Source organism: Oncorhynchus tshawytscha, linkage group LG09, assembly GCF_018296145.1.
Source record: "Oncorhynchus tshawytscha isolate Ot180627B linkage group LG09, Otsh_v2.0, whole genome shotgun sequence".
NCBI lineage: Eukaryota > Metazoa > Chordata > Actinopteri > Salmoniformes > Salmonidae > Oncorhynchus > Oncorhynchus tshawytscha.
In genome coordinates, this window is record NC_056437.1 from 76885018 (window position 1) to 77006701 (window position 121684).

General features: G+C 41.7%; 19 protein-coding genes and 5 pseudogenes across 21 annotated transcripts in view; 12 read left to right on the forward strand and 12 right to left on the reverse strand.

Moving 5' to 3' along the window:
- Nucleotides 1-4087: 4087 nt before the first annotated feature.
- Nucleotides 4088-5009, reverse strand: LOC112258703 (hemoglobin subunit beta-1-like). The gene is made up of 3 exons (XM_024433229.2): nt 4871-5009; nt 4419-4641; nt 4088-4287 (listed from the first exon to the last, which is right to left on the reverse strand). Exons 1-3 carry the CDS (start codon nt 4960-4962, stop codon nt 4159-4161), a joined length of 444 nt encoding a protein of 147 aa, XP_024288997.1. The 5' UTR covers nt 4963-5009; the 3' UTR covers nt 4088-4158.
- Nucleotides 5010-6290: 1281 nt separating this feature from the next.
- LOC112258708 lies at nt 6291-7147 on the forward strand (annotated as a pseudogene).
- Nucleotides 7148-12067: 4920 nt separating this feature from the next.
- Nucleotides 12068-13014, reverse strand: LOC112258701 (hemoglobin subunit beta). Its single transcript, XM_024433227.2, has 3 exons — nt 12854-13014; nt 12455-12677; nt 12068-12317 (listed from the first exon to the last, which is right to left on the reverse strand). Exons 1-3 carry the CDS (start codon nt 12943-12945, stop codon nt 12186-12188), a joined length of 447 nt encoding a protein of 148 aa, XP_024288995.1. The 5' UTR covers nt 12946-13014; the 3' UTR covers nt 12068-12185.
- A 10632-nt stretch (nt 13015-23646) lies between these two features.
- On the reverse strand, nt 23647-24613 carry LOC112258702 (hemoglobin subunit beta-1). The gene is made up of 3 exons (XM_024433228.2): nt 24453-24613; nt 23997-24219; nt 23647-23843 (listed from the first exon to the last, which is right to left on the reverse strand). Exons 1-3 carry the CDS (start codon nt 24542-24544, stop codon nt 23715-23717), a joined length of 444 nt encoding a protein of 147 aa, XP_024288996.2. The 5' UTR covers nt 24545-24613; the 3' UTR covers nt 23647-23714.
- A 1829-nt stretch (nt 24614-26442) lies between these two features.
- Nucleotides 26443-27329, forward strand: LOC112258697 (hemoglobin subunit alpha-1). Its single transcript, XM_042327462.1, has 3 exons — nt 26443-26592; nt 26818-27025; nt 27122-27329. Exons 1-3 carry the CDS (start codon nt 26498-26500, stop codon nt 27248-27250), a joined length of 432 nt encoding a protein of 143 aa, XP_042183396.1. The 5' UTR covers nt 26443-26497; the 3' UTR covers nt 27251-27329.
- Nucleotides 27330-30977: 3648 nt separating this feature from the next.
- On the reverse strand, nt 30978-31775 carry LOC112258699 (annotated as a pseudogene).
- Nucleotides 31776-32744: 969 nt separating this feature from the next.
- LOC112258712 lies at nt 32745-33836 on the forward strand (annotated as a pseudogene).
- A 7642-nt stretch (nt 33837-41478) lies between these two features.
- Nucleotides 41479-42440, reverse strand: LOC112258715 (hemoglobin subunit beta-1). The gene is made up of 3 exons (XM_042327460.1): nt 42280-42440; nt 41828-42050; nt 41479-41674 (listed from the first exon to the last, which is right to left on the reverse strand). Exons 1-3 carry the CDS (start codon nt 42369-42371, stop codon nt 41546-41548), a joined length of 444 nt encoding a protein of 147 aa, XP_042183394.1. The 5' UTR covers nt 42372-42440; the 3' UTR covers nt 41479-41545.
- A 1392-nt stretch (nt 42441-43832) lies between these two features.
- LOC112258706 (hemoglobin subunit alpha-1) lies at nt 43833-44730 on the forward strand. The gene is made up of 3 exons (XM_024433233.2): nt 43833-43993; nt 44219-44426; nt 44523-44730. Exons 1-3 carry the CDS (start codon nt 43899-43901, stop codon nt 44649-44651), a joined length of 432 nt encoding a protein of 143 aa, XP_024289001.2. The 5' UTR covers nt 43833-43898; the 3' UTR covers nt 44652-44730.
- Nucleotides 44731-47417: 2687 nt separating this feature from the next.
- Nucleotides 47418-48348, reverse strand: LOC112258700 (hemoglobin subunit beta). Its single transcript, XM_024433226.2, has 3 exons — nt 48187-48348; nt 47848-48070; nt 47418-47663 (listed from the first exon to the last, which is right to left on the reverse strand). Exons 1-3 carry the CDS (start codon nt 48276-48278, stop codon nt 47532-47534), a joined length of 447 nt encoding a protein of 148 aa, XP_024288994.1. The 5' UTR covers nt 48279-48348; the 3' UTR covers nt 47418-47531.
- Nucleotides 48349-49520: 1172 nt separating this feature from the next.
- LOC112258705 (hemoglobin subunit alpha-4) lies at nt 49521-50639 on the forward strand. Its single transcript, XM_024433231.2, has 3 exons — nt 49521-49678; nt 50133-50340; nt 50426-50639. The coding sequence occupies exons 1-3, from the start codon at nt 49584-49586 to the stop codon at nt 50552-50554; spliced, it is 432 nt and encodes a 143-aa protein (XP_024288999.1). The 5' UTR covers nt 49521-49583; the 3' UTR covers nt 50555-50639.
- An 8576-nt stretch (nt 50640-59215) lies between these two features.
- Nucleotides 59216-60173, forward strand: LOC112258704 (hemoglobin subunit beta-like). The gene is made up of 3 exons (XM_042327461.1): nt 59216-59372; nt 59564-59786; nt 59900-60173. The coding sequence occupies exons 1-3, from the start codon at nt 59281-59283 to the stop codon at nt 60026-60028; spliced, it is 444 nt and encodes a 147-aa protein (XP_042183395.1). The 5' UTR covers nt 59216-59280; the 3' UTR covers nt 60029-60173.
- A 2931-nt stretch (nt 60174-63104) lies between these two features.
- LOC121847222 (hemoglobin embryonic subunit alpha-like) lies at nt 63105-63938 on the reverse strand. Its single transcript, XM_042327463.1, has 3 exons — nt 63792-63938; nt 63473-63680; nt 63105-63286 (listed from the first exon to the last, which is right to left on the reverse strand). Exons 1-3 carry the CDS (start codon nt 63884-63886, stop codon nt 63158-63160), a joined length of 432 nt encoding a protein of 143 aa, XP_042183397.1. The 5' UTR covers nt 63887-63938; the 3' UTR covers nt 63105-63157.
- A 1166-nt stretch (nt 63939-65104) lies between these two features.
- Nucleotides 65105-66004, forward strand: LOC112258710 (hemoglobin subunit beta-like). The gene is made up of 3 exons (XM_042327464.1): nt 65105-65285; nt 65521-65743; nt 65841-66004. Exons 1-3 carry the CDS (start codon nt 65194-65196, stop codon nt 65967-65969), a joined length of 444 nt encoding a protein of 147 aa, XP_042183398.1. The 5' UTR covers nt 65105-65193; the 3' UTR covers nt 65970-66004.
- Nucleotides 66005-69270: 3266 nt separating this feature from the next.
- Nucleotides 69271-70083, forward strand: LOC112258711 (hemoglobin subunit alpha-1-like). Its single transcript, XM_024433236.1, has 3 exons — nt 69271-69365; nt 69574-69781; nt 69955-70083. The coding sequence occupies exons 1-3, from the start codon at nt 69271-69273 to the stop codon at nt 70081-70083; spliced, it is 432 nt and encodes a 143-aa protein (XP_024289004.1).
- A 1620-nt stretch (nt 70084-71703) lies between these two features.
- Nucleotides 71704-72358, forward strand: LOC112258709 (hemoglobin subunit beta-like). Its single transcript, XM_024433235.1, has 3 exons — nt 71704-71795; nt 71905-72127; nt 72230-72358. The coding sequence occupies exons 1-3, from the start codon at nt 71704-71706 to the stop codon at nt 72356-72358; spliced, it is 444 nt and encodes a 147-aa protein (XP_024289003.1).
- Nucleotides 72359-74763: 2405 nt separating this feature from the next.
- Nucleotides 74764-75703, reverse strand: LOC112258698 (hemoglobin embryonic subunit alpha-like). The gene is made up of 3 exons (XM_024433224.1): nt 75402-75703; nt 75090-75297; nt 74764-74892 (listed from the first exon to the last, which is right to left on the reverse strand). Exons 1-3 carry the CDS (start codon nt 75533-75535, stop codon nt 74764-74766), a joined length of 471 nt encoding a protein of 156 aa, XP_024288992.1. The 5' UTR covers nt 75536-75703.
- A 5605-nt stretch (nt 75704-81308) lies between these two features.
- On the reverse strand, nt 81309-82237 carry LOC121838696 (annotated as a pseudogene).
- Nucleotides 82238-83928: 1691 nt separating this feature from the next.
- LOC112258714 (hemoglobin embryonic subunit alpha-like) lies at nt 83929-84887 on the forward strand. The gene is made up of 3 exons (XM_024433237.2): nt 83929-84026; nt 84124-84304; nt 84432-84887. Exons 1-3 carry the CDS (start codon nt 83932-83934, stop codon nt 84546-84548), a joined length of 393 nt encoding a protein of 130 aa, XP_024289005.2. The 5' UTR covers nt 83929-83931; the 3' UTR covers nt 84549-84887.
- A 1056-nt stretch (nt 84888-85943) lies between these two features.
- LOC121847223 (hemoglobin subunit beta-like) lies at nt 85944-86910 on the reverse strand. The gene is made up of 3 exons (XM_042327465.1): nt 86663-86910; nt 86205-86427; nt 85944-86107 (listed from the first exon to the last, which is right to left on the reverse strand). The coding sequence occupies exons 1-3, from the start codon at nt 86752-86754 to the stop codon at nt 85979-85981; spliced, it is 444 nt and encodes a 147-aa protein (XP_042183399.1). The 5' UTR covers nt 86755-86910; the 3' UTR covers nt 85944-85978.
- A 982-nt stretch (nt 86911-87892) lies between these two features.
- LOC121847224 (hemoglobin embryonic subunit alpha-like) lies at nt 87893-88861 on the forward strand. The gene is made up of 3 exons (XM_042327466.1): nt 87893-88129; nt 88239-88446; nt 88633-88861. Exons 1-3 carry the CDS (start codon nt 88035-88037, stop codon nt 88759-88761), a joined length of 432 nt encoding a protein of 143 aa, XP_042183400.1. The 5' UTR covers nt 87893-88034; the 3' UTR covers nt 88762-88861.
- A 5783-nt stretch (nt 88862-94644) lies between these two features.
- LOC112259206 (hemoglobin subunit beta-like) lies at nt 94645-95582 on the reverse strand. The gene is made up of 3 exons (XM_042327878.1): nt 95329-95582; nt 94871-95093; nt 94645-94773 (listed from the first exon to the last, which is right to left on the reverse strand). The coding sequence occupies exons 1-3, from the start codon at nt 95418-95420 to the stop codon at nt 94645-94647; spliced, it is 444 nt and encodes a 147-aa protein (XP_042183812.1). The 5' UTR covers nt 95421-95582.
- Nucleotides 95583-96446: 864 nt separating this feature from the next.
- On the forward strand, nt 96447-97529 carry LOC112258707 (annotated as a pseudogene).
- A 6175-nt stretch (nt 97530-103704) lies between these two features.
- Nucleotides 103705-121684, reverse strand: part of LOC112258696 (KN motif and ankyrin repeat domain-containing protein 2) — a 31604-nt gene continuing 13624 nt past the window's right edge. For 2 of the 3 annotated variants that reach the window (XM_042327467.1, XM_042327468.1), the window contains 11 exons: nt 109756-109825; nt 107856-109301; nt 107338-107550; nt 107129-107243; nt 106260-107018; nt 106057-106144; nt 105564-105783; nt 105154-105296; nt 104592-104792; nt 104191-104289; nt 103705-104081 (listed from right to left, as the gene is read on the reverse strand). In XM_042327467.1, coding sequence (XP_042183401.1) covers nt 104025-104081; nt 104191-104289; nt 104592-104792; nt 105154-105296; nt 105564-105783; nt 106057-106144; nt 106260-107018; nt 107129-107243; nt 107338-107550; nt 107856-109301; nt 109756-109795 — 3381 coding nt within the window. In that variant the 5' untranslated portion in view covers nt 109796-109825 and the 3' untranslated portion in view covers nt 103705-104024. The remainder of the gene's footprint in view (nt 104082-104190; nt 104290-104591; nt 104793-105153; nt 105297-105563; nt 105784-106056; nt 106145-106259; nt 107019-107128; nt 107244-107337; nt 107551-107855; nt 109302-109755; nt 109826-121684) is intronic. The other variant, XM_024433223.2, reaches the window with a different exon arrangement.

The window sequence follows — 121684 nt, forward strand, 5'->3', positions numbered from 1 at the left end:
ATTTTTAAATTAAAAATAAAATAAAAATGAATTAGGGAGCCAATTGTGAGCACGGAAATCTAATGTAGTCTCATTATTATAGTTCGGGAGGAAATTTCCGGAGCCTACTACTACGTAGTGTAAGTAACGTTAACATTAGATGAAGTCGGTTAACTTTTCAGCAGTTCATGTTAGCCAATTAATTTAAGGAGAAGTGCTGCTGATTTTCATGACCTAGCCTAGCTAAATACAACATTATCCGAATGGTAAATCTTTATTTTTTTTTTAAAGAAAACTATGCGTAATATATGATATGATTATTATAATGTTAATTACGGAATATTGTGAAAACTATGTGGCTAGCTTTATTTAGCAAGCATGACTAACTGGTAGCCAACTGACGGATCAATGCACGTGTAACGTTAACGTCGATAATTTCATGTTCAAATCCATCTGCGTATTTATTTGTTGATGTTTTAACTGGTTGGCAGCACGCCTCAACAATTAGCTAGCCTAGCTAACGTTAGGGGGAGTAAAGCAGTTTTCAATTGCCTTTGTACTTTGTTTTATGTATGTGCAGAGTACCATCGCATCACAAACAAGAAACTCCGGGATTCGTTTTATTCCATGTTGATCAACACACAGAACGCTTGCTAGCCCTATCCAGAGAAGTAGGGAAAGACTGGAAGAAATGGACAGAATATAGCTCCCATTCTGAATATGTACAGCCAGGTATACAAATTAAATCAGTAAGCAAAATGTAAAGCAAATGATTGGATTGAAATGATACATTTTAAGATCAGTGATGCCCTTATACAGATATATAGTTTGTTTGTAATGTTTCTCTGGAGCAACCACACAATCTGAACACCGATCGAACTGTTGTCCTCAGATGTCTTCCAGCAATACTCCAAGAGGATGACCCTGGAGTGTTCATAACTTGCACGGTGGGTTGTGTTTGTGTGTGAGGTTAAAATATTATTTGACCCAAAATAAAGGAGGGGAGTTGTGTGTCTTCATAAGAGTTTATTGTGACATGATAATTACATTTGCATGTTCTTTCTCAGGAGGGAACATCCCAAGACCCTGCAGCCATCGAGAACAGCAGCCATCATCTGTCATTGATGACGATGGAGATGTAGCTGCTGTGCCATTCCATCCAGGAAGAGTCTACGTGGTCCTTGAGGAGAACGTGGTTACGAAGGATTTCCGGTGCTGGCCTAATGCACTTGTATGTTTGTACGGGCTAATGTACTCACTCCAACATGGATACCCGAATTGCACGAAGAACACGTTTGTGTTTATACAAAAGGTGTTGTTAAACTTGGATGGAGACAGAATGAACCCAAAGGTTCTTGCTTTGAAAAATCAACTGTAAAATACCAATACCAAAAACATTTATGGCACTAAACAATTGTAAATAGTTACGTTATCCTATAAGGAAAAGAGATTTAGGGATAAAAAAATAAATAAAAAACAACTGAAGAAGACGAAATGTTTTGTAGGCAAATGCCAACTAAAATGTCTGCCTGCATTTGATTTGATCTGTGCCTTTAGTCAAACCGGTCACAGAGATACAAGAGTAACTTGACTTCAGTTGGTGTAGAGTTTAATTGAAAGTGTTTCTGTTTGGGAATCCTGAACATGGGTATTGGGAAGTTACCTTACAAATCCTTGTATATATGACGCTTTAGAAGCAATGGACACAAATCTCACATTGCTGACGTCATCATATGAAAAATGGCCGAGGTCCCAGAGGATAAAAATGGATGGGGAATCTTCATGGAGTTGAAAGGAGAGGTCGTTTGCATACCTGTGTAGTGTTGTGGACCGGTACATATAAGAAGGTTGGGGAAACAACGTTCGCACACACTGTCTACTTGCATTTAGGACGTTTATATGTCAGTTTAATGATTTGGCGTGACACCTTAGTCAGGAATGAAGGTTTAGGACCGAAACAATGCTTGTATAAGTACATTTTATAATCTGCAAGTATTACTTTGTTTTGTAAACATAATGGATTGAAAATTGTCGTGGAGGAAGAAATGTAAATTGTCAAGATTAATCTTCATTTTAAACAGTTGAATGTAGTGAAGTTGTTAGAATGTGAAATGGATGTCGCACATCACTACCTCATTTTTATTTTAAATTTTAAATTGAATGGAAGCTACCACATCAGTTGAAAGTGTTAATTGGAGAAGGGTCATTATACTGTGCTTATGTTTTAATAGTAAAGTTGTTGATGGGGAATGTTGCAGTGTTACACAGTACTGAATTGATTGAAAGTTGGAGGTTTGTTATCATAGTCTAGTTCTGTTCAAATGAGTCATGCTGTACAGAAATGGCATTCATCTATTGATGGATGCTAAAATAGATGAATCATGTTTGGTGCATTCATGTAATTAGAGATGTGTTTCTGAAAGACGCAGTGTTTTAAAGAAAATGTCATTTTATTTTTTAAGAAAAAACTGTTGTAAAGCTAACTTGCTTTAGACTAGTTGACTGAAAGAAAGAACTTGGATTTTAAGAGTAGTTTTTGACTTAAAATGTTGATGTGCAGCTGGTTTCCACAAATTATTTGAGTTACTTACCAAAAAATATCAAGTTACACACACTAACAAATATTGTGCCCTGTTTACTTTTAAAAAAATGTAGGTAGCTATTTGCATCAGCCTTTTAAGTATAATATACACTTCACTTTTAGTGCATTACAAACTCAAATATATTAAGTGCAAACAACTAACAGGATCTCAACAATTCCTTTCATTCAATTTAATTTTATCAGGTTCAGAATGTTTTTTGTTTGTTTGACCTGCTCAAGTCCTTCAAGTCCTAGAACTAATGTTAAGTTTGATATACTTAATGTAATCAGTTACAGAACCAATATTGTACGTTTAATTTGCTGAATTTATTCAGTATCATAATTGATATTCTATGTTTAATCTACAAATGTTTGCTCAGTTACTTATGGTACTCAGGTTAGTAAAACACATTTAAATTGGGTTCCTACTACTCAAATATACTCACAACTATACTTAAAAAGCTGATGCAAATCGTTACCTCAATATACTCAATATACTTGGGATAATTTACTACAAATTATTATTTATATACAAGGGAATATGCAAAGAAAACAACAGTGTTCAACTTCAAACTTCACCTTTATTTTGAATGAAGGTTTTCTTCAAACTTCAATCTTAAATTGCCCCTTAAACCCTACTCATTTAGCATTATTTTGTCATCTGTAAGAATTCTGGGAAAACGCCACCTTGCCTCATTAGGTAAAGTTACATCCAGATAGCGTGCACCTGACTACAAATCAACAAAGCAATATTAATGATATATCTTAGTCTTTACACAAAGCACAATATGAACTTTAGCTCAAATACAACCTCGTTCAAACTGTTTAGATTAATCAAAACATACATTGCACATATTGTTACAAAATATATGCCAAAATGTCCCTTAAACCTGACTCCATATGCACTAGTGAAGCCCATATGGACATATTATTTTGACAGCTATAAGCATTCTGGGTATAACTCCACCTTGCCTCCTTAGGTAAAGTTACATCCAGATAGCTTGCACATGACTACAAATAATCTCAGAAATCCACTAGTGCATATGGAGTAAGTTTTAAAGCAAAGCTGTTTTTTAAAACAGGAATTGACCATGTCTCGTATGACTTCACCTGAAAAAGAGCATACTGTAAACTGTAGCTCCTATACCACCTAGCAACCAGCTTTTCAGCTTTCTTGCTACTTACTAAAAAGTTTTGTGTTTAATCAACTTGAAATTGTTACCCATTTGAGATCATGTGACACTTTAAGTTTGAGTAAAGCCAGCTCTAACGTTGTAAGTAACTGTACTCTAGAATCCTAGTGCAGCGGGTTTCCACAAATCTTTTGAGTAATGATAACTAATAAGGGTTTACAGTGTAGCCGCACTTCATTCACACAATAGTCCATGACCCTAAACCATCCGTTTCCCATCGGTCAATGCCCATCTCTATATTGCGTAAATATTGATGTTATGGATATTGTGGTGACACTTTCCCCAGAAATGCCCAATCCTAACCATAATGTTGTTTATACTAATACGAATAAGGCAGCTTGTTTCGATGACTTTATTTTCACTCAGGCAGGGATGTCAGAACTTATTCATTTGTCTGGGGTGCATTTAGAAGTACCGACTGCCCATGGCTGCGAAAACCACTTTCATGAACTTCTGCCAGGTTGCCTGGATTTCAGGAGTGAAAGAGGCTCCGAACTTGGCGGCAACGACAATTGTGAGGACGTCAGCCAACACCTGTGGACAAAAGACAAAGGAGGTAGATGTTACATTAGATCTTCGTTTTTATTTTACCTTTGGAATTAGACGTGTTGTTCTGAATGTTATACGTGTAGCCTAAAACATATTTCTCAAGACAGAAGGCATACCCTGACATTTTCAGGGTCGACGAAGAGTTTGTTAGCGTGGGTCTCGCTTAGTGACTTGTATGTGGCCAAGATGTTGCCCATGTTTTTCACAGCGTTATCCAGAGCCCCACACACGACCTTGCCGTGAGCAGCAACTTTGGGGTTGCCCATGATTGCTGCGGGAGTGGACACATCTCCGAAAGAGCCGAAATAACGCTGAGTCCAGGGGTAGACGATCAGGACTCTGTCATTGCAAGAACACCGAAATCTGTGAATTATTATTAAAGGTATTTCAATTATATGCCTAATTAATACTCTAACATGCTCCATTCAAATTTGACAATATCAACTCAATATTAATAGTAATGATAAGATAACAGGACACGTATAATAGTGTTATAATTACTCATGATCATCTCCACTATAAACTATATTAGATGATATATTTGAATGAGGCTGAAGCCATGACCTACCTTCCCAGAGCCAGTGGTCCGACCTCATTGATATCTACTTTGCCCCAGACAGCACTGATGGTGCTCTTCTCTGTGTCTGTCCAGTCAACCATGTTGTCAGTGTTTGTTTTCCGGTTTTGCAACAAGATTGAACAATTAATGTCTTGTGTAAGGAGACACTTTGCCTGCAATTTATATTTATGAGTGCTCTCCGCCCACTGGAGACGGCACATATGATTGGCTTAGGCAAAGATCAGTATTGGCCAAGTGAGCGCTTCAGCTCTCGAACTTGATGTTATTGAGAATTCAGTTTCAAAATCCAATATTTTATCTGTTAAAAACAACAGTAAATGCTCATTTATTAGTTGTTGCAGAATCAATTATTTAGGTTAGATCCTAAAATCTGAAATTATAAGTAATTAGGCCTATACAGTTTTATCTAGATTACCAACGTTTCAAAATTCGTATGATCCCTAGCTAAACAGTTTTGTTGATCCAACTGATGCAAGATTATGGCAAAACTATTCAAAATGTTTTCATTGCAGTGTATAAGGCTATTCAAATAAACGTTTCTAAAGGGATGCAATCACTTTAATTACATTTTTTTAACGAGTTGTGATATTTTGATAATTCAAGCTAATTCCGGCCTACAATTTGGCAGTTTCTTATCTACGACAATATTATGCCTTCCTTTTTTATCCGGGGATTCAGACCGTCCCGCCCATTTTAAGTGATTAATTTCAAGACAATAAATATGATAAGCAGGAATGTCCTGTATTATTTGCAGATAGGTGTGTACCCATATCCTCGCATGACTTCTGACATTTTTTCCGATCAACATTCGAAGTCCAATTAACCTTTTAATTGGGGATCATATCGAACTTTAATTGAACACATGTCAAATATGTCACCTTGAATAAATATTCTCCAATTGAATGCAGGTCTTTGAAGGTGGATTTGATTTGTACAATTTAATTTTTTAGGTGCATCGTAATTTTAAATTGCTAATTAACTAGTTAACTAATTTGTCTATTTTGGCAAAAGCAGCTTTAGAATTAGCCTATTGGAAATATATGATATACAGAAATATTTCGTTTTATGCAACGAAATAAATTATTATTATTATTATGTATTATTATTATATTTATCAAAATAGTTGACAGCTCTGGTACAATTTATTTCCATACATTGTTTCACAGTACAGCCAGAAGACGAAAACTTAGGCAAAAATGTTTCAGACAAAAGTTAATATGTATATTATTACAAACATAGCCCTCTGACATAACATTTGATAACAGCCAAGATAACGTTTCTTACTCTTGGATTTTGACCAAGATGGTTAGGGTGTAGGGGGAGTGTACCCTAGTAGCTGGGCGTGTCTCCCGCGCTACTGTAATATAAAGGGGCCTAGTTGTGTAGGCAGTCATCTTGTCAGGTTAAATTCTTGTATATTTAATACGGGTCAAACAGAAAGGAGCAAAATGAGTCTGACAGCAAAGGACAAATCTGTAGTCAAGGCCTTCTGGGGCAAGATTAGTGGAAAGGCAGATGTCGTCGGCGCTGAGGCTTTGGGAAGGTAAGCCTTAATGAAAGAATGATGAGAATGGTTGTGTTTAAACTGATGACAGCGGCATATTGCCTGCCCTGACCAAGCATTTTAACATACAATAAGTAAACTACTTTGATTACATTGTAGACAGAAGTCGAGAGGAGTAAGACACGCATAATGCTTAAAAGTTAAGGAATCTGAATACGCCTAAAATGGTATACAAACTCATTTTTACAGGATGCTGACCGCCTACCCCCAGACTAAGACCTACTCCCACTGAGCTGACCTGAGCCCCGGCTCTGCCCCAGTCAAGAAGCATGAAAGCATGCATCATGGGTGCAATTGGTAATGCTGTCGGAGTGATCGACGACCTCGTCGGAGGACTGAGTGCTCTCAGCGATTTGCACGCCTTCAAACTGCGCGTTGACCCTGGCAATTTCAAGGTTGGCTCCCAGATAACTTATTATCTTTATATATATATCACTCTCAACTTCAACTCTAAGTATGTTGCTGGATTAATTCGTCAATATTAACTTTTAAAATATACTTTTCAGATTCTGTCCCACAACATCCTTGTGACCCTGGCTATTCACTTCCCTTCTGATTTCACTCCCGAAGTGCACATTGCTGTGGATGAATTCCTTGCAGCCTTGTCCGCTGCCCTGGCTGACAAATACAGATAGATTGGAGTGCTGCAGTTCCTCCTCTGTTGTTATCACAATAAAATAAATGGGCAATGAATTACGTTATTTTCTGTGTTTGTGTCCTTATTCCACCACATTTCACCATCAAGGTCATATTTCAATGTTAGCAATACAACAGGCTAAAAACTGTAGATTCACACGTTAAAAAAATGGAATGACAAAGGAATGAAGACATTATTTTAAAAATAGTGCTTTAGGCCCACCATGCGCTACCTCAGTATGTTGTTTCCCATCATTTTGGCTAGCCTATCTAATACCTGTAACATTTATTTTGATGAATGTGGAGTAGTTGTTGAATGGGATACTACTAGAGACAGCATAGGCACAATGAAAACCTCGAGATGGATAATATTTATTTCACATGAATTTGAAATATTAAATTAGGATTCTTTTGAGTATTTTACTTGTATTGGGGTAAAATCAACGTGTAATTTGTAACAAGATACTTCAGATAATGGTATTTAGTATTTTCAATGCAGTGAATTTGGTCCAAAATTGGGAAGTGGACTCGACTTTGAAAGCGAACACGTTATTTACGCTCATTCTGAAAGTCCTGTGTCACAAATAGGAAATTGGTGATAGGGGGGGATTTTAATACAGATTTAGGAATAGGGGGGGATAGCAGTGCAGGCGCCATTACCGGGCTAATGGCTTGCCATGGTCTGGTTGATGGTGGTCTGCACACTACTCCGAAAATGGCCGGTCCTACATGGCGCAACTCCAGGGGGGTTGAGCGGAGGCTCGACTATATTTTTGTACCCAGGTCTTTGGGTAAGTTGTCTGGGCGGCTGTTGCCTGTTTTCTTTTCGGATCACGACGGGGTGCTCCTGCAGGTGGGGTCGCCAGTCTGCCTCTTTGGTAGGGGGTACTGGAAGTTAGATCGGGATGTGTTGGAGGAGCAGGCTTTTGTTGACGGGTTTTATGGTTTCTTTTGAGGCTTAAAGGCCTCCGGTCCATGTGCGAGGGGTGTTAGAGTGGTGGGAATTAGTTAAGGTGAAGATTAGGGCTTTTATAATAGGGTATTGCAAGAGGAAAAAAAGGAGGAGAGGAGGGAGGTGGATCGTATCCAAAGGTTAATTGAACTCGAGTATGAGGCAGGCAACCTCGGCAGGTCGTTTGACTGGGAGAGATCCGAGCTTTGCAGGAGCTGGGCTCGAGCTTTCCTGGAGCGCGCATAGTGGCTTCCTAGAACACAATGAGACTTGTTCTGCTACGTTCTTTAAGACGGTTAGGGCCAGACAGAGTAGGAAGGTAATGCATGGCGTTAGGGAAGAAAATGGTAGTATAGTTAGAGAACCAGAGGATATGGTCAGGGTGACAACTGATCATCTCCAAGGTTTATTTAAGGAAAGGGAAATAGATGTAGAGCAGGGAAATGTGTTTTTAGAACACTTGTCCAGGCGGTTGCCGGAGATTTCACTAGAAGAGGTTGAGAGCGCTCTTAGGAGGATGGGAAAAGGGAAGGTGCCTGGGATGGATGGGCTTCCGGCTGAGTTTTATCTCAAGTTTTGGGGTATACTTGGACCAATGGTCCTCGAAGTCTTGAAGGCCATCCTTGAGATGGGGGTCCCGGGGGGATCAATGGCTGTTGGTGTGCTGTCACTTTTATATAAGAAGGGGGAAGTAACAGACCTTGGCAACTGGCGGCCGTTGACCATGCTGTGTGTAGATTACAAGCTACTTGCAAAGGTTTTAGCAGACCGCTTGCGCACAGCCCTTCCCTACGTCGTCCATGAGGATCAGACGTGCGGGGTAGAGGGCCGCTCTATTAGATGGAACCTACAGTTAATCAGGGACTCCATCGCTTGGGTTGAAGATAGAGGACTGCCTTTAATGGTAGCAGCGCTAGACCAGGCGAAAGCCTTTGATCGCGTGAATAGATCCTTTTTATTCAGAGTGTTAGGTCGATTAGGATTTGGGGAGAAGTTCATAGGATGGATTCGTACATTATATGTCGGAGCGGGGTGCCGAGTTAGTGTAAACAGTCACTTGGGTGACGTTTTTGACCTCTCATCTGGGGTCAGGCAGGGGTGCCCACTCTCGGCTCTCCTCTTCGTTCTGTACATGGAGCCTCTGGGGGCTGCCATTAGGGCAGACACAGGGGTGGAAGGCTTGTTGATCCCTGGAAGTGGTGGGCTGCGTGTTAAGATGACGCAGTACGTCGATGACACTTCCTTGCTGCTGTGCAAGGACTCATGCCTGACAAGGTCCCTTGCCATCTTTGGGGATTTCACCCGAGCGTCGGGAGCGGTTCTGAACCATGTAAAGTCTTCCGTCAAGTTTTTCGGAAGATGGCGCGGTAGAACGGATGTGCCTGGGGGGTTATCTCTCTGTGAGGGGGCCCTGAGGATTCTCGGGCTCCATTTTGAGACCTCCGGCTCAGCGACGCTAAACTGGAACATGCGTATCGCAGTGGTACAGAGGAAGCTAGCAATGTGTAAGGCTAGGTATTTGTCTTTTATGGGCAAAGTCCTGGTCCTAAAGGTGGATGTGTTGCCGTCTCTTTTGTATTTGGCGTACATCTTCCCATTGCCGGCTTGTCTGAGGAGGCCTCTAGTGAGGCTTGTGTTTCAGTTCATGTGGAGTGGCAGGTGCGAGTGGGTCGCCAGGGCACGCATGCTCTGTCCCATCAGGGAGGGAGGTAGGGGGGTACCACATTTCCCCCTCAAGCTGGACGCAATTTTTGTTTCTTTCTTGTTAACGGAGCTTGCTCATCCAGTGATACACCCGTCCGGTTACCTCCTGCGGGTGTTCTTCTCGTATCAGGCGAGAAGCGTAATGGTGTGGTCTAACACGGGTCCTCGGGCGGAACAGCTGCCGTGGCACTTTGGTCATGCGGCCAAGTGGCTGCGTGCGCACCCTGAGGTTGAAGTTGCCCGAGTAGGTTTAGATCACAGGCACCTGTACGAGGAGGTCAGAAAGGCAGGGAGTCCGGCGCCTGTAGTGGGCATCTCGGAAGTGGTCTGGGAGGGAGTGCAGGCGCGGGGTCTGGACAACAGGCTCAAGGACCTGAATTGGTTGAGCCTCCATAAGTGCTTGCCGGTACGTTCCATCATGTACCGGTATAGTTTGGTGCAATCCCCCACCTGTCCAAGATCCTCTTGTGGCAGGGAGGAGACTGTGCGCCATGTCTTTTGGGACTGTGCCTTTGCCGAAGTAGTATGGGCTAGGGCACGGGTGTTGTTAGGTTTGGTAAGGGGGGATTTTGTATTGATGTGGGCCAGGTTAGAGAGAGGTGTAGGGAGAGCGAGAGGGACGGATAGGGACAGGTTTCTGCTCTGGCTTCTCATGAGTCTCTTTAAACGGGGGCTGTGGGAAGCCAGGCAGAACATGGTGAAGACAGGGAGAGATTGGGGGGTGGAAGGGATAGTGAGGAGGGTGGAAGGAGATTTGAGGGTGAGGATGAAGAGGGAGGAGAGGAAGTGGGGGCAGCATGCTGCTCGGGAGAGGTGGAAGGGGGGTTTAGGGCTGGGTGTCATTTAGATTTGTAAGGGGATAGATTAGGGACGGGGAGATAGGGAAAGGTAGTTTGTAGGGTGACGGGAGGGAAGATGCTCCCCTGAGGTTTTGTTTGGGGTTTTTGTTTAGTTAAATTAGTTCAATTAAAATACCATTATTTGAGTATGTATGAAAATTATGAGTTGTAAAGAATGAATGGTATTGAAGATAATAAATTATTTTTTATTTTAAAAAAAGATAGGCTGTATAGGTTCACGTTACGTTTGTTGTTTTTGTATTGTTCGTTTTTTCATTGTCATTAAACATGTATCAAGAATACCACGCTGCATTTTGGTCCGACTCTCCTTCACCGCAAGAAAACCGTAACACAGTGTTAGAGAATGTGCATATTCTCTAAAGGTCTCTCTTGATCCAAATGTCTTCCCCATTGCTGTGAATGTCTCACAAAACTCTTCCTGAACTAATTAGGAATTCACCTTTCATCTAATTTTAATCTGGTCCATCTATGACAAACAGAAAGTGGTTTTCGTTTGAAATATATGAATTATTTTAGATTACTGTCTATCAATCGATCTCTGAATGTGCTACAGCTACGAGACCACTGTATCATGTTGCTTTATGATGTAAGGATTTCAGCCATATGGGTTGTTAGTTGTTAGTGGCTGTGACATAGTGTTCAGCCAGGAGTTGATGGACAGTGAATTGATGCAATAAATAATATATATAGGCCTATATTTTATTTTTTACCCTCCAATTGCGTTATATCCAATTGGTAGTTGCAGTCTTGCCCCATAGCTGCAAATCCAATACGTACTCTGGCGAGGCAAAGTTCGAGAGCCATGTGAATCCGGATCTGTAGTGACGCCTCTAGCACTGTGCTGTGCCTTAGACCGCTGCGCCACTCGCGAGGGCGCAATAATTCATACAGCACTATTTTGTATTTTATCGGATTTGTTTGATTATAGCTCTGCATTAGTTGCCCTCGTTTTGCAAGATGTCGCGATCTTTCACATTGCTGTGGATAAATCCGGTGATGGTGAGGGCAAGGCTCCAAAATCATATTTTAAATGGATTGTGTTAGAATACTCAATTCATGTGTTGAAAATAATTTCACATGATTGGGGTATGACGTTTAAAATGTTGCTAAAAATATTGACTTAAATGGGTTTTTAGGTCCAAAAATAGTAAAAGCATTTGTTGACTGTGGATTTCAGTCATTCTAAGGACATACATATTTAAATATCTAAAACAAAGGAAATACAAATTAAATATACTGTAGCTATCATATTACAATTAGAAAACATTATGTGATGGTAGGCAGGTAGACAAGTGGTTAAGAGTGTTAACCGTTTTAGGAAATCATTTATTTTCAAACTTGAAGATGTGTAGGCTAGGCGATGTACACGGCTTATTTGATTCCATGGTGGGCCTAACTAGAATCCAATTGCCATCGGGAAAATTGCAGGAGAGTATATTCCATCGAAAAACAACACTTCAAAAAAGATAAATGTTTTTACGTGTATTTTATTATTTTCAATGCGTGTAGCTATGGCACAGGTTCCAGCCTAACAAACTGGAGTTGGAGTGTCATCTCTCTTCCCTATTGATGCTGTCGAGTGATGCTCTAGTGGTACTGTCTGCCAAGAGCGGACACAACGACAGCCAGGAACTTCTGGAAGGCTTCCTGAGTATCAGCATTGAAAACCGCGGGACCGAGCTTGGCGGCCACGCACACGGTGATGCAATCCGCAAGGAGCTGTGGAGAGGGGACCGTAAAGGAACCAGATAGAGAATGTAGTATTGAAATAAGCTTTACATCGGCTCATAACGCTATTTAATTCACAATACTTTATTTTTGTATTTTGTTTCAGTTTGCTAAAGTGTAATACTCACCCTGAAGTTGTCGGGATCCACGTGCAGTTTCTCGGAGTGCATCACACTCAGTGCAGCGTAGGTGTTCTTGATGTCATCCAGGTTCTGCACAGCTCTGTCCAGTCCGTGCATCACGGTCTTTCCGTGCTTGGCCACGGCGGGGTTACCCATGATGGCAGCGGGTGTGGGTAGGTTGCCGAAGGTGCTAAAGTGCCTCTGAGTCCATGGAGACACGATCAGAAGTCTAAAAATAAATTAAACAGGCTGCCATTAAAATTTTACTTCACAATCAATATGGTCTGTACCGCACCAAAGGTGAACACCGGGATGTCCTACTACGCAATTAGTGCTAATTAGCCTAGGTAGCCTATTATCGTGTTATTATTTAATGATATCTACATAAATATTATCAGAATGTACCTGGCCAGGGCCTGGGGTCCGATCTCATCCACGCTGATCTTTCCCCACAGGCCTACGATGGCACTGCGCTCAGCATCTGTCCAGTCGACCATGTTGACGTTTGTTTGTTGATTTCCGTTGGTACTTGCAAAATGTTACAAGGGATCCCTGAGGTTTTTATCTCATGGAACGTCCAATTTATTGATGTTCAGAATCTCCGCCCTGAACAGAACACAGAAAATGATTGGATGAATGTCTTAGGGGACAAGGTCCTCGAGTGTGGCACATATCGGCATTGTGCCAACTTCATCCCACTTTTAAAGATAATGCTTGGTCATTTAAGCGTTGCCAAATTCAAATTACTACGGATGGAATTATCAAGCCATGATTAGCCTTCATCGGCATTTTTGTCAACATTTAGTAATTGACATAGCCTTGTTCTGTTCAATGTTCTCTACATACTGCATATAGTACTTAATACCCCAATTCATATTGTTAAGTTCAAAATAATATCTGACACTATTCAAACGAATGAAGGTTCGGAACTTTAATGCCAATTATCTCAGGGTAGAACCTTATTTGGCCCTAAATTATATTATAATGTATCGTTGTAATATTCAGATTGAATTGCAATATTATCTTTATAAAATGCTAATTATTGATGTAAGTGTTTATTTGGGATCTCATTTAAAAAAAGAAAAGCCTAGATTGGGAGTAAACTATTAAAGAAAGAACATGACTCGAAATATGTTTTATCTTCATATTCAGACGGACCCACCCATTTGATAGTTCCTTATTTCTGGTCTTTTTGATTTATCTAAATGTCAGTTGGTGAAAAGTCGTTTCATCTGCCTTCATCAGGGGAATTACATGATGGGTTCTAACTGGACACTATTCAATGTGGATATCAGCCTATTTACTTCAATGAAACCACAGCTTTTTGTTTAGCTCCACTGAAATACAATGCTCTTAGCCTATATATTGTTACAATGTTTAGTGATAGGCGTAGGGTACGCTTTTTAATCGAAACAAAACCTTTCCGATTATCAGGTATATCATTTGTCTCGGTATTTATGTGTTAACTGTGAATATTGACTACATAGGCCAAATTGGATCTAAGCCAACACGTCTTGATTTGGTTGCTAGTTGCCAATCCAATCACGTTGCAAATATTTGTCAGTGTTGGGGAAGCTACTCTGAAAATATAGTTTACCAAGCTAGCAATTACTTCACACTGGAAGAAATTAAGCTACACTAAAGCTACCCTTAAGAAAATATAAAGTTACTATGGAAAAGAAGTTCACTATCCAAACTACTTCGTGAAAAATAATCATATGTAAATCTGAAATGTAATAGAGTAAAAATTGTAAGTCAGAGAACTTTGAGGTAAAATGTTGACAGTGTGTATTTTAGCCTATTAGCAGAAAAACGATGTTTCAAGTCAGAATTAGGCAGGTCTAATGCACCAAAAAAATATATGATTGCCTACTTCATTTATATTTTATATTTCAAAAATAAGTAGTGTGTAGTGCCAGTAGTTAGCTGCTACATGGGGGGAAAAGTAGTGTGTAGTTCCAGTAGTTAGCTGATACATGGGGGGAAAAAGTAGTGTGTAGTTCCAGTAGTTAGCTGATACATGGGGGAAAAGGAGTTAACTACTGAAAACCCTAACTACATTTCAATGTATTTCAACTACCACCGAGCTACTGCAAAATGTATTTAAATTACTAGTTGAATTACATGCAGTCCACTACTCCCCAACACTGCCTTTTGTACAGATTCACATGTGAGTATAGGAAAGATTAGACCGTACGATTAAACCTCAACCGTAAAGAAAATATTGAGGTGTTTCAAAAACACTTTGTTATTCAATCTATATGAAATAAATACATACAATGTTTTGACAGCATTTTTACAAACAAAATCGATAATGGGCAAATGTCATATTTCGGGCATTATACGAATTATCTCAGATCCATAACATTAAAAAAACATTAATCATGTATTGGAAAGATGCCCAATCAGAGGAGGAGCCGAGATTATATCGGAGTGTGCCTTCTCTTATGCCTCAATAAAAACAGCCTCTGAGAAGTTACGCTCACAAGCTTCTTTTCTCAGCATCGTTATTTAAGTGGATAAACGGACAAGACAGTGAAGGATGCCATCTCCCGTCTGATGAAGGCTAATGAGAATCAAGTGAAAAAATTGTGGAATCGTGTTGAATAATTTGAGAACAGAAGTAGGAGATATACATACCTAAATCCAAGATGGCGTAGCAGTCAGACGTCTTTTGTCCTCCTCTTGTCCCATATATATCTTTTATACATTTTTCTTAGCATATCTTTTTTATATATTTTTTCTGAAAACTCAACTTCAAAACACTCTCCTGCAACCCGCCTCACCCAATGTGTTGCGGATCTGTTTTTTTCTGAAGTATTATTCACCTCGAATCCGAAATCACCAACAGAAGTTAGCCAGCTCACTAGCTACTAGTTAACGTTAGTCCACAGCTAGCGGTCATCAGCTATCTTTTAGCTCGGAAAGCTCTCACCAGTTATGTACAACGCGACTCAAACCAGAGCATACCGGATCTATTTTCTATCCATATCCTCGGATTCCTACCGCAAGCTCTGGACATTTTCACCTGGATCTTGCAGCTGCTATCCGAGTGACTATGGGCTGACGTCAGTCCCGGAGCAAGCACCAATTAGCCGGAGCTAGCCCACGCTAGGCCCATCTTCCGGCTAGCTGAAGAGTTCCATCGGCCACTCCTGGGCTACAATCACCTATCCGGACCCGTTTTACTGCCGGAGCCCCACCGGGCCTTCACAACTGGACTACCGATGTTATCTGCCCGAGGGGGTTATTCAACTGGCCCCTCCGTCGCGACGTAACCTGAACGCCCATCTGCTAACTACGGCCCACTAATCGTTAGCTGTCTAGAGCATATCAGCTGCTAGCTGAATAGGTCCATCTGAGAATTTTCTTTGGGCCACTATAACTATTTTGCCAATTGGATTGGTCCCCTCTACCACACGGAACCCCACTAATCTACCGATGGAAATGCACAAGGAGGCTATAAACAGACCTCTGTCTTCGCTAGCTTGCTACCCCTGGCCCGGCTAGCTGTCTGAATCGTCGTGTCCCCAACCAACCTCACTACTCACTGGACCCTTATGATCACTCGGCTAAGCATGCCTCTCCTTAATGTCAGTATGCCTTGTCCACTGCTGTTCTGGTTAGTGTTTATTGTCCTCTTTCACGGTAGAGCCTCTAGCTCTGCTCAATATACCTTATCCAACCCTTCAGTTCCACCACCCACACATGCGATGACATCACCTGGTTTCAATGATGTTTCTAGAGACAATATCTCTCTCACCATCACTCAATGCCTAGGTTTTACCTCCACTGTATTCACATCCTACCATACCTTTGTCTGTACATTATGCCTTGAATCTATTTTATCGCCCCAAGAAACCTGCTCCTTTTACTCTCTGTTCTGGACGTCCTAGACGAGCAGCCCTTATAGCTTTTAGCCGTACCCTTATTCTACTCCTCCTCTGTTCCTCTAGCGATGTAGAGGTTAATCCAGGCCCTGCAGTGCTTAGCTCCACTCCTATTCCTCAGGCGCTATTTTTTTATGACTTCTGTACCCGTAAAAGCCTTGGTTTCATTCATGTTAACATTAGAAGCCTCCTCCCTAAGTTTGTTTTATTCACTGCTTTAGCACACTGTGTCAACCCTGAAATCTCCATCCCTAACTACAACATTTTCAGACAAGATAGAACGGCCAAAGGGGGCGGTGTTGCAAGCTACTGCAGAGAGAGCCTGCAGAGTTCTGTCCTTCTATCCAGGTCTGTACCCAAACAATTTGAACTTCTACTTTTAAAAATCCACCTTTCTAGAAACAAGTCTCTCACCATTGCCACTTGCTATAGACCCCCCTATGCCCCCAGCGTGCTCTGGACACCATATGTGAACTGATTGCCCCCCATCTATCTTCAGAGCTCGTGCTGCTAGGTGACCTAAACTGGCACATGCTTAACACCCCGGCCGTCCTACAATCTAAGCTTGATGCTCTCAATCTCACACAAATTATCAATGACCCTACTAGGTACAACCCCAAAGCCGTAAACATGGGCACCCTCATAGATATCATCCTAACCAACTTGCCCTCTAAATACACCTCTGCTGTTTTCAACCAAGATCTCAGCGATCACTGCCTTATTGCCTGCATCCGTAATGAGTCTGCGGTCAAATGACCTCCACTCATCACTGTGAAACGCTCCCTGAAACACTTCGGCGACCAGGCCTTTCTAATCGACCTGGCCCGGGTATCCTGGAAGGATATTGACCTCATTCCGTCAGTAGAGATTGCCTGGTTATTCTTTAAAAATGCCTTCCTCACCATCTTAAATAAGCATGCCCCATTCAAGAAATGTAGAACCAGGAACAGATATAGCCCTTGGTTCTCTTCAGACCTGACTGCCCTTGACCAGCACAAAAACATCCTGTGGCGTTCTGCATTAGCATCGAACAGCCCCCGTGATATGCAACTTCTTAGGGAAGTTAGGAACCAATATACACAGGCAGTTAGGGAAGCTAAGGCTAGCTTTTTCAAGCAGAAATGTGCTTCCTACAACACAAACTCAAAAAATGCTTTCCACCTGGCTACCCCTACCCCGGGCAACAGCCCTGCACCCCCCACATCAACTCGCCGAAGCCTCCCCCATTTCTCCTTCTGCTAAATCGAGTTAGTGGATGTTCTAAAAGAACTGCAAAATCTGGACCCCTACAAGTCAGCCTGGCAAGACAATGTTGACCCTTTCTAAAATGATCTGCGCGAAATTGTTGCAACCGCTATTACTAGCCTGTTCAACCTCTCTTTCGTGTCGTCTGAGATTCCCAAAGATTGGAAAGCAGCTGCGGTCATCCCCCTCTTCAAAGAGGGGGACACTCTTGACCCGAACTGCTAAAGACCTATATCTATCCTACCCTGCCTTTCTAAGGTCTTCGAAAGCCAAGTTAACAAACAGATTACCGACCATTTCGAATCCCACCGTACCTTCTCCGCTATGCAATCTGGTTTCAGAGCTGGTCATGGGTGCACCTTAGCCACGTTCAAGGTCCTAAATGATATCATAACTGCCATCGATAAGAAACAATACTGTGCAGCCGTATTCATCGACCTGGCTAAGGCTTTCGACTCTGTCAATCACCGCAAAAATCTCTGAAGCTGGAGACTCACATCTCCCTCACTAGCTTTAAGCACCAGCTGTCAGAGCATTTTACAGATCACTGCACCTGTACTTAGCCTATCTGTAAACAGCCCATCTATCTACCTACCTCATCCCCATTCTGGTATTTATCTATTTATTTTGCTCCTTTGCACCCCAGTATCTCTACCTGCACATTCATCTTCTGCCGATCTACCATTCCAGTGTTTAATTGCTATATTGTAATTACTTCGCCACCATGGCCTATTTATTTCCTTAACTTACCTCGTTTGCACTCACTGTATATAGACTTTTTGTTTTATTTTGTTCTACTGTATTATTGACTGTATGTTTTGTTTATTCCATGTGTAACTCTGTGTTGTTGTATGTGTCGAATTGCTACGCTTTATCTTGGCCAGGTCGCAGTTGCAAATGAGAACTTGTTATCAACTAGCCTACCTGGTTAAATAAAGATGAAATAAAAATTAAAAATAAAAATCCTTATCGGCAGACTCAACAGCCTTGGTTTCTCAAATGATTGCATCGCCTGGTTCACCAACTACTTCTCTGATAGAGTTCAGTGTGTCAAATTGGAGGGCCTGTTGTCCACGCCTCTGGCAGTCTCTATGGGTTTGCCACAGGGTGCAATTCTTGGGCCGACTCTCTTCTCTGTATACATCAATGATGTCGCTCTTGCTGCTGGTGAGTCTCTCACCTCTCTATGCAGATGACATCATTCTGTATACTTCTGGCTCTTCTTTGGACACTGTGTTAACTAACCTCCAGACAAGCTTCAATGCCATACAACTCTCATTCCACGGCCTCCAACTGCTCTTAAATACAAGTAAAACTAAATGCATGCTCTTCAAAACTCTCCTTCGAGACTCACATCAAACATCTCCAATCCAAAATTAAATCTAGAAATGGCTTCCTACTTCGCAACAAAGCATTCTTCACTCATGCTGCCAAACATACCCTCGTAAAACTGGCCATCTAACCGATCTTTGACTTCGGCGATGTCGTTTACAAATTAGCCTCCAACACTCTACTCAGAAAATTGGATGCAGTCTATCACAGTGCCATCCGTTTTGTCACCAAAGCCCCATATACTACTCACCACTGCGACCTGTACTTTCTCGTTGGCTGGCCCTTGCTTCATACTCATCGCCAAACTCACTGTCTCCAGGTCATCTAAAGACCCTGCTAGGTAAAGCCCGCCTTATCTCAGCTCGCTGATCACCATAGCAGCACCCACCTGTAGCACGTGCTCCAGCAGGTATATCTCACTGGTCACCCCCAAAGCCAATTCCTCCTTTGGCCGCCTCTCCTTCCAGTTCTCTGCTGCCAATGACTGGAACTAACTACAAAAATCACTGAAACTGGAGACACATCTCCCTCACTAGCTTTAAGCACCAGCTGTAAGAGCAGCTCAAATATCACTGCACCTGTACATAGCCCATCTGTTAGTAGCCCAAACAACTACCTCATCCCCTACTGTATGGATTTATCTTGCTCCTTTGCACCCCAGTATTTCTACTTTGCACGTTCAGCTACTGCACATCTACTATTCCAGTGTTTAATTGCTATATTGTATTTACTTCACCACCATGGCCTATTTATTGCCTTACCTCCATTATCTCACCTCATTTGCACACATTGTATATAGACTTGTTTTTCTACTGTATTGTTGACTGTATGTTTGTTTACTGCATTTGTAACTCTGTGTTGTTGTATGTGTCAAATTGCTTTGCCTTATCTTGGCCAGGTCGCAGTTGTAAATGAGAACTTGTTCTCAACTTGCCTACCTGGTTAAATAAAGGTGAAATAAATCAAATTAAAATACGGTGAGATTGGTTCATCTGAAAGAGGGGAGTGAGGCTCGCTGTGGACTAATCTCGTGTGTGCAGAAAAACATCGCAGAAGGATTCGGATTTGATGACAGGAACGAATTCGAAATTTAACGAACACGTCACAGTTTAACGATGCCTGACGAGAATAGGCCCCCGAGAACAGTTCTCCTCCGCTTCCTACGATCTATAGCCCGGGACAAAGGTACTTAAATCGGCGAAAGAAAGGGGTGGCATTCAGTGGGAAGGCCACCGGCTGTCTCTTTCCCCCAGACTTGTTCAAGGAACTGGCAATGAAGAGGAAGAAGTTTGCAATGGCGAAGAAACTACTACACGAGCACAAGGTCCGGCACACACTGTCATTCCTAGCGCCCCTGCTATTTTCTTGAAAGGGAAAGAAAATTATTTTGAAGGACAACGTGGAGGCAGAGAGATTCTTGCTAGAGCAACGTGTTTAGCCTAGATAAAGACGAGACGGTAAAATAGGAAACAAAGGTTTCTGTACCAAATATTAAGTTCTGCTTTTCTGATGTATCAAATACTTATGTCATGCAATCAAATGCTAATTAAGTACTTAAAAAATCATACAATGTGATTTTCTGGATTTTTGTTTTAGATTCCGTCTCTCACAGTTGAAGTGTTCCTATGATAAAAATTACAGACCTCTACATGCTTTGTAAGTAGGAAAATCGGCAAAATCGGCAGTGTATCAAATACTTGTTCTCCCCACTGTATACTAGCAGAATATATGGGCCTTGCAGAAAATATGGATATTAAGACCATCCTAATGATAGAGAACATACTGTTTTCTCCCACTGTCATAAAACACATTCCAGAATAGATTTATTCTTGATATCTAATTTAATGGTTACTAATGTGATTGATTGCAAGATTGGGCCCATTGCCCTCACAGATTGTGCTGTAGTAGAGTTACATATTGATATGAGGCGGCAGCCTAGTGGTTAGAGCGTTGGACGAATAACCAGAAGGTTGCAAGTGCTACCTGTCTGGAAGGATGTTTTGAAATATCTGGTGGAGTGTTGAGGCTTAACAACTCCAGTTTCACCAAGAATATGTCTCTTAGGCGATAGAACAGAGTTACCTAACGTAACAAATTAGGAATTTGCACTGATCACTGCTGGTGTGGTTACAGCAGCTAGAGTAATACTTAGAATTTGGAAGGGTCATGTGACTCCTACTCTGAAACAGTGGATAGAATCAGTGTTGGAGGTAGCATCTTATGCTTGCTAGTATCACTGGTAGAAATGAAAATTCTAGAAGCTGGACGCGTTTTATTTGTCATGTTTCTAAGACTGTGAGGTGATTACTTATGCTTGTGAACCCATTTAGTTCTGTATTGTAACCTGTGAGATTGTCACGCCCTGACCTTAGAGAGCCATGTTTATTCTCTATTTGGTTAGGTCAGGGTGTGACTTGGGTAGGCATATTTGTGTTTCTATTTCTTTGTTGGCCTAGTATGGTTCCCAATCAGAGGCAGCTGTTTATCGTTGTCTCTGATTGGGGATCATACTTAGGCAGCCCTTTTTCTCACCTCAGATTGTGGGATCTTGTTTTTGCATAGTTTTTACTATGTCGCCTGCAGAACGTTACGTTCATTTATATTTTGGTGTTTTTTGGTGTTCATCAATAAAGAAAGATGTACGCTTACCACACTGCACCTTGGTCTCATTCCAACGACGATCATAACAGAGATACTATTTGACTGTGTATATGTGCTATGTTGGAGGATATGTCTTGATGTCATGCTCAATGTTTTTATGCGGTACAGTGTTTATTTTTGTGTTTAATAAATACAACTTTAATAACAAAAAAAATGAATATCACATTTACATGAGTATTTAGACCCTTTACTGACCCTTTACTGAGTGCTGCAGAGATGGTTGTCCTTCTGGAAGGTTCTCCCATCTCCACAGAAAAACTCTGGAGCTCTGTCAAAGTGACCATCGGGTTCTTGGTGTCACGACTTCTACCGAAGGTAGCTCCTCTTGCTGTTCGGGCGGCGGTCGGCGGCGCCGGTATACTAGCCATCACCGATCCATTTTTCCTTTTCTGTTTGTTTTGTCTTTGGTTCTTTTTCACACCTGGTTTCATTTGCGTTAATTTCTGTGTGTATAATTGTAACCTGTTGCCTGCCTAAGTTTGTGCGGGATTAGTTGTTGATTGTGAGGTGCTCGGTTAAATATTACCGTTATTTGTTTTCACAGGTTCTGAAGTATGTGCCTCGACACAATCCTGTCTCGGAGCTCTACGGACAATTCCTTTGACCTTATGGCTTGGTTTTTGCTCTGACATGCATTGTCATCTGTGGGACCTTATATAGACAAATGTGTGCCTTTTCAAATGTCTAATCTATTGAATTTACCACAGGTAATGGAAACAGGATCCACCTGAGCTCAATTTGGAGTCTCATAGCTAAGGATATGAATACTTATGTAAATGTTACATTTGCAAACATTAAAAATAACTTTTTGTTTTGTCATTATGGGGTACTGTGTGTAGATTGATTACATTTTTTTTCCTCATCAATTTTAGAATATGTCTGTAATGTCGCAAAATGTGGAAAAAGTCAAGGGGTCTGAATACTTTCCGAACTAGCTGTATGTTGTGGCCAGACATGACTCTGTGTTGTCATATAGCCTACACGCAGAATAGCATGATTGATTTCCCTGCTGTAACTTGCCACACAACCACACAATGTCATTTATGGAACTATAGTGAAATGGGACCATCTTGGGAACTTTCCCCCCCAGTTGACTGCAGCATAACAACCTTATTTGCTATCTTGGGTCAGACTCAGATTACAGCCTATAGCACACATCTTTCTATAATTGTATTCAATATTTGAAAGAATCAGGACTCAAACAACCTTGTTTAACATGAGAATAGGATGTTTGACGTCTTCAAGGTGTAAGATGACAACGCAGTGTAACATTTTACATTTCAGAATGGAAGGCAATTCATTATCAGTGGGAGAAGACTACGTTTGCTAGGCAGATCTCGATAGCTTGTTGGTGATCCAATGGGCCTATGTTGTAGCAGCCTATAAAACAACAACGTTAATACCATGTTGTTGCTTTAGTGATAATTAACCTGTTTTTTTAAACGACAATGATCGAGAGCTCATTCATGATTTTAAATTAATAGGATTTGACTGCTTTTTTGACCAAAACACATACTTGACTACAGGTGTTAACCTGCGTATGCAATCACTTTGACTATGGCTGCAAATAGGCTATTGACGGGTTATTATGCTTTACGCAATAATGGACTAAATCACAGATCGAGCACATCATTGCAAAAAGTACACAGTATCCTAGTGGCAAAATAACTCAATTGATTGAATATGAAATTGAGTTCAGTATGATTGAAAAGCCTTTATATGCGCATGTATGTAGGTAGTTGTAATACAGCCATCTTGGTTTTCATTTGAAGCATCATTTTATCCTTCACTTGTTTGTAAGAATTGCAGATACTTCGGCAACTTTGTGTTTGTAGTCAGCTTCGTTCGGTTGTTATCCGCAGTCACCGACAGGATAGACATCTTGATTCTATGTTTAGCAGATATCTTCTGTTAATGAAGTGATGCAGAAGGGCAAAAAAAAGCATCTAACCATGCACTTTGGCTGCTCTGTTAGTGGTCTATTGATGTTAAGAATTTTGTCGTGGAACTGAACCTGCCCCCCCCCCTCCAAAAAAAAAAAAATACGTTTAATAAATACAACTACAATAGTTTGTTTCAATGTCTTTATTTTTACTGAGGCAGGGATGTCATAACTTAATCACTTGTCTGGGGTGCATTTAGAAGTACCGACTGCCCATGGCTGCGACAACCACTTTCATGAACTTCTGCCAGGTTGCCTGAATTTCAGGAGTGAAAGAGGCTCCGAACTTGGCGGCAATGACAATTGTGAGGACGTCAGCCAACACCTGTGGACAAAAGACAAAGGAGGACTATGTTAAATAAGACTGACGGTTTTCTTTTACCTTTAGAATTAGACGTGTTGCTCTGATTGTTATGTGTCTAGGCTTACATCAGTAAAGCCTAAAATATAAGCCTATTTCTCAAGACAGAAGGCATACCCTGAAATTGTCAGGGTCGACGAAGAGTTTGTTAGCGTGGGTCTCGCTCAGTGACTTGTATGTGGCCAAGATGTTGCCCATGTTCTTCACAGCGTTATCCAGAGCCCCACACACGACCTTGCCGTGAGCAGCAACTTTGGGGTTGCCCATGATTGCTGCGGGAGTGGACACATCTCCGAAAGAGCCGAAATAACGCTGAGTCCAGGGGTAGACGATCAGGACTCTGTCATTGCAAGAACACCGAAATATATTAATTATTTTCAAATGTATTTCAATTATATGCCTAATTAATACTCTAACATGCTCCATTCAAATTTAACAATATCAACTCAATATTAATAGTAATGATAAGATAACAGGACACGTATAATAGTGTTATAATTACTAATGATCATCTCCACTATAAACTATATTAGATGATAGATATATTTGAATGAGGCTGAAGCCATGACCTACCTTCCCAGAGCCAGTGGTCCGACCTCATTGATATCTACTCTGCCCCAGACAGCACTGATGGTGCTCTTCTCTGCGTCTGTCCATTCAACCATGTTGTCAGTGTTTGTTTTCCGGTTTTGCAACAAGATTAAACAAATTAATGTCTTGTGTAGGGAGACACTGCATGCAATTTATATTTATGAGTGCTCTCCGCCCACTGGAGGCGGCGCATATGATTGGCTCTGGCAAAGATCAGTATTGGCCAAGTGAGCGCTTCATCAATTCCAACATCAATTCCAATAATTTATCTGTTAAAAACAACAGTAAATGTTAATTTATTAGCTGTTACAGAATCAAGTCTGTAGATTAGATCCTAAAAGATGGAAGTTTATGTAAATAGGCCTATACAGTTATCTAGATTACCAACGTTTCAAAATTCGCATGATAACAGCATAGTTATCAGTTTTAATTTATTCCTCTGATGCAAGAATAAAAGCAAGGTTATGGCAAAACTCTTCCGAAGATTATACGTCCTTCATTGCAGAGTATAAGGCTATTCTAATAAAAAAATAGAAAGAGATGCAACCACTAAACATTTTTATGAATTTGGAAAATGTGATAATTCAACATAATTCCGGGCTATAATTTGGCACAGTTTCTTATCTACAACAAAATGACGCCTTCCATTTTTTTAATCGGGGTATTTCAGACCGGTCCCGCCCATTTTAAGTGATTAATTTCAAGACATTAAATATGATAAGCAGAAATGTCCTGTATTATTTGTAGATAGGTGTGTACCCATGTCCTTGCATGACCTCTTTCTTCCTCTGACTTTTTTTGTCGATCATCATTCGAAGTCCAATCAACCTTATAATTGGGAATCATGTCCAACTTCCATTGAACCCCAGAGTAGCATATCATAGATACATATTAGGCCGTCATTGTAAATAAGAATGTGTTCTTAACTGACTTGCCTAGTTAAATAAAAAATACAAATGTGAAACACGTCACTTTGAATAAATATTTTCGAATTGAATGCAGGTCTTTGAAGGTGGATTTGATTTTCGCAATTTAATTTACCAATGTAATATATATTATAGCACTCTACAATCAAATATAGAGCCTACCTTTAATGATTTAACATTATGTAGGATAGAACGAAATTTGCGTCATAATCTAGGTCTATACAATTTCAAATAGCAAATGAACTGTGAATGAAATATTTGGTTATGTTGGCAAAAAAAGCTGCATCTTTTGAATTAACCTATTGGAAATATATGCTCTGTTAGGCTACTCTGAAAGATGTCGTTTATGCAACGAAAAAATAAAATAATAGCAATAATTATCTTTATCAAACAAATTGTAAAATGGTTGACATCTGTTTCATCTGGTGCATTTGATTTAAATGCATTATGTTACAGTACATTCAGAAGATTAAATTGTAGAATACAAAAATAAACAAAAAGTTTGATATTATTAGAAACATAGCACTATAGCACTATGACATCTTATTTAATATTTCATAAACGCCAAAATAACTGTTCCTACTCTTTCATTATTTAACGTTATTTAGGATATAAAATACAATTTTGCCAATTAACTATAAATTAAATATTTGTTTATTTTGGCAAAAGCAGCTGGAACTTTAGAATTAACCTACTGGAAACATATGCTTAATTACACTGAAATAATTCGTTTTATGCAACAAAATAAATAATAATCTTTATCAATCAAACTGTAAAATTGTTGCATCTGGTAGGCCTACAATTAATGTATATGCATTGCGCATAAAGGAACCATATTAATGATGGATATTATTAGAAACATAGCCCTCTGACATCTTATTTAAGTTTTTAATATAAAACGCTAACTTAATATTTTATAAAAGCCAAGAACGTTTCTTACTCTTGGATTTTGACCAAGATGGTTGCAGTGTAGGGGGAGTGTACCCTAGTAGCTGGGCGTGTCTACCGCTCTACTGTGATATAAAGGGACCTAGTTGTGTAGGCAGTCATCTTCAGATAATTTCTTGTATATTTAATACAGGCCAATCGAAAAGGAGCAAAATGAGTCTGACAGTAAAGGACAAATCTGTGGTCAAGGCCTTCTGGGGCAAGATTAGTGGAAAGGCAGATGTCGTCGGCGCTGAGGCGTTTGGGAGGTAAGCCTTCTTAATGAACGAATGATGAGAATGAGAGTGTTTAAACTGATGACAGCGGCCTATGTGCCTACCCCGAATAAGCATTTTAACATACAATAAGTAAACTCATTTCATTACGTTGTAGACACAGACGATGGGAGAAATATGATACTCGTAATGCTTAAAAGTTCAGCATCTAACAAAAACTCCAATATGAATCGAACTATTCTGTACCTTCCTTTGCAGGATGCTGACTGCTTACCCCCAGACTAAGACCTACTTCTCCCACTGGGCTGACCTGAGCCCCGGCTCTGGGCCAGTCAAGAACCATGGAGGCATCATCATGGGTGCAATTGGTAAAGCAGTCGGACTGATGGACGACCTCGTGGGGGGAATGAGTGCTCTCAGCGATCGGCACGCCTTCAACCTGCGCGTTGACCCTGGAAACTTCAAGGTTTGCCCACAGATAACCTATTGTCTGTATATTGATCACTCTGTCTGTTGCTATAGCTTAATCCTTCAATATTAACTTTTAAAATATACTTTTCAGATCCTGTCCCACAACATCCTTGTGACCCTGGCTATTCACTTCCCTTCTGAATTCACTCCCGAAGTGCACATTGCTGTGGATAAATTCCTTGCAGCCTTGTCCGCTGCCCTGGCTGACAAATACAGATAAGACCATCATGAAAGTCCATCATTGGACTCCAGTTCCTGCTCTGCTGTTATTACAATACAATAAACAGGCAATGAATGAAGTTACGTCCTCTGTTGTGTCCTTATTCCACCACAGTTCACCATCAAAGTCATATTTGAATTTCATCACTGTCACATCTAGATTGAATACATTGAATGAAGAAAGGAAGGGATTAAGTACTAAATGGTGCTTTAGGTCCACCATCCACTATCTCACTATGTTATTCTCCATAACTTTGGATAGCCTATCTAATACGTGTAACATGCATTTTGCTGACATCATTTAATATTTGATGAATATGGAGTAGTTACAGATGGGTTGGTAAACTGAATGGGTTATATGAAGACGGTAGAGGCACAATGAAAACCTATTCAGAGAAGAACAAATATGTATTTTATTTCTAAATTAATTGTAAATAGTTTAATAACTTTTAAAAACGATAAAAATGACCATGTAATTTGCAACAAGATACTTCATAGAATGGGCTATTTTGTATTTCCAATGCAGTGAATTTGGTGGGGGAAGTGCAATCGACTTTGAAAAACGAACACGTTGTGTTATACTGTATATACCACACTATACACTCACTCTCATTCATGAAGTTCCGTGTCTCGACTTTCTCTCAAACAAAACACCTTTCGGCACCGTGGCATTTTGTAGTTTAATTTGATACATTAATATTTAGGATTGGTTTTTTGTTGTAATAAAGTATATTTGCGCATCTCTGAACCTAAATGTCTGTAAGTTAAATGGTTTTACTATTTCGTACAAACGTGTATTGTTTTATGAATTTTTACGAGTTTTAGTCTAGTTGTCCAACTAGAAGGCTTTTGTTGCACGCTCGTGTTCCTGAATGGTTTTGCGCGCAGGCTTGGTTTTACGCGCAGGTCAGGTGCCGACATGGCCAAACATATGGGGGGTTTCCACTAACATTTGAGATGTACAAACAGGCTATAACCTGTTTTATAGGCTATAACCACCAAATTAGAACAATCGGCGGAATTAACAGGTGAAAATAGACCAAATTATTAGCGTGAGGCACATTGAACGCCGTTTGGGTCTTTACCTGTCAAACAAGACACGTCATATAACACTGTTTGACGCATTAAATAAGCTTTGAATTTGACACGTCAAAGAACACAATTATATTATATAATGTTGTGTGCTGAATTTGCACGTGCAAAGCACTGTTAAAGCTGTACAAAAAAAAGCAGCCAAACAACACACACCCCGTCACGAACGATGTTTTAACAATCCCGCTTTGGAGAAAATAGACCACATTATTAGGGTGAGGCACATGGGCTACTAACGGCTTACTACACAACATACACTTAGTATTACTGTCTTAGCTACAGTAACATTTCTCCCCGGCATATTACATCATCTATGAAGCAGCATACAATACATTTTTGGAATCACCTTGTGAAGGTGGCGCAGTGGTCCTTTGTTGGCAAATGTTGTCATCAAAGTCTGGCATTTTCTGGATTTATGGTGTGAACTCGGGGGGAAAAACAGCCACTCCATTGAATATCAGGCTAATATTAGTGGTCTATTTGCAACGCTTTCAGTTAGCCACTGACTCCTTCCAAACGACTTGTTGTTGAATTTGCGATTTCCAACTTGTGTATATCAGGTACCAAGATAAGACCCATGTGCAGACTGTGTGAAGTAACAATGTTTATTATAACCACAGAGGCAATCACAAAACAGAGAGACAATCACAAAACAGGTGAAATAGATCAGGGCGTGACAGTGTAATCTTTATGTACATTGGCCGATACGTTTTATCTATAATTTCTCTTCATTATTTCTCTTCATATGACAAGGATTAAAAAGGATTTTCCAGTAGATTGTCGAGTTGATGACAATTGATGATGACTGCTAGCTAAGAATGTCTAAGTAAGATGTGGTCCAATCAAAGCTACTGTAGATATAACTTGATTTGATGTAATTCTGTCTGTGGCCAAAGACCTTGAGCCTTCTTGAATGGGCACTTCTTATATATAACTCTATGGCAGAATCCAAGAGGCTAAATTTTCGAGCTCTAACCTTAGAATTAGGGATGACGTACTGTCCCATGAGTGACAGAAAACCGAACCAATCATGACAGAAAACTGAGCCAATTAGGCGCAACGCTCTGTGTGTTCTGTTGGCTAGACCCACCACCACAGAAAGCACTGAGCTAGGCTGAAACACCTGCATTTTGGAGCTGCCTTACTCAAGAAAGCAAAAAAGAGATAATGTTTGTATGCGGCTTTATTAACACATTGATATTTTTTTTTTATGTGACACGGATTAATGCATAAAATTACAAGCAAAACAGGCATGGCCCCCTGTTACTCAATTAATGTGTTTAAAGGTCCAATGCAGCCGTTTTTATCTCAACATCAAATCATTTCTGAATAACAATTAGGTAGCCTATCCCAAAAAAAGCTTCTTAGCCAAAAGCAATTTCTCAAGTAGGAATGTTGCTTGGACTGTGAGAGTGGTCTGAGTGGAGAGGGGAAAACATAAAACTAGCTTTTATTTGCAAAACTCCATCCCATGAAAACAGGCAGGAATTTCAGGCAGTCTTTTCAAACCACTCTTACACTAAAAGGGCATTATCATCATTTTCACAATTTCACATTATTATTTCAACCTCATAGTGTGGAAATATATAAAACACAGGGAAATCATGTTTTTCATTGCACTACAATTATTTTGATGATTTTGGTATGACCTTTAAAAATGTACTTAAAAGTTTGACTTAGGCTACATGGGGTTTTAGTCCAAAAACGGTAAAACATTTCTTGACAGTGGATTGCAGTAATTATTTTGTAAGGAAACCAATATCTAAATATCTAAAAACAAGGAATATAAATATCTAAATATAGTAAGGCCTATATATCACTTTAAAATTAGCCAATATTTGTCCATGTTTTAGGAAAGCATTTTGATTTCAAACTGGAAGATATGTAGCCCTAGGTTTAGGCCTGTATCACCAATTTGAACCCTCTAAAGGCCTAACTACACAAAAAAAGAAAAGGTTCCTGAAGTCCCCTTTATGGTTTCTTCAAATTGAAACTGTGGGGGAACCCCTATAAGTTCTTCAAAGAACCCCTTTTAATGGTTCCTCAAACAACTCTCAGCAGTGAAAAGTATAAAGATCTCCTCAATTTAAGAGAAGGTTTGTCCATTGTATGAACTAAATGTATATTGTTTTATGATGATCTCTCTTTTCATATTTGTGCAAATCCTTCTAATACAGAAAATGGACACAATTCAATGGATATCAATCAATAAAGAGGTAAGAATATGTAGGCTATAACAATATGTTGTTGGCTAGCTGTATTGGGTGCAGATGACTGAACTGATCACTTTTGTGTCTGCAGGTATACAGACAAGGAGGCATACAAAGGTATGTTAATTGCTATTGGTAGGTTATGCAGATCACATTTGCCATCCTCTTTCCTTATTTCATCAATGAATATCCCATAGGCCTCTAGATTATGACCAAGTATGTTCATGAAAACCATCATCAAAACAGGTTTTTTCATTCACATTCCCTCATTTTTAGTGTAGAAACCATGTGCCATCAGTACAATTGCAGGAGAACGTTTTCCATAAAAAAACAACACTTCAAAAAGATAAACGCTTTCAAATAGATGTTATTTTTTTCAAATGTGTAGCTATGGAGTTGGAGTGTCATCTTTCTTCCATATTGGTGCTGTCGATTGATACTTTAGTGGTACTGTCTGCCAAGAGCGGACACAACGACAGCCAACGACACTTCTGGAAGGCTTCCTGAGTATCAGCACTGAAAACGGCGGGACCGAGCTGCTTGGCGGCCACGCACACGGTGATGCAGTCGGCGAGGAGCTGTGGAGAGGGGACCGTAAAGGAACCAGATAGAGAATGTAATATTTTAATAAGCTTTACATCGCTTCATAACGCTATTTAATTCATGAGACTATTTATTTTTGTATTTTGTTTCAGTGTGCTAAAGTGTAATACTCACCTTGAAGTTGTCGGGATCCACGTGCAGTTTCTCGGAGTGCATCACACTCAGTGTAGTATAGGTGTTCTTGATGTCATCCAGGTTCTGCACAGCTCTGTCCAGTCCGTGCATCACGGTCTTTCCGTGCTTGGCCACGGCGGGGTTACCCATGATGGCAGCGGGTGTGGATAGGTTGCCGAAGGTGCTAAAGTGCCTCTGAGTCCATGGAGACACGATCAGAAGTCTAAAAATAAATTAAACAGGCTGCCATTAAAATTATACTTCACAATCAATATGGTCTGTATCGCACTAAAAGGTGAACACCGCGATGTCCTACTACGCAATTAGTGCTAATTAGCCTAAGTAACCTATTATCGTGTTATTATTTAATGATATCTACATAAATATTATAAGAATGTACCTGGCCAGGGCCTGGGGTCCGATCTCATCCACGTTGATCTTTCCCAACAGGCCTACGTTGGCACTGCGCTCAGCATCTGTCCAGTCGACCATGTTGACCTTTGTTTGTTGATTTCCGTTGGTACTTGCAAAATGTTACAAGAGATCCCTGAGGTTTTGGTCTCATGGGACCTCCAATTTATTGATGTTCAGTATCTCTGCCCTGAAAGGAACACAGAAAATTATTGGATGAATATCTTGAGGGGACAAGGTCCTCGAGTGTGGCACATATCGGCATTGTGCCAACTTCATCCCACCTTTAAGATAATGCTTGGTCATTTATTACGGATGGAATAAACAAGTCATGATTAGCCTTCATCGGTATTTTTGTCAAATTTTAGTTATTGACATAGTCTTTTTCTGTTAAATGTTCTCTACATACTACATGTTGTACTTAATACCACAATTCATATTGTTAAATTCAAAATAATACCTGACACCACTCAAACCAATGAAGGTTCGGATCTTTAATGCCAATTATCTTAGGATACAACCTTATTTAGCCCTAAATGATCTTTTAATTTATCGTTGTAAAATTAAAATTGAATTGGAATATTATCTTTATAAAAGTGGATATAGGCCAACACGCCTTGATGTGGTTGCTAGTCCGATCATATTGCAACTATTTGTCAGTGTTGGGGAAGGAACTCTGAAAATATAGTTTACCAAGCTAGCAATTACTTCACACTGGAAGAAATTAACTGTAAAGAAAATGTTGAGTTATTAAGTGTTTCAAAAACACTTTGTTATTCAATCTATATGAAATAAATACATACAATGTTATGACAGCATTTTTACAAACAAAATCGATTATGTGCAAATGTCAGATTTTGGGAATAATACGAATTGGCTCAGATCCACAACATATAGAAAACATTACTCTTGTATTGGAAAGATGCCCAATCAGAGGAGGAGCCGAGATTATAGCGGGGTGTGCCTTCTCTCATGCCTCAATAAAAAACAGCCTCTGAGAAGTCTACGCTCACAACCTTCTTTTCTCAGCATCGTTTTTTAAGTGGATAAACGGACAAGACAGCTATGAGTCTCTCAGCCAAGGACAAAGCCAACGTGAATCTGGGGCAAGATCCTCCCTAAATCCGATGAGATGTATGATAAATTAAAAACTATAACATGTATTCAAATTATTTACACATAACTCCTCAGTCAATTATATGGAAGCTATGAATGCGTAGCCTTCTCAGCAAAAATATGGACACGATACTGACCGTGTGAATTATTATTTTAAATGAATTTGTCTCACCTAATTTTTAATGTCCACTACAGGATGCTTGTCGTCTACCCCCAGACCAAGGCCTACTTCTCCCAGTGGGCTCCGTGGCCCCCGGTTCCGCTCCAGTGAAGAAGCACGGCATCACCATCATGAATCAAATCGATGAATGTGACGATCTCTTTGGTTTCTTGACCAAGCTCAGTGAACTGCACGCCAGGGTGGATCCAACTAACTTCAAGGTAAGAAAAATGTTTTTACCTGTGTAAAGGTGAAATAATATATTTCCCTTTTCCTTTGCAGATCCTGGCTCACAACCTGATTGTGGTCGTTGCCGCCTATTTCCCCGCCGAATTCACCCCCGAGATCCATTTGTCCGTGGACAAGTTCCTGCAACAACTGGCTCTGGCCCTTGCGGAGAAGTACCGCTAAACTGGAGTTCAGCTGCTAAACTGTCATCCGAGCTACAAGCTCTCACAGTTTTATATCAGAATTAGACGTTCATCAATGTTTCTTAAACGTAATGTTCTTCCGATATTGACACACTGACAATAAACCTAAATGAAACTCATACAGAGGTGTCCTCTTAAAAAACGAAATAATGATAACAATAATAATATTTTTTTCTCTGTAATACTACTCGCCATTTAGCAATTGTATGAAGTTGGCTTTAGCTAGTTCAGATGGATTCCTAATCTCCCAAACTCATAATTATCTACCAATAAGCCATTTCAGGCTATCAATCAAGTTAGAGAAGCAAGCTTGTCAAAATTCTCCAATTTAGGGCCCACCCCACAGCCATCCTCACTTACTTTGTGTCCCCTCAGAATTTTGCGGTGCATGAAGCCCCTGCTCTTGTGATTTACAGTCCTTTCGGAAAGTATTTAGACCCCTTTACTTTTTCCACGTTTTGTTAGGTTACAGATTTATTTTAAAATAAAAAATTACCCTCATCAATCTACACGCAATACCCCATATTGACAAATCAAAAACATGTTTTTAGAAATGTTTGCAAATGTAATTTTTTAAATACCTGGAGGTCTCACGTGGGACCACCGAAAAAGATGGCAGTACATTAAAGAGCTCCTAATTCCAGCATGCAAATACTGAAATTCAACCCATACACTTACATTTTTGTCTTAATATATTGATTTGAAGTACAGTTTAATATAAAGATAGTTTACATTTTGAAACATCTCGCTAAAGTGGCGTTATTGGAATGTCGACAAAACGCTAAAAATGTATTCAAGCCTAACACGCGGTATTCACAGAAGGCCACACCCCCACCAAGACATGGATAAACATGGGTAAACACGTAAACCCAAAGAAATCAGTAAATCTTTAGGATCTATTTGAGCAAATGGGAATGATGAACATGATGCCTGGCGAGAATAGGCCCCCGATAACGGTTCTCATCAGCTTCCTACGATCTACAGCCCGGGACAAAGGTACTTAAAGCGGCGAAAGAAAGGGGTGGCGTTTATAGGGTTCTTTAAGAGAAAAGCCCACTCTACCCTATCAAATGCCTTCTCAGCATCCAAGGAGCCAGCAGCGATAGGAACTATATTTGAGAGGTTTAACCACGAGATGTATTATCAGTTGAGGTCTTGTTCTTAATAAATCCTACTTGGTCACTATGTATTCCTTTCATTTTAAGGTAGTGCCTTCTCTAAGCGTATCGCAAAGAGGCTGATAGCTCTAAAAATCCCAGGTTCTGTAGTATCTCTATCCTTTTTAGGAATCAGCGATATCAAAGCCTCATTAAAGGTGTCCGGAAGTAAACCACTGGCAATACAGGTACAACAATCTTGTGCAATATGTACATTTACATTCGTGCTACCTTTCTGGAATAATGCTTTTAAATACCTGGAGGAATGGTTGGGGTTACAATTCCAGTTTCACAGAGAAATCTAATCAAAGTTTATTTGTCACGTGCGCCGAATACAATAGGTGTAGACCTTATAGTGAAATGCTTACTTACAGACCGTAACCAACAGTGCAGTTTTAAAGTAATTGATAGGTATTAGGTGAACGGTAGATGAGTAAAGAAATAAAAAACAGGAGTAAAAAGACAGTGAATAATAACAGTAGTGGGGCTATATACAGTAGAGAGGCTATAACAGTAGCGAGGCTATATACAGGTACCGGTTAGTCGGGCTAATTGAGGCTATATGTAGAGTTGAAGTCGAAAGTTTACATACACTTGGAGTCATTAAAACTTGTTAGGACATCTACTTTGTGCATGACACAAGTCATTTTTCCAACAATTGTTTACAGACAGCATATTTCACTTATACTTCACTGTATCACAATTCCAGTGGGTCAGAAGTTTACATGCACTAAATTGACTGTGCCTTTAAACAGCTTGATAAATTCCATAAAATTATGTCATGGCTTTAGAAGCTGATAGGCTAATTGACATAATTTGAGTCAATTGGAGGTGTACCTGTGGATGTATTTCAAGGCCTACCTTCAAACTCATTGCCTCTTTGCTTGACATCATGGGAAAATCAAAAGAAATCAGCCAAGACCTCAGAAAAAAATTGTAGATCTCCACAAGTCTGGTTCATCCTTGGGAGCAATTTCCAAACGCCTGAAGGTACCACGTTCATCTGTACAAACAATAGTACGCAAGTATAAACACCATGTTACCATGCAGCCGTCATTCTGCCTTCATACCATCCTAGAGATGAATGTATTTTGGTGCTAAAAGTGCAAATCAATACCAGAACAACAACAAAGGACCATGTGAAAATGCTGGTGGAAACAGGTACAAAAGTATCTATATCCACAGTAAAACGAGTCCTATATCGACATAACCCGAAAGGCAGCTCAAGCAAGGAAGAAGCCACTGCTCCAAAACCGCCATAAAACTACGGTTTGCAACTGCACATGGGGTCAAAGATCATACTTTTTGGAGAAATGTCCTCTGGTCTGATGAAACAAAAATAGAACTGTTTGGCCATAATGACCATTGTTATGTTTGGAGGAAAAATGGGGAGGCTTGCAAGCTGTAGAACACCATCCCAACCGTGAAACACGGGGGTGGCAGCATCATGCTGTGGGGGTGCTTTTCTACAGGAGGGACTGGTGCAACTTCACAAAATAGATGGCTTCATGAGGATGGAAAATTATGTGGATATATTGAAGCAACATCTCAAGACATCAGTCAGGAAGTTAAAGCTTGGTCGCAAATGGGTCTTCTAAATGGACAATGACCTCAGGCATACTTCCAAAGTTGGGTCAAAATGGCTTAAGGACAACAAAGTCAAGGTATTGGAGTGGCCATCACAATGCCCTGACCTCAATCCTATAGAAAATCTGTGGGCAGAACTGAAAAAGCGTGTGCGAGTAAGGAGACCTACAAACCTGACTCAGTTACACCAGCTCTGTCAAGAGGAATGGGCCAAAAATCACCCAACTTATTGTGGGAAGCATGTGGAAGGCTACCCGAAACGTTTGACCCAAGTTAAACAATTTCCCGGCATCGCTACCAAATACTAATTGAGTGTATGATAACTTCGGTCCCACTGGAAATGTGATGAAAGAAATAAAAGCTGAAATAAATCTACTACTACTATTATTCTGACATTTCACATTCTTAAAATAAAGTGGTGATCCTAACTGACCTAAAACAGGGAATTTTAACTTGGATTAAATGTCGGGAATTGTGAAAAACTGAGTTTAAATGTATTTGGCTCAGTGTATGTAAACTTCCGACTTCAACTGTAGGTTTAGTTAAAGTGACTATGCATAGATGATAAACAGAGAGTAGCAGCAGCGTAAAGGAGGGGTTGGCTGGGGGGGGTGGCACAATGAAAATAATCCAGGTAGCCATTTCATTACCTGTTCAGGAGTCTTATGGCTTGTGGGTTAAAGCTGTTGAGTATTTTTTTGGTCCTAGACTTGGCGCTCCGGTACCGCTTGCCATGCGGTAGCAGAGAGAACAGTCTATGACTGAGGTGGCTGGGGTGGCTGGGGTTTTTGACCATTTTTTGGGCCTTCCTCTGACACTGCCTGGTGTAGAGGTCCTGGATGGCAGGCAGCTTAGCCTCAGTGATGTACTGGGCCTTATGCACTACCCTCTGTAGTGCCTTGCATTCGGAAGCCGAGCAGTTGCCGTTCCAGGCAGTGATGCAACCAGTCAGGATGCTCTCGATGTTGACCTTTTGAGGATCTGAGGACCCATGCCAAATCTTTTAGTTTCCTGAGGGGGAATAGGCTTTGTCATGCCCTCTTCACGACTGTCTTGGTGTGTTTGGACCATTCTAGTTTGTTGGTGATGTGGACAACAAAGAACTTGAAGCTCTCAACCTGCTCCATTACAACCTTGTCGATGAGAATGGGTGTGTGCTCTGTACTCCTTTTCCTGTAGTCCACAATCATCTCGTTTGTCTTGGTCACGTTGAGGGATAGGTTGTTATTCTGGCACCACCCGGCCAGGTCTCTGACCTCCTCCCTATAGGCTGTCTCGTCATTGTCGGTGATCAGGCCTACCACTGCTGTGTTGTCTGCAAACTTAATGATGGTGTTGGAGTTGTTCCTGGCCACGCAGTCGTGGGTGAACAGGGAGTACAGGAGGGGACTGACCACGCACCCCCGAGGGGCTCCAGTATTGAGGATCAGCGTGGCGGATGTGTTGCTACCTAACCTCCCCACCTGGGGGAGGCCCGTCAGGATCCAGTTGCAGAGGGAGGTGTTTAGTCCCAGAATCCTTAGCTTAGTGATGAGCTGTGAGGGAACTATGGTATTGAACGCTGAGCTGTAGTCAATAAATAGCATTCTCATGTAGATGTTCCTTTTGGTGGGAAAGGGCAGTGTGGAGTGCAATAGAGATTGCATCATCTGTGGATCTGTTTGGGCGGTATGCAAATTGGAGTGGGTCTAGGGTTTCTGGGATAATGATGTTAATGTGAGCCATTACCAGCCTTTCAAAGCACTTCATGGCTACGGACGTGAGTGCTACGGGTCTGTAGTCATTTAGGCAGGTTATCTTAGTGTTCTTGGGCACAGGGACTATGGTGGTCTGCTTGAAACATGTTGGTATTACAGACTCAATCAGGGACATGTTGAAAATGTCAGTGAAGACACCTGCCAGTTGGTCAGCACATGCTCAGAGTACACGTCCTGGTAATCCGTCTGGCCCGGCGGCCTTGTGAATGTTGACCTGTTTAAAGTATCAGCTACAGAGGGCATGATCACACAGTCGTCCGGAACAGCTGATGCTCTCATGCATGTCTCAGTGTTGCGGGCATCGAAGCGAGCATAGAAGTGATTTAACTCACCTGGTAGGCTTGTGTCACTGGGCAGCTCACGGCTGTGCTTCCCTTAGTAGTCTGTAACAGTTTGCAGACCCTGCCACATAAGACGAGCATCGGAGCTGGTATAGTGCGATTCAATCTTAGTCCTGTATTGACGCTTTCCCTTTTTGATGGTTCGTTGGAGGGCATAGCAGGATTTCTTATTAGCTTCCGGGTTAGAGTCCCGCACCTTGAACGTGGCATCTTTACCCTTTAGCTCAGTGTTCCTGTTTGCTTATTTCCTTATACAGCTGCCTGAGTGCGGTCTTAGTGCCAGCATCTGTCTGTGATGGTAAATAAACAGTCACGTAAAATATGGATGAAAACTCTCTTGGCAAATAGTGTGGTCCACAGCTTATCATGAGATACTCTACTTCAGGCGAGCAAAATCTAGAGACTTCCTTAGATTTCTTGGATCAGCTGTTGTTTACAAATATGCTCAGACTGTCCCCCCCCCCACACACACTTGTCGGAGTGTGCTGTTCTATCTAGCCGGTGCAGCGCATATCCCGCAAGCTGAATATCCATGTCGTCATTCATCCACGATTCGGTGAAACACAAGATGTTACAGTTTTTTATGTCCCGTTGGTAGGATATTCGTGATCGTACCTTGTCCAATTTATTATCCAATGATTGTACATTGGCAAGTAATACTGACGTTAAAGGCAGGTTTCCCACTCGCCATCGGCGGATCCTTACGAGGCAACCCGCTCTGTTTCCTCTGTACCTGTGTCTCTTTCTCTTGCCAATGACGGGGATTTTGACCTGGTCGGGTGTCTGAAGTACATTCTGTGAGTCCTGCTTGTTGAAGAAAAAATCTTTGTCTTAACCCGAGGTGAGTGATCGCTGTCCTGATATCCAGAAGCTATTTTTTATTATGTACAAAATAAGTTACAAATAACGTGAGAAAAAAACACATAATAGCACAATTGGTTAGGCACCCGTAAAACTGCTGCCATTTCTTCCAGCGTCATTTTAGAATATGTCTCTTGGGCGAAAGAACAGAGTTACCTGATGTAACAAAGGAGGAATTTGCACTGATCACTGTTGGTGTGGTTACAGCAGCTGGATTAATACTCTGAATTTGGAAGGGTCATGCGACTCCTACTCTGAAACAGTGAATAGAATCAATGTCGGAGGTAGCATCTTATGAACAAATGCTTACTAGTATCACTGGTAGAAACAACAATTCTAGAAGCTGGACGCGTTTTATTTGTCATGTTTCTAAGACTGGGAGGTGATTACTTATGCTTGTGAACCCATTTAGTTCTGTATTGTGACCTGTATGATACTAGTTGACTGTGTATATGTGCTATGCTGTGTATATGTGCTATGACTGTGTATATGTGCTATGACTGTGTATATGTGCTATGTGGAAAAAAGGAAACAATAGATACAACTTTAATTTAAAAAATATATATAAAAAACTGAAAAATCACATTTACATAAGTATTCAGAACCTTTACTCAATACTTTGTTGAAGCACCTTTGGCAGCGATTACAGCCTTGAGTCTTCTTGGGTATGTCACTTTGAGCTTGGCACACCTGTATTTGGGGAGTTTCAATTCTTCTGTGCAGATCCTCTCAAACTCTTTTTAGGTTCAATTGTGCGCCACCCTAAGGGACTCCCAAACCCGGCCGGTTGTGATACAGCCTGGATTCGAACCAGGGTGTCTGTGGTGACACGTCTTGAAGACCGCTGCACCACTCGGGCTGTGTCTTGGCTTGTCTTGGCTGTGTGCTTAGGGTCGTTGTCCTGTTGGAAGGTGAACCTTCACCCCCTTGTCTGAGGTCCTGAGCACTCTAGAACAGGTTTTCATCAAGAATCTCTCTGTATTTTCTTCCTTTCATCTTTCCCTCAATCCTAACTAGTCTCCCAGTCCCTGCCGCTGAAAAACATCCCCACAGCATGATACTGCCACCACCATGCTTCACTGTAGGGATGGTGCCAGGGTTCCTTCCGACGTGACGCTTGGCATTCAGGCCAAAGAGTTCAATCTTGGTTTCATCAGACCAGATAATATTGTTTTTAATGGTCTGAGAGTCCTTTAGGTGCCTTTTGGCAACTCCAAGCGGGCTGTAATGTTCATTTTACTGAGGAGTGGCTTCCATCTGGCCACTCTACCATAAAGGCCTGATTGGTGGAGTGCTGCTGAGATGGTTGTTCTTCTGGAAGGTTCTCCCATCTCCAAAGAGAAACTCTGGAGCTCTGTCAGAGTGACCATCAGGTTCTTGGTCACCTCCCTGACCAAGGCCCTTCTCCCCCGATTGCTCAGTTTGGCCGAGTCTCATAGCAAAGGGTCTGAATACTTATGGAAATAAGGTATTTCAGTTTTTATTTTTTATACATTTGCAAACATTAAAAAAAAATATTTTCGCTTTTTCAATATGGGGTAATGTGTGTAGATTGATGAGGAAAAACAATTTAATCAATTTTAGAATAGGTCTAATGTCACAAAATGTGGAAAAAGTCAAGGGGTCTGAATATTTTCTGAATTAACTGTATGTTGTGGCCAGACATGACTCTGTGTTGTCAAATAGCCTACAAGCAGGATAGCATGAGTGATTTCCCTGCTGTAATTGGCCACGTAACAGCACAAGGCCATTTATGGAACTATAGTGGGACCGTCTTGGGACCGTCTTGGGACCGTCTTGGGACCCCCCCAGTTGACTGCAGCATAACAACCTTATTTGCTATCTTGGGTCAGACTCAGATCATAGCCTATGGTTTGCACACATATCTTTGTATAATTGTATTAAATATTTGGAAGAATCAGGATTCAAACAACCTTGTTTAACATGAGAATAGAATGTTTCACGTCTTCAAGATGCAAGATGACAACACAGCATAACATTTTACATTTCAGATTTGAAGAAGGCAATTCATTATCAGTGGGAGAAGGCTGCGTTTGCTAGGCAGATCTCAGGAGCTTGTTGGTATTCCAATATGCCTATGTAGTAGCGGCCTATAAAACCAACAAAAATGTTATTACCTACCATATTGTTGCTTTAGTAAAAATCTGGTTTATTAATTATCAATCGACAATGATCAAGAGCTCATTCATGGTTTTCAATTAATAAGATTTGACTGCTTATTTGACCAAATCACAGACTTGAAAACAGGTTAACCTTTGTTGTGTAGGCAATCACTTTGAGAATGGCGGCAAATAGGCTATTGAGGCTATCAAATAAGATGCCCCCCCTTCTAAAAAAACACGTTTGTATAAATATAAAATAGAATAGATTGTTTCGATGTCTTTATTTTCACTCAGGCAGGGATGTCAGAACATAATCACTTGTCTGGGGTGCATTTAGAAGTACCGACTGCCCATGGCTGCGACAACCACTTTCATGAACTTCTGCCAGGTTGCCTGGATTTCAGGAGTGAAAGAGGCTCCGAACTTGGCGGCAATGACAATTGTGAGGACGTCAGCCAACACCTGTGGACAAAAGACAAAGGAGGTAGATGTTAAATAAGACTGACGATTTTGTTTTACCTTTGGAATTAGACGTGTTGCTCTGATTGTTATGTGTCTAGGCTTACATCAGTAAAGCCTAAAATATAAGCCTATTTCTCAAGACAGAAGGCGTACCCTGAAATTGTCAGGGTCGACGAAGAGTTTGTTAGCGTGGGTCTCGCTCAGTGACTTGTATGTGGCCAAGATGTTGCCCATGTTCTTCACAGCTTTATCCAGAGCTCCACACACGATCTTGCCGTGAGCAGCAACTTTGGGGTTGCCCATGATTGCTGCGGGAGTGGACACATCTCCGAAAGAGCCGAAATAACGCTGAGTCCAGGGGTAGACGATCAGGACTCTGTCATTGCAAGAACACCGAAATATATTAATTATTTTCAAATGTATTTCAATTATATGCCTAATTAATACTCTAACATGCTCCATTCAAATTTAACAATATCAACTCAATATTAATAGTAATGATAAGATAACAGGACACGTATAATAGTGTTATAATTACTCATGATCATCTCCACTATAAACTATATTAGATGATATATTTGAATGAGGCTGAAGCCATGACCTACCTTCCCAGAGCCAGTGGTCCGACCTCATTGATATCTACTTTGCCCCAGACAGCACTGATGGTGCTCTTCTCTGCGTCTGTCCATTCAACCATGTTGTCAGTGTTTGTTTTCCGGTTTTGCAACAAGATTAAACAAATTAATGTCTTGTGTAGGGAGACACTGCATGCAATTTATATTTATGAGTGCTCTCCGCCCACTGGAGGCGGCGCATATGATTGGCTCTGGCAAAGATCAGTATTGGCCAAGGGAGCGCTTCAGATCTCGAACTTGATGACATCAATTCCAATAATGTATCTGTTAAAAACAACAGTAAATGTTAATGTATTAGCTGTTACAGAATCAAGTCTGTAGGTTAGATCCTAAAAGATGGAAGCCTATGTAAATAGGCCTATACAGTTTATCTAGATTACCAACGTTTCAAAATTAGCATGATAACAGCTTAATTATCCGTTTTAATTTATTCCCCTGATGCAAGAATAAAAGCAAGTTTATGGCAAAAGTCTTCCGAAGATTACACGTCCTTCATTGCAGTGTATGTATAAGGCTATTCTAATGAAAAATTAGAAAGAGATGCAACCACTAAACATTTTTATGAATTTGGAAAATGTGATAATTCAACCTAATTCCGGCCTACAATTTGGCACAGTTTCTTATCTACGACAAAATTATGCCTTCCTTTTTTAATCGAGGTATTTCAGACCGGTCCTGCCCATTTTAAGTGATTAATTTCAAGACATTAAATATGATAAGCAGAAATGTCCTGTATTATTTGTAGATAGGTGTGTACCCATGTCCTTGCATGACCTCTTTCTTCCTCTGACTTTTTTGTCGATCATCATTCGAAGTCCAATCAACCTTATAATTGGGAATCATGTCCAACTTCCATTGAACTACAGAGTAGCATATCATAGATACATATTAGGCCGTCATTGTAAATAAGAATGTGTTCTTAACTGACTTGCCTAGTTAAATAAAAAATACAAATGTGAAACACGTCACTTTGAATAAATATTTTCCAATTGAATGCAGGTCTTTGGAGGTGGATTTGATTTGTACAATATAATTTACCAATGTAGTATATATTTTACATGCTTGATTAGGCTACTCTGAAAGATTTCGTTTATGCAACGGAAAAAAATAAAACAAAAAATAATAATTGTCTATATCAATCAAACAAATTGTAAAATTGTTGACATCTCTGTTGCATCTGGTGCAATTGATTTAAATGCATGTAATTTAGCCAATTAACTAAATATTTAATATTTGGCTGTTTCGGCAAAAGCAGCTGCAACTTTAGAATTAACCTACTGGAAATATATGCTTACAATTAATGTATTTGCATTTCGCTAAAAGGTTAATTATGGATATTATTAGAAACATAGCCCTCTGACATCTTATTGAAGTTTTTAATATAAAACGCTAACTTAATATTTTATAAAAGCCAAGAACGTTTCTTACTCTTGGATTTTGACCAAGATGGTTGCAGTGTAGGGGGAGTGTACCCTAGTAGCTGGGCGTGTCTACCGCTCTACTGTGATATAAAGGGACCTAGTTGTGTAGGCAGTCATCTTCAGATAATTTCTTGTATATTTAATACAGGCCAATCGAAAAGGAGCAAAATGAGTCTGACAGTAAAGGACAAATCTGTGGTCAAGGCCTTCTGGGGCAAGATTAGTGGAAAGGCAGATGTCGTCGGCGCTGAGGCTTTTGGGAGGTAAGCCTTCTTAATGAACGAATGATGAGAATGAGAGTGTTTAAACTGATGACAGCGGCCTATGTGCCTACCCCGAATAAGCATTTTAACATACAATAAGTAAACTCATTTCATTAAGTTGTAGACACAGACGATGGGAGAAATATGATACGCGTAATGCTTAAAAGTTCAGCATCTAACAAAAACTCCAATATGAATCGAACTATTCTCTACCTTCCTTTGCAGGATGCTGACTGCTTACCCCCAGACTAAGACCTACTTCTCCCACTGGGCTGACCTGAGCCCCGGCTCTGGGCCAGTCAAGAACCATGGAGGCATCATCATGGGTGCAATTGGTAAAGCAGTCGGACTGATGGACGACCTCGTGGGGGGAATGAGTGCTCTCAGCGAACGGCACGCTTTCAACCTGCGCGTTGACCCTGGAAACTTCAAGGTTTGCCCACAGATAACCTATTGTCTGTATATTGATCACTCTGTCTGTTGCTAAAGCACAATCCTTCAATATTAACTTTTAAAATATACTTTTCAGATTCTATCCCACAACATCCTTGTGACCCTGGCTATTCACTTCCCTTCTGAATTCACTCCCGAAGTGCACATTGCTGTGGATAAATTCCTTGCAGCCTTGTCCGCTGCCCTGGCTGACAAATACAGATAAGACCATCATGAAAGTCCATCATTGGACTCCAGTTCCTGCTCTGCTGTTATTACAATACAATAAACAGGCAATGAATGAAGTTACGTCCTCTGTTGTGTCCTTATTCCACCACAGTTCATCATCAAAGTCATATTTGAATTTCATCACTGTCACATCTAGATTGAATACATTGAATGAAGAAAGGAAGGGATTAAGTACTAAATGGTGCTTTAGGTCCACCATCCACTATCTCACTATGTTATTCTCCATAACTTTGGATAGCCTATCTAATACGTGTAACATGCATTTTGCTGACATCATTTAATATTTGATGAATATGGAGTAGTTACAGATGGGTTGGTAAACTGAATGGGTTATATGAAGCCTCTACCATTTTCATATAACCCCTTCAGTTTACCAACCCCTATCTGTAACTACTCCAAATGCATGTTACACGAAGAACCCCATCCCAACTGTGAAGCACGGGGGTGGCAGTATCATGTTGAGGGGGTGATTTGCTTCAGGAGGGACTGGTGCACTTCGTGAAAAAGATAGCTTCATGAGGGGGGAAAATTACATGGAAATATTGAAGCAACATGTCAAGGCATCAGTCAGGAAGTTAAAGCTTGGTCGCAAATGGGTCTTCCAAATGGACAATGACCCCAAGCATACTTCTAAATTTGTGGCAAAATGGCTTAAGGACAACAAAGTCAAGGTATTGGAGTGGCCATCACAAAGCCCTGACCTCAATCCCATAGAAAATATGTGGGTAAAACTGGAGAAAAAAAATGAAAAAGTGTGTGCGAGCAAGGAGGCCTACAAACCTGACTCAGTTACACCAGCTCTGTCTGGAGGAATGGGCCAAAACTTATTGTGGGAAGCTTGTGGAAGGCTACCCGAAACGTTTGACCCAAGTTAAACCATTTAAAGGCAATGCTAACAAATACTAATTGAGTGTATGTAAACTTCTCACCCACTGGGAATGTCATGAAAGAAATTAAAGCTGAAATAAATCATTCTCTCTACTATTATTCTGACATTTCACATTCTTAAAATTAAGTGGTTGTAAGGGAGTGCGTAATTGGTGGCAGGGAAGTTAGGCGCATGAGAGCAAAACTGGGTAATCATCGAAGCAGTTTTATTCATAAAACCACCAGAAAGTAGAACAACAAACAAATGGATACAAAACCCGTCTCGCAATAGAGAAAACGTGCACATGAACTTACAAAAAACAATTCCCCACAAAGACATGGGGGAAACAAAGGGTTAAATGCACAACATATAATGAGGGAATTGAGACCAGGTGTGTGGGAAGACAAAACAAAAGGAAAATGAAAAGTTGATTGATGAAGACCGGTGACAACGACCGCCGAGCGAACAAGGAGAGGAACCGACTTCGGCGGAAATCGTGACAGTACCTCCCCTTGAAGTGCGGCTCCAGCAGCGCGCTGACACCCGCCTCGGGGACGACCCGGAGGGCGAGGCACAGGGCGATCCAGACGAAGACAATGGAACTCCTGCAGCATTGAAGGGTCCAACATGTCCTCGACCGGAACCCAGCACTTCTCCTCCGGACCGTACCCCTCCCACTCCACAAGGTACTGAAGGCCCCTCACCCGACGCCAATGTACAATGGCCGATGAGCACCGATACGTTTTATCTATCATTTCTCTTCATTATTTCTCTTCATATGACAAGGATTTGCCAGTAGATTGTCGAGTTGATGACAACTGATGATGACTGCTAGCTAAGACTTTGAAAGTAAGATGTTGACATGACCAGTCCAATCAAAGATACAATGTGATATAATGTGATATGATGTCATTCTATCTGTGGCTAATGACCTTGAGCCTTCTTGGATGGGCACTTCTAATATAACTCTATGGCAGACTACAAGGGGCAAAAATGTTCGATCTCTAACCTTAGAATACAACACTGTATTTTCTGCTGGCGAGCCCCACCACCACAAGAAAGCACTAATCTAGGTTGAAACACCTGCATTTTGGAGCTTCTTCTTCAAAGAACCCTTTTTAATGGATCCTTAAATAACTTTTTGAATAACTTTTCGGGGTTCATTTTTTAACTACCCCCCTCCCCAGTTATTATTCTCATTAATAATAATACGCATAACAATAGCAACAATAGCACAATATTTTAGTTCTCAGTGTTTGTTATGATTTTAGTGGCAAAGCAGGAAAAAAAATCTAAATATGAGGTAAACTCTCAGCAGAGCCCCAGGTCCAATGGGTATATCCTCTGGTACGTTGATGTTAATGTGTTGATGTTCTCCATATCCACAGCCAGAATGATTTTGAGTGTATGGGGATCGAACAGGTTTCCTGTTATACTCATCAGAGGTGTAGGGAGGGAGAAGTCTGTGAATCCCCAAAATAGTAATTATACAGATGATTAACAAAACATGCACACCACAGAATTCATACACTCTAAAATGAGGGGTTCAACAAGGGTTCTTCTAAGATATCCAAAGTTATTTGAAGATCCATAGGGTTCTGAAAGTGGTCCCTAAAAGGTTATTCCAAGAAGGAGGCATACAAAGGTATGTTAATTGCTATTGGTAGGTTATGCAGATCACGTTTGCCATCCTCTTTCCTTATCTCATCAATTAATAACCATTAGGCCTCTAGATTATGGACAAAGTATATTTATGAAAACTATCATCAAAACAGTTTTTTAAAATTCACATTCCCTCATTTTTAGTGTAGAAACCATGTGCCATCAGTACAATTGCAGGAGAACGTTTTCCATAATAAACACTTCAAAAAGATAAACGCTTTTAAATAGATTTTATTATTTTCAATGCGTGTAGCTATGGCACAGCTTCTTAACAGACTGGAATTTGAGTGTCATCTCTCTTCCATATTGATGCTGTCGAGTGATGCTCTAGTGGTACTGTCTGCCAAGAGCGGACACAACGACAGCCAGGAACTTCTGGAAGGCTTCCTGAGTATCAGCACTGAAAACGGTGGGGCCGAGCTTGGCGGCCACGCACACGGTGATGCAGTCGGCGAGGAGCTGTGGAGAGGGGACAGTAAAAGAATATTGGCATACACGTTACATCGGCTCACACCGCTATTGAATGCATAAGACTATTTTCTCCTAAATGCCTCGAAGGAAAATTGGTCATACCTTAAAAAAAAAAAAAAAAATTGTATGAAGCACAAAATTGTAGGCTATATGCATTACGTTTAGTACTCACCCTGAAGTTGTCGGGATCCACGTGCAGTTTCTCTGAGTGCATCACACTCAGTGCAGTATAGGTGTTCTTGATGTCATCCAGGTTCTGCACAGCTCTGTCAAGTCCGTGCATCACGGTCTTTCCGTGCTTGGCCACGGCGGGGTTACCCATGATGGCAGCGGGTGTTGAAAGGTTGCCGAAGGTGCTAAAGTGCCTCTGAGTCCATGGAGACACGATCAGAAGTCTAAAAATAAATTAAACAGGCTGCCATTACAATACGAAATTAGTGGTCATTAGCCTAGGTAGCCTATTATCGCGTTATTATTTAATGATATCTACATAAATATTATAAGAATGTACCTGGCCAGGGCCTGGGGTCCGATCTCATCCACGCTGATCTTTCCCCACAGGCCTACGATGGCACTGCGCTCAGCATCTGTCCAGTCGACCATGTTGACGTTTGTTTGTTGATTTCCGTTGGTACTTGCAAAATGTTACAAGGGATTCCTGAGCTTTTTGTCTCCTGGGACTTCCAATTTATTGATGTTCAGTATCTCCGCCCTGAACAGAACACAGAAAATGATTGGATGAATGTCTTGAGGGGGCAAGGTCCTCGAGTGTGGCACATATCGGCATTGTGCCAACTTCATCCCACTTTTAAAGATAATGCTTGGTCATTTAGGCGTTTCCAAATTCTAATTAATACGGATGAAATAAACAAGTCATGATTAGCCTTCATAAACACATGCATACTTAATTATACAATCGAACATAATTTCAAAAAGTAAAATGTATAGACCTTTAAAGGTTCCTTTAGCCCTAAATACTCTTTTAATTGATCCTTGTAATATTGGCATTGAATTGTAATATTATCTTTATAAAATGCTAATTATTGATGTAAGTGTTTATTTAGGATCTCATTAAAAAAAGAAAAGCCTAGATTGGGAGTAAACTATTAAAGAAAGAACATGACTCGAAATATGTTTTATCTTCATATTCAGACGGACCCACCCATTTGATAGTTCCTTATTTCTGGTATTTTTGAATGATTCATCTAAATGTCAGTTGGTGAAAAGTCTTTTTATCTGCCTTCGTCAGGGGAATTACATGATGGGTTCTAACTGGACACTATTCAATGTGGATATCAGCCTATTTACTTCAGTGAAACCACAGCTTTTTGTTTAACCCCACTGAAATACAATGCGTGTAGCCTACATGCTATTAAAATGTTTAGTGATAGGCAGAGGCAACGTTTTGCTACCAGAACAAAACCTTTCCATCGATTTTTCCATCGAATCTTTTGTAGGTTACAGAATCGATTTTTCCATCGAATCTTTTGTAGGTTACAGAATCACTCACCAATGAGTGCTGCATTAATAGACCTTACGACTCGTATTACTTACGACTAAACATGAATTGTAAAGAAAATATTGAGGTATTAAGTGTTTCAAAAACCCGTCGTTATTCAATCTATATGAAATAAATGCATTCATTGTTTTGTCAACATTTTTACAAACGAATGTATTATGTGCTAAGGTCATATGTTGGGCATTACACGAATTGGCTCGGTTGCATAATTATAACGTATAAAAAACATGAATCATGTCTTGGACAAATTCCCAATCAGAGGTGGAGCCAAGATTATATCGGGGTGTGCCTTCTGTCATGCCTCAATAAAAACAGCCTCCGAGTTTTCCACGCTCAAAAGCTTATTTTCTTAGCATCTTCATTTAAGTGGATAAACGGACAAGACAGCTATGAGTCTCTCAGCCAAGGACAAAGCCAACGTGAAGGCCATCTGGGGCAAGATCCTCCCTAAAACCGATGAGATTGGAGAACAGGCTCTTTCCAGGTAATTACATAACGATGTATGATAAATTATAGAGTATGTACATGTAGACTGTTGAAATTATTAACACATAATTCCTCAGTCAATTTGGAAGCTATAAATGTGTAGCCTACACTCTTAGAAAAAAGGTGCTATCTGGAACCTAAAAGGGTTGTTCAGCTGTCCCCATAAGATTACCCTTTGAAGAACTGTTCTTGGTTCCAGGTAGAGAACCCTTTTGGTTCCATGTGGAAACCTTTTCCCAGAGGGTTCTACCTGAAACACAAAAGGGTTATACTTGGAACCAAGAAAGGCTCTAACTGGAACCAAAAAGGGTTATCCTATGGGACAGCCGAAGAAGCCTTCTGGAACCCCTTTTTCTAAGAGTGTTTTTTCGGCGAAGATATGGACGGGAGCCCCGAACGAATGATTATTTAAGATGAATTTGGTCTCACCTCATTTCTAATGTCCACGACAGGATGCTTGTCGTCTACCCTCAGACCAAGGCCTACTTCTCCCACTGGGCTTCCGTGGCCCCCGGTTCCGCTCCAGTGAAGAAGCACGGCATCACCATCATGAATCAGATCGATGAATGTGTTGGCAAGTTGGACGATCTCTTTGGTTTCTTGACCAAGCTCAGTGAACTGCACGCCACCAAGCTGAGGGTGGACCCCACCAACTTCAAGGTCAGATCATTTAAAAAATAATAATAATAAATAACACTTTTACCTGTGTGAATGTAAAATAATCTATTTCCCTTTTGCTTTGCAGATCCTGGCACACAACCTGATTGTGGTCATTGCCGCCTACTTCCCTACGGAATTTACCCCCGAGATCCACCTGTCCGTGGACAAGTTCCTGCAGCAACTGGCTCTGGCCCTGGCCGAGAAGTACCGCTAAACCGCAGTTCAGCTGTCAATCTGTCATCCGAGGAATAATGTCCATCCAATATCGACACACTGACAATAAATCTAACTGAAACTCATACCGAGGTGTTTGTTGTTTGTCATTTTAATTGTCTTACATTGTCTTGTGATTTATATTGTAGGCTACATTTGGATTATCTTGTAGAATGGATTTGTCAAGTCAAGTATAAAATAAAGTTAACAACCTATTTCACAGTATTTCAAGGGTATTTCATAAAAATGATGCACTTCACAATAAATGTATATTTTTACTCCACCTTTGCATACACCTTGACATTAAAAAGTTCCAAATGTACGTGCCTGAGATCAATATGTTATGGCCAGACATCACTGGTCCGCCATGGACGTCACCAGGACCTGGCTTTCAGGGCTTTAGCCCGCTATGATTTTGGGTCAGCCCTGAATCTTTTGCGCTGCTGCAATGGTTTAAAAAAAAGTGTAGTCAACTGAATGCGCCACTTAGTTCATGGATCTGTGGTTACTTGAACACCCCGATGTCATCCAACAGTTATAACCAGGAGTGTAGTGCTGCGGGTCCACAGCGGAGCGACGCTCTGCAACTTCTTAAAATGGTGATATGTCGCGTAAGATCACTTCATGATTGATTTGTATTCTACATAACAAACCACCTGTAATAGCATGATAATGTCAGGCTACTGTCATACCAAAAACACCCTGTCATTTCTTAATTTAGGATGATTGTGCTGAAATTTTTTAAAAAAAATATATTTTTTAAAGATCATGTGGTGGCTGTGTTTACTATTCTAAAATGTAATTAGTTAGCCCGGTTAACCACCCTTACTTACATCATTCAAGAAAATTGAAATGCGTATTCCCATGAAACTGATTGGGATCAAATGGTTGGCATGCATGCAGCATGGACGTTTCACCTGTGCAAGGTGAAGAATGATCATTATCATCGACAGTGATGATGGCCTGATTTATAATGAGTTAGGCCTAAATTGGTGTTTTAATATTTAAAAAATAGAACATTTTCCTTTAGCCACTTACAGTATGTGTAGGCATAGGCAATCATGCAGTTTGGTTGATGCGTTGTGTGTAGCCTACATTCTTATAATTATTTTATACAATTGGCTTCATGATGGTATGTGTGGTCAACTGATGATTCTAGCACCGTTTTGATTGGACAGCATCACTGCGCTGCTTTGAGACAAGGAATTCAGCTTGATAAATCAAGACATCAATCAATGTCACATGTTTGTTTTCACTGGATCTCCGTTTGGATATTTGGTTACAATTAGGCTGGGAAATGTTCTCATGATCAGTAGTCTAGTAATTGAAAGCAACGCAGATCTTCTATACGCACACACGTTAGGCCTACTGTGTAGTCTACCCGATGAGCTTCCCTGATGTTTTCCTGAACTTTCCAATACTTTTCTGATGCATTTCAGTCATTTAGCCTACTGATGCGAATACACTCTTTTTTTTTACACTTTTCTCATAGGCTGGTCATTTGACATATTTTTTACTGTTAAAAAATGTCATAAGGCCTACGTCGTCTCAACAACAATATAGCTGAAACCACTATTGGCTTCTTTGACTTACTGAGACCACTTGCTGATAGATTATTTTAAATAGTATTGTAACAGTAGGCCTACCTACAGAATAACCACATATGGCGTTACTGACCACAATCGATTGAATTATTAAGAAGTGGTGATTTGGCTTTGGGGAGAGCACAGCTCATGGAAGAAAACATAGCGCTGCAGAAAGGGGTCCTGGAAGTGATGCAGAGAAATTGAAATACATTTGCCAAATTATATAATTAGTGTGAGTATTTGTAAAATGTGACACTTTCTGATTTTTATTTTTTTAGCAGAACACCTTACAGAATCCTCGCATTGTCTTAACCCCTGACACGATACCATTCTAAATAGCATAGAAACTCTTCTACACTAAAAAACAAAAATTAAATAAAGAGACCACATTTTTTAAGTCGATACTGGCAAATTGGGACACCTTGATTGGCAAAGTGGGACACTTAATTATTTATTGTAAAGGATAAATTAAAGAGTATATGAGTAATTTCAATATTTTAATGATAAACTTCAATTATTCATATCAATTAAACGTATTCAAATATTATTTATTTATTTTTGTGGAACATTAAGAATTATCATGTATAATAATCATTATTATTATTCTTCTTATCATCATCATACCTGATTATAATTATATTATGTAGCCTGTATGTAATTGTATAGCCTATAAATAAAATATAATTAACTTGATTTAGGGCTATCAGCTCAACATTCTCAACACTACATACATGGACATGTTCTAGAACGAAACCAGAAAGACCTTCCCGCTTAACAATTTCAATTAATGTTTTATTGTCACCAGTGTCAAATACTGCGAAATAAACTGCTTTTAGTATGGATATGAATATAGCTAGGATTTTTTATGTTGGTGGGGTAATATCTTTCTAAGTAAAATGCAGATATGCTATCTCTTTCTAGCAAGCAAGCTGATAGCAGATTTGAGGAAATTTAGGATGTACATTTTATCCTATTTAGAAAAATAATTTCTGTTAATAAGAAACCACACACAGAGACGCATACATAGCTCTCCATCGCCCTTCATTTGGCAAATCTGACCATAATTCTATCCTCCTGATTTCTGCTTACAAGCAAAAATTAAAGCAGGAAGTACCATTAACTCGGTCAATAAAAAAGTGGTCAGATGAAGCAGATGCTAAACTACAGGACTGTTTTTCTAGCACAGACTGGAATATGTTCTGGGATTCCTCCGATGGCATTGAGGAATACACCACATCAGTCATTGGCTTCATCAATAAGTGCATCGATGACGTCGTCCCCACAGCGACTGTACAGTACGTACATACGCCAACCAGAAGCCATGGATTACAGGCAACATCCGCACTGAGCTAAAGGGTAGAGATACCTCTTTCAATGAGCAGGACGCTAACCTGGAAGCTTATAAGAAATCCCGCTATGCCCTCCGTCACCATCACACAGGAAAAGCCTCAATACAAGACTAAGATCAAATCGTACTACACCGGCTCTGATGCTCGTCAGATGTGTTAGGGCTTGCAAACTATTACAGACAACAAAGGGAAGCACAGCCGAGAGCTTTCCAGTGACATGAGCCTACCAGATGAGCTAAATAACTTCTATGCTCTCTTTGAGGCAAGTAACACTGATGCATGCATGAGAGCATCAGCTGTTACGGGCAACTGTGTGATCACGCTCTCCACAGCCGATGTTAGTAAGACCTTTAAACAGGTCAACATTCACAAGGCCGCAGGGCCAAACGGATTAATAGGACGTGTACTCCGAGCATGCGCTGACCAACTGGCAGGTGTCTTCACTGACATTTTCAACCTCTCCGTGTCTGAATCTGTAATACCAACATGCTATAAGCAGACCACCATAGTGCCTGTGACCAAGAACACTAAGGTAACATGCCTAAATGACTACCGGCCCATAGCCCTCACGTCTGTAGCCATGAAGTGCTTTGAAAGGCTGGTCATGGCTCACATCAACAGCATTATCCCAGAAACCCTAGACCCACTCCAATTTGCATACAGCACCAAAGGATCCACAGATGATGGATCCACAGCTTCAAGTTCCTTGGTGTCCACATCACCAGCAAACGAACATGGTCCAAGCACACCAAGACAGTTGTGAAGAGGGCATGACAAAACCTATTCCGCCTCAGAAGACTGAAAAGATTTGGCATGTGTCCTCAGATCCTCAAAAGGTTCTACATCTGAACCATCGACAGCATCCTGACGGGTTGCATCACTGCCTGGTACGGCAACTGCTTGGCCTCCGACCGCAAGGCACTACAGAGGGTAGTGCATATGGCCCAGTACATCACCAGGGCCAAGCTTCCTGCCATCCAGTACCTCTATACCAGGCAGTGTCAGAGGAAGGCCCTAAAAATGGTCAAAGACTCCAAACACCCTAGTCATAGACTGTTCTCTCTGCTACCGCACGGCAAGCGGTACCGGAGCGCCAAGTCTAGGTCCAAGAGGCTTCTAAACAGCTTTCACCCCCAAGCCATAAAACTCCTGAACGTCTAATGAACCTTTTTGGTATAGGGGGCAACATTTTCACTTTAGGATGAATAGCGTGCCCAGAGTGAACTGCCTCCTACTCTGTCCCAGATGCTAATATATGCATATTATTATTAGTATTGGATAGAAAACCCTCTGGAGTTTCTAAAACTGTTTGAAAGATGTCTGTGAGTATAACAAAACTCATATGGCAGGCGACAACCTGAGAAAAATCCAACCAGGAAGTGGGACATCTGAGGTTTGTAGTTTTTCAAAGCTTGGCCTACCGAATACACATTGAGATATGGATGAGGTTGCACTTCCTAGGGCTTCCATTAGATGTCAACCGTCTTTAGAAACTGGTTTGAGGATTCTACTATGAAGGAGGGGCTCATGAGACCTCTTTGAGTCAGTTGTCTGGCAGAGAGCCTTGGTCTCATGACGCATGCTCCCGACAGAGTTACTTCTCGTTACAGTGCTTTTCTGAAGACAAAGGAATTCTCCGGTTGGAACATTATTGATGTTTTGTGTTAAAAACATCCTAAAGATTGATTCCATACATCATTTGACATGTTTCTAAAGGACTGTAATGGAACTTTTCGAGTTTTTGTCTGGATGAAGTGCCTGCGCCTCATGAAGATGGATTACTGGGCTGAACAAGCTAACAAGTGGCTATTTGGACATAAATGATGGAACTTTATGGAACAAATTAGTCATTTATTGTCGAACTTGGATTCCTGGGAGTGCCTTCTGATGAAGATCATCAAAGGTAAGTGAATATTTATGGTGTTGTTTCTAACTTTGTTGATTCCAAAATGGCGGATATTCCTCTGGCTGTTTTGGGTTCTGAGCGCCGTTCTCAGATTATGCTTTTTCCGTAAAGTTTTCTTGAAATCTGACACAGCAGTTGCATTAAGGAGAAGTCTTTAATTCTTTAATTCTGTGAATAACAGTTGTATCTTTTATCAATGTGTATTATGAGTATTTCTGCAAAATCACCGGATGTTTTGGGAAACATACATGTATTGTGTAACATGATGTCCTATGAGTGTCATCTGATGAAGATCAGCAAAGGTTAGTGATTAATTTGATTGATATTTCTGCTTTTTGTGACTCCTATCTTTGGCTGGAAAAATGGCTGTGTGTGTTTTAGACTTGGCTATGACCTAAAAAAATCATATGGGTAGATTAAAACACGATGGGTAGATTAACAAGCTGTTTATCTTTCATTTGCTGTATTGGACTTGTTAATGTGTGAAAGTTACATATTTCAAAAAAATATTTTTGAATTTTGCGCTCTACCTGTTCAGCGGAATGTTGTCGAGGGGTTCCGCTGCGCTAGAAAAGTTAAATTGCTGCTCAGAGTATTTGCATTGCCACTCCCCCTCTTTTACGCTGTTGCTACTCTCTGTTATTATCTCTACCTACATGTACATATTACCTCAATTACCTCAACTAACCGGTGCCCCTGCATATTGACTCTGTACCGGTACCCCCTGTATATAGCCTCGCTATTGTTATTTTACTGCTGCTCTTTAATTATTTGTAACATTTATTTACTTTTTTAGGTATTTTCTTAAAACTGCATTGTTGGTAAGTAAGCATTTCACTGTAAGGTCTACCTACACCTGTTGTATTTGGCGCATGTGACGAATACAATTTTATTTGATTTGGAGTCACTTTGATTGACAATTACATACCATTACTAAATATGTTGTAATGAGACACTGAATATCCTTTCTTAGTTTTTATAACTTTAACGTTATTTACCTCAGAACCCTATGCAGTAGTGACCCGTCATTCAGGGAGGTTTTATGCCACACATTTTCATCAAAAAAATACATATACACTATTAGCCTCCACAATCCCCCGACCTCAACGAGTGCTCAGCATATGTGGGAACTCCTTCAAGACTGTTGGAAAAGCATTCCAGATGAAGCTGGTTGAAAGAATACCAAGAGTGTGCAAAGCTGTCATCAAGGCAAAGAGTGGCTATTTGAAGAATCTCAAATATAAAATATATTTGTCTTCACTATTATCCTACTATGTAGAAAATAGTAAAAATAACAAAAATCCATGAATGAGTAGGTGTGTCCAAACATTTGATCAATATTAGAGAAATTCATTCCAAGTCCACATAACTAATAACAATAACCTAATGTAAAATTACATCCCATAGATTTCAATATGATAATTTGAAGTTAGTTAATTTATTGTATTTACAAAACACTCATGTCCTTCTTTTTTAAATGTTGAGGTGCTGTTTTTTGTTCAATAGCCTAGGAAACCATGCTGCTGGTTGCCTGTGTGGTGAATTGATTCTTCACTTGATTGCAACTTGTCCATATGAACATCTTTGAGACAAGTCCGATGGCTCTATTGAACAAGGACAACCAAATCTGCTAGAGTGATTGTGTGATCTGCAATCGGCTAAACACAAAGGCCACAATAATTGCTAAAAAACATGACTCCATTCATTTTTAGATCCGACAGCAGGCTCTATCAACCAATGACATTATTGGTTGATCTCTCCCTGGTGCAAAAATGAAATAAATACAGCTATAGCGCATAATTATGTCTGACAAACCCTCTCATCACTCATAATTATGTCGTTTCCCTTTAAGAACATACATTGTAGATGAATAATATTACATTGTATTGTATTGTATTGCACACTCTAAACTTATTCCACGGATCCCTTGGCCAAAATTAGTCTAATCTATTGTTAGAAATACTCATTTGGAGAAATGTCTGGACCCCGCAATACCTTCATGGATCATACTGGTTTGGTTTGATCCTCTGTTCCATATCCGGCCTACGGAATCTTCACGACATGAACGTGAGCTCTCATACTGTACGTTCTCTGAGTTTTCTGTTGTGCCCATAGAGAATGATAGAGGCCTCTAGTGGCCAAAAGCACCATTGAGGGCTTCCACCATGCTTCTGCCATTTTAAAGTAGGCCTAGTCAAAGTAGTCAACTGGGTGGGGATTCCTATGGGCTGTAGCCTCAATGGCGCTGCTGTCACAGACGCTAGAATGGCACAGATATAAAGATGAGTCCTCTATCTATATCTATGAGTGTGCCTCTTTGATAACTCCAATGTATGCTTAGGTATCTCTTATATGAAAGTGTGAGAGTGCCCTCTGCTGGAGATTTGATTGAGGGGGGAAATTATCCAAGAACTGCTTCCAATAAAAAGAAAGCGCCACAACGTGCCAGATAGTAACAGCAGAGGGCGCTATTAGATTTGTAATAGGAAGACCTAATTTCTTCTTGATGCGTGGCTGTATTGTACACATTTCTGACCATATTACAACTCTACTAATATGGAACTTATTAGGCCTATGACAAATATGAAACGTGTCGTATTGGCTATTGAGAATCGCTATTGTCAGTTTGCACTTGCCCACGAATTTACCTAGCCTGTAATCGTACTTTATTGAAATTAGATAATTATTAAATATGCATAGGCCTACACCCTACAGGCCCAAAAGGCACAATCAATAAAGGAAGATAACATGCCTAACTCCTTGCCAGGTTGTAGTCTATAACTATATGTTGCTTTGAGTTAAATCATATTCAAATGAGTGAGGTACTTGGGGCCCTTGTTAAGGTCATCGGCACCAAGACATTTTAGCCAAAAACCTGGTTGCCTCTGCCAAGAGGCTGACAGTTGGCCGCAAGTGGATCTTACAGCAAGACAATGACCCCAAGCACACATCAAAATCCTCAAAGAAATGGTCAATTGACCACAAAATCAACAAATCAATATCAGTCTCGGAACCCCATTGAACCCCATTGAAAACCTCTGGTTTGAATTAAAGAGGGCAGTCCAGTCCATAAGAGCAGATGAAAGAGATCAATGATGTGGAAATATTCTATATATAGGAATGGTCTAAGATCCCTCCCAGTGTGTTTTCCAATCTCATTAAATATTTGAGAAAAAGGCTAATTGTCGCTATCCTCAGAAGGGGAGGGTGCTGGGGTACTGAAAACAAGGGGGCCAAACATTTTGACCACTAGATGTTTAGATGTTGTCTTACTTGTATACTCTTTCTCTGAGCAATTGTGTTAGTAGGCCTATAAGATGAGGATAAAAATAAGAAACCCGCACACTGCTCTTACTAGTATCACTGCTCTTTATTAAGCTGTACATATCGGCCTCGAGGCCTTCGTGAACAAGAGATAGCTCAGATATGCGAGTGCCTGATGAATTTTCAATATGAGTAGGCCTATAAAATAATATAATTGTCCCATTTTTTTAGCATACAATATAGCGCAGAATTTGTATTATTTATTTTATACAGTATTTTGTGCACATCTTAATAAAATCAAATTGTATTTGTCACATGAGCAGAATACAAAAGGTGTTGACTTTACCGAGAAATGCTTACTTACAAGCCCTTTCACAACAATGCAGAGTAAGTAAGAAACATGGGTGCCAATAATTTGGTCAAAAGTAAACCTTTCCATTCACATTACATTATCTCAGTAAAATTTGTGACGCTTGGCTTTACAGCCTACTAACATGACCACACCCATCGCTGTGTTTAGGGAGGAGTGTACTTAAAAAACGCTGCTCAAACAAAGTATAAGTGCATAGGGTTCCTTAACCTCCATTAAGAACCCTGTCAAAGCAACCTCATAGCCAGCAACATGGTTGAGTGGACAGACTTTGAGCGCGCCACAATCCAAAGCATCTTCTCAAAGATGGACTACGATGACGTGGGCCCCGCGGCTCTTTCCAGGTAGGCTACCTTTAATACCCTTCAACACTGTTGCCGACAAATTATTGGAATTAGTCATGTTGTTAACGCTTTTCAAGACTGGTTATTATTTGACATATCCGCGTAAAACGACAAAACCTATTTATTTATGTGCATTGAGTGTATGTATATATCACATTTGTGTAATTCTTGACTGTTATTTAATTATACAGGTGTCTGGTCGTGTACCCCTGGACCCAGAGGTATTTCGGTAACTTCGGAAACCTGTACAACGCCGCTGCCATCCAGGGAAACCCAATGGTCGCCGCTCACGGAAAGACCGTCCTGCGCGGACTGGACCGGGCTGTCAAGAACATGGATGACATCAAGGCCACCTACGCAGAGCTGAGCGTGCTGCACTCCGAGAAACTGCGCGTGGATCCCGACAATTTCAGGGTAAATGAGTTATCCTTTTCTAATCCACAAGGTCACATTATATTTGCCTATCTTTTAAAATAGTGTGGCAGAAGGCGTTTTCTTACTTGTCCATTTGCTCCTTTCTTTTGCAGCTGCTGGCTGACTGCCTTACTATTGTCGTTGCTGCGAGAATGGGTGCTGACTTCACCGCTGATGTCCAGGGCGCTTTCCAGAAGTTCCTGGCCGTCGTGGTGAGCTCCCTGGGCAGACAGTACCACTAGAGCCCCTCCACTCCGAGACAGAAGACCACCAGAGGACCAACAAGCTCGGAGGATCAACAAGCTAAGAGAACCAACAAGCGCAGGTCATTTGTTTCGAGGCACATGTTGTTCCTTCTACTAAAGCAAATAAAATCTTCCGCAAATATTTTTGATCTGTGCCTTATTTTCTTGCATGAACATCAATATGGTTAATCAGATATTGATAATGTGCAATATATACAAATATTTAGCAAATAACTAAAATATTTGCCAATTAACCACACTGACATGTTACATTAGCTGTGCATGAACTAACCAATGCAACTAATAAATACAACCTTCTGTTTAATGGTGCTTGAATTGATACTATGCGTTTAAATGATATCAGGACTGCAATGATTAATACCTGTTTAAACACACAATCATCTCCTTCATAAAATTTGAAGATAACTTTTCATAACAGATCTGGTATTCAATGTTAGGTTCATGTATTAGTCTGGCAAGAAATTGTTGATTGGTTGAGAGTTTAAACCTAGACTCCCTAGTTGCTACAGTTGAAATCGGAAGTTTACATACACTTATGTTGGAGTCATTAAAACTCATTAACAAACTATAGTCTTGGCAAGTCGGTTAGGACATCTACTTTGTGCATGACACAAGTCATTTTTCCAACAATTGTTTACAGACAGATTAGTTCACTTATAATTCACTCTATCACAATTCCAGTGGGTCAGAAGTTTACATACACTACGTTGACTGTGCATTTAAACAGCTTGGAAAATTCCAGACAATTATGTCATGGCTTTAGAAGCTTCTGATAGGCTAATTGATATAATTTGAGTCAATTGGAGGTGTACCTGTGGATTGATATCAAGGCCTACCTTCAAACTCAGTGCCTCTTTGCTTCACATCATGGGAGAATCGAAAGAAATCAGCCAAGACCTCAGAAAAAAAATTGTAGACCTCCACAAGTCTGGTTCATCCTTGTGAGAAATTTCCAAATGCCTGAATGTACCCCGTTCATCTGTACAAACAAGAGTACGCAAGTATAAATCCCATGGTACCATGCAGCCGTCATACCGCTCAGGAAGGAGACGCGTTCTGTCTCCTAGAGATGAACGAACATTGCTGAGAAAAGTGCAAATCAATCACAGAACAAAAGCACCTTGTGGACCTTGAGGACCTTGTGAAGATGCTGCAGGAAATAGGTGCAAAAGTATCTATATTCACAGTAAAACGAGTCCTATATCGACATAACCTGAAAGGCTGCTCAGGAAGGAAGAAGCCACTGCTCCAAAACCGCCATAAAAAAAGCCAAGACTACAGTTTGCAACTGCACACGGGGACAACGATCGTACTTTTTGGAGAAATGTCCTCTGGTCTGATGTAACAAAAATAGATCTGTTTGGACATAATGTCCATCGTTATGTTTGGAGGAAAAAGGGGGAGACTTGCAAGCCGAAGAGCACCACCCCAACCGTGAAGCACGGGGGTGGCAGCATCATGTTGTGGGGGTGCTTTGCTGCAGGAGGGACTGGTGCACTTCATAAAATAGATGGCATCATGAGGGAGGAAAATTGTATGGATATATTGAAGAAACATCTCAAGACATCAGTCAGGAAGCTTGGTTGCAAATGGGTCTTCCAAAGGGACAATGACCCCAAGCACACTTCCAAAGTTGTGGCAAAATGGCTTAAGGACAACAAAGTCAAGGTATTGGAGTGGCCATTACAAAGCCCTTACCTCAATCTTAGCGAAAATTTGTGGGTAGAACTGAAAAAGTGTGTGCGAGAAAGGAGGCCTACGAACCTGACTCATTTACACCAGCTCTGTCAGGAGGAATGGGACAAAATTCACCCAACTTATTGTGGGAAGCTACCAAAAACGTTTGACCCAAGTTAAACAATTTAAAGGCAATGCTACCAAATATTAATTGAATGTACAGTATGTAAACTTCTGACCCACTGGGAATGTGATGAAATAAATAAAAGCTGAAATAAATAGTTCTCTCTACTATTAGTCTGACATTAAAAAAGACAGGGAATTTTAACTTGGATTAAATGTCAGGAATTGTGAAAAACTGAGTTTAAATGTATTTGGCTAAGGTGTATGTAAACTTCCGACTTCAACTGTATATCGATTTTGGGAATTAATAATATATACCCATTGATTCTTAAAGAATATAACTTATAAATGCCTCATGAGCTCAGTTCAACTGTCGTACCCCATCAGAACCCAAGATATAAGCTTGTTTTACTATTTTACTCTGATTGCAAACAAATTAAATGTAAACAGACACTGCATAGCCTCAAAACATGGTTAAAACTATAATTTTGAGATCACGGATAGTCTGTCCTTGCATCCATAGCTCTGTCTACGATTTTGAGAGTGGTCACATCTCTCTATGCCCACCCCTCAGCTTTTTACCAAAACAGACCATGACTACTTTGTCATTGTTTCAATTAAGGATTCTAGCTTTATCCAGATCAACATGAGATACATGTTTGTTTATTAATAACAATAAATCAGTTAGTCAAAAGAACCCTATAAAATACAAAATACATTTATCAGAGGCACCTCCTGTCCTTGACAACTTTGAGTTTAGGAAATTGTATGTTATAAATACTATCAATCCATTCATAATATATACATAGTCCTTAATTAGCCTAATTATATAATATATATTAATTTGTTATATCAAATCGTTTTTTCCATTTTGTTTATGTGGTCCTATGTCAAATAGTTTGTTCAATCTTGTTAATCAATAGCAAGTTCTAAGCGAGCCATTTGATTGATCTATAGGCTACTATTTCACCTTTGTTCCCCTTCTCTGATTTCATTTATTTACTTCTAAACTTTTACTGCTAACTTCTCTAAGGACCGCTTTTGTGGAAATGTTTTGCATATAGTTTCCATTTTCTTTATGAATACCTTTTTGACTTTCGATGTCTTTCAGACTTGCAAACAGCAACTTATTTAATCATATCAGGTCCTGTGCTCTACAAAACAACGAATTAAAAACCAAAGTAAAGACCAAAAAAACGTAATTATGTGCGTTTTGACATTTTATTATATTTTAGAACAATACAGAGCTGAGCACAGTGCTGATCAATGCTGCAATCCGTCTGGTCTGATCCTTCTGTCCACATCTTATCGGTACTTCTCAGACAGAGCCCGGCCCACCGCTGCCAGGAACTTGTCCATGGCCACATGAGCTTCGGGGTTGAAATCATTGGGGAACAAGATAGCCAGCACCACCAAGATGTTGTGGGACAGGATCTACAGGACGAAAGGAATGGACATTAGTACGCTACATGTTTTAATAGGATATTTTATTTAATAATCTACGTTGTCCATTTTACTGTAAAGAGTACCCGATATATTTTAAATGCATTTTACCCATACATTTTAATTTGGTGTCAACGGTAAACAAATTATTATAAATAATGCTGTGACTGTCCTGACCTTGAAGTTGGCGGGATCGACACGCAGCTTGAAGGCATGCAGCTCGCTGAGGGCGAGGAGACCTGCGCTGATGTCGTCGATGCTGGCCACCGCTAAACTGATGCCTCCCATGATGGTCCCACCGTGCTTCCTGACTGGGGCAGAGCCGGGGCTCAGGTCCTTCCAGTGGGAGAAGTAGGTCTTGGTCTGGGGGTACACAACCAGCGTCCTGCACCGGAAGAAAAAAAAAACATGTCAAGAAAGATGGAACACTAACACCAAACAGTCTACATTTCTACTTCAAAAACAGCTATAATATTAGCAGCACGACAGCCATTACCTAGACAGAGCATCGCAGCCGATGTCCTCAGCCTTGCCGGCCACCTTGGCCCAGAAGGCCTTGACCATTTTCTTGTCCTTAGCGGTGAGACTCATGGTTGTAGTTAAAGACGATGCTGGAGTAGAAGTTCAGTGATGAGCTCTTACAAACGAAGACTTTTATATTAGCCGCGAGCCCCACCCAATGCAGACCCACCTCCAAGATAAACAAGATACAACATGCCTTTTCTTAATGTTCAAAAGGCACAATCCCTCACAAGTTATTACATTTCTGCTTATTTTACTGGACAAAAACACAAGTTGGTACAATCCTCCATACAAGACTTACAAAGACATTGTTAGCACCTTCTGAGCAGCACACAATATCAAACATAAAACACACAGGGTAGAGATGGATAAAAAAATATAGATATATACATGATTATGACAGTCATTGAAGTCTACGAAGTTTTTAGTATTAGAGATGTGTTGAGAGGTTTTTTAATGCTGGTAGTTTTCACAAGGGAGTCAGTCATTTCCATATTTTATTTCAGTACAAAATAATTCAATATTCGTTTATTTATTTATCACTCTGGCTTTATGGTATTTAACCAATAAAGAGAAGTCTAATTGTATTGTCATTAGCTAAATTGCCTGTATTATAAGTAAGAAATAGAAGCCTGTATTCAGGAATATGGAGAAGTTGACAGTAGAGATGCATTACCCCCAAATAGCCTGGAATAGTGCAACTATAAAAATAAATATTAAATGGGTTCGACCTTACTAGCGCAGAATGAACATAGAGGTGAAATATCATTTCATTTGTTTAGAAATGTATTACAAGGATAAAAAGTATGTAATATCGTAGTAGACTATTTCATATATCTTAGTAATATATTAATATCGTAGTTATATCTTACTAATATCTGACTATAGGCATACACAGAGATAGTTGAAAAATGTTTCTCGGACAAAGTAATTGAATCCCCAACAAGTGTGATTAATGTGCAATAGGTCTATATCTTCAGATAGTAGGCATATTACACATGTATTTGCATGTGTTGAGAATGGTATATTTCCCCACTATTTGGGGCTTATTTTTGTTAATATTTCTAAAAATGTAATAATTGGTATGTAACCTAATACTTAAATGGATGATTTTAGGACAGTTTTAGGACAGTGTGACAGATTTTAGTGACAGTTATAGTAAAATTGCTTTTAAACATATATGGTAAACGGTAAAACTTCACATTATTATCTCAGTAAAATCTGTGACTTTTGGTTTATACAGCCCCTTACCATGACCCCACCCATCGCTGTCTTTAGGGAGGAGCGTCCCGATCCTTTTAAAAACGCTGCTCAAGCGAAGACAAAGTGTAAATGATTCGTTAGCCTCTGTGAAAGAAACTTCAACAGCTAGCAACATGGTTCAGTGGACAGACTTTGAGCGCGCCACCATTCAGAGCGTCTTCGAGAAGATGGACTACGATGACGTTGGACCCGCGGCTCTTTCCAGGTAGTGCATTTAAAACTGTGGTCTACAAATTATTGGAATTAGTCATGTTATTATATTGTTATTATATTATTATGCGCTTGTTATTATGAGTTTCAAGACGAAGTCGTACTTGAGACAAGCGTGTAATTAACGCGTAATTGACATCTCCAAATGACACATTAATTGATTTACGTAAGATATGTGTGTATGCAGATATCACGTTTGTGTAATTCCTAACTGTTTATTATTTCTACAGGTGTCTGGTTGTGTACCCCTGGACCCAGAGGTATTTCGGTAACTTTGGAAACCTGTACAACGCCGCTGCCATCCAGGGAAACCCAATGGTCGCCGCTCACGGAAAGACCGTCCTGCGCGGACTGGACCGGGCTGTCAAGAACATGGATGACATCAAGGCCACCTACGCAGAGCTGAGCGTGCTGCACTCCGAGAAACTGCGCGTGGATCCAGACAACTTCCGGGTAAATTGAAATGTTCTACTTCACACAAGGTACTTGCCTATCTATGGTGTGGCAGAATGCGTTTTCTTACTTGTCCATTTGCTCCTTTCTTTTGCAGCTGCTGGCTGACTGCCTTACTATTGTCGTTGCTGCGAGAATGGGTGCTGACTTCACCGCTGATGTCCAGGGCGCTTTCCAGAAGTTCCTGGCCGTCGTGGTGAGCTCCCTGGGCAGACAGTACCACTAGAGCCCCTCCACTCAGAGACCGACGACCACCAGAGTACCAACAAGCGCTGATCATTTGTTTAGAGGCACATGTTGTTCCTTCTACTAAAGCAAATAAAATCTTCCACAAATTAATATTTTTTTTAATCTGTGCCTTATTTTCTTGCATGAACATCAATATGGTGGCACATATGCATTATGAACTAAGTGTGTAAATATTTCAACCTTGTTAATCAGATATTGATCATGTGCGATATACAAATATTTAGCAAATGACTAAAATATTTGCCAATTAACCACACTGACATGTTACATTAGCTGTGCATGAACTAACCAATGCAACTAATAAATACAACCTTTTGTTTAATGGTGCAGAATTGATACTATGCGTTTAAATGATATCAGGACTGCAATGATTAATTCCCAAAACGTTTGACCCAAGTTTAACAATTTAAAGACAATGCTACCAAATACTAATTGAGTGTACAGTATGTAAACTTCTGACCCACTGGGAATGTGATGAAATAAATTAAAGCTTGAAATAAATCATTCTCTCTACTATTACTTAAAATTAAGTGGTGATCCTAACTGACATAAGACTTTTAAGAAGAACAAGAATTTTAAGTTGGATTAATCCTCTTGGATGTAAATCAATGAGTGTCTGTGTTCTTGATGTCGTTATTCTACACAGCTCGCTCGATGCCGTTCAGCAAAGTGATGCCAAGCCTGGCAACTTTTTTATTGCCCATGATAGCCGCTGCACTGTTTAAGTCTCCAAAGGTTCCAAAGTACCTCTGAGTCCATGGATATACAATAAGACACCTGGAAAATACAAATTATATTATAAGATACATAATATAAATGAATCCATTTAATTCAATGAATCCATATAAATATAGTTATTAGGATGAAACTACAAAAACTATTACAGTAGCTAATGTTTGGTAGCTGCTGAGACAAAGTGTGCCCTCATCATCAGTGAGATTTCTCTAACTGTTGGAGCTGTTATTCAGCACCACCAAGTTCACCCTGACCATCGCTGTCTCTATGCTGCATCCTGACCGATTAGCGGAGCTGTCCTTTCAGCACAACATTTTCACAGTCTAAAGAGAATCCTTGTGTTGTCGTGTTATGGCTAAATGTTGACAAAGTATAAGCTTAAATTGTGACACAGGCTTTGACCCTACTGTCCAGCTCTAAAGTTTTGTGGACTGCTGTTTTCATTCTGTTGAGAATGTGGGAGTTCACTCATTGTCGTTGAATATCCATATCTCCAGGGGCCAGGGGCCTTCAAAATTGTCTTGCCCTGTCAAACCGGCAGCCCAAGGACCCCCATAGGAAGTTAGGAAAAATCCATATCTTGTCTTATGATCAGGTGAATGATACACTATACTGTATATACAAAAGTACACTAAATGGACAAAGGTATGTGGACACCCCTTCAAATTAATGGGTTCAGCTATTTCAGCCACAGCCGTTGCTGACAGGTGTTTGAAATCGAGCACACAGCCATGTAATCTCCATAGACACACATGGGCAGTAGAATGGCCTTACTGAAGAGCTCAGTGACTTTCAAAGTGGCACAGTCATAGGATGCCACCTTTCCAACAAGTCAGTTTGTCAAATTTCTGCTCTGCTAAAGCTGCCCTGGTCAACTGTTAGTGCTGTTATTGTGAAGTGGAAAAGTCTAGGAGCAACAATGGCTCAGCCGCAAAATGGTAGGCCACACAAGCTCACAGAATGGGTCCGCCGAGTGCTGAAGTGCATTACGCGTAAAAATCATCTGTCCTTGGTTGCAACACTCACTCTGGAATTCCAAACTGCCTCTGGAAGCAACGTCAGCACAATAACTATTCGTTGGGAGCTTCATGAAATGGATTTCCATTGCCGAGCAGCCACACACAAGCCTAAGATCACCATGCACAATGCCAAGCATCGGCTGGAGTGGTGTAAAGCTTGCCAACTCTGGAGCAGAGCAGTGGAAATGCGTTCTCTGGAGTGATGAATCACGCTTCACCATCTGGCAGTCCGTCGGACTAATTTGGGTTTGGCAGATGCCAGGAGAACACTACCTGTCCGATTGCATAGTGCCTACTTTAAAGTTTGGTGGAGGAGGAATGGGTCTGGGGCTGTTTTTCATGGTTTGGGCTAGGCCCCTTAGTTCCAGTGAAGGGAAATCTTAACGCTACAACATACATACCTTCTAGACAATTCTGTGCTTCCAACATTGGGGCAACAGTTTGGAGAAGGCCCTTTCCTGTTTCAGCATGACATTTCCCCCATGCACAAAGTGAGGTCCATACAGAAATGGTTTGTCAAATCTGTGTGGAAGAACTCTGACCACAACCTCACTGAACACCATTGGGATGAATTGGAATGCCGACTACGAGCCAGGCATTATAGCCCAAATCAGTGCCTGACCTCACTAATGCTCTTGTTGCTGAATGGAAGCAAGTCCCCACAGCAATGTTCCAACATCAAGTGGAAAGCCTTCCCAGAAGAGTGGAGGCTGTTCTTGCAGCAAAGGGGGGACCAACTCTATATTAATGCCCATGATTTGGGAATGAGGTGTTCGATGAGCAGGTGGATACATACTTTTGGTCATGTAGTGTCAATGGCAAGGAGAAGTAATCAACATTTCAAAATGAATATATATTAATTTGGTAGATTGTTTTTAATTATGTTGACCTCCTCCGTTACAGGTGGAAGAGGAAGTGTAAACTCCAAACACATTTTCGCTAAAAACAGCTGTTTAGCTGGATAAACAAAGGAATGTCCAAGTCAAGAAAGCTTAACAGCAGCCAGCAGCACTTGCGGCACTAGCCTATTAGCAGGTCCTTTTTCAAAGTATAGGTCAGATTCCCCAGTGAGTGTTATTGGGCTCAATATTAGGAGTTGAGAAATAAAGTTGACATAATAAAAAAAAGATATGCTCCTCTTTTCTACTCTCGGTATGCCATTCAACATTCGTTTATTCTGTTTTGCCAGCGATATTCATATTCATATTCATATTCATATTCATATTCAACATTCTAAATAAAATAATAATAACAAATCCACTAAAAGAAAGAAGACAATAACGGTTGAATAACCTTGCCATACGCCCATAACTTTTTTTTTTAATCTACACTTGGCTGTGTGCCGATGAGTTGTAAACAACTAAGATGGCACGCTATGATAAGAGATAACCAACGGGTCTCTTTTGGAGGTGGTTTCTGGGCAGCAGCATTGTGCTTGGGCAGATCAGACAATACACAAAAAGGGCCCCGAAAGAGTGAGCTCTATTGAGTTGGTTGGCAGCAAGTCAAGAAGTTGAAGCAACAATGAGTCTCTCCGCTAAAGGACAAGGCAATTGTCAAGGCCTTTTTGGCAAGGTTGCCGGCAGGACAGAGGATGTTGCCAACGAGGCGCTTTCCAGGTAATTACAATTATTGAATTATTAATACAAGTAATTGATCAATACAAGTATTTAAGACATTTGAATTACTTGTGAATGGTTGAAAATTCCTTACCATACACGTACGTAAAAATGGAACTCGCACATGCACATCAAGTTAAAGAGTGGGGTCCTATAGTACAACGATAAACATGCCACGCTTAACAGACGTATGTTTTCAACCTCCCAGGACGCTGCTGGTGTACACACAGACCAAGAGATATTTCTCCCACTGGAAGGACCTGAGCCTCGGCTCTGCCCCGGTCAGGAAGCACCGTGGGACCGTTATGGGAGGCGTCCTGGATGTCATTGGGAAGATTGACGACCTTAATGCTGGTCTTCTTACACTCAGCGAGTTGCACGCCTTCATGTTGAGAGTGGATCCTGTCTACTTCAAGGTTAGTAAATAGTTCAAAATGCACTTGTTTTCTTTCTCACCAGTAGATTTTTTCCATTAGCAACCGTCCAAGTTTGAATACTGTAATAGCTTAATGTATGGATTTCAATTTTCAGAAACATACTCGTGAAATATGCTTCTAATAATGTTTCTGCTCTCTTTTCACCTCCCCAGATCTTCAACCACAACATGCTGGTGACGCTGGCCATGATGTTCCCTGACGACTTCACCCCTGAGGTGCACGTGGCCACAGACACGTTTCTGGCCCAGCTGGCCCTGGCTCTGTCTGAGAAGTACGGTTAAGCAATGAGACAGATTTCCACTTTACAATCTTTGTAGGGTACCAATTGAAATGAAAAGTTGCAATAAATGAATCCTACGGATCGAATCTGAAACGTTGTTGTCCTTGCTGATTAATCGTAGGCTATATGTGTTTTAATGTTTAGTTACTTATTTATTTAATTGATAGACCTAGATTATTGATATAATTATTGATGTTTGAAATAATTACACAAATATATCCACTATCCACAAAGTTGAAAACTACTCCACTGTGGGTCCACATTGTTTTTTTCTTTCTTTTGTTCTACTGTATTATTGATTGTATGTTTTGTTTATTCCATGTGTAACTCTGTGTTGTCTGTTCACACTGCTACGCTTTATCTTGGCCAGGTCGCAGTTGCAAATGAGAACTTGTTCTCAACTAGCCTACCTGGTTAAATAAAGGTGAAATCAAAAAATTTGCCATTGATAGTAATAGCAATTACTTTAGTAATAGGTAACCACCACCTTCATTATCATTATTATCATCATGATCATCATTAGCATTATTAGGCTACCATTATTGTATCACAATCATTATGACTGTACGTTGTTGTTTTTATCGCACTGCTTTGCTTTATCTTGGCCAGGTCGCAGTTGTAAATGAGAACTTGTTCTCCACTGGCCTACCTGGTTAAATAAAGGTGAAATAAAAATAAAATAAAATACATGATATGACCTTACATCCTTATATGATATATGTCATTACTGTTTGTCTTCTGGAGACCTGCATTACCAGTATTTAGACCAGGTTATTATTTCATGAAATAATCAATAAGCCAGAAGCACTGGTCTTGGATCAGATTTCTCACCCAAACGTTACATGAGAATGTCCCAGCTCTTACAGAGATGACTACAATAGGTCATTTATTAGGTTAGTTTGCACCATTTAATATTATACAACTTCATACACCAATCATTATTTAAATAATTGCTCAAACGTGCACTTGCTTGAAAAAACATAGGCACACACATCTTGATATCTTAATTTTAAGTCATATTATTCAATAAAATACTATAGTAAAAAAATATGTATTGTGAATGAAAACATGCTTTATCATCAAAAAAATGTATATTAATAAAAGGAAAATAAATTATTTTAAAAAACACTAAAATTGATGTTTTATTAGGCCTAAATAAAATGAAATAAAAGGCAGGCAACATATTTTCTTTATCGGCTTTTGGCAGAACTTTTTTCTTAATTTGACTTTCTGAAAACCAAAGTGTTAATTATTTGTCTATACATCGGCAGTCACGGGGATATTACACTGTCCATGTTTCCACCAACGCCACTTAAATCCTTTCAAATATGAATTGGTAATAAATAATGATGATAATTAATGAATGAGCATAAAAGGCACATGAGAACTATCGTCACTGTCTTGGTGATTTGTTCCTTTCGGTCGTTGTAATTTACAGTAGGCTATGAATGGGCTGGCGTGGTACTGCAATGCATTTCTACAACCATTGTTAACCCAGCCCACTCAACACAGCTAGACCAATAGTTGGCTTTTGGTGTGGAGACAAAACGCGTATATAAGCTGTCCCTTCAGTAGCATGAACAGTACATATCATCTTGAGTGATACATCACAAACGTCAATATGGTTCAGTGGACAGACTTCGAGCGCAAAACAATCCAGAGCATCTTCGAGAAGATGGACTACGATGACGTGGGCCCCGCGGCTCTTTCCAGGTCTTTGCTCTTTGTCATACCTCCTTAAAAATAGGCCTACATTTACATTTGACCTCGTGCATATTATATGATTAATGCAGTCACTCATAATCCCATTATTCACTTACAGGTGTCTGGTCGTGTACCCCTGGACCCAGAGGTATTTCGGTAACTTTGGAAACCTGTACAACGCCGCTGCCATCCAGGGAAACCCAATGGTCGCCGCTCACGGAAAGACCGTCCTGCGCGGACTGGACCGGGCTGTCAAGAACATGGATGACATCAAGGCCACCTACGCAGAGCTGAGCGTGCTGCACTCCGAGAAATTGCGGGTGGATCCCGACAACTTCCGGGTAAATTAGTTATCCTTTTATACTTCACAAGGTCATATTCTACTCTCAATAGTGTGCCAGAATGCATTTTTATACATGTCAATTTTATTTTTTATTTTGCAGCTGCTGGCTGACTGCTTGACTATTGTCGTTGCTGCAAGAATGGGTGCTGACTTCACCGCTGACGTCCAGGGTGCTTTCCAGAAGTTCCTTGCCGTCGTGGTGAGCTCCCTGGGCAGACAGTACCACTAGAGCGTTCGTTGCTTGCGTCAACAGAAACAGAGCAACATCCAGCGCCCTGCATTGCATGTATCATAAATGTATCGATTCTAAAGGGAAAATAAAGTGCTAAATCGAAAATATATTTGTTATCGCTTTCATTATGTGTTCGCTTGTCAACATGTATGGCCTACATTAACATCTATTGTAAACAAATGAAAGGTCCACGTCAATAGGCCTACATCTTTTTTTGTGGTTTATGTAAGTCTAGAAGTTGTGCAGCTTATTTCTACTGGTACGCCTCCAATAAAATCAAATGTATTTATAAAGCCCTTCTTACATCAGCTGATATCTCAAAGTACAGAAGCCCAGCCTAAAACCCCAAACAGCAAGCAAAGCAGGTGTAGAAGCACAGTGGCTAGGAAAAATTCCCTAGAAAGGCCAGAACCTAGGAAGAAACCTAGAGAGGAACCAGGCTGGGTCGAAAGCACCCAATTCTCTGTCCAACCAAAAGCACGAACATTGTCCTAAAATACATTTCACACATATTAACTATTATAACATACACGAGGGGTAAATTCCATAAATAGCGTTAGAATGACAACCCTATTAATGATGTAGGCTACAGCAGCCGAGAGGTAGGTAAATTGTGGTTTCTTCCCTGTCCTTTCTCTGGCTAATGATGAAGAACTGTAAGCTACATATGTGCTGGGGAGGCCGGTTGTAGTCTTGGAGCATCAGAATGTATATAAAATGAAAAAAAATCGAAATTAACTGTGTCTACATTGATGTTCATAAAACTCCACCGACCTGCTATTACGCATTGGAATCCAGAACGATATGTGAACACTTGGTCACAGCAATGCCGAGGACACCCAAACCAGAGTGTCCACCGCAAAGCCCAAGTGCCTGACCCTCCCTGGAAGTTGCCGTAGCCCTGCTTAAGATATTTAGCCTGTGTTGGCTATTGGTTTAGACCCAGGACATGGGGTGACGCAGGGCATGGGGTGACGCACAATTGGCCCAGCGTCGTCCGGGTTAGGGGAGGGTTTGTTATTAAATGACTTGCCTAGTTAAATAAAGGTTAAATGTTCTAGCTTGTCGTGGTGGGAAAATTGAAATGTATATTGGGCCAAGTTGGAAGTGCATTTAGATCATAGTTTATTGAGATGCATAAATACACCACATATAACGGATTTCCTCCTCTTCGTCTGAGGAGGAGTAAGGATCGGACCAAAGCGCAGAATAAAGAATAAAAGAACAGAACTATGGTCAGAACGTGACACCACAGCAAAAGCATGATTTTATGGCTGTTTTAAAACGAATTTCCTTTAACTCTACGTAGTAATGATTTATGTGCGCTATTTGATCAATTGATTTATTGATTCAATCTTTGCAAATAAATTATATGAATGTATTATTTACCCCTATGTTTTATTTTATTCTGTAATAGGGTATATTGTAACCATGTGTTCAAGCTTATCAAATCAAAGTGTATTTAGCGCTGTCCTTTTGGAACCATGAAGGGCACTCCAATCGTTTACAATAACACTCATCAAGATCTGTTGCTTAAGCCTAATAGTCTTACTCATCGTAATTATTATCACGTATTATTATTATTACAAATAGAAGATTATCACTTCTCACAATGGTGCTCGTTTAGTAAAGTTAGATCAAAGCTGAATCAATGTCGCGTAAGATCACATAACGATTAATTATTATTTTACATAACAGAACCAAATATAATAGCATAGCATAATAGTTCTATAGGCTAATGTTACTGTTCCACCAAAAACACCTCATCATTTCTAATGAGATTTTAGAATGGTTAGCTGAAGCTGAATAGTACAAACAAAACAAAACAAAAAGTATCATGCGCCAAAACTCAACGGGATATATGCTTTGATAGAAACAAAATACAAGAAAGGCTTTGGGTCTGTTAACACCATCTGCTCTAAACAGTCATTCAACAAGATCAAAATACATAGACTATTCCCATGAAACGAATTAAGACCTATCAAATTATTGGAATAAAGACGCAGTTTTGGCCGGTAATAACTATCATCCACGATTGACAGTGATGATGGCCTATTTTGAAATGAAGTATGCCTAACTTAGTGTTTGAGGGAATTACAAATATAAAATGTTCTTGAGACAACATGTGTGGGCATAAGCAGACGTGCAATTGGAAGATGCATGTTATAACAGGGCTCTCCAAACCTATTCTGTTTGTGTCATGTTTAATTGATGCATAATGCTAAACCTGGCTGTTTTCGCCACACAATTGTTTACATTGCAAAATCCGCTTTCCCTTTAAGTAAAAACGATCAAGATAAACAGTTGTTGATGACGGTATTTTTATTCCATGATTAATATCATACAACATGTGCAAATTTATGATCAACACAGAAAACCGAGAGGATTTATCTTATCGCCTTTTAACGATACTTCTCGGAAAGCGCCAAGGCCAACTTGGCGAGGAACTTGTCCACAGACACGTGCACCTCAGGGGTAAAGTCGTCAGGGAACAGTATGGCCAGCACCACCAGGATGTTGTGGTTGATGATCTGTAGATGTAGAGGGAATAGAGATATTATTATCAAGCGTTTCAGGCCTAGTCCATATGCAAAATATAGTGTTTCTGAAGATTCAATTGGAACCTTCACAAAATACATACATAGGACTCAAATTTGGACACGGTTGCCGCTGTGATATTTTGAGAAAGGGTGAATCGTTTTATTGATTTAGTAAGTTATTTAGTCACCTTGAAGTTGGCGGGATCCACACGCAGCGTGAAGGCGTGAAGCTCGCTGAGGGTCAGAAGACCACCGGCCAGGTCGTCGATCTTGGTCACCGCTTCCAGGACGCCTCCCATGACGGTCAGACCGTGCTTCTTGACGGGAGCAGAGCCGGGGCTCAGGTCCGTCCAGTGGGAGAAGTAGGTCTTGGTCTGGGGGTACACCACCAGGGTCCTGAAAATAAAAACATGTGATTATGTATTATGATTTAACGTGCGTAAATGCACCGCATAACTCTGTTACAGAACAATCCGTTAAATATATAAAGATGCCGTTACCTAGAGAGAGCCTCATTTCCGATGTCCTCTGCTTTGCCAGACACCTTTCCAAAAAAGGCTGTCACGATCTGTTTGTCCTTGGCTGTGAGACTCATTCTAGCGGTTTCTAGGACACAAGATATTGCTGGTGCCATAAGAGTGGACACTGGGAGTATTTATATGGTCTCTAAAGATCTCTTTGGCTTAGCTCCACCTTCAACTGGAAGTCATTGGATGTACACAATGTAGAGTTTGGTGATAGCCATCAGTTATGTACCATCAATATATTGCTATTGCATTATGATCAATCACAAATGTTACCCTTTACGCACGGATATACAGTATGTGTAAGTGTCGTGTGCTGGAAAACGGAACAATCATGCTTCAAATTGTCATGAATCTAAAGGCTACATTATGCATGATGCAACAATGTCTTTTATACTTCTTATAATATAATGAATACTGTAAGCTGGACGTTTTATGCACAAGGAATGGTCTTTGGAATATGTCTGATTGCTATGATTTTGGCTATTTAGGCGTTCATTTGTTTTATTGACTCTTTCATTGATTAATTCGTTTATGTAATCATTCATTCATTAATTGGATAATACAGTCATTAATTCAGTAAATAGGCCTACTCCAATGGCCAAAATGTACGGAAGGTACTTCTCATTCATCTGACCCAGTTTTGTCAAGGGTGGTACCAAACAAATGATAATGGACATCTCGTTGGCAAAGGTTGAGTGCCAAGATTGCTTTCTTATCTCTGCAACAGCAAGGCAACACTTTTGTTCACCCCTTCCGGTAAGGTGTGTTGAAGGTTGATTTACATTTTCTCAGTAGGTCAGTAGTTACGGTTAGGCCAGGTCTGTCGTTCAAGTCACATGCTGCTGAATATCTATAGTCCTTACCACGTCGTGCGATGTCACTCAGATTTCCCTAAAAATAGGTAAATGCATATGTGTGTGCCTTGCATGAGGGTATATCCGACATAGGCTTTGTTCACCAATATCTAGCCTGATGTCGTAGTAGCAGCTTATAAAGAGCATGTCGCCATTTGTTAGGTGCGTGGAAAAATCAAATCAAATCAAATTTTATTTGTCACATACACATGGTTAGCAGATGTTAATGCGAGTGTAGCGAAATGCTTGTGCTTCTAGTTCCGACAATGCAGTAATAACGAACAAGTAATCTAACTAACAATTCCAAAAAACTACTGTCTTATACACAGTGTAAGGGGATAAAGAATATGTACATAAGGATATATGAATGAGTGATGGTACGGAGCAGCATAGGCAAGATACAGTAGATGATATCGAGTACAGTATATACATATGAGATGAGTATGTAAACCAAGTGGCATAGTTAAAGTGGCTAGTGATACATGTATTACATAAGGATGCAGTCGATGATATAGAGTACAGTATTTACGTATGCATATGAGATGAATAATGTAGGGTAGGTAACATTATATAAGGTAGCATTGTTTAAAGTGGCTAGTGATATATTTACATCATTTCCCATCAATTCCCATTATTAAAGTGGCTGGAGTAGAGTCAGTGTCATTGACAGTGTGTTGGCAGTAGCCACTCAATGTTAGTGGTGGCTGTTTAACAGTCTGATGGCCTTGAGATAGAAGCTGTTTTTCAGTCTCTCGGTCCCAGCTTTGATGCACCTGTACTGACCTCGCCTTCTGGATGACAGCGGGGTGAACAGGCAGTGGCTCGGGTGGTTGATGTCCTTGATGATCTTTATGGCCTTCCTGTAGCATCGGGTGGTGTAGGTGTCCTGGAGGGCAGGTAGTTTGCCCCCGGTGATGCGTTGTGCAGACCTCACTACCCTCTGGAGAGCCTTACGGTTGAGGGCGGTGCAGTTGCCATACCAGGCGGTGATACAGCCCGCCAGGATGCTCTCGATTGTGCATCTGTAGAAGTTTGTGAGTGCTTTTGGTGACAAGCCGAATTTCTTCAGCCTCCTGAGGTTGAAGAGGCGCTGCTGCGCCTTCCTCACGATGCTGTCTGTGTGAGTGGACCAATTCAGTTTGTCTGTGATGTGTATGCCGAGGAACTTAAAACTTGCTACCCTCTCCACTACTGTTCCATCGATGTGGATGGGGGTGTTCCCTCTGCTGTTTCCTGAAGTCCACAATCATCTCCTTAGTTTTGTTGACGTTGAGTGTGAGGTTATTTTCCTGACACCACACTCCGAGGGCCCTCACCTCCTCCCTGTAGGCCATCTCGTCGTTGTTGGTAATCAAGCCTACCACTGTTGTGTCGTCCGCAAACTTGATGATTGAGTTGGAGGCGTGCGTGGCCACGCAGTCGTGGGTGAACAGGGAGTACAGGAGAGGGCTCAGAACGCACCCTTGTGGGGCCCCAGTGTTGAGGATCAGTGGGGAGGAGATGTTGTTGCCTACCCTCACCACCTGGGGGCGGCCCGTCAGGAAGTCCAGTACCCAGTTGCACAGGGCGGGGTCGAGACCCAGGGTCTCGAGCTTGATGACGAGCTTGGAGGGTACTATGGTGTTGAATGCCGAGCTGTAGTCGATGAACAGCATTCTCACATAGGTATTCCTCTTGTCCAGATGGGTTAGGGCAGTGTGCAGTGTGGTTGAGATTGCATCGTCTGTGGACCTATTTGGGCGGTAAGCAAATTGGAGTGGGTCTAGGGTGTCAGGTAGGGTGGAGGTGATATGGTCCTTGACTAGTCTCTCAAAGCACTTCATGATGACGGATGTGAGTGCTACGGGCGGTAGTCGTTTAGCTCAGTTACCTTAGCTTTCTTGGGAACAGGAACAATGGTGGCCCTCTTGAAGCATGTGGGAAAAGCAGACTGGTATAGGGATTGATTGAATATGTCCGTAAACACACCGGCCAGCTGGTCTGCGCATGCTCTGAGGGCGCGGCTGGGGATGCCGTCTGGGCCTGCAGCCTTGCGAGGGTTAACACGTTTAAATGTCTTACTCACTTCGGCTGCAGTGAAGGAGAGACCGCATGTTTTCGTTGCAGGCCGTGTCAGTGGCACTGTATTGTCCTCAAAGCGGGCAAAAAGTTATTTAGTCTGCCTGGGAGCAAGACATCCTGGTCCGTGACTGGGCTGGGTTTCTTCCTGTAGTCCGTGATTGACTGTAGACCCTGCCACATGCCTCTTGTGTCTGAGCCGTTGAATTGAGATTCTACTTTGTCTCTGTACTGGCGCTTAGCTTGTTTGATAGCCTTGCGGAGGGAATAGCTGCACTGTTTGTATTCAGTCATGTTACCAGACACCTTGCCCTGATTAAAAGCAGTGGTTCGCGCCTTCAGTTTCACACGAATGCTGCCATCAATCCACGGTTTCTGGTTAGGGAATGTTTTAATCGTTGCTATGGGAACGACATCTTCAACGCATGTTCTAATGAACTCGCACACCGAATCAGCGTATTCGTCAATGTTGTTGTCTGACGCAATACGAAACATCTCCCAGTCCACGTGATGGAAGCAGTCTTGGAGTGTGGAGTCAGCTTGGTCGGACCAGCGTTGGACAGACCTCAGCGTGGGAGCCTCTTGTTTTAGTTTCTGTCTGTAGGCAGGGAGTAATACGTTTTGTCAAGAAGAATATTGATTGATTGGGTAAGCTAATACACCTTGCTTGATACGTGTATAATTGAAGCATATCTCACTTGCTTTTCAAAGGGTGGTGCTGGTGAAACTACTGTGAAGGCTACTCTAACCTCGGCACCTCCACTTCTCTCGACCAGAGAGATAACGAGGAAAGGTGAGCCAATGATTATCATGTTCAAAATATGTTTTACCCTTTTTGTTTCCTATCCCATAGCATAACGCAATTAGCCTATTTCGTCACCAAATGCAAATAGTAAAATAGCCTATATCTAGATTTTTAAAAACATTATAGGCCTACTTATAGGATGGATCCAGCACCATGCCTAATGATAACGCTACACACTTCCTAATGTGTTGTAATGATGTTATAATAATGTTAAAGTCCTCTTGGGTCGTCTTGTTTAAATAGTGCAGTTACTTAATTCGGGTGCTTTTCCGAACACCAAGCACGTTGCTCTTCAAACCCATTTTGAATGCCAACGTTCAGCTGCAGTACGAGTAAAAAGCTTGGACACACCTACTCATTCCAGGGTTTTTCTTTATTTTTTACGTTGTTATAAGGGCACAAGGCGAGACCCAGATGCAGACACAGGAGGCAGATGGTTGGAGTCTTGTAGTTTATTTATATCAAAAAGGAGTAGGCAAGAGAATTGTCGTGGACAAGCAAAAGGATAAAACCAGAGTCCAAGAGGTAAAGAGTGGCAGACAGGCTCGATGTCAGGGCAGGCAGAAGGGTCAGGCTGGCGGGTAAGGAGTCCAGAAAAACAGGCAAGGGTCAAAACCAGGAAGACTAGAAAAAGAGAATAGAAATCAGGAGCATGGAAAAAACACGCTGGTTGACTTGACAACATACAAGAAGAACTGGCACAGAGAGACAGGAAACACAGGGATAAATACACTGGGGAAAATAAGCCACACCTGGAGGGGGTGGAGACAATCACAAGAACAGGTGAAACAGATCAGGGCGTGACAGTTGTAGAATAATAGTGAAGACATCAAAGCTATGAAATAACATGAATGGAATCATGTAGTAACCAAAAAGGGTTAAATAAATCAACAGACATCTCAACATCAACTGTTCGACAACACTGCGTGAATCAGGCCTTCATGGTTGAATTGTTGCAAGGAAACCACTACTTAAGGACACCAATAAGAAGAAGAGACATGATTGGGCCAGGAAACACGAGCAATGGACATTAGACCGTGGAAATCTGTCCTTTGGTCTGATGAGTCAAAATGTGAGATTTTTGGTTCCATCCGCCATTTCTTTGTGAGACTTGTGGTTCCCACTGTGAAGTATGGAGGAGGTGAGATGGTGTGGGGGTGCTTTCCTGGTAACACTGTCAGTGATTTATTTAGAATTCAAGGCATGCTTAACCAGCATGGCTATCACAGCATTCTGCAGCGATACTCCATCCCATCTGGTTCGCGTTTAGTGGGAATATCATTTGTTTTTCAAAAGGACAATGACTCAACACACCTCCAGGCTGTGTAAGGGCTATTTGACCAAGAAGGAGAGTGATGGAGTGCTGCATCAGATGACCTGGCCTCCACAATCACACAACCTCAAACCAATTGAGATGGTTTTGGATGAGTTGGATTGCAGAGTGAAGGAAAAGCAGCCAGCATATGTGAGAACTCCTTCAAGACTGTTGCAAAAGCATTCGAGGTGAAGCTGGTTGAGAGAATGCGAAGAGTGTTGAAACCTGCCATCAAGGCAAACGGTGGCTCTTTGAAGAATCTAAAATCTAAAATATATTTTGATTTGCTTAATAACACTTTTGTTGTTACTACATGATTCCATGTGTGTTATTTCATAGTTTTGATGTAGAAAATAGTACAAATAAAGAAAAACCCTTGAATGAGTAGGTGTGTCCAAACTTTTGACTGATACTGTATATGCAAATTCTGCCTACCTGAGGCAAATAAAAGTTCACCTGGGCAACATATTTTCTGATAGACTACGTTACTTTTCCTACAGACGTGTATTAGAAAAGAAGGAACGTTTTGATGTAACTACTATAAGATAATACAGATGAACATATTGATTATTCCGTTGATAAGAATTCGTTGCTGCATGTGATAGTTGACCAAATATACCCTCTCTCGTGACCTCAGCGTCAAAGAGAGGTTTCTCAATCTCACTTAGGACAAAGGCATAAGAGTTAAAGTAGGCTTGGCTACATTCTCTAATGGCTCCTATTTTACTGCCCCCTCAAACAGAATGAAGTGAAGAGCATGGACCTGTGCTCAACAATATATTTTATTATTCATACAAAATGTCCTCTATAATAAAATATATATGTGTATTCCACTATAGAACATGTCTTTAGTTGTACTGTCTGCCTAGCGCAGAGATGACCACGGTCAGGAACTTCTGCCAGGCCGCTTGGACGTCTGGCGTGAAGCCTCGCCTCATCTGGGAGGCCAGAACAACGGTGAGGCAGTCGCCCAGCAGCTGGGAGAAGGAAACGATTGAAACGTTAGTCATTTATTTGCAATCGGAGTATCCTCTTGGATGTAAATCAATGAGGTAAAACGTTTTGTTAATTTGTTTTAGGCACGCCATTAGTACTCATATTATTCATGTCTTTTCAACTCCAAAATCTTACCCTGAAGTTGTCGGGATCCACATGAAGTTTCTCAGAGTGCAGAACGCTCAGCTTGGCGTAGGTGTTATTGATGTATATACACAGCTCGCTTGATGCCGTTCAGCACAGTGATGCCACGCTTGGCAACTGTTTTATTGCCCATGATAGCCGCTGCGCTGTTTAAGTCTCCAAAGGTTCCAAAGGTTCCATGGATATACAATAAGACACCTGGAAAATATACATTACATTAAACTATACTTCATATAAATTAATCAATTTAATTCAATGAATCCATAGAATTGCGCACACATCTAAAACAAGACTAGAACAGCCAAATTATATATTATCAATATATTTTATTTCCGTGCATTATTATATGCCGACCATCTCAAAGCATTTGATTTTTCCCCAGGTCTCTATGATGAGCTTCTGCTTTTCAACTATCCAGTCAACCATGTTGATCTGTGAGATCTGTCAGTGTCCGGCACTGGGGCGTTTTAATTTCTGTTGAATCCATCCGACCCAGTGGACGAATCAAACTTGGAGGATTCATGCCAAAAACGACATCAAATGTCCATAAAAAGTTAATCAAAAAAGTTAATCAATGTCCATAAAAAGGTAATCTATCATTCCTTGCCAACCAGCTGTTCTTATCGACCAACACCATATAGTCATAGTTCTGCCAAATGCCTAAACGGCAACTGAGGTCGACTTATGGAAAAGTTTCACACCGGCAATATGTGTCTCTTTTGTTAGTACCTTATAAAAGCACCATCAAGACGTTTTAAAAAAACTTTTATTTAACTTGACAAGTCAGTTAAGAACAAATTCGTATTTACAATCACGACCTACCCCGGCTAAACCCAGACGATGCTGGGCCAATTGTGCGCCGCCCTATAGGACACCCAATCCCGGCCGGATGTGATACAGCCTGTAGATAACAGTAGTTTTCTATTTTTCAGTGCTAGCTTTGTGAATTACTATAACAAAGACTGGAAATTACCACCAGTCACTGCAAAATGTGGTTGACAGCAAGAATGTGGGAGAACGAAAGAAGGTGACTTTTTTGAAAGGGACCGAGCTAAAGGGCTGTTTATCAGTGAAGTATAAGCTCACGTTTTATCTTGCCATTCTGAATGAGTTCCACCCTAAAAGCTCCAATTGGTTGCCTTGTTCTGATTAGAAACACCCTTTTCTTGGCAACAACCATCTCCATACGTTGAATGTATTGGGCAACATGGTATTAACTGATAAGTAAATCATTTTTTAAATATTAATTAATTGCGGGGTCAGAATTAGAAATCAATTTATTCACTTTAGTCAATCTAAATCAGTCTCGCTCATATAAAATCATACAAAATTATTATTCAAATTATTACCCTTTGTTTACGATAATTATGCATCAAATAAATAAGTCATATACCAAATGAAAACTTTTTTGCACTTCCCGGTCACTTTATTTACAAATCTCCGCTAAACATATAATCAATATGTTTAGGCTATCTGTCTGACTGTGACTGCCGATAACCACAGAACGAAGTCGACAAAAAATAAAAAGTTGCCAAAGTATTTGCAATTGTTACAAACAAGTGAAGGATAAAACCGAGATGACTGCATTGAAAGATACATATGCTACATGGGCCTATGTAGGCTATTTAAATCATATTGAAATCAATTTCATGTTCAGTTAATTGAGTTATATTTTGCAACTAGGTCATTTTTGTCTCAATGTGTTTCATGATGTGTGACAACATGTGAGCAATGGTGATCCAATATGTAATTTAGTGCATTATTATTGGGAAAGCATAGGCTAATAATCCGCCCCAATAGCCTACTTGCAGCCATAGGTCGCAATTTCTCTCTAGGTGCTGATCCGTCGTCAGTATTCTTGTGGAATAATTCTTATGTTAAGGTGAGAGAAAGCTGATCTGAGAGCAGCGCTGCTTTTCTTTGGATTATATCAGTATCGACGCATTTAGCGAACATTCTCTTTATGTGCTTGTTTGGGAAACAAGCAACTCTTATCAAGTTGGCTCGTAAATAAGGATGCATCTGGTAGGATCATCGTAATGCTTAAATAACATCGCACCTGGGAAACGAGGCCCATCCCCGTACATCTCAATGTGTAAGTGTCTTGAACATGTTAAATCTTACGTTTAAAAACTAGTCATTTGTGTTTCAACTTCTTATCTATGAAAATTGGCAATACTCCAATTTCAACAAAAAATGGAATACGTTCAAGTTGGCACTTATCTTGGAGGTGGGTCTGGGGTCTGCCATGTAGCTTGTTTAATATAAAAACTTTCGTTTGTAACAGCTCATCGCTGAACTTTTACTTCAGTATCCTCTCTAAAGACGACAATGAGTCTCACCGCTAAGGACAAGGCCGTGGTCAGGGCCTTCTGGGCTAAGGTGTCCAGCAAGGCTGAGGACGTCGGATGCGATGCTCTTTCTAGGTAATGGAATTATCCAAATGCAATATCGTTGTTTTAGAATATACAATTTGGTGTCAGCTAGCCTTAAATCTCGACATGTATTTTTCCACCCGTGCAGAATGCTGGTGGTGTACCCCCAGACCAAGACATACTTCTCCCACTGGCCGGACCTGAGCCCCGGTTCTGCCCCGGTCAGGAAGCATGGTAAGACTATCAAGATCGACGACCTCACGGCAGGTCTCCTCACCCTCAGCGAGCTGCACGCCTTCCAGCTGGGTATAGATCCAGCCAACTTCAAGGTGAGTACGGTATAATATTTATTTACATTTCAGTAGGCTACGTTTTACACTAGAATAGACAACGTATGCTAAAATACCCTACATTAAAGATGCATACGAACTTATTTCCATTTATTTCCTCTTGTAGATCCTGTCCCACAACATATTGGTGGTGCTGGCCATTTTGTTCCCCGCTGACTTCACCCCAGAGGTTCATGTGTCCGTGGACAAGTTCCTGGCCGCACTGGCACATAGGACCACATAAACAAAAACAATTTGACATACAAAAATAACATATGTTAGATAATTAGGCTAATTAAGGACTCATATAAATATATATATATATCATGAATTGATTAATATTATTTATTCATTACATTTCCTATACACATAAAAACGTATATATAACGTGTAAACATAACCTAGTGGTTTTGCTGATCATGCTATAATTGTAACATATTGTATTGTAATGCATTTTTATAAACCAATGGAGTTTAGTTGTCATAAAATGTGAAAAGTTACATGTTGTATTTATAGATGATGTAAAATGAAATACACAGACAGTATAGCTTGTTGAATTTCTTAAGAATATTGGTTGATTAATTCATTGATTTAATAATCTTGTCATGTTCTGACCTTTATTTTCCTTTGTTTTGTCTTTATTTAGTATGGTCAGGGCGTGAGTTGGTGTGGTCAGTCTCTGTTTTGTGTTTCTTTGTTTAGGTTTCTGTTTCGGCCTAGTATGCTTCTCAATCAGAGGCAGGTGTCGTTAAGTTGTCTCTGATTGAGAATCATACTTAGGTAGCCTGGGTTTCACTGTTCGTTTGTGGGTGTTTGTTTCCTGTGTCAGTGTTTGTGCCGCACGGGACTGTTTCGGTTTGGTTATTTCACGTATTAGTTTATTGTTTTTGTATTTCATAGTGTTCACTGCTTTTCTTATTAAAATCGTCATGAACACTTACCACGCCGCATCTTGGTCCGATCCTTACTCCTCTTCAGATGAAGAGGAGGAAATCTGCCGTTACAAATCTGTAATCTAATGACTTAACTAGATTCCTATCTGAACACTTTAGGAGGTGCCTCTGATAAATGTATTTTATAGGGTTCTATTGACCAACTGACGTATTATTATTCATTATTTTTTTTATGGCATTTTGATCTGGTTAAACTCTCGACCATTCAACAATTCCTTGCCACGCTAATACATCAACCAAGATCTGTTCTGAAAAGTTATGTTGAACCTTTATGAATGACGATTGTGTGTAATTAAAAATTAATTTATCATTGCAGCGCTGCTCTTATTTGACTCAAAGTATCAATGCTGCATCTCTGGACACACGTTTGTCTTCATTATATGGGTCGCTCATGCACAGCTAATGTAACATGTCAGTGTTGTTAATTGCAAAAAAAAGATTTGTTGTTATTTGCTAAATATTTGTATATATTGCACATTATCCATATCTGGTTAACAAGGTTATTGCGATATTCACACAGCCAATCATATTACCATATTAGGCCTATTAGTTTGCTATATGTGCCACCATATTGATGTTCATGCAAGAAAAAAAAGGCACAGATGAAAATATTATTTAGCTGATTTTATTTGCTTTAGTAGAAGGAACAACATGTGCCTCTAAACAAATGATCAGCGCTTGTTGGTACTCTGGTGGTCGTCCGTCTCTGAGTGGAGGGGCTCTAGTGGTACTGTCTGCCCAGGGAGCTCACCACGACGGCCAGGAACTTCTGGAAAGCGCCCTGGACATCAGCGGTGAAGTCAGCACCCATTCTCGCAGCAACGACAATAGTAAGGCAGTCAGCCAGCAGCTGCAAAAGAAAGGAGCAAATGGACAAGTAAGAAAACGCATTCTGCCACCCCATAGATAGGCAAGTACCTTGTGTGAAGTAGACCATTTCAATTTACCCGGAAGTTGTCTGGATCTACGCGCAGTTTCTCGGAGTGCAGCACGCTCAACTCTGCGTAGGTGGCCTTGATGTCATCCATGTTCTTGACAGCCCGGTCCAGTCCGCGCAGGACGGTCTTTCCGTGAGCGGCGACCATTGGGTTTCCCTGGATGGCAGCGGCGTTGTACAGGTTTCCAAAGTTACCGAAATACCTCTGGGTCCAGGGGTACACAACCAGACACCTGTAGAAATAATAAACCGTTAAGAATTACACAAACGTGATATCTGCATACACACATATCTTACGGAAATCAATTAATGTGTCATTTGGAGATGTCAATTACGCGTTAATTACACGCTTGTCTCAAATACGACTTCGTCTTGAAAATCATAATAACAAGCGCATAATAATATAATAACAGTATAATAACATGACTAATTCCAATAATTTGTAGACCACAGTTTTAAATGCACTACCTGGAAAGAGCCGCGGGTCCAACGTCATCGTAGTCCATCTTCTCGAAGACGCTCTGAATGGTGGCGCGCTCAAAGTCTGTCCACTGAACCATGTTGCTAGCTGTTGAAGTTTCTTTCACAGAGGCTAACGAATCATTTACACTTTGTCTTCGCTTGAGCAGCGTTTTTAAAAGGATCGGGACGCTCCTCCCTAAAGACAGCGATGGGTGGGGTCATGGTAAGGGGCTGTATAAGCCAAAAGTCACAGATTTTACTGAGATAATAATGTGAAGTTTTACCGTTTACCATATATGTTTAAAAGCAATTTTACTATAATACATTGTCCTAAAATCATCCATTTAAGTATTAGGTTACATACCAATTATTACATTATTAGAAATATTAAAAATAAGCCCCAAATAGTGGGGAAATATACCATTCTCAACACATGCAAATACATGTGTAATATGCCTACTATCTGAAGATATAGACCTATTGCACATTAATCACACTTGTTGGGGATTCAATTACTTTGTCCGAGAAACATTTTTCAACTATCTCTGTGTATGCCTATAGTCAGATATTAGTAAGATATAACTACGATATTAATATATTACTAAGACATATTAAATAGCCTACTAAGATATTACGTCATTTTTATCCTTGTAATACATTTCTAAACAAATTAATTGATATTTCACCTCTATGTTCTTGCTGTGCTAGTAAGGTCGAACCCATTTAATATTTATTTTATTGTTGCACTATTCCAGTCTATTTTGGGGTAATGCATCTCTACTGTCAACTTTTCGATATTTCTGAATACAGACTTATATTTCTTACTTATGATACAGGCAATTTACATATTGAAAATACAATTAGACTTCTCTTTATTTGATAAATACCATAAAGCCAGAGTGATAAATAAATAAATAAACGAATATTGAATTATTTTGTAATGAAATAAAATATGGGAAATTACCGACTCCCTTGTGAAAACTACCAGCATTAAAAAACCTCTCAACACATCTCTAATACTAAAAACTTCGTAGACTTCAATGACTGTCATAATCATGTATATATCTATATTTTTTTATCCATCTCTACCCTGTGTGTTTTATGTTTGATATTGTGTGCTGCTCAGAAGGTGCTAACAATGTCTTTGTAAGTCTTGTATGGAGGATTGTACCAACTTGTGTTTTTGTCCAGTAAAATAAGCAGAAATGTAATAACTTGTGAGGGATTGTGCTTATTGAACATTAAGAAAAGGCATGTTGTATCTTGTTTATCTTGGAGGTGGGTCTGCATTGGGTGGGGCTCGCGGCTAATATAAAAGTCTTCGTTTGTAAGAGCTCATCACTGAACTTCTACTCCAGCATCGTCTTTAACTACAACCATGAGTCTCACCGCTAAGGACAAGAAAATGGTCAAGGCCTTCTGGGCCAAGGTGGCCGGCAAGGCTGAGGACATCGGCTGCGATGCTCTGTCTAGGTAATGGCTGTCGTGCTGCTAATCTTATAGCTGTTTTTGAAGTAGAAATGTAGACTGTTTTTGTGTTAGCGTTCCATCTTTCTTGACATGTTTTTTTCTTCCGGTGCAGGACGCTGGTTGTGTACCCCCAGACCAAGACCTACTTCTCCCACTGGAAGGACCTGAGCCCCGGCTCTGCCCCAGTCAGGAAGCACGGTGGGACCATCATGGGAGGCATCAGTTTAGCGGTGGCCAGCATCGACGACATCAGCGCAGGTCTCCTCGCCCTCAGCGAGCTGCATGCCTTCAAGCTGCGTGTCGATCCCGCCAACTTCAAGGTCAGGACAGTCACAGCATTATTTATAATAATTTGTTAACCGTTGACACCAAATGAAAATGTATCGTTAAAATGCATTTAAAATATATCGGGTACTCTTTACAGTAAAATGGACAACGCAGATTATTAAATAAAATATCCTATTAAAACATGTAGTGTACTAATGTTTATTCCTTTCGTCCTGTAGATCCTGTCCCACAACATCTTGGTGGTGCTGGCTATCTTGTTCCCCAATGATTTCAACCCCGAAGCTCATGTGGCCATGGACAAGTTCCTGGCAGCGGTGGGCCGGGCTCTGTCTGAGAAGTACCGATAAGATGTGGACAGAAGGATCAGACCAGACGGATTGTAGCATTGATCAGCACTGCTCAGCTCTGTATTGTTGTAAAATATAATTAAATATTAAAACGCACATAATTACGTTTTTTGGTCTTTACTTTGGTTTTTAATTCGTTGTTTTGTAGAGCACAGGACCTGATATGATTAAATAAGTTGCTGTTTGCAAGTCTGAAAGACATCGAAAGTCAAAAAGGTATTCATAAAGAAAATGGAAACTATATGCAAAACATTTCCACAAAAGCGATCCTTAGAGAAGTTAGCAGTAAAAGTTTAGAAGTAAATAAATGAAATCAGAGAAGGGGAACAAAGGTGAAATAGTAGCCTATAGATCAATCAAATGGCTCGCTTAGAACTTGCTATTGATTAACAAGATTGAACAAACTATTTGACATAGGACCACATAAACAAAATGGAAAAAACGATTTGATATAACAAATTAATATATATTATATAATTAGGCTAATTAAGGACTATGTATATATTATGAATGGATTGGTAGTATTTATAAAATACAATTTCCTAAACTCAAAGTTGTCAAGGACAGGAGGTGCCTCTGATAAATGTATTTTGTATTTTATAGGGTTCTTTTGACTAACTGATTTATTGTTATTAATAAACAAACATGTATCTCATGTTGATCTGGATAAAGCTAGAATCCTTAATTGAAACAATGACAAAGTAGTCATGGTCTGTTTTGGTAAAAAGCTGAGGGATGGGCATAGAGAGATGTCACCACTCTCAAAATCGTAGACAGAGCTATGGATGCAAGGACAGACTATCCGTGATCTCAAAATTATAGTTTTAACCATGTTTTGAGGCTATGCAGTGTTTGTTTACATTTAATTTGTTTGCAATCAGAGTAAAATAGTAAAACAAGCTTATATCTTGGGTTCTGATGGGGTACGACAGTTGAACTGAGCTCATGAGGCATTTATAAGTTATATTCTTTAAGAATCAATGGGTATATATTATTAATTCCCAAAATCGATATACAGTTGAAGTCTGAAGTTTACATACACCTTAGCCAAATACATTTAATCTCAGTTTTTCACAATTAATTTAATTCTGACATTTCATCCAAGTTAAAATTCTCTGTCTTATGTCAGTTAGGAACACCACTTAATTTTAAGAATGTTGAATGTCAGAATAATAGTAGAGAGAATTATTTATTTCAGCTTTTATTTATTTCATCACAGTCCCAGTGGGTCAGAAGTTTACATACTGTACACTCAATTCCTGAGCAGCCTTTCAGGCTATGCCGATACAGGACTCGTTTTACTGTGGATGTAGATACTTTTGTACCTGTTTCCTCCATCCAGCATCTTCACAGGGTCCTTTGCTGTTGTTCTGGGATTGATTTGGACTTTTCGCACCGATGTACGTTCATCTCTAGGAGACAGAACACGTCTCCTTCCTGAGCGGTTTGTCGTGCCCTGACCTTAGATATCTCTGTTTTCTATAGATTTTGGTTAGGTCAGGGTGTGACTAAGGTGGGTACTCTAGTGTTGAATGTCTAGGGTTTTGTATGTCTAGGGTTGTTGTAAGTCTAGGGGTTTTGTATTTCTATGTTGGCCTGATATGGTTCCCAATCAGAGACAGTTGTTTATCGTTGTCTCTGATTGGGGATCATATTTAAGCAGCCCTGTCTCCCACTTTCTATTGTGGGATCTTGTCTATGTGTAGTTGCCTGTCTGCACTATATTGTATAGCTTCACGTTTCGTTTGTTATTTTGTTAGTTTGTTTGGTGGCGGGGGCGTATGCCTCATGGCCAACGTGACATGGTGTGATGAAAGAAACATACAGGAACTCAAATCCTTCTGTTCACCTGATTTAGAATTCCTCACAATCAAATGTAGACCGCATTATCTACCAAGAGAATTCTCTTATTATAATCACAGCCGTATATATTCCCCCCCAAGCAAACACATCGATGGCTCTGAACGAACTTTATTTAACTCTCTGCAAACTGGAAACGATTTATCCGGAGGCTGCATTCATTGTAGCTGGGGATTTTAACAAGGCTAATCTGAAAACAAGACTCCCTAAATTTTATCAGCATATCGATTGCGCAACCAGGGGTGGAAAGACCCTGGATCATTGTTACTCTAACTTCCGCGACGCATATAAGGCCCTGCCCCGCCCCCCTTTCGGAAAAGCTGACCACGACTCCATTTTGTTGATCCCTGCCTACAGACAGAAACTAAAACAAGAGGCTCCCACGCTGAGGTCTGTCCAACGCTGGTCCGACCAAGCTGACTCCACACTCCAAGACTGCTTCCATCACGTGGACTGGGAGATGTTTCGTATTGCGTCAGACAACAACATTGACGAATACGCTGATTCGGTGTGCGAGTTCATTAGAACGTGCGTTGAAGATGTCGTTCCCATAGCAACGATTAAAACATTCCCTAACCAGAAACCGTGGATTGATGGCAGCATTCGTGTGAAACTGAAGGCCAAACCACTGCTTTTAATCAGGGCAAGGTGTCTGGTAACATGACTGAATACAAACAGTGCAGCTATTCCCTCCGCAAGGCTATCAAACAAGCTAAGCGCCAGTACAGAGACAAAGTAGAATCTCAATTCAACGGCTCAGACACAAGAGGCATGTGGCAGGGTCTACAGTCAATCACGGACTACAGGAAGAAACCCAGCCCAGTCACGGACCAGGATGTCTTGCTCCCAGGCAGACTAAATAACTTTTTTGCCCGCTTTGAGGACAATACAGTGCCACTGACACGGCCTGCAACGAAAACATGCGGTCTCTCCTTCACTGCAGCCGAAGTGAGTAAGACATTTAAACGTGTTAACCCTCGCAAGGCTGCAGGCCCAGACGGCATCCCCAGCCGCGCCCTCAGAGCATGCGCAGACCAGCTGGCCGGTGTGTTTACGGACATATTCAATCAATCCCTATACCAGTCTGCTGTTCCCACATGCTTCAAGAGGGCCACCATTGTTCCTGTTCCCAAGAAAGCTAAGGTAACTGAGCTAAACGACTACCGCCCCGTAGCACTCACATCCGTCATCATGAAGTGCTTTGAGAGACTAGTCAAGGATCATATCACCTCCACCCTACCTGACACCCTAGACCCACTCCAATTTGCTTACCGCCCAAATAGGTCCACAGACGATGCAATCTCAACCACACTGCACACTGCCCTAACCCATCTGGACAAGAGGAATACCTATGTGAGAATGCTGTTCATCGACTACAGCTCGGCATTCAACACCATAGTACCCTCCAAACTCGTCATCAAGCTCGAGACCCTGGGTCTCGACCCCGCCCTGTGCAACTGGGTACTGGACTTCCTGACGGGCCGCCCCCAGGTGGTGAGGGTAGGCAACAACATCTCCTCCCCGCTGATCCTCAACACTGTGGCCCCACAAGGGTGCGTTCTGAGCCCTCTCCTGTACTCCCTGTTCACCCACGACTGCGTGGCCACGCACGCCTCCAACTCAATCATCAAGTTTGCGGACGACACAACAGTGGTAGGCTTGATTACCAACAACGACGAGATGGCCTACAGGGAGGAGGTGAGGGCCCTCGGAGTGTGGTGTCAGGAAAATAACCTTACACTCAACGTCAACAAAACTAAGGAGATGATTGTGGACTTCAGGAAACAGCAGAGGGAACACCCCCCCATCCACATCGATGGAACAGTAGAGGAGAGGGTAGCAAGTTTTAAGTTCCTCGGCATACACATCACAGACAAACTGAATTGGTCCACTCACACAGACAGCATCGTGAGGAAGGCGCAGCAGCGCCTCTTCAACCTCAGGAGGCTGAAGAAATTCGGCTTGTCACCAAAAGCACTCACAAACTTCTACAGATGCACAATCGAGAGCATCCTGGCGGGCAGTATCACCGCCTGGTATGGCAACTGCACCGCCCTCAACCGTAAGGCTCTCCAGAGGGTAGTGAGGTCTGCACAAAGCATCACCGGGGGCAAACTACCTGCCCTCCAAGACACCTACACCACCCGATGCTACAGGAAGGCCATAAAGATCATCAAGGACATCAACCACCCGAGCCACTGCCTGTTCACCCCGCTGTCATCCAGAAGGCGAGGTCAGTACAGGTGCATCAAAGCTGGGACCGAGAGACTGAAAAACAGCTTCTATCTCAAGGCCATCAGACTGTTAAACAGCCACCACTAACATTGAGTGGCTACTGCCAACACACTGTCAATGACACTGACTCTACTCCAGCCACTTTAATAATGGGAATTGATGGGAAATGATGTAAATATATCACTAGCCACTTTAAACAATGCTACCTTATATAATGTTACTTACCCTACATTATTCATCTCATATGCATACGTAGATACTGTACTCTATATCATCGACTGCATCCTCATGTAATACATGTATCACTAGCCACTTTAACTATGCCACTTAGTTTACATACTCATCCCATATGTATATACTGTACTCGATATCATCTACTGTATCTTGCCTATGCTGCTCTGTACCATCACTCATTCATATATCCTTATGTACATATTCTTTATCCCCTTACACTGTGTATAAGACAGTAGTTTTTTGGAATTGTTAGTTAGATTACTTGTTCATTATTACTGCATTGTCGGAACCAGAAGCACAAGCATTTCGCTACACTCGCATTAACATCTGCTAACCATCTGACAAATAAAATTTGATTTGATTTGATTTGATTTGGTGTTCATTCTTTTAAATAAGAGAATGTATACATACCACGGTGCGCCTTGGTTCGATCCTTACAACGAACGTGAGACGGTATGACGGCTGCATGGTTCCATGGTGTTTATACTTGTGTACTCTTGTTTTTACAGATGAACGTGGTACATTCAGGCATTTGGAAATTCCTCCCAAGGATGAACCAGACTTGTGGAGGTCTACAATTTTTTTTCTGAGGTCTTGGCTGATTTCTTTCGATTTTCCCATGATGTCAAGCAAAGAGGCAATGAGTTTGAAGGTAGGCCTTGAAATATATCCACAGGTACACCTCCAATTGACTCAATTTATGTCAATTAGCCTATCAGAAGCTTCTAAAGCCATGACATACTTTTCTGGAATTGTCCAAGCTGTTTAAAGGCACAGTCAACTTAGTGTATATAAACTTCTGACCCAGTGGAAGTGTGATACAGTGAATTATAAGTGAACTAATCTGTCTGTAAATAATTGTTGGAAAAATGACTTGTGTCATGCACAAAGTAGATGTCCAAACCGACTTGCCAAAACTATAGTTTGTTAAAACAAGATATTTGTGGAGTGGTTGAAAAACGCGTTTTAATGACTCCAACATAAGTGTATGTAATCTTCCGACTTCAACTGTAGCAACTAGGGAGTCTAGGTTTAAACTCTCGATCACTCAACAATTTCTTGCCACACTAATACATGAACCTAACATTAAATACCAGATCTGTTATGAGAAGTTTACTTGAACTTTTGAGTTAGATGATTGTGTGTTTAATCAGGAATTAATCATTGCAGTCCTGGTATCATTTAAACGCATAGTATCAATTCTGCACCATTAAACACACAGTTGTATTTATTAGTTGCATTGGTTAGTTCATGCACAGCTAATGTAACATGTCAGTGTGGTTAATTGGCAAATATTTTAGTTATTTGCTAAATATTTGTATATCGCACATGATCAATATCTGATTAACAAGGTTGAAATATTTACACACTTAGTTCATAATGCATATGTGCCACCATATTGATGTTCATGCAAGAAAATAAGGCAAATATTAAAAAAATATTAATTTGTGGAAGATTTTATTTGCTTTAGTAGAAGGAACAACATGTGCCTCTAAACAAATGATCAGCGCTTGTTGGTACTCTGGTGGTCGTCGGTCTCTGAGTGGAGGGGCTCTAGTGGTACTGTCTGCCCAGGGAGCTCACCACGACGGCCAGGAACTTCTGGAAAGCGCCCTGGACATCAGCGGTGAAGTCAGCACCCATTCTCGCAGCAACGACAATAGTAAGGCAGTCAGCCAGCAGCTGCAAAAGAAAGGAGCAAATGGACAAGTAAGAAAACGCATTCTGCCACCCCATAGATAGGCAAGTACCTTGTGTGAAGTAGAACATTTCAGTTTACCCGGAAGTTGTCTGGATCCACCCGCAGTTTCTCGGAGTGCAGCACGCTCAGCTCTGCGTAGGTGGCCTTGATGTCATCCATGTTCTTGACAGCCCGGTCCAGTCCGCGCAGGACGGTCTTTCCGTGAGCAGCGACCATTGGGTTTCCCTGGATGGCAGCGGCGTTGTACAGGTTTCCAAAGTTACCGAAATACCTCTGGGTCCAGGGGTACACAACCAGACACCTGTAGAAATAAGAAACAGTTAGGAATTACACAAACGTGATATCTGCATACACACATATCTTACGGAAATCAATTAATGTGTCATTTGGAGATGTCAATTACGCGTTAATTACACGCATGTCTCAAATACGACTTCGCCTTGAAAATCATAATAACAAGCGCATAATAATATAATAACAATATAATAACATGACTAATTCCAATAATTTGTAGACCACAGTTTTAAATGCACTACCTGGAAAGAGCCGCGGGCCCAACGTCATCGTAGTCCATCTTCTCGAAGACGCTCTGAATGGTGGCGCGCTCAAAGTCTGTCCACTGAACCATGTTGCTAGCTGTTGAAGTTTCTTTCACAGAGGCTAACGAATCATTTACACTTTGTCTTCGCTTGAGCAGCGTTTTTAAAAGGATCGGGACGCTCCTCCCTAAAGACAGCGATGGGTGGGGTCATGGTAAGGGGCTGTATAAGCCAAAAGTCACAGATTTTACTGAGATAATAATGTGAAGTTTTACCGTTTACCATATATGTTTAAAAGCAATTTTACAATAATACATTGTCCTAAAATCATCCATTTAAGTATTAGGTTACATACCAATTATTACATTATTAGAAATATTAACAAAAATAAGCCCCAAATAGTGGGGAAATATACCATTCTCAACACATGCAAATACATGTGTAATATGCCTACTATCTGAAGATATAGACCTATTGCACATTAATCACACTTGTTGGGGATTCAATTACTTTGTCCGAGAAACATTTTTCAACTATCTCTGTGTATGCCTATAGTCAGATATTAGTAAGATATAACTACGATATTAATATATTACTAAGATATATGAAATAGCCTACTACGATATTACATACTTTTTATGCTTGTAATACATTTCTAAACAAATGAATTGATATTTAACCTCTATGTGCATTCTGCGCTAGTTAAGGTCGAACCCATTTAATATTTATTTTTATAGTTGCACTATTCCAGGCTATTTGGGGGTAATGCATCTCTACTGTCAACTTCTCCATATTCCTGAATACAGGCTTCTATTTCTTACTTATAATACAGGCAATTTAGCTAATGACAATACAATTAGACTTCTCTTTATTTGATAAATACCATAAAGCCAGAGTGATAAATAAATAAATAAACGAATATTGAATTATTTTGTAATGAAATAAAATATGGGAAATTACCGACTCCCTTGTGAAAACTACCAGCATTAAAAAACCTCTCAACACATCTCTAATACTAAAAACTTCGTAGACTTCAATGACTGTCATAATCAAAGTTACCGAAATAACTTTTATCCATCTCTACCCTGTGTGTTTTATGTTTGATATTGTGTGCTGCTCAGAAGGTGCTAACAATGTCTTTGTAAGTCTTGTATGGAGGATTGTACCAACTTGTGTTTTTGTCCAGTAAAATAAGCAGAAATGTAATAACTTGTGAGGGATTGTGCTTATTGAACATTAAGAAAAGGCATGTTGTATCTTGTTTATCTTGGAGGTGGGTCTGCATTGGGTGGGGCTCGCGGCTAATATAAAAGTCTTCGTTTGTAAGAGCTCATCACTGAACTTCTACTCCAGCATCGTCTTTAACTACAACCATGAGTCTCACCGCTAAGGACAAGAAAATGGTCAAGGCCTTCTGGGCCAAGGTGGCCGGCAAGGCTGAGGACATCGGCTGCGATGCTCTGTCTAGGTAATGGCTGTCGTGCTGCTAATCTTATAGCTGTTTTTGAAGTAAAATGTAGACTGTTTTTGTGTTAGCGTTCCATCTTTCTTGACATGTTTTTTTCTTCCGGTGCAGGACGCTGGTTGTGTACCCCAGACCAAGACCTACTTCTCCCACTGGAAGGACCTGAGCCCCGGCTCTGCCCCAGTCAGGAAGCACGGTGGGACCATCATGGGAGGCATCAGTTTAGCGGTGGCCAGCATCGACGACATCAGCGCAGGTCTCCTCGCCCTCAGCGAGCTGCATGCCTTCAAGCTGCGTGTCGATCCCGCCAACTTCAAGGTCAGGACAGTCACAGCATTATTTATAATAATTTGTTAACCGTTGACACCAAATTAAAATGTATCGTTAAAATGCATTTAAAATATATCGGGTACTCTTTACAGTAAAATGGACAACGCAGATTATTAAATAAAATATCCTATTAAAACATGTAGTGTACTAATGTTTATTCCTTTCGTCCTGTAGATCCTGTCCCACAACATCTTGGTGGTGCTGGCTATCTTGTTCCCCAATGATTTCAACCCCGAAGCTCATGTGGCCATGGACAAGTTCCTGGCAGCGGTGGGCCGGGCTCTGTCTGAGAAGTACCGATAAGATGTGGACAGAAGGATCAGACCAGACGGATTGTAGCATTGATCAGCACTGCTCAGCTCTGTATTGTTGTAAAATATAATTAAATATTAAAACGCACATAATTACGTTTTTTGGTCTTTACTTTGGTTTTTAATTCGTTGTTTTGTAGAGCACAGGACCTGATTTGATTAAATAACTTGCTGTTTGCAAGTCTGAAAGACATCGAAAGTCAAAAAGGTATTCATAAAGAAAATGGAAACTATATGCAAAACATTTCCACAAAAGCGATCCTTAGAGAAGTTAGCAGTAAAAGTTTAGAAGTAAATAAATGAAATCAGAGAAGGGGAACAAAGGTGAAATAGTAGCCTATAGATCAATCAAATGGCTCGCTTAGAACTTGCTATTGATTAACAAGATTGAACAAACTATTTGACATAGGACCACATAAACAAAATGGAAAAAACGATTTGATATAACAAATTAATATATATTAGATAATTAGGCTAATTAAGGACTATGTATATATTATGAATGGATTGGTAGTATTTATAAAATACAATTTCCTAAACTCAAAGTTGTCAAGGACAGGAGGTGCCTCTGATAAATGTATTTTGTATTTTATAGGGTTCTTTTGACTAACTGATTTATTGTTATTAATAAACAAAAATGTATCTCATGTTGATCTGGATAAAGCTGGAATCCTTAGTTGAAACAATGACAAAGTAGTCATGGTCTGTTTTGGTAAAAAGCTGAGGGGTGGGCATAGAGAGATGTGACCACTCTCAAAATCGTAGACAGAGCTATGGATGCAAGGACAGACTATCCGTGATATCAAAATTATAGTTTTAACCATGTTTTGAGGCTATGCAGTGTCTGTTTACATGTAAATGGTTTACAAATAGAGTAGAAGAGTAAAACAAGCTTATATTTTGGGTTCTGGTGGGGTACGACAGTTGAACTGAGCTCATGAGGTCTTTACAAGTTATATTCTTTAAGAATCAATGGGTATATATTATTAATTCTCAAAATCGATGTACAGTTGAAGTCGGAAGTTTACATACACCTTAGCCAAATACATTTAAACTCAGTTTTTCACAATTCCTGACAAAGAGGATACTGCTGTTGCAAATAAATGACTAACGTTTCAATCGTTTCCTTCTCCCAGTTGCTGGGCGACTGCCTCACGGTTGTTCTGGCCTCCCAGATGAGGCGAGGCTTCACGCCAGACGTCCTGACCGTCCTGACCAAAGTTCCTGACCGTGGTCATCTCTGCGCTAGGCAGACAGTACGACTAAAGCCATGTTCTATAGTGGAATACTCATATATATTATTATTATAGAGGACATTTTGTATGAATAATAAAATATATTGTTGAGCACAGGTCCATGCTCTTCACTTCATTCTGTTTGAGGGGGCAGTAAAATAGGAGCCATTAGAGAATGTAGCCAAGCCTACTTTAACTCTTATGCCTTTGTCCTAAGTGAGATTGAGAAACCTCTCTTTGACTCTGGGGTCACGAGAGAGGGTATATTTGGTCAACTATCACATGCAGCAACGAATTCTTATCAACGGAATAATGAATATATTCATCAGTATTATGTTATAGTAGTTACATCAAAACGTTCCTTGTTTTCTAATACACGTCTGTAGGAAAAGTAAGGTAGTTAATCATGTTGCCCAGGTTAACTATTATTTGCCTCGGGTAGGCAGAATTTGCATAAACAGTATCAGTCAAAAGTTTGGACACACCTACACATTCAAGAGTTTTTCTATATTTTTACTGTTTTCCTATATTGTAGAATAATAGTGAAGACAGCAAAACTATGAAATAACACATATGGAATCATGTTGCAACCAAAAAAAGTGTGAAACAAATCCAAAAATATATTTGACATTTGAGATTCTTCAAATAGCCACCCTTTGCCTTGATGACAGCTTTGCACACTCTTAGCATTTTTCTATTTTTGTAACCTTTATTTAACTAGGCAAGTAAGTTAAGAACAAATGATTATTTACAATGACAGCCTACCAGGGAACAGTGGGTTAACTGCCTTGTTCATGGGCAGAACGACAGATTGGGGATTCGATACAGCAACCTTTTGGTTACTGGCCCAACACTCTAACCACTAGGCTACCTGCCACCCCTCCACTCTAACCACTAGGCTACCCTGCCGCCCCTCCACTCTAACCACTAGGCTACCTGTCACATTCACTCATACAGCTTCACCTGGAATGCCTTTCCGACAGTCTTGAAGCAATTCCCATACATACTAAGCACTTGTTGACTGCTTTTCCTTCCCTCTGCGGTCCAACTCATCCCAAACCATCTCAATTTGGTGGAGAGGTCATCTGATGCAGCACTCCATCACTTTCCTTCTTGTTCAACTAGCCCTTACACAGCCTGGAGGTGTGTTGGGTCATTTTCCTGTTGAAAAACAAATGAGAGTCCCACTAAGCCAAAACCAGATGGGATGGTATTATTGCTGCAGAATGCTGTGGTAGCCATGATGGTTAAGTGTGCCTTAAAATTTGAATCACAAACAGTGTCACCAGCAAAGCAACCCCACACATCCTCCTCCATACTTCACGGTGGGATCTACACATGCGCAGCACTTGATGGTTTTTGCGACTGCACATGAGGAAACTTTCAACGTTCTGGAAATCTTCCACATTGCTTGACCTTTGTGTCTTAAAGTAATGATGGACTGTTTATTATCTTTGCTTGTTTGAGCTGTTCTTGACAGAATATGGGCTTGGTCATTTAAATAGGGCTATCATCTGCATATCACCCCTACCATGCCACAAGGGTGGCTACTTTGAGGAATCTCAAATATAAAATGTATTTTGATTTGTTTAACACTTTTTTTCGTTACTACATGATTGCATATGTGGTATTTCATAGTTTATGTATTCACTATTAATCTACAAAATTGTAAAAATAAATAAAAACCCTTTGAATGAGTAGGTGTGTCCAAACGTTTGACTGGTACTGTATGTAGGCCTATAAAACGAACACACAATTTGAAATAATGTGAATTTAAACTTGTCTAGCAGTGAGCTCAAATTTGGACGATTTGGTGCTCTAACAAGAGGTGGGGTGCATATTGAGAAAGGGCATCTATCTTTGTCTCTGCATATCTCAAAGGAAACATGCGTCAGTTTTATCACAGTGTTCTGGTTCCACCCTAGTCGCTCAGTTAGCGTGGCACTGGGAAGGTATGCATGTACTTCGATTCAGAGAATATTTCCGGGATAGTATGACATCAGAGTCACTTTCCTTGTTTGAGGTCAATTGGCTATTAATAGCATATATAGGCACATTCTGAACATTTTACCTTTTTTGTAAGAAAGTCATGCTGATTGTCATTATCCTGTTTGTACCATGGGCCATACATGGGGCATTCATTGGCCATACAGTCTCAATTTCATCAATGCGTTAGTTTCACTTATTTAAACACATTTTTGTATCACAATGAAGGTACATTTCGTAATTTCACATAACTTTTTAAAATCGACATATCAATAGACCAGTGAATCAATCAAAACCAATCAATCAATGGGGTCAACTGTGTCAAAATGTAAAATATGATTGATCCTTTGGAGGCAAAATCTATATTCTTCGCGACATAGCAAATCAAGACGAACATGTTAATAACTTACAACTTTAGTTTACAATAGGCCTATGTCACATACACTAGGCATACAATTGGAAATCGTAATGGAACATTTCTAATGTATGAGGTAATTAATATACCAGATTCAAGTGTTTATAATGTTGATGGCATTGGCAGCAGGCGATTTGATTTTGAGAAGGGGTTTTTGGCAGCCTAAGCATTGCGCAGTGGATTTGGGTTATTTGCCAAAGCCTGCCCTTTTGATGGTTTTGTTTTTGTTGTTTTTGAGGGAAATTGGGGAAACAATAGTTTGGTCTCCAACACAAATACAGTTTACCAGCGTCCTCTGCGTCCTCTGCTGGTCTGCTGCAGACATGACAGCGTGCGCGGCGTGCCCAATAAATCTACAAATACACTAAATGCAACAGCGCGCTCTGTTGGTCAAATCATGCACAATTAGGCTACAGCTGGCTCGAGAAATGCTCTATTCAAACTCCTTGCCAAACGTTAATTGCGTGCAAGGTCCTGTTCAATACCCACTGCAGAGTAGGCTAATAGCCTACTTTTATTATTGTGATTATTAGTTTCACGGATTAGGCTAATAGCCTATGTAAGGGCAGAAGAACATTGTCTTGGAATGTATTATAAATTACAGTATCATCCACGTTGTATTGAAGATTCAAGAAGGCCTTATTTTAATCAGAGAGATTGGTCCAGTTTCGACTGTACTAGAAACACACACAGAGACGATTTACGATGAAGGCTGATTTATTATTTTCATCCAAATACCAATAAAACCAAATGGGGAAAAATACAAACTGAGCATATTACAGAAGGCAAAATAACAAAAACAAAATGTGCCAGTAAGTAAACCTAGAGTTGTGAACAAGTAGACAAATATAAATGTATAAAAACGAATGTAAAACAAATATAAATGTATAAAAACGAATGTAAAACAAATATTAAAGTTATAAAATCTAATTGCGAAGGAAATCCTTTATTAAAGGTGTGGGGGAAATGACTTAAAGACAAATCCACATTGAGACACCAATGAGTATACAAAAGATTAAGAACACCTGCTCTTTCCATGACAGCTTTTAGCTGGATTCACCTGGTCAGTCTATGATCCCTTATTGATGTCCCCTGTTAAATCCACTTCAATCAGTGTAGACGAAGGGGAGGAGACGGGTTAAAGAAGGATGTTCAGGCCTTGAGACAATTGAGACATGACTGTGTATGTGTGCCATTCAGAGGGTGAGGCAACTCCACATTAGGAAGGTGTCCCAAATGTTTGGTATACTCATTGTATTTCTGTATTCTGGACTTCATTCATTTTTAAATGATCATTTTATGCATCACTACTACTGTAGAATAATGTCATATATTATTATAATTTTGGTATACCTATATTACAATGCAAATTCTTCATTCGCTCCATAGTCCATTCTGTCACTTTCTAGTTACCAACCAATCCAAAAAGGGTGCCCACTGAACAGGAATTTTAACCTTGCCTACCACCTTACACACCCTAGTCAGTACCCAAACACCCCACGTCACTCCTTCCCTCAGTAAAACCACTCATAAAACCTTTATTCAAAAAAATAAACAATCTTTCATTTCAGAAATGTAGTACCTTTATTGGACAGTTTGAGTAGCTACCATTTCTAGTTGCCTTCTCATGAACATTACAAATGTTATTGACCTCAACGATAATGTTGCTGTTACCAAATGTTCCGTTGGGAATGATCTGTCTGGTCATCACATATTATTATATTTACACTCAGACTGATCACCACAACATACAGTGTAACAAAAGAGTTTGTTATGAGGGGAAGATCTTTGGATAAAATTCGGAAAGAATTGTTAAACATTACAACGACTAAAATGTGGTTGGAAGTTAGCCAATAAGACCATAATTTAAAACAACAGTATCCTGATAAGGGTGCTGTAGGCCTTACCACAGCTAGCTGTCTGACATCTAAAGTAGCAATGCTGTGTGTAAAATTTGTCATCTGTTATAAGTGTTTGAGATCCATACCGTTACCTATGTGAAATTTGGATTGAATAAAAATAACCTATCAAAAATACTCTAGGGTAAATAAAGGTTGTGTAGAAATCTCCATCTATTGTACGGAATTAAACTGGAGTCCTGTGTCAGAATTGTTTTAGCACCAATCAGCTGACTGATACAATCGATAAAGGACACTTCAGAGAGATATGTGTATTTTAGAATGAAATGGGTGATTTTGTATGGGTCAATTAATCATTTTACAGTGATATGGCTGACTTTATGCATTCCATAAATGATTGTGATGAGACACAACATATTCCTACTGTGTCACTGCAACTGATCGATTATCAATGATATATAGAATGACATATATTGCTGGAACAGTAATAAGTAACAAATTCAACGAAAACAAAAAAATAAGCGACAATAATGAACTAAGGTAAAGTAATACAATCTTGCTTATCTAGCGGCAATAAAAGACACAAAATGAATGTAAGTGGGACTATTGCTGAGTTGAGTTTGTGTGTTGAGCTGTTTCAAGGGGAACGGCTTATTCTGACATGTGAATATTATCGGAGATTGATTTCAACCGACACTAACAACAACAAAAAAACGGACTCTTGTGCGTAAACAACTACATGTGAGTATAGCATCACGATGAATTCCTTTCCGTTTAAAGAAAAGATGCGTTAGGATCGTGTCAAGTGCTGGGTTTCATGCCGACGTGCACACACAGTACATACGGAGAGAACAGACAGAGAGAAGAGGAAAAAATACCATTACAATCACTCTCCCACACACAAATACACACAGACTGACACACACACACACACACACACACACACACACACACACACACACACACACACACACACACACACACACACATATATATATATATACACAGATATCAACACTTGTGGTGTAATGGTTGAGGAGCTGGCTGAAGAGGTGCTGCTAAATTCTCCAAAAGGTATCTTACAGTGTGTGGTCACTTTGTTTCACCAGAGGGGGGAGAGGATCCCAAAAGAGGAGACTTTGGTGATACCTTGAGGGTAAAACAACATTTATAAATCATCACCTGATGCACCCACAAATGAGTGTGTGTTGGTTTTTGTTGAAATGTTAACGGAAATTCTCTGTTTGACAACACTTACAGGGGAAGGAGGCTTGGCGAAGTTGAGGTGAGCGTAGAGAAGCACAGCGATGTCATTCTGACTGGCCTCCAGGGCTATGGACAGGGCTGAACTGCCATCCTAGTGGAGAGAGAGAGAGATAACCAGAGGTTGGGTTGCCAAAGAGAGAGAGGGTGAGAAAGGCAAGACAAAGTAGGTCAGGCTGAGGGAAGGATGAGAGACAGAGTTGGGAGCTGGTGCACACAGCTGCACCGCCGAGAGCAAAATAAGAGAGAGTAGAAAACAAACAGTCAAAGACACTGCATTGACATGGGAGACTCACAGATGCTGTTAGACAGAGAGTAGGGGAAACGGGGTGGGAAAGCAACTAGTAAAATGCTATGTAAAATCCTAGAAGTTTGGGAGAAGGTTTGTTGACTCACGTTATCAGTGAGGGTGACATCACAGCCTGGCACAGAGAGCAGCTGACGCACAATATCGACGTGGCCGTGCTCGCAGGCACACATGAGCGCCGTGGAGCCGTCGTCGTCGCGGATGTTGACCTGTGCCCCGCAGGAGAGGAGCGCCCGTACCATGTCCCCTCGCCCGTGACTCACTGCCAGCATCAACGCCGTCTGACCCGCCTAACAACATACAACAGTTACCCGTTAGGAAGGCCACGAGTTTTACCAGTCTCCTGACCGTGTGACCTTCTGACCTGGAAAAACTCCAGGCAGTAGTTATAAGAGCTGGCCTAACACCAACAGTCAGCTTTTCTTACACAAAATTACAAAACCATTGGAGGCAAGAAAAGACATGTCCTGGCCCAACATAACCAGAACATAGATACGATGTGGAGCTATCAGCAACATACATGCAAAGGAGCCATCTAACTGAAGTAGCTGAAAAAGCCATTCTGTCAGGGGCTCGGGAGGGATTTCATCAGTCTGCCTGAGCTTGGCTGTGTGCAGGGAGGCCTGATGTCCAGCAGGGGGCATAGTGTACCTGGCTGGCTTTGGCGTTCACGTCCCCTGTGCGCAGCAGCTGCAGGACAGTGTGAAGGTCACTGTCAGAGTGGAAGGCAGCCAGAGCTGTCAGCATGATGGCTGTGTACCCGGCCTTGTTCTGCTTGTCAGCGTTGCACAGGCCTGACAGGGAGAGAGCGACCAGGACACGTTTATTATGGGAGTTATATCCCTAAGCCATTCCACTAACAGTCATGCAGTACATCAAGGTTATACATACAGTCAATGGTATCTATGGCTCTGAGGCAGACCACAAGTCTGTGTTAGATATACACATTCATACAGTGCTGATCCATGTACTGTACAAACAAACTAAACACTTACTTGTCCACCATAAAAGTAAACCACTATTCTCTTGTCTGTAAACACACACATCCCCCAGTCACTCACCAGTGTCCAGCAGCAGCTTGACCACAGGGAAGTTGGAGTGGGAGACGGTGTAGTGCAGGGCCGTGTTGCCGTTGCCGTCGGCCATATTGACCACAAACTTCAGCAGCTGTGGGGAGACTGAGGAGAAGGTATCCATATAGGCCCTGACCATGGCAGTGTCAGCTGCCTTGTGACAGGACACACGAAGCCACTCCTGGAGCACCGTGGTGTAGGCTGTCCTCTGGGGAGGGAAATCACAGAGACCGGTCTCAGACTAACAACCAGACAGGACTGGTCAAAGTAACTCACACTGTTTAAGATACACAGATGGATGTAGGCCTGACTGCTTTAGCTTAATGGGATAACCCAGAATTGTAAAGTGCAGGAGACCAGAGTTCAAATCCCTGTCGGTTACATGTCCACAATCATGTAGAAAGTGACTATATGAAATGACAAGTCACAGATGAAGTCATCTAAACTGGCATGGTGGGCAGAGTAAAAGAGAATTGCATACTGCTGCTTGCTGGCTGAAAGCATTTGGTTCACCCAGGGCTTTCTGCAGGGCATGGAGAGATGCCATCAGGCTCTCACTGAACTCCAGTCTGACAGAGATGAAAGAAAACAGCTAATTCAAACACAATATCATAGTGCACTTGAGATCAATCATGGAATGACGAATCTACTGATTAGAGTTTTTAAATGGTTGTGCTGGTTTACCTGGTTTCTTGATTGGCTGTTCCAGTAGCACTTGGGGTGTTACCAGGTGTTGGTGTCGAGGCTGGTGACTGGACTCTCCTCTGCTGGGAGCTTTGTTCAGTAGCTGATGATTGGGTGGCCCAATGCTGAGGGGCGAGGTCAGTAGTTTGTGATTTGATGGCATCGAGCTGAACGGTGACATCAGTGGTATTTGATTGGGTGACACCCTGCTTTACTTCCGGGTTAGTGGCTTCTGGTTGGCATCTGGGTGGCTTGGGGGGTGCAGAACAGATAGCAGCTGATTGCACGGTGCACTGCTCAGGTGTAGTGGGTTCAGTGCTAGTATTTATGGAGGTACACTCCTGAGGGATGGGGTCTGGGACCGATGATTGGACAATACTCCCCTGACGGACACAGTCATTGGCTGGAGACGGGTAGGTCGTCTCAGTGGGAGCAGAGTCAGAGGCACATTGTTGCACGGCAGTGTTCAAGGCTGGTGATACGGTGGCTACATGCTGCAGTCCTATGCTTACGGTTGCTGATTGGCTGGTGCTCTGCTCAGAGGCAGGTTCGCAGGCTGGTGGTTGGACGGTAGTGGCTGGGAGCGGAGTGACATGCTCTAGCCTTGTGGAGGAGACTGGGACTGCTGCTGCTTGCTGGTGCCGTCCCGCTGCAGACTCTGGTGCTTCTGGGAGTTTCTCGGTGGTCTCATGATATTCACTGGCATCACTCTCCTCTGAACTCTCACTGCTACTGTCGTCTGACGAGGTGGACTCATACCTGCAGGACAGAACTGATCTATCACACACGTCAACTCACGCTTTCTGTAGTGTAACATGAATACACTGTTACACGTAAACAATGTCATACACTATCAATAACACACGTACCCTCCATTGACTCCAGTGAACTGCAGGTTCTTCTTGGTGGATGGAGAGCCAGGTTCTCCTTCTGCCTTACGTTTCATAATGGACCTCAGGGCTGTCTGGGGAGAGGCTGCTGCAGCTGGAGAGAAGACCCAATGTTTCCACAATGTTATGTTACGTCAGGGCCAGTTAGCGGGAGGGTTAAGGTAAGGAGTCGTACGGTCCATAGCTACCTGGCTTTGATGGGTCTTCTTGAGACTGGACGGTGATTATGGCAGTGTGCTGGGGTGTCTCTCCTTCCTTCAGATGCAGCAAAGCCATCTGATTACCAATGGTATCAATGGCGATGGCAGGACTAGTGACAGGCACAGAGGTGGACACCTCACTTCTTAGGACCTCTCGGACCTGTTTGGAGGAGATGGCGATGGGCAGCTCAACAGCTGCATCTGGAGGAATGGAAAGGAAGAGGACAAAAGATGGAAGGGATCAACAATCAAAGAAAACACATGGTTTTTAATGTAACTAGTTGTTATAGAAAACATTTGTACATTTTACAGGAGCATATAGAGGTAAGTGCCTTGCTCAGGGGCACATCGACATCACCTTTCATCTAGTCGGCTCATGGATTTGAACCAGTGACCTTTAGGTTACTGGCCCAACGCTCTTAACCACTAGACTACCTGCCACCCCATTTAAACCTACTTCATTTAATTTGATATCACTTGTAACTTATCACTGAAGTCAGACCTACCCTCTGGGCCCAGGGCCTGTGCATGTCCTCCGTGGGTTCCCTCCAGGACTGTACCACCTGGAGGGAGGGAGGGGGAGCTGCACCCCTCTGCTCGGAGCAACGTGCCCACCCCCACCACAGTGGCTGGTTGCTCCAGCGTGTACACCTGGATTCCCACAGTCCTCTGTGCCCGGTGATGGGGCTGCTGGGTAAAGCTGACTACCGTTTGCAGGCTGCGTCCCTGCTGCTCCTGCCAGCTCAGACTGGTGGCCCTGACCGAGTGGTTTGCCTGGGGGGCCTGAGCCTGCCTCTCCCTCTTAGCTGCCTGCACCTGCTGCTGGGCAGCCTGCAGCTCCTGCATCGTACTCTTCAGCTGGCCCTCCAGCTGGCCCACCTGGCTCTTCAGGGCCTCTGTCTCCGGCACCAGCCCCAGGTCCTGCTCCTGCACCCCAATGCCCACATCCACCTGCTGGCTGCCCCTCGCCTCCTCTGGTCCCACCCCAATAGTACGCACTTCCCTCTGCCCAGCCGGACGCGCTCCACCCACGATCACTGTGTCCTCAATCTCACAGCCTGAGTCTGCCTGCGGCCTGGAGCCCTCAGGGGTGGTGGGGGTGGTGGGGGACAGAGGCCCTGCTGCAACCCTGATGGTGGCTCCAGCTCCAGAGCTCACCTCCTCCTCTGGGATGTCGATGTAGAGCTCCCCTCGGGGCCGGCCCACTCTGCCGAAGCCAAGGGTGTGTCCCAAAAACTTCTGGCTCTTCAGCTGGACGCTTAGCTGCCTCTTCTCCTCCTGCAGCACAGAGATCTTCACCTGTAGCACGGGGATGGTCTTCACCTGCTCCTCCAGCTCCCGGATCTTCCTCAGAGCCACCGCCATCTGCTCCCTTACATGCTGCAGGTGGGCCGGGGTGGGCGACACGGGCGTGGACAGGCCGGAGCTCATGGGGGTGAAGGAGCCCGTTCCTCCTCCATGGGTGCGGTTGTAGCTGTGGGCGCTGCTCAGGGAGGTGGTGGATCCGGCCATGCTGTTGTGCATGCTACCAAGTGTGCTGGAGAACCTCCTGGGGCCCCCTTCTTTCTCTTCCTCCAACTTCCTGCGGGCGTCCAGCAGGGTCTTCTCCACCCGGGCCGTGCTGAAGCTGGGCCTCTGGGAGTGGGAGTTGTGTGGGTGGTAGCCCGGGGCGCAGTAGGAGAAGGATGATTGGCGACTGTCCTGGCTGGTGTTGGAGCACAGGGACTCTGTGGAGGTCCACCAGGAGCCCGTGTAGCCGTACCCCCGGGGGAGAGACCCGTAGCGGGGCCGGCGCTGACCGGGGACCTTCTTGATGGTGTTTCCCTTCTCAATGTCGTTGACATACTTGAGGAAGTCTAGGTCCAGACGGTAGCCGTAGGGGGTCTCCACAGAGTAGGGCGCCTCCTGCTCCTTCCCGTGCAGGGAGGGGGGAGCGGACGGGGTAAGCTTCCCTGCAGGGAACAGGAAATAGAGTTAAAACAAGCAGAAATCTGCCATCTAATCTCGGACTCAGACTTCAGAAAAGAGCATCATCTCTCGAGAATACGGAGTGTTTGGATATGCACTCTAATAGTAGCTACACAAATTAGGTAGAAACAAAGTTTGATAAATAAAGGAGTCGGTTATAGCCAGACCTTGATCGGTTTAAGGTATTTAAAGACTTTAGGTTGATCTAAGTTATTTTGGATGTTAAACACTTCAGGCCAAGGCCGATTAAGTTAAATCCTGGACTGAAAAGCATGCCAAAGGGAGAAACTCCAATGAAATGACTTTTATGGTCTTAATCTGTGTCTGGGAAACAGTCCCTACATGAGAAATAGATTATTCACTCACATGACAGTTTGTGGAAGATGATTCAGTATTATGATGTGAAGAAATAGAAAGAGTAGAGAGTTAGGACCATACCTCCTGGGAAGCTGGGGTCCATGTGCAGCACCTGAGCCATGATGTCACACGTTTACCCACAAAACCTCACCTGGGGGGGAGAGAGAGACACATTCATACAAACCTATCAAACACTTCCACAACATAGACAGAAGAACTACTCCTAATGGAGCGACCCACTGTAAGATATTTGCCAATACATTGTACACAAAGGGGGGATACCATAGATACACCAGCAGGGGTAAGGCCAGTGGAAAAAAATATTGAACCTTAAAGGGTTCTTTGGTTATCCCCATAGGAGAACCCGTTGAAGAACCATTTTTGGCTAAAGCTAGAACCCTTTCTACAGAGGGTTCTCCATGGAACCAAAAACGGTTATACCTGGAACCGAAAAGGATTCTACCTGGAACCAAAAAAGGTTCTCCTGTGTGGACAGCCGAAGAACCCTTTTGGAACCCTTGTTTCTAAGAGTGTAGGGTCACAATGACAAACCTTGTAGTTGAAGTCTCTCTCACGAGGGCGGAGTAGTGTAAGTTGGGTTTGTATTGGTCAATATACTGCTTCTTTGTTGGGGTGGCCTGAGATTTTAATTGGTCATACTGTAGGATGGTCATATGGTGGGTCGGCTATATCTAACATCTTGTGTATGTCCATTATAATCTCTCTGTGTGATATATCTAGCCACAATTAGCCATTTCTCTGCTTTTCTGCCTGCTTATGTTCTTTCTGCTCGATAGTACATCTTTCTGCTCGATAGTACACCTTTTGTTTGTTTCTGGTTCTAGTATTCCGAGGAGGAGAAGAGTTAGAAGGGAAAGTTTCCTGGCAGCTTATTCCAGGAGAGAGAGGTTGGAGGCCAGTTACAGCCTTATTAGGAATCGTTTGTGAACACTAACAGAGGTTCTCGATTTAGGGTTTACAGACACTCTCGCCCTTTCTTTCTCTCCCACTCTTATTTTCCCTCTCTGTTCCCTCTCTCTGTCTCCCCCCCCTTTCATTCTCTCCCCCTCTACTCGTCAGCTGACGATAAAGAGATTTCAGCTGACCACTGTCTCCCCTCATCCCCCTTCCCCCTCCGCTTGCTTCAATACACTCAACCCAGGATAGTACATTCACCACATTAAACACAATCAAAACAATGACCAAATGCACACTGGGATCGACACTGAGAAAACCAATGCATATTTCATGTTGTTGTGAACTTTCTATTCGCCTACTGGATGTCTTGCTATTGGTGTACTAACATTTCTGTTTGGAAGTTAATAGTGATGGCTGAGCTGTTCTTCTGACACCCTTTGCAGTTTCTGTTGGCTTGTGGCAAGAGGAAAGTGACATGCTGCCAGCGATGACATACGGCCCACAATGAGGGGTCTCTGATTCCGTGTGCCTCCCCAGCCGATAAATATTAACTTTCTAGGTCATTCATTTGTGAGAACTGGGATGCACTTTTTCAGCATTACATCTGTTGCATTAGACACTGAAGCCTCACCAGCTGAATCTGTAAAACAGACATCAACAGTTTGGACCCGAATTGAGTTTGTTCTCAGGGCATACTTAGTTCATGCCCAGTTTTCTGTTCTGTTCCATCAGCAAGAAATGAGTCTCTCTCTGCTCATTTCAATTTCTGTCTCTCCCCTCGCTCGTCCTCTCCCTCCCTCTAATCTCATGACTCTCGTCAGCGCCTGTTTATGCTCTTGCCCATTTCAGGGAAAGTAGGGCACTTGGAAACATTGACTAAATTGACGTGGTATTTTTGAAGCCTGAATTTCTCTGTATATTGTAGCTCTCCCTATCTCTGTCTTTCTCATGGCCACAAACACAGACATGCAAACACACACACACACAGATACGCACACGCTCACGTGCCCACACAACCCCCTCCCCACACAAACACAGACATGCAAACACACACACACAGATACGCACACGCTCACGTGCCCACACAACCCCCCTCCCCACACTAACAAAGACTGCAAACAATTTGATATGATCAACAAAACATTGATAAGATCAAATATGACCTCTGCAAAATGATGGAAGGACATGTAGTGTTAGTATTAAAGTAGTTGCAACAAATCGAATGCCTTCTGAGATTTAATGTTTAATGTGTATTTCCTGGTATGAGTACAGTATAAATGCTTATGTGAGCGTATCTGAAATATCCAATGTGAGTGTGTGTGTGTGTGTGTGTGTGTGTCTATGAGAAAGAACAGGAAGGTGGTGTGTGTGTGTGTGTGTCATTGAGAGAGTACAGGAAGGTGATGTGTGTGTGTGTGTCATTGAGAGAGTACAGGAAGGTGGCGTGTGTGTCATTGAGAGAGTACAGGAAGGTGGCGTGTGTGTGTGTCATTGAGAGAGTACAGGAAGGTGGTGTGTGTGTGTCATTGAGAGAGTACAGGAAGGTGGTGTGTGTGTGTGTGTCATTGAGAGAGAACAGGAAGGTGGTGTGTGTGTGTGTGTGTGTGTTGAGTGTGTGTGGAAGTGTGTGTCATTGAGAGAGAACAGGAAGGTGGTGTGTGTGTGTGTCATTGAGAGAGAACAGGAAGGTGGCGTGTGTGTGTCATTGACAGAGAACAGGAAGGTGGGATGTGTGTGTGTGTCATTGAGAGAGTACAGGAAGGTGGCGTGTGTGTGTGTGTGTGTGTGTGTGTGTCATTGAGAGAGTACAGGAAGGTGCCGTGTGTGTCATTGAGAGAGAACAGGAAGGTGGTGTGTGTGTGTGTGTGTCATTGAGAGAGAACAGGAAGGTGGTGTGTGTGTGTGTCATTGAGAGAGAACAGGAAGGTGGCGTGTGTGTGTGTGTCATTGAGAGAGAACAGGAAGGTGGCGTGTGTGTGTGTCATTGAGAGAGAACAGGAAGGTGGCGTGTGTGTGTGTCATTGAGAGAGAACAGGAAGGTGGCGTGTGTGTGTGTGTCATTGAGAGAGTACAGGAAGGCGGTGTGTGTGTGTGTGTCTGTGTCATTGAGAGTACAGGAAGGAGGTGTGTGTGTGTGTTGAGAGAGTACAGGAAGGTGGTGTGTGTGTGTGTGTGTGTGTCATTGAGAGAGTACAGGAAGGTGCGCGTGTGTGTGTCATTGAGAGAGAACAGGAAGGTGAGTGTGTGTGTCATTGAGAGAGTACAGGAAGGTGGCGTGTGTGTGTGTCATTGAGAGAGAACAGGAAGGTGGTGTGTGTGTGTGTGTGTCATTGAGAGAGAACAGGAAGGTGGTGTGTGTGTGTGTGTCATTGAGAGAGAACAGGAAGGTGGCGTGTGTGTGTCATTGACAGAGAACAGGAAGGTGGGATGTGTGTGTGTGTCATTGAGAGAGTACAGGAAGGTGGCGTGTGTGTGTGTGTGTGTGTGTGTGTGTGTGTATGTCATTGAGAGAGAACAGGAAGGTGGCGTGTGTGTGTGTGTGTGTCATTGAGAGAGTACAGGAAGGTGAGGTGTGTGTGTCATTGAGAGAGTACAGGAAGGTGGTGTGTGTGTGTGTGTGTGTCATTGAGAGAGTACAGGAAGGTGTTGTGTGTGTGTGTGTCATTGAGAGAGTACAGGAAGGTGGTGTGTGTCATTGAGAGAGTACAGGAAGGTGGTGTGTGTGTGTGTGTCATTGAGAGTACAGGAAGGAGGTGTGTGTGTGTCATTGAGAGAGTACAGGAAGGTGGTGTGTGTGTGTCATTGAGAGAGTACAGGAAGGTGGTGTGTGTGTGTCATTGAGAGAGTACAGGAAGGTGGTGTGTGTGTGTCATTGAGAGAGTACAGGAAGGTGGTGTGTGTGTGTGTCATTGAGAGAGTACAGGAAGGTGGTGTGTGTGTGTGTCATTGAGAGAGTACAGGAAGGTGGTGTGTGTGTGTGTGTGTGTGTGTCATTGAGAGAGAACAGGAAGGTGGTGTGTGTGTGTGTGTCATTGAGAGTACAGGAAGGAGGTGTGTGTGTGTCATTGAGAGAGTACAGGAAGGTGGTGTGTGTGTGTCATTGAGAGAGTACAGGAAGGTGGTGTGTGTGTGTCATTGAGAGAGAACAAGGAGGTGGTGTGTGTGTCATTGAGAGAGAATAAGGAAGGTGGTGTGTGTGTGTCATTGAGAGAGAACAAGGAGGTGGTGTGTGTGTCATTGAGAGAGAACAGGAAGTGTGTGTGTGTGTGTCATTGAGAGAGTACAGGAAGGTGGTGTGTGTGTGTGTGTGTGTCATTGAGAGAGAACAGGAAGGTGGCGTGTGTGTCTCTCATTGAGAGAGTACAGGAAGGTGACGTGTGTGTCTCTCATTGAGAGAGTACAGGAAGGTGGTGTGTGTGTGTCATTGAGAGAGTACAGGAAGGTGGCGTGTATGTGTGTGTGTGTCATGTGTGTCATTGAGAGAGTACAGGAAGGAGGTGTGTGTGTGTGTGTGTCATTGAGTACAGGAAGGTGGCGTGTGTGTGTGGTCATTGAGAGAGAACAGGAAGGTGGCGTGTGTGTGTGTCATTGAGAGAGTACAGGAAGGTGGCGTGTATGTGTGTGTGTGTGTGTGTGTATATGTGTGTCATTGAGAGAGTACAGGAAGGAGGTGTGTGTTTGTGTTATTGAGAGAGTACAGGAAGGTGGTGTGTGTGTGTGTCATTGAGAGAGAACAGGAAGTTGGTGTGTATATGTGTGTCATTGAGAGAGAACAGGAAGGTGGTGTGTGTGTGTGTGTGTATCATTGAGAGAGTACAGGAAGGTGGTGTGTGTGTGTGTGTGTATCATGAGAGAGAACAGGAAGGTGGTGTGTGTGTGTGTCATTGAGAGAGACAGGAAGGTGGTGTGTGTGTGTCATTGAGAGAGAACAGGAAGGTGGTGTGTGTGTGTCATTGAGAGAGAACAGGAAGGTGGTGTGTGTGTGTCATTGAGAGAGAACAGGAAGGTGGTGTGTGTGTGTGTGTGTCATTGAGAGAGAACAGGAAGGTGGTGTGTGTGTGTGTGTGTCATTGAGAGAGTACAGGAAGGTGGTGTGTGTGCGTGTCATTGAGAGAATACAGGAAGGTGGCGTGTGTGTGTGTGTCATTGAGAGAGACCAGGAAGGTGGCGTGTGTGTGTGTGTCATTGAGAGAGACCAGGAAGGTGTGTGTGTGTGTGTCATTGAGAGAGTACAGGAAGGTGGTGTGTGTGTGTCATTGAGAGAGTACAGGAAGGTGGCGTGTGTGTGTGTGTGTGTGTCATTGAGAGAGTACAGGAAGGTGGCGTATGTGTGTGTGTGTGTCATTGAGAGAGACCAGGAAGGTGGCGTGTGTGTGTGTGTCATTGAGAGAGTACAGGAAGGTGGTGTGTGTGTGTCATGAGAGAGAACAAGGAGGTGGTGTGTGTGTGTGTCATTGAGAGAGAACAAGGAGGTGGTGTGTGTGTGTGTCATTGAGAGAGTACAGGAAGGTTGTGTGTGTGTGTGTCATTGAGAGAGTACAGGAAGGTGGTGTGTATGAGTGTCATTGAAAGAGAACAGGAAGGTGGTGTGTGTGTGCGTGTCATTGAGAGAGTACAGGAAGGTGGCGTGTGTGTGTCATTGAAAGAGTACAGGAAGGTGGCGTGTGTGTGTGTGTCATTGAGAGAGAACAGGAAGGTGGCGTGTGTGTGTGTCATTGAGAGAGTACAGGAAGGTGGCGTGTGTGTGTGTGTCATTGAGAGAGAACAGGAAGGTGGCGTGTATGTGTGTCATTGAGAGAGTACAGGAAGGTGGTGTGTGTGTGTGTGTGTGTGAGAGAACAGGAAGGAAGGTGGTGTGTGTGTGTGTGTCATTGAGAGAGAACAGGAAGGTAATGTGTGTGTGTGTGTGTGTGTGTGTGTGTGTGTTTGAGAGAGCACAGGAAGGTGTGTGTGTGTGTGTGTGTGTTGAGTGAACAGGAAGGTGTGTGTGTGTGTGTGTGTCATTGAGAGAGACAGGAAGGTGGTGTGTGTGTGTGTGTCATTGAGAGAGTACAGGAAGGTGGTGTGTGTGTGTCATTGAGAGCGTACAGGAAGGTGGTGTGTGTGTGTGTGTGTCATTGAGAGAGACAGGAAGGTGGCGTGTATGTGTGTGTGTGTGTGTGCGTGTGTCATTGAGAGAGAGACAGGAAGGTGGTGTGTGTGTGTGTGTGTGTGTGTGTCATTGAGAGAGTACAGGAAGGTGGTGTGTGTGTCATTGAGAGAGTACAGGAAGGAGGTATGTGTGTGTCATTGAGAGAGTACAGGAAGGTGGTGTGTATGTGTGTCATTGAAAGAGAACAGGAAGGTGGTGTGTGTGTGTGTCATTGAGAGAGTACAGGAAGGTGGTGTGTGTGTGTCATTGAAAGAGACAGGAAGGTGGCGTGTGTGTGCGTGTCATTGAGAGAGAACAGGAAGGTGGCGTGTGTGTGTGTCATTGAGAGAGTACAGGAAGGTGGCGTGTGTGTGTGTCATTGAGAGAGAACAGGAAGGTGGCGTGTATGTGTGTGTGTCATTGAGAGAGTACAGGAAGGAGGTGTGTGTGTGTGTGTGTGTGTGTGTGTGTGTGTGTGTGTGTGTGTGTGGAAGGTGGTGTGTGTGTGTGTGTGTGTCATTGAGTTCAGGAAGGTGGTGTGTGTGTGTGTGTCATTGAGAGAGAACAGGAAGGTGGTGTGTATGTGTGTGTGTGTGTGTGTGTGTGTGTGTGTGTGTGTGTCATTGAGAGAGCACAGGAAGGTGGTGTGTGTGTGTGTGTGTGTGTGTGTGTGTGTGTGTGTGTGTGTGTGTGTGTGTGTCATTGAGAGAGCACAGGAAGGTGGTGTGTGTGTGTGTGTGTCATTGAGAGAGTACAGGAAGGTGGTGTGTGTGTGTCATTGAGAGCGTACAGGAAGGTGGTGTGTGTGTGTGTGTGTGTCATTGAGAGAGAACAGGAAGGTGGCGTGTATGTGTGTGTGTGTGTGTGCGTGTGTCATTGAGAGAGTACAGGAAGGTGGTGTGTGTGTGTGTGTATGTGTGTGTGTGTACAGGAAGGTGGTGTGTGTCATTGAGAGAGTACAGGAAGGTGGTGTGTGTGTGTGTTGAGAGAGTACAGGAAGGAGGTGTGTGTTTGTGTGTCATTGAGAGAGTACAGGAAGGTGGTGTGTGTGTGTGTGTGTATCATTGAGAGAGTACAGGAAGGTGGTGTGTGTGTGTGTGTGTGTGTCATTGAGAGAGAACAGGAAGGTGGTGTGTGTGTGTGTGTGTGATTGAGAGAGTACAGGAAGGTGGTGTGTGTGTGTGTGTGAGAGAGAACAGGAAGGTGGTGTGTGTGTGTGTGTGTGTATCATTGAGAGAGTACAGGAAGGTGGTGTGTGTGTGTGTGTCATTGAGAGAGAACAGGAAGGTGGTGTGTGTGTGTGTCATTGAGAGAGTACAGGAAGGTGGTGTGTGTGTGTCATTGAGAGAGAACAGGAAGGTGGTGTGTGTGTGTCATTGAGAGAGAACAGGAAGGTGGTGTGTGTGTCATTGAGAGAGAACAGGAAGGTGGTGTGTGTGTGTGTGTGTCATTGAGAGAGAACAGGAAGGTGGTGTGTGTGTGTCATTGAGAGAGTACAGGAAGGTGGTGTGTGTGTGTCATTGAGAGAGTACAGGAAGGTGGTTTGTGTGTGTGTCATTGAGAGAGTACAGGAAGGTGGCGTGTGTGTGTGTGTCATTGAGAGAGACAGGAAGGTGGCGTGTGTGTGTGTGTCATTGAGAGAGTACAGGAAGGTGGTGTGTGTGTGTCATTGAGAGAGAACAGGAAGGTGGCGTGTGTGTGTGTGTGTCATTGAGAGAGTACAGGAAGGTGGTGTGTGTGTGTGTGTCATTGAGAGAGACCAGGAAGGTGGCGTGTGTGTGTGTGTCATTGAGAGAGTACAGGAAGGTGGTGTGTGTGTGTCATTGAGAGAGAACAAGGAGGTGGTGTGTGTGTGTGTCATTGAGAGAGAACAAGGAGGTGGTGTGTGTGTCATTGAGAGAGTACAGGAAGGTTGTGTGTGTGTGTGTCATTGAGAGAGTACAGGAAGGTGGTGTGTGAGTGTCATTGAAAGAGAACAGGAAGGTGGTGTGTGTGTGCGTGTCATTGAGAGAGTACAGGAAGGTGGCGTGTGTGTGTGTGTCATTGAAAGAGTACAGTGGCGTGTGTGTGCATTGAGAGAGAACAGGAAGGTGGCGTGTGTGTGTCATTGAGGAAGGAAGGTGGTGTGTGTGTGTGAGAGAGAACAGGAAGGTGTGTGTCATTGAGAGAGTACAGGAAGGTGGTGTGTGTGTGTGTGTGTGTGTGTGTGTGTGTGTGTGTGTGTGTGTGTGTGTGTGTGTGTGTGTCATTGAGTTCAGGAAGGTGGTGTGTGTGTGTGTGTCATTGAGAGAGAACAGGAAGGTGGTGTGTATGTGTGTGTGTGTGTGTGTGTGTGTGTGTGTGTGTGTGTCATTGAGAGAGCACAGGAAGGTGGTGTGTGTGTGTGTGTGTGTGTGTGTGTGTGTCATTGAGAGAGCACAGGAAGGTGGTGTGTGTGTGTGTGTGTGTCATTGAGAGAGTACAGGAAGGTGGTGTGTGTGTGTCATTGAGAGCGTACAGGAAGGTGGTGTGTGTGTGTGTGTGTGTGTGTGTGTCATTGAGAGAGAACAGGAAGGTGGCGTGTATGTGTGTGTGTGTGTGTGTGTGTGTCATTGAGAGAGTACAGGAAGGTGGTGTGTGTGTGTGTGTATGTGTGTGTGTGTCATTGAGAGAGTACAGGAAGGTGGTGTGTGTGTCATTGAGAGAGTACAGGAAGGAGGTATGTGTGTGTCATTGAGAGAGTACAGGAAGGTGGTGTGTATGAGTGTCATTGAAAGAGAACAGGAAGGTGGTGTGTGTGTGCGTGTCATTGAGAGAGTACAGGAAGGTGGCGTGTGTGTGTGTGTCATTGAAAGAGTACAGGAAGGTGGTGTGTCATGAGAGAGAACAGGAAGGTGTGTGTGTGTGTCATTGAGAGAGTACAGGAAGGTGGTGTGTGTGTGTGTCATTGAGAGAGAACAGGAAGGTGGCGTGTGTGTGTGTGTCATTGAGAGAGTACAGGAAGGAGGTGTGTGTGTGTGTGTGTGTGTGTGTGTGTGGTGTGTGTGGTGTGTGTGTGTGTGTGTGTGTGTGTGTGTGTGTGTCATTGAGTTCAGGAAGGTGGTGTGTGTGTGTGTGTGTCATTGAGAGAGAACAGGAAGGTGGTGTGTATGTGTGTGTGTGTGTGTGTGTGTGTGTGAGAGAGAGCACAGGAAGGTGGTGTGTGTGTGTGTGTGTGTGTGTGTGTGTGTGTGTGTGTGTGTGTGTGTGTGTGTCATTGAGAGAGCACAGGAAGGTGGTGTGTGTGTGTGTGTGTCATTGAGAGAGTACAGGAAGGTGGTGTGTGTGTGTCATTGAGAGCGTACAGGAAGGTGGTGTGTGTGTGTGTGTGTGTCATTGAGAGAGAACAGGAAGGTGGCGTGTATGTGTGTGTGTGTGTGTGTGTGTCATTGAGAGAGTACAGGAAGGTGGTGTGTGTGTGTGTGTATGTGTGTGTGTGTCATTGAGAGAGTACAGGAAGGTGGTGTGTGTGTCATGAGAGAGTACAGGAAGGAGGTATGTGTGTGTCATTGAGAGAGTACAGGAAGGTGGTGTGTGTGTGTGTGTGTCATTCAGAGAGTACAGGAAGGTGGCGTGTATGTGTGTGTGTGTGTGTCATTGAGAGAGTACAGGCAGGTGGTGTGTGTGTATGTCATTGAGAGAGTACAGGAAGGTAGGTGTGTGTGTCATTGAGAGAGTACAGGAAGGTGGTGTGTGTGTGTCATTGAGAGAGAACAGGAAGGTGGTGTGTGTGTGTGTCATTGAGAGAGAACAGGAAGGTGGTGTGTGTGTGTCATTGAGAGAGAACAGGAAGGTGGTGTGTGTGTGTGTGTCATTGAGAGAGAACCGGAAGGTGGCGTGTGTGTGTGTCATTGAGAGAGAACCGGAAGGTGGCGTGTGTGTGTGTGTGTGTCATTGAGAGAGAACCGGAAGGTGGCGTGTGTGTGTGTGTGTGTGTGTGTGTGTGTGTGTGTCATTGAGAGAGAACCGGAAGGTGGCGTGTGTGTGTGTGTGTGTGTGTGTCATTGAGAGAGAACCGGAAGGTGGCGTGTGTGTGTGTGTCATTGAGAGCGTACAGGAAGGTGGAAGGCTGGTTGACAGGGGTACAGTTGATGAGATATAATTAGAGTGTTCAGTTCAGCTTTACAGCGTGACAAACACCCCAGCCCTCAGCAATGACGACGGCCAAAACTCTCCTCTACACGCTCCTTCTCGCTCTCTTTCTCCCTCTCATACTAACTCTCAATGTAGTTTAATATTCCTTTCTTTTCCTAGTCACATCAAGTGAACACGTACTCTGTTATGGGTCACTGTCTTCTCTCTCTCTCTAACGCTTTGCCTGGTGCTCCAATTCCTAACCTCCCCCAAACCTTCTGCATCTGCCTCTACACCAGTGCCTCATTGAGTGTTTGGGTGTTTGTGTGTGTGTGTGCACATGTGTGTGTGTGTGTGTGTATGTGCGTGTAAGTGTGTCTGCCGTGTCTGTGTGCTCCACCATGTATGTGGGTAACTCCCTCTCTCTCTTGGCTGTAAACAGTGTTCCATTGAGATGGCAGTGATTAGAGTCCAGTGTACCCCCCTGCTCCTCCTCAGCAGCACCAGCACAGCCAGCCAACCATTCTTCAGTGATACACTCCCAGACCCAGACTTTAACCTCTTCCTCTCCTCCTCCTCCAGCCATTCTCTACCCTCCTCCAGGAGGAATGAGTTGCCCCAGACTGATGCCCTCCTCCCCACATTCCAGACCAGTGGAAGTTAACATTGCCCGTCTCCAGGGTCCTCCACTCTGACTATTATGATTAGAAATCAAGGGGAGAAAAACTCAGATACTTCAAGCACAAAACAGGATGTCTCAGACTGCTGATGTCCTGTTGGATGCCAGTGTGGCTGTGTGATGGCTGCTTTGCTACTTTTAATCATTGTGACTTGTTGCTTCACTGATACGCCGAAGTCGTTTCAGAATGTGCTAATGTAGCGCTACATTGTTGTCACACAGAGTCCCTCAATAAAAGCTACAGATGTCCCTCACCTGTATCAAAACATACATACAACATTTCTTACCACACATTACACAATGCACATATCTTAGTGATCAGAGGAGGGTGACCATCATGGTTAATAGGTCAGATACCGTAGGTTTAGTTCTGGAAGAAAACTCTCAGGGCTAGTACTTCAGTCAGGTCCAGAATTGTTTGCACCCTTTTTAAAGATGAGCAAAAAATACTATAAAATAAATAATACAAATACTGAGATATTGTATGCAGATTTTTTGGGGGAAGAATTATATTTTATACTAATACAATTGCTCAGAGAAAGAGAGGGGTCAAAATGATTGCCACCCCTGTTTTCAATTGCTTTCAATACCTCACCTTGCGAGGATACACTGAGGATGGCACTGAGTATTTTTCTAAAGTGATTTATGAGTTCAGAGAACACATTGGGAGAGATCTTAGACCATTCTTCCATAACACAATTTGACAGATCCTTGATATTCTTCCTCTACACTTATGGACTGCCCTCTTCAATTCAAACAGCAGGTTTTCAATGGGGTTCAAGTCCGGAGACTGAGATGGCCAGGGCAAAATGTTGATTTTAGAAAACGTAACCATACCAGACCTATTTTAGCTACCAGTCACTTTCAGAATAGATGTATTAGTCACATTTACAAGGAAAGACTGACCCATTTTGAATGTTATATTGTTTTCGGGTATCGCTGAGCGAAGTTCTATCGATTCCTGGGGTCATTTCATGTTTATTTGATCTCTTGCCGTTCACACAGGCAGAAAGACCGCGGACATGACATGGCATTGTGACCAGCACTCTCACTACACTGGAAGTTAAGAGGAAAAGGACTTGAAGATTACGAAAACATCAAACATACATGTCAGTTTTCAATACTGGGTGGCTAACTAGCTAACAAGCTAGGTAGCTATCCAGCCAACCCATAGAGAGACCAATGCATTG

Bases quoted from the DNA above. Each gene is read 5' to 3' on its own strand.
- LOC112258714 (XM_024433237.2), top strand. From the start codon at position 83,932: ATGAGTCTCACCGCTAAGGACAAGGCCGTGGTCAGGGCCTTCTGGGCT. The intron at 84,027-84,123 runs GTAATGGAATTA...CCACCCGTGCAG, and splicing joins GGATGCGATGCTCTTTCTAG to AATGCTGGTGGTGTACCCCC. The intron at 84,305-84,431 runs GTGAGTACGGTA...TTCCTCTTGTAG, and splicing joins TAGATCCAGCCAACTTCAAG to ATCCTGTCCCACAACATATT.
- LOC112258701 (XM_024433227.2), bottom strand. From the start codon at position 12,945: ATGGTCGACTGGACAGATGCTGAGCGCAGTGCCATCGTAGGCCTGTGG. The intron at 12,678-12,853 runs GTACATTCTGAT...ATTTATTTTTAG, and splicing joins GGACCCCAGGCCCTGGCCAG to ACTTCTGATCGTGTCTCCAT. The intron at 12,318-12,454 runs GTGAGTATTACA...CCCTCTCCACAG, and splicing joins TGGATCCCGACAACTTCAGG to CTCCTTGCGGATTGCATCAC.
- LOC112258702 (XM_024433228.2), bottom strand. From the start codon at position 24,544: ATGGTTGAATGGACAGACGCAGAGAAGAGCACCATCAGTGCTGTCTGG. The intron at 24,220-24,452 runs GTAGGTCATGGC...TTGCAATGACAG, and splicing joins GGACCACTGGCTCTGGGAAG to AGTCCTGATCGTCTACCCCT. The intron at 23,844-23,996 runs GTATGCCTTCTG...TTTTGTCCACAG, and splicing joins TCGACCCTGACAATTTCAGG to GTGTTGGCTGACGTCCTCAC.
- LOC112258703 (XM_024433229.2), bottom strand. From the start codon at position 4,962: ATGGTTGACTGGACAGACACAGAGAAGAGCACCATCAGTGCTGTCTGG. The intron at 4,642-4,870 runs GTAGGTCATGGC...TTGCAATGACAG, and splicing joins GGACCACTGGCTCTGGGAAG to AGTCCTGATCGTCTACCCCT. The intron at 4,288-4,418 runs GTATGCCTTCTG...TTTTGTCCACAG, and splicing joins TCGACCCTGAAAATGTCAGG to GTGTTGGCTGACGTCCTCAC.
- LOC112258709 (XM_024433235.1), top strand. From the start codon at position 71,704: ATGGTTCAGTGGACAGACTTCGAGCGCAAAACAATCCAGAGCATCTTC. The intron at 71,796-71,904 runs GTCTTTGCTCTT...ATTCACTTACAG, and splicing joins GGCCCCGCGGCTCTTTCCAG to GTGTCTGGTCGTGTACCCCT. The intron at 72,128-72,229 runs GTAAATTAGTTA...TTTATTTTGCAG, and splicing joins TGGATCCCGACAACTTCCGG to CTGCTGGCTGACTGCTTGAC.
- LOC121847224 (XM_042327466.1), top strand. From the start codon at position 88,035: ATGAGTCTCACCGCTAAGGACAAGAAAATGGTCAAGGCCTTCTGGGCC. The intron at 88,130-88,238 runs GTAATGGCTGTC...CTTCCGGTGCAG, and splicing joins GGCTGCGATGCTCTGTCTAG to GACGCTGGTTGTGTACCCCC. The intron at 88,447-88,632 runs GTCAGGACAGTC...TTCGTCCTGTAG, and splicing joins TCGATCCCGCCAACTTCAAG to ATCCTGTCCCACAACATCTT.
- LOC121847222 (XM_042327463.1), bottom strand. From the start codon at position 63,886: ATGAGTCTCACCGCTAAGGACAAGAAAATGGTCAAGGCCTTCTGGGCC. The intron at 63,681-63,791 runs GTAATGGCTGTC...CTTCCGGTGCAG, and splicing joins GGCTGCGATGCTCTGTCTAG to GACGCTGGTTGTGTACCCCC. The intron at 63,287-63,472 runs GTCAGGACAGTC...TTCGTCCTGTAG, and splicing joins TCGATCCCGCCAACTTCAAG to ATCCTGTCCCACAACATCTT.
- LOC121847223 (XM_042327465.1), bottom strand. From the start codon at position 86,754: ATGGTTCAGTGGACAGACTTTGAGCGCGCCACCATTCAGAGCGTCTTC. The intron at 86,428-86,662 runs GTAGTGCATTTA...TTATTTCTACAG, and splicing joins GGACCCGCGGCTCTTTCCAG to GTGTCTGGTTGTGTACCCCT. The intron at 86,108-86,204 runs GTAAATTGAAAT...TTTCTTTTGCAG, and splicing joins TAGATCCAGACAACTTCCGG to CTGCTGGCTGACTGCCTTAC.
- LOC112258698 (XM_024433224.1), bottom strand. From the start codon at position 75,535: ATGGCACCAGCAATATCTTGTGTCCTAGAAACCGCTAGAATGAGTCTC. The intron at 75,298-75,401 runs GTAACGGCATCT...TTTTATTTTCAG, and splicing joins GGAAATGAGGCTCTCTCTAG to GACCCTGGTGGTGTACCCCC. The intron at 74,893-75,089 runs GTGACTAAATAA...CTACATCTACAG, and splicing joins TGGATCCCGCCAACTTCAAG to ATCATCAACCACAACATCCT.
- LOC112258697 (XM_042327462.1), top strand. From the start codon at position 26,498: ATGAGTCTGACAGTAAAGGACAAATCTGTGGTCAAGGCCTTCTGGGGC. The intron at 26,593-26,817 runs GTAAGCCTTCTT...CTTCCTTTGCAG, and splicing joins GGCGCTGAGGCGTTTGGGAG to GATGCTGACTGCTTACCCCC. The intron at 27,026-27,121 runs GTTTGCCCACAG...TATACTTTTCAG, and splicing joins TTGACCCTGGAAACTTCAAG to ATCCTGTCCCACAACATCCT.
- LOC112258705 (XM_024433231.2), top strand. From the start codon at position 49,584: ATGAGTCTCTCAGCCAAGGACAAAGCCAACGTGAAGGCCATCTGGGGC. The intron at 49,679-50,132 runs GTAATTACATAA...TGTCCACGACAG, and splicing joins GGAGAACAGGCTCTTTCCAG to GATGCTTGTCGTCTACCCTC. The intron at 50,341-50,425 runs GTCAGATCATTT...TTTGCTTTGCAG, and splicing joins TGGACCCCACCAACTTCAAG to ATCCTGGCACACAACCTGAT.
- LOC112258710 (XM_042327464.1), top strand. From the start codon at position 65,194: ATGGTTCAGTGGACAGACTTTGAGCGCGCCACCATTCAGAGCGTCTTC. The intron at 65,286-65,520 runs GTAGTGCATTTA...TTATTTCTACAG, and splicing joins GGACCCGCGGCTCTTTCCAG to GTGTCTGGTTGTGTACCCCT. The intron at 65,744-65,840 runs GTAAATTGAAAT...TTTCTTTTGCAG, and splicing joins TGGATCCAGACAACTTCCGG to CTGCTGGCTGACTGCCTTAC.
- LOC112258700 (XM_024433226.2), bottom strand. From the start codon at position 48,278: ATGGTCGACTGGACAGATGCTGAGCGCAGTGCCATCGTAGGCCTGTGG. The intron at 48,071-48,186 runs GTACATTCTTAT...ATTTATTTTTAG, and splicing joins GGACCCCAGGCCCTGGCCAG to ACTTCTGATCGTGTCTCCAT. The intron at 47,664-47,847 runs GTGAGTACTAAA...CCCTCTCCACAG, and splicing joins TGGATCCCGACAACTTCAGG to CTCCTCGCCGACTGCATCAC.
- LOC112258715 (XM_042327460.1), bottom strand. From the start codon at position 42,371: ATGGTTGAATGGACAGACGCAGAGAAGAGCACCATCAGTGCTGTCTGG. The intron at 42,051-42,279 runs GTAGGTCATGGC...TTGCAATGACAG, and splicing joins GGACCACTGGCTCTGGGAAG to AGTCCTGATCGTCTACCCCT. The intron at 41,675-41,827 runs GTACGCCTTCTG...TTTTGTCCACAG, and splicing joins TCGACCCTGACAATTTCAGG to GTGTTGGCTGACGTCCTCAC.
- LOC112258704 (XM_042327461.1), top strand. From the start codon at position 59,281: ATGGTTGAGTGGACAGACTTTGAGCGCGCCACAATCCAAAGCATCTTC. The intron at 59,373-59,563 runs GTAGGCTACCTT...TTAATTATACAG, and splicing joins GGCCCCGCGGCTCTTTCCAG to GTGTCTGGTCGTGTACCCCT. The intron at 59,787-59,899 runs GTAAATGAGTTA...TTTCTTTTGCAG, and splicing joins TGGATCCCGACAATTTCAGG to CTGCTGGCTGACTGCCTTAC.
- LOC112258706 (XM_024433233.2), top strand. From the start codon at position 43,899: ATGAGTCTGACAGTAAAGGACAAATCTGTGGTCAAGGCCTTCTGGGGC. The intron at 43,994-44,218 runs GTAAGCCTTCTT...CTTCCTTTGCAG, and splicing joins GGCGCTGAGGCTTTTGGGAG to GATGCTGACTGCTTACCCCC. The intron at 44,427-44,522 runs GTTTGCCCACAG...TATACTTTTCAG, and splicing joins TTGACCCTGGAAACTTCAAG to ATTCTATCCCACAACATCCT.
- LOC112259206 (XM_042327878.1), bottom strand. From the start codon at position 95,420: ATGGTTCAGTGGACAGACTTTGAGCGCGCCACCATTCAGAGCGTCTTC. The intron at 95,094-95,328 runs GTAGTGCATTTA...TTATTTCTACAG, and splicing joins GGGCCCGCGGCTCTTTCCAG to GTGTCTGGTTGTGTACCCCT. The intron at 94,774-94,870 runs GTAAACTGAAAT...TTTCTTTTGCAG, and splicing joins TGGATCCAGACAACTTCCGG to CTGCTGGCTGACTGCCTTAC.
- LOC112258711 (XM_024433236.1), top strand. From the start codon at position 69,271: ATGAGTCTCTCCGCTAAAGGACAAGGCAATTGTCAAGGCCTTTTTGGC. The intron at 69,366-69,573 runs GTAATTACAATT...TCAACCTCCCAG, and splicing joins GCCAACGAGGCGCTTTCCAG to GACGCTGCTGGTGTACACAC. The intron at 69,782-69,954 runs GTTAGTAAATAG...TCACCTCCCCAG, and splicing joins TGGATCCTGTCTACTTCAAG to ATCTTCAACCACAACATGCT.